The sequence below is a fragment of the Chionomys nivalis genome, chromosome 13, assembly GCF_950005125.1.
Source record: "Chionomys nivalis chromosome 13, mChiNiv1.1, whole genome shotgun sequence".
In the NCBI taxonomy this organism is placed as follows: domain Eukaryota; kingdom Metazoa; phylum Chordata; class Mammalia; order Rodentia; family Cricetidae; genus Chionomys; species Chionomys nivalis.
Window position 1 is genome coordinate 71,906,535 of NC_080098.1, and position 124,480 is coordinate 72,031,014.

At 42.2% G+C, this 124,480-nt stretch overlaps 2 protein-coding genes across 3 annotated transcripts; both read right to left on the minus strand.

The window, feature by feature from the left end:
- Positions 1–5,040: 5,040 nt before the first annotated feature.
- Positions 5,041–45,886, minus strand: Ubqln1 (ubiquilin 1). 2 transcript variants are annotated; one of them, XM_057787352.1, is made up of 11 exons: positions 45,517–45,886; positions 26,638–26,789; positions 24,051–24,166; positions 21,046–21,308; positions 18,978–19,136; positions 18,605–18,839; positions 12,116–12,258; positions 9,807–9,890; positions 8,568–8,683; positions 8,187–8,355; positions 5,041–6,896 (listed from the first exon to the last, which is right to left on the minus strand). In XM_057787352.1, the coding sequence occupies exons 1-11, from the start codon at positions 45,667–45,669 to the stop codon at positions 6,744–6,746; spliced, it is 1,743 nt and encodes a 580-aa protein (XP_057643335.1). In that variant the 5' UTR covers positions 45,670–45,886; the 3' UTR covers positions 5,041–6,743. The 2 variants fall into 2 exon arrangements, with proteins under 2 accessions (XP_057643335.1, XP_057643336.1); XM_057787353.1 differs by lacking the exon at positions 9,807–9,890.
- Positions 45,887–63,852: 17,966 nt separating this feature from the next.
- Gkap1 (G kinase anchoring protein 1) lies at positions 63,853–117,224 on the minus strand. Its single transcript, XM_057787579.1, has 13 exons — positions 117,096–117,224; positions 116,699–116,891; positions 109,029–109,265; positions 108,466–108,609; positions 103,958–104,035; positions 98,234–98,357; positions 92,476–92,498; positions 84,433–84,585; positions 81,534–81,635; positions 77,402–77,465; positions 75,918–75,988; positions 75,401–75,478; positions 63,853–64,107 (listed from the first exon to the last, which is right to left on the minus strand). Exons 3-13 carry the CDS (start codon positions 109,242–109,244, stop codon positions 64,060–64,062), a joined length of 1,101 nt encoding a protein of 366 aa, XP_057643562.1. The 5' UTR covers positions 109,245–109,265; positions 116,699–116,891; positions 117,096–117,224; the 3' UTR covers positions 63,853–64,059.
- Positions 117,225–124,480: the final 7,256 nt, after the last annotated feature.

The window sequence follows — 124,480 nt, forward strand, 5'->3', positions numbered from 1 at the left end:
AATCGCAGGTATCTCTGGCACTCAGCTGTGTTGTATGTTACATACAGCAGCTTGCTTCTGAGCACATGCATGCGGATTGCACTACAGTACCCACACACCAGCAAACACTGCTGTGGCAGCCTACAGGACACAGTCCCTATAGCCAGCGAGATTTCTGAGCGCTTGTGAAAAAACTCCAAGTATCCAAGATAGGAGGTTTGAGCCTCTTTTCTTCTGGAACATGGGTTGTTCCTGGAATGTGCTTTTGAGCCACTCCCAGGTGTAGGAAGTAAGACTGGGTTTGCTGCAGACTATACACGTGGCTTCAGAGAATGGGGTGTCCTTCTGACTGTATACAACATGACTTCATCTAGCCCTCAGAAGATAAAGATGACATGAATACAGTTGGTTACTGTCTGACTTTAGTCTGTGGGGCACGATGGGATTACAGGTGTTTGCAAACTGCCCCTGAAACACCTCAGACAGACCTGAGGCCGTTATGTTCCAGACTGCAGAAGAAAAGGGAAATAGTGAGGAGGAGTTTCTAAACCTCACATGCTCCTTCAAGCTCTGGTGTCGTTTCAAGTGTGCTCCCCAGGCCTTGCCCAGATGGTGGCCCCCGCGGCAATGCCTTCCTTACGCAGGTGGGCCAGCAGCGTCTCCCCAGGGTTTCTGCCGCACGTCCTTGCTGTGTGGAGCAGCTGGAAGGCCTTCCTCCAGACTCCCGCCTGGACTTCCCTCACTGATGGGTCAGGACCTTTTCTTCCCCTAAATTGTTCTTTTTTTTTTTTTAAATTTATTTATCATTTATTTATTATTATACAGTGTTCTGTCTGTATATTTGCACGCCACAAGAGGGTATTGGATCTCTTTGTAGACGGTTGTAAACCACCATGTGGTTGCTGTGAATTGGACTCATAACCTCTCCAGCCACCGCCCCCCCCCAGTTGTCCTTGATCAGTCTCAGGAATGAACCTAGAACTAGCCAGTCCCAGGGCCCGTGGCCTCTCAACCTGAGTGCCACTTGCTAACACTCCCCTACTTCCACCCTGTTTTCTCTGGACCCTTGGTTTGCTGTCATGATTGGCAGATACAGGCTGAGGAGATGGCTTGGTTGCTCAGGTGGCTGCCGCACAAGCATGAGGACCTGAGTTCAGGTCTGTGATTCCAGGCCTGGGAGTGTGGAGACTGTCAGACTAGCCTTTAGCCTTATCAGTGAATTCCAGGTTCAGAACAGTCTCAACAAGCAAGTAAAGGAAGCTGTGACCAGGGAAAGAAATATGGCATGTCTTCGGTCTCTTCACACAAGCTTACAGATACACATTCCCACGCTGACAAGCATGTTCACTACACATAAACACACGGGGGGGGGGGTCCGACCCTCTAACTCATTAATATGCACTCTTGGCGGGACACAAGAACAACACCACTCCCAAGATAGTTAAGTGTCTGCTCAGATGTTACCTAACACCTTGCACGAGAATGCCACTCCCACCCAGCCGGGCTAGACTATCACGAGGCTGTGCTCCTCGTGCTGGCAGGCAGGATGTTTTGTGCACTGTCCTCCTACACAGCCTGGCTCCACTTCTGTCAGCAGAAGACAGACTTGCATTTCACTGCTATAGTTGAGGGGCAGAGATCAAAGAACATCTGACCAGTAATTATTCGGTGAGTCCAGGCTCCTCCAGGACACCGGTACTCAGCCTGTGGGGCGAGACCTTTGGGAGTCAACCACTTTCACAGGTGGTTAGGGTTACTGCATATCAGATATTTACATTCAAATTCTTTTTTTTTATATTTATTTATTTATTATGCATACAATATTTTGTCTGTGTGTATGCCTACAGGCCAGAAGAGGGCACCAGACCCCATTACAGATGGTTGTGAGTCACCACGTGGTTGCTGGGAATTGAACTCAGGACCTTTGGAAGAACAGGCAATGCTCTTAACCTCTGAGCCATCTCTCCAGCCCTACATTCAAATTCTTAACAGCAGCAAAATTACAGTTATGAAGTAGCACTGAAAATAATTGTATGACTGGGGTCACCACAGCACGAGGAACTGTGACAAAGGTCGCAGTATTAGGAAGGTTGAGAACCACTGCTCGAGGAAGACAATAAAGAACAGCATATGACATCACTTCCATACCTACCCAGATAATGTCAGAGAAGGAAGAAGAAGAAATGTAAAACAAAGCAAAATGCTGTAACCCAGAGGAAATGAATGCAGTGGTTGATGGGAAAGTATATTGGATTATAAAAAGGTCAAGTAACCACTGAGGTAGCACAAACCGAGCCCAGGCAGGACAGGAGCGGGAGAGCATGCAGAAAACCCAGGACGAGCGAGCTGCTAGAACAGCTTCCCACAGCATGTTCACCGGACAAAGCATTAAAAATGGCCAAGCAAAGGGGTGCCTAACAACAGTAAAGGGGAGGTCTAACTAACAAGATTAGAAAAGGCTGTTAAGCAACAGTCTTGGTACTGGGCTTACCAAATTTCCTATCACTCTATGAAAGAATATACAATAAGCAGCTATTTCCATGTCTTATAACCACTTTTTGGCCATGAAATTTTTTTAAAAAAATATTTATTTATTTATTATGTATACAATATTCTGTCTTTATGTATGCCTGCAGGCCAGAAGAGGGCACCAGACCTCATTACAGATGGTTGTGAGCCACCATGTGGTTGCTGGGAATTGAACTCAGGACCTCTGGAAGAGCAGGCAATGCTCTTAACCTCTGAGCCATCTCTCCAGCCCCCGCCATGAAATTTTTGTAACACATTTTTAGTCACCTGTGTTATACTTTGCTAATTGTTTTGTCTATTACAGTCTCGCGCTACTCACTGGTCATTTCTGTCTTTTGTTTCTGCTCTGTGGTATAATGCTTTTGTTTAAAATGCCAAAAGACCAGAGGATAGGATAAGAAAAAGAGGGAATATTTATGTCCCTCTATCGCAGAGGGTCAGCCTGCTGGACAGACTGGACAGGAGGGTCAGTGTAAACCCTTTCTTAGGGAGCATGGCGCTAGACTGACTACCAGATATGACCTGAAGAATCAGAAACTGTTTAAGGTCTCTGCTGAAAATGAGCTAAAAGTCACAAAGAAAAACAAGGCGTAAGGCTAAAAGTGAAGCATCCTGATGAAGTCCTGAGAGGGTGGACCCATCAGTGTTCGTGAACACAGGCTGCTGGGCAGTATGCTGCTTGTGAAACAGCCAATGACTGATCACAACTCCAAACTGAAAGGAACTCTGAATACTCAAAGGCCAACTGTAGACACTTTAAAATAGAAATGGCATTAATGTTTTAAAGATGTGTGGCAAAACATCTACGGTGGATTCACGGAAAATGTGAATACTGAAGATGTTTTAAACAAGAGCAACAAGTGAGACTCCAGGTGTTCATTCTTCTCATTCATGTAGGCTGCGGTAAAAGATGGCTCTTACTGTGATGAAGACAATGTGTACAACACCGCAAAACTGCCTCTAGACAGCACCCGCAACCGCACGATGGGCTGACTGAAGGGCTAGGCTGTGTGCATTCATACCAGAAGTCAAGTCAGTTATCAAACAGAGACTTCTGGGGACCCCCCCCCCCCCCACACACACAAAAAAAAAAAAAAAAAAAGGAAAAAAAGTTGTTAATGAGGCAGAGGACTCTGGAGTCAGTCACATATTCCCACACATCTCCAGAAGACCCACTTCCCAGTTCCTGGGCTGCCTTTGAGGTTTCTCACCTGAATAACAATACAAGGAACTTTAAGAGTTTAATCAGAAGCAGTACTGCAGCTGAAAGCGGAAAGTTTGCTGTTGATCTGGGGATTCTGGCCTGGGGGTGTGGTTTTCTCCCACTGTATTGCTGTGTCTGTCCTATTTCCACCAATTATGTGTGACGGTGTAAGGAAATGGCTGTTCACTGGTGGCATATATATTCAGCCAGTTATGGTGATGTCAAACAGCCAGATTGTCCACATAGGGAGGAGAGATAGTGCTTTCTGGTGAGCCAGTGGATACAAACTTTGTTCCACCCACAAAGTGATTTAAAATACCATGTATAAGGTGTGCATAAAACAACGGACTTTATATCTAGTCTTGGGGCATACTCCTTAGATATCTCATTAGCACATCTACTCTAAAATCCAAAACAACTGAAACTTTTGGCTCAGAGCATTTCAGACAGAAATGATTTCAACATAACATGACGTCGGCTGGCTGTAGTGAATACTCCCCCCCCACACACATTACCTGTGGACTTCAGGAGCAGGGTCAGTTCTTGGCACTCTTATAACACAAAACGCAGACAGATGAACTGTGTTCTGGGATGTTTCTGCTATCTTGTCCCATCACCCTGTAACGACGTCAATCTATCCCCACAGGCTGGTGATCACTGTGAGTTTAGGATAGCCAGAGGTACACGGTAAGGCCCTAGATAATAATAATCCCTTTCATTACTATGGTTAAACCAAACTTGAAATCCAGGAGTATTTTTTTCCTCTTTAGTCTTTTCATACACAGGATCTCACTGTATATCCAGACTGGCCTCAAACTTTGGATCTCCCCCATTACAGACATGCACAACCCCACCTGGCTTGAGATTAGAAATCCTGAACACAGACAGACCAGCCATCATCTGTCTGACTATTTGCTATCAATTCCCCCTCTACTCTTTACTCAAATTGTTCTACAGAACTTGGTGTAAGAACAACCTCTGCCTGCACTCACTTCTACTCTGCTCTTCTCACAGGGGTCAAAACTGCTCAAGTTGAAAGCATCTAACCTGCTGGTTGGCTCACTGTCCAACATTGTACTTGCAGGACAGGGTGGCCCATGCTATTATAGTACTCGGGAGCCTTATTCAGGAGGAGGACCAGGTTCACTCAGTCTGGGGACACATACATACTGAATTTCCGAACAGTCGGTCTACAGAGTAAGACCCTCCTAAGAAATACCCAACTTTTCATAAAATTCAGGATAAATCACGCCAAATAGGCTTTTTATTAAGATGTGTTGAGAAAAAACAAAGACATCTTTCTACAAAAGAGGCAAGACAAACCAGTGTAAAAGCTGGAAATTTATTGTTATTTTGTGATTAATAAATCAAGCTGGTATGACACTGCCCCTTGTGTGGTGCCATTCACCAGTACAGAAGTCTTTAAAACAGACAGACGGAGGCATAAGGCAGAGAGCAGAGACACGAACACTATCCTTGCCAGCCTCCTCCAGTCCCGCCTCCACCCTGCCCTCTGCACATGCTTTCTGCTTGGGGAAAGTGTCACAACAGTGCGCAGTCTGGGGCAACCTGGTCTCCCAACCTTTTAATAGCAAGCAACTTATACAAGTTATGAAATTCATCTTCTCTTTCCCTTGATTTTATTCATCTGAACTCATCTGAGATTATTTGAACATTATAATTTTGGATAACAAGAGAATACAATGACCTAAGAGAATACTGAACCAGAGCCAGCCACATATATCACTGACCTAAAGCTGTATTTTAATTGGTCCCGAAGGAATGTATCACCTCAACAGTGTGAGAGTTAGGCAAACAGAATTTCTTTGGGGAGGAAGAAAGAGGCTACAGGATAGCCAAACTTACTCAAAATTGTTAAAACGGCTCTTTGTTTTCCACCAGACTGACACTACTATATGCATAGAATCTTCACAGAATCTTGGTTGCCAGTATTACTTAGTTCAGACTGGCCCAATCCAGAATAGATTCTGTCTCACCCCTCCCCCACCCCCTTCTCTGAGGCCCTGAACAGCACGACATTCAACTATTTCATAATAGAACTAGGCAAACACTTCAGAAACAAGTGGCTCACTAATCATTTTAAATCCAGGTACTGCCTATGAATGAGAAAGCTGATAAACCCAAAAGATAGCTCTACTTCTATATGGCAACTAAAACGGAAACACCAGCACTTTCAGTGAAAGCAGCATTTCAATCAAACACAATGCTGCTTAGACACGCACGGGGAGCAGAAGCCCCGGCAAATGCACTGGAGTATGTTACAGTGCTCCTTCAGTCTGCACAAAATAAAGGTAATTTACAGCCATTATGTAAATGTTGAAATATTGTTACATTATATTGTCTGTACAATTAAATGTCCCTATAGTGATAACCAGAATCAGTTTTCTTTATTGTCCACACAGCTGACTAAATGGCACTTCTGCTGAGAGATGTTTATCAAAGATGCTGTAAGAGTCTACACAATTGAGAACCCTTATTTTACGTTTCTGGTTACAGGGATTTTGCTTAGACGACCTAAAAATGTGCACTAGTTTGTACTGCACACACATAAGCAGACTGTCAGTAGTAGAAACCTTACAGCGTTGTTAGCAAAAGTACATGCCAAAGTCACAATTAGCAATACTGTACCACAAACCATGGAGCGCAATGATCTGCTTTGTAATGCCTTTATTCTACATAAATTACTACCATGGGGTTATGTTTAAAAAGCAAGTTAGTTGGACAGATGCAGGACAAAAATTTGTTCACCCAATTAGAAAAGGTGATATTTTAAAAAATTACAATGAATGCCAAGTGTTTGATGCATGCAGCAGCCTTAACTGAAAACATTGATTCCCACTGTTCCAAAGAAACAGACGCCCGCACACCCTACCGCACTCCACCTCAGATGTGTCCTATTGGTTTCCTTTACAACAGCACAGAATTCCAATGAAATAAAGCAGGTTATTTTAAAGATTTAAGAGCCGTTATCAAAAATAAATTACATTTTTTTCAGGATACAGAAATGCTGCTATGATGGCTGGGAGCCCAGTAACCTTTCAATGGCTGCATTGATATCGCCCCCTGTTGCTATCAGTGCTTGCAAGTTTGCTTCACGGTTCAAAAATCCCATGGCACTGAGCTGCTCCAGTTGCTGCTGGAATCTGACTTCTGGACTCTGCAGCTGTTGAAGAGAGCAGAGAAGCACATTCTAAGGAGAGGCAGTCTATGCTAACCTGAGCCACTGCTCAAACACATCAACTGCTTTTTAAACAACGAATGCTGGTCTGTCGAGCTCTCTTTAAATTGTTACCTGTGCCCTGAGATACATACACTATATCTGGTTATTAAAGAGAATGAACTTACTTAACTAAAATATACAAGACCTCCTACAATTATTTTATGAAGAAAGTGGACATTTTTAAGTGTTAGTCTATAATTTATCCTTACATATATATGTGCATATTTACTTCAAATGAGCAAAATATGATTTAAATAATTTAGCTATAATTTTAAATATCCATCATATTTAAAAGTTGTTTAGAGTTTTATCATGACAAATAGACTATATAATTCTGCCTTTAAAAAAAAAACTTAGAGACTGGAGATGAGTGCTTGGGGCCTTGGATTTGATTCCCTAGGTTCTCTTTCTCCCTGTCTCCCACAAAGAGTACAACTGGCTTAATAAATCCCCTGGCTTAATAAATCCCACCACTGTAGAGGCTTGTGAACAAGCAGGAACTCGTCTTAAAGCCCATGCCCAGACAGCTGATGCTTTCTCTGTATTGACACTGAATGTGCTTCAATTGTGATACACCACTAACCAGCCTGGTTGTAATCATGTGTTATATGTGCACCATGTGCATGCCTGATGCTCACAGATGTTAGAAGAGCCCTGAGACTAAAGTTACAGATGCTGTGACCCACCATGTAGGTGCTGGGGATTGGATGTGGGTCCTCTGGAAGAACAGCCAGTGCTCTTAACCACTGAGCAAATCATTTCTCCAGGCCCCCTTACTGGTAAATTCTTAGTAAAGACAATACATGTTCATAGATGCAAGACTAAGGAGTCCACACACATTAAGTCACTACAGGAAGTGCTGGGGGAGGGGACAGGCTAGAATAGGAAGCCTAGATACAGTTGTTCTGAAATACTGACAATATTTTTACGTTTTCTCTGATAAATCTTTATAAAACCTATTTCAAATGACTTTGAAGAAAGTACTTCAAAACTCCCATTTTATAAGGCTATTTCTAAATACTATGACATTAGATTGAAGCATTCTTTTCTTTGGTGTCTGATATAGCAGCAAAAGTAACAATTTCTGTAATGCATGTCTTTGGATATTGTAATATCCTTGAATAGTACTTTTCATTATCTGAACACTAAATGGCTGCTGCTTTCTTTTTGCCTTTTTGGAAAATTCTATACTTAGGCTAGGAATGCAGAATCTGTAAAGAAAAGCATTGTCACCTGAGGATTCACCCCAGCAAGAGCTTGCAGCATTTGCTGGATAAATTGCTGGTGGCCTGGCTCGGTGGTGCCCCCTGTGGGGCTCGTGTTTTCATTAGGTGCAGAGCTAGGTGCGTTGTTTCCTGACGAGCCTCCAGAATTGCCTGCTGCCCCCAAGCTAGGAGCAAACCTAGGGAGAGCACACACAAAGGGGGTGGAGTCAGTTACATCTGAACATGATACTGGCTAAGTTATTTTCTTAAAAGTAAGCAGATATATAACTTTGAAAACTGACTAAGAAATAACTCAACAGCCAAAATAAAATGCCAAATGATATTAATTCTATAATTCTCACAGAAATGAACCATCATGTGCTTTCAAATCTCTCCCAAATAAGCCTACCCTGGGATGAGGCCGGGGGCTTCTGTTGCCAATGTCTGCAAGCCCTGCTGGATCTGCAACAATGCCTGCATGGCTCTAGGGTTTGACATCGCTGACAGTGTGTCAGGGTTCTGCATCTAAGGAAGAAGGAAAAGCAGTGGTTACCAAAGCATTAAAAGCAAGGTAGGTACATTTTTCCAACTTGGCTATATTTTTGAAGAAAACCTAAAACCTTACTCCCAGATAGCAGTATATTTCTTCCCAAAATACACACAAACTCCTCTTTTGACAGCAAATTCCACACATAGGTCATTACTTGACTCAGTTGCAAGCCTACCATAAAGGACGTTTTCAGAATGAAGACAATTAAGAGCAATCCCAGAAGTCACATTTCCCCCTTCTCCATCAGAAAAAAAAAAAAAGAAAAAAAAGAAAAAATAACTATTTCTTAGCAGCTCCAAATGTACAACGTATTGGATGGCGGCAATATGGTGGAAGCTGTGTGCATCTTCTGACCACATGCTGTCTGCTGCTAATCTAGCAATGCTGCCAGTCTGCCACCTCAGACAATCGCTCCAAAGCTGAACCAACAGTGTCCTGAGTGTAGCTTCCTCACTTTCAAATACCCACGCCTGACTGACGAGAGGGCAATGAGCTCACTGCAGCAGACCGAGGACAACGCTGACCGTGGACAACGACTGGCTGGACTAACCACCATTTCAGCCAGAGAGCAACCCTGAGAACTACCAGCTTCAAAAGCACCAACACCACTTTTATGTCTTGAAATAATACTGTGACAATCTTGGGCACTACCTTTTTTAAAACCTCCTTGCTGTGACAACAGATATTTTAACCTTCCTAATTCTGGCTCTGAGGACATGAGGTCTACTCCTTGGAGAACAAGCACTCTACTAATTCGGAAGAGACTGAGACACTACAACAAAACCCAACCTGTGACGTCAGAGAGGGCAGCTCACTCAGAACTAGTCCAAACTCTAGTGGATGTACCACACGAAAGCACTTCAAGGGCAGGAAAGGGGAAGAAATGGCCCATGATATTAAGGAAGCACTCTGCATCCTAAAACCTCATGGTCTAAGCACAGTCGGGAGTGACATGGGCTGGGAAGACAAGGCTCAGTGTCTGCATGTGTGCAGCACCACAGGCCTCTACTCTGCGCCACCAACAGGAAGGAGGACACGTTCATCATCAAACCTCTCAAGCAGATCATTACAAAGACAGCAGCGTCTTTTCTTACTCACTTGTTGGAGGAAAGTTGGGAGCTGTTGTCTCATTTGTTCTTGAAGCTGAGGATTTCCAGCAAATAGGGGATTATTCAGCATCATCTATGGGGCAAGTGTTCAAACAATTTTAACTGGAAATATCTGAAACAAGTAATGTAGCTGGTTTAATATTCTACCTTCCTCCAAATGCCTAAATTGGCACTGAAAAGGGAGGAAGGGAGAACATAAATAAAAAAGGAGCAGGAAGTTCTATCCATAAGGAGCTGGGGGAGGGGGGAGAGAAAGGAGGAAAGGAGGAAGGAAGGGAGGAAGGGAGGAAGGAAGGGAGGAAGGAAGGGAGGAAGGGAGGAAGGAAGGGAGGAAGGAAGGGAGGAAGGAAGGAAAGCAGGCAGCTTCTCTTTCACCAACAATGGTGGATGATGGATGTCATGTTGGGCCCTAAAAAATAAAAGCAATTGTTTTGTAGCCTTTTCCTTGAACAAAGGTAAACTTCTGCCTTTGGGGGGAAATCTGGGAGTGCTAGATTCTCAGGAAGACAATGCTTTGGCTACACTACAGAATAAAAGAACATTAATATGTAAAAACTTAGATATGGCTTGCTCAGAAACCTCAACACACAGACAGCAAGCACAGAGAAATCAGATCTGGAGCCACTACTATGTGCCTGCTCGTCACTGCTAACAGTTGATATTAGGTCCAGAATAACCACGAGACAGCAACCAACTGCCAGAGAAATGGAGCTGCTAGATGAAAACCAGCCCAAACTAGCACCATCAGTCCTCTGGGAAAGTGTTAAAACACCTAAGACCCAAAGATGTAAATGAGAACACCAAGATTAACATCTGAATTCCACCTCACTAGCAGCACAGGTAGAAAAGTGGGATTCCTCCAAACCTTCAAAGATCATCATACAGTCAGCAAACCAGAGACTGCTAAGTTCAAAGGAGACAGATTGTGTGTCACTTTCCAATGATTGACTGATGAACTGTTTACCTGTCCAAAGTCTAGGGAGGAAATGAACTTTGCCCTCAATTAGGTAACCATACTGAAGAACAACTGTATGAAAATCCTATTTTTTAAAAAAGTGTTCTCCCTCCTTCAAAGTGGGTTATTTAATTTCAACATCATTGAAGTAGAAAAGTTACTGTTTAATGGACAGAGTTTCAGAGTGAGCAGCACATGAAGCGGGAGCTGCTCCCAGCCAGAAATTCCCCTTTATTCTTCCACACAAACACTGCTTTACTGTGGGCTATTATCCTGTTATCATATTCCCCTTTCATTTAGATTATTCAACTAGTCTAGAAAAACCCTGTGACAGAAAAATCATCTTTTTATTTATTATTTCAACTAACTTACCTGAACCTTCATAATACAACAATTAAGGTTTTACATTTAAAATATTTTAAATATTTAGGTTTCAAAAGACCAACTATAAACTTTAACCATCTGATGCCGAGCACACTGTCAAGGTTTTAGAGTAGTCACTGATGAAAGAAACCACCTAGCACTGCCAGGGGTTTGCTTTAAAGATAGAAAACAAGTGTGTAAGGCAGCCGAGTTCTTTATAAACAAACTTACATGGAATATGCTTACTTAAGATGAATTTTAAGGATAAGATACACACTATGTTATAACTGAACACATACTTGAAAACACAGGAAAGGGTCACTTCACACATTTCCACATGTTAGCTACCTAAGTGACGAAAGTGGCTGAGGATACATTAGCATCAAACATTTAATTAAATAAATTCACAAGACCAGCTTTCATAAAAATAAACCCATGTTTTAAGATAAAAGTTCTTAGGTTATTTGTTGTTATGTAAGTCATCCTTAAGGATCCACCTCAAGGACACCTGCTATACACCCTTGTGCCAATGTGGTTTCAGAATTTTGAAAATAAAAACCATTCATCTAGCATAAAGACGTTAACGAGAGGACTATAAAGGAAAGCACCCTAAATTCCTAACACAGCAGTAACCTCTGTGGACGACCAGACTACTTCCCGCCCTCCACAGTTGCTGAGGTCCAGAGGTCGGTGCTGCTCTAGGTGGCATAGGACAACACCAGAGAGCTGACACGCAAACAGCAGATAGGAGGAGGGGTGTCAGGAGAGCAAAGTCTCTAAAAGCTTCAGTGCTTTTTTTTTTTTAAGCACATCTCATCAACAAATAGCAGAAATAAATGTTCCAAGTATATATGAAACAAAAGTCCCCAAAAGCAGGCGATGCGGGTCTCCATCTCTAATGTGCTGGGAGAGCACAAAACAAATGTGCCCAGAGCAGACTACTCAGCTCCCAGGACTCTGAAACACAATCACACGCTCACCTGTGCAGCAAGGTCAGGGTTCTGGCTTAGTGACTGCATCATGCTTCTCATGTATGGGGCAGACAGCATGTTCTGCATAAGCTGTGGGTTTTCAGTTATTTGCTGCAACAAGCTTTGCATTCCTGGTGTGTTGAACATACTAGCTAAAAGTTTATTTAAAAACAAACAAAAACCGGATTAAGACATATTAATATTTTAAAACAGTGTATACTGTACTTAAATTTTAGCTACTTAAAGAGGCATATGGCCATTTCCTTAGCAACAGGTTCACTTTATGCAATTTGGTTGCCCATGGTCAACCACAGCCCCAAAACATGAAATGATAACATTTACAAGTAACAGTTAAGTTTTCAGAAGCATGAGAAAATGCAGTCCCCCTACTTCATCCCGTCCTCCAGTAGACCCATGCCTAGCAAGGGCTGTAAGCTGGTAAGATCACGTTGTCTTTCAGATCTACCCTTATTTTACTTGACGACTCCTGGCAGGGGCACTTTGGAGGCACCAGAATGCAGATAATACTGAAGGAAAGAAAATGCCGGCACAATGCTAACTGAACTATTTATTTAGTTCTTCACTTCCACTCTCGTTTTTGAACTACTGTCCCCTTTACCTGGCTTAAAACATTTTACTATTTCCACTTGTCTTTCTAATTTGCTCTAAGTCTTGTGTTTGTGATGTACCTATATTATCAAGTTTCAAGTTAGCTTTTCCACATACCAAAGTTCAAAAATATCTTAAGAGAGTTTGGCAAACTAAAGCCGACAGGACCAATCTGGCTTTTACAACCTATTTTTTAGATAGCCCACAAAGTGAACATTATTTTTACATTTTTAAATGATTAAGAGGAAAACTTCTAGTGAAGATAAATATTTGCAGACTGTGGAAGCCATTGAAATCCGTGCTCAGTGACTGTCAACTGTCATTCTGCAGCAACACTAGCTACGCTGACTCTACTGCTGGGTGCTCTGACACTAGAAAGGCAGAGGACACCTAACGGACTGTGTCACAGCTGCTTCTGACGGCTTTGCAATGTGCCACAAGAAACCTCTCTAGCACCCCACTTTTCTTTTTTTTTTTTTTTTTTTTTTTTTTGGTTTTTTCGAGACAGGGTTTCTCTGTGGTTTTGGAGCCTGTCCTGGAACTAGCTCTGTAGACCAGGCTGGTCTCGAACTCACAGAGATCCGCCTGCCTCTGCCTCCCAAGTGCTGGGATTAAAGGCTTGCGCCACCACCGCCCGGCCACCCCACTTTTCTTAATTACAAATGAGAATTAATCATACCAGAAGTAAAATAAGCTGCTAATATCATGGGTTTAAGGCACAGTAGAGTATGGATTACTTTACCAAATGAAATAGCTGTTCCATATCAAAAATACAACACACATAGACATTATCAGACAAACACATCACAACATTCCAGTCAAGCATGAGAACACCCAGAGGCCGAGGAAGACTGGAAAGTTCTAAGCTGGTCTGTGATACATGATGAGACCCAGTCTCACAAAAATCAAACAGCAGGACTGTGAAGATGGTTCAGCAGTTAGAAGTTGGACCACATTTCAGAGGACCCAGGCTCAAGTCCCAGGACCCATATGACAGCTCAGAACCATCCACAATTTTAGTGCTAGATGCAAAGCCCTCTCTGGCCCTCAGACATTGCATGCATATGGTACAGACATATGCAGGCAAAACACCCATACACATAACAACTCAACCTCAAACCAACATCCTGTATTATTCACAGGAGAACAGAGACCAGAAAAATACAAAATGAACATGAAGTATCTCAGCAGAACTACAGTTCTTCAAATATGCTGTAACCAGTTACATTTTCAGGGGCACGTCAGGAAAGGACAGTCATATACTAGCAGTAACTACAGTAACTAATTCACAGTTAATTATACCTAAATTGTACAGGCACATATGTTTGGAGAAAGTAAACACAACCTTTTGGGGAGAACAGATGTTTTCCCCAGAATTAAGAACAGTAGACCCAACACCAATATTAAGTTAACATACAGTGGTAATGATTCTGAGTAATATTTTCTTGGCTCTTAAAGGTCAAGACATTACTTGTAGTACCCTGTCTTAGGTTATTTAGGGAATCACGAAGTTTGAATTAAGGAAGAAATTTAACTCCTGGGCTAAAGATGGCTCACTGGTTAAGAGCATTTGTGGCTCTTGGCAGATGTCTCAGGTTCAATCCCTAGCACCCACATGGAGACTCACAACCATCTGTATGTAACCTTAGGTCCCAGGGACCCAATGGTCATGGACACAGTGCACAACTTCCATATATATAAAGTAAAATCTTAAAAACAAAAACTTCTTGGTCTTTTATGAACTGCTCAGGGAAGACTTTTTTTTTTTTTTTTTTTGGTTTTTTCGAGACAGGGTTTCTCTGTGGTTTTGGAGCCTGTCCTGGAACTAGCTCTTGTAGACCAGGCTGGTCTCGAACTCACAGAGATCCACCTGCCTCTGCCTCCCAAGTGCTGGGATTAAAGGCGTGCGCCACCATCGCCCGGCTGGAAGACTATTTTTTAAAGACACCAAGGATCTAGTGTTTGAGGCCAGCCTGAGCTGCACTTAGTACTTCTTAAAGATAAAACAGCAAAGTGAGAAAACACTACCTCAATGAGACCTAAAACAGAATCTGCTCAAGTAAGCTATATCTGATATTGCTAAAAGGGTTTGCTCAGGCCAATTTAGAGGTCTTATAAAAGTGTATTTAAGGCCTGGCTTATTCACTATAGGCAAGTCCTGAGAAACTTTGATTCCTGCTGCTGAACAGCAGACATCAATGATGACCACCACTCACTCCTACAAACCTCGTCAGCTCAGGTCTACCTTGTCAGTATCCTGATGTGCCAAAGCATGGTATCTTGGCAGAAGTACAGCAATATTTTATTAGCTCATGGATGAGATTCATCTTTTTCTAAATGAGAAAGTCAATGTCATGAAACCCTCAATAATTTTAGAAATCAGCTTTTCCCAGAAACTGCAGTGGGAACTCCATGGACTCAGCGTGCTAACTCACTCTCACTGTAATGAACTAATTTGTTGTTGTTTTGAGACAGGGTTTCTCTGTGTATCCCTGACTGCCCTAAACTAGCTCTGGAGGACAGGCTGGCCTTGAACAAAAAAAAAAAAACCTCAAATCATTTGGTAGGTCCACCCAAAAATAAGCCAAGTAGACAGTTGAAAAAGTTCATCATCCTCTGGCATCAGGGAAACGCAAATGGAAACTGCTTTGGGATTCCATCCCACTCCAGCTAGAATGCTTAAAAAACACTGGCGAGGAAGGATAGGGAGGGGAAGAGGAGACCTCAGTCACTGCACATGGGATAAACTTGTGCAGCCACTGTGGAAATCAGAGTGGAGGATCCTAAAAAACTGAAAACAGAACCAGCACATGACCTAGCTACACATTTTTTGGTATAGATCTGAGGGACTCTTAAGAAACATATTGTGTTACAACAGCCAGGCTAAAGAGCCAGCCTAAATGTCTACCAACAGACAAACAGACATAGAATATGTAAAATATATATGCAATGCAAGTTTATGCAACTGTAAAGAAAACTACAACCTTCAGGAATATGTATGGGAGCTACTAGAAACCCTTATGCTAAGTGAAATGAGGCAGACATAGATATGTTTTCTCTCACATAGAGAATTAGATATATGGCTGTTTAAACCATGGGACTAGAAAGGAGATCATAACAGAGGTGAGAAATAGCTGAATACATGCAATAAAAAGGCAGAAGTTGGGATTAACTGGGAAGATGGACATGGGGAGGACAGAAGGGAAGAGAACAAGTAATAACTCGTATAATACTCACAGGCACAAAGCTGTCACTGTGGGACCCAATGCTTTTTATTTACTTTTATTTGTATTTTGCCTGCAATTATGTTTGTGTGAGAAAGTCAGATCTTGGAGTTAGAGACAATTATTAGCTGCCATGTGGGTGCTAGGAATGTGAGCCCAGGTCCTCTGGAAGATCAGTCAGTGTTCTTAATCACTGAGCCATTTCTCCACTACTTTTTTTGCTTTTTCAAGACAGGGTTTCTCTATGTAGCCTTGGCTGTTCTGGAACTCACTGTGTAGACTGGGCTGGCCTGGAACTAATAGAGATCCACCTGCCTCTGCCTCCCACGTGCTGGGATTAAAGGTGTGTACCACCATTCCTGGCAACCCAGTGTCTTCTATGTTAATCTAAAAATAATAAATAAACCTCCTCCCCCCAACAGAGCTCATACCTCACCATGAAAGATTCTGGTTCACGAGGTCTGACAGTAAGATCCAGAAACGTGGCTTTGGGGGGGGGGCCTGTTACCTAGCCTGATCTTGTGCTTCCACATTCAAGTAGTCTCCCCGCCTTAGTCTCCCCAATATCGCCCTGAACCTGGCTGCAGAGCCCTGCTGGTTAACCCCTCTGGCAGTTGCTCTACTTCAGCACAGTTGAACCTGGCCTTTGGACAGATATTTGAGAATCCATAGGTATAGATCACAAAACCAACTAAAAAAATTTCTCTTGACACTATCTCATTAGGATGTGTGATACCAAACTGCTTTAGAAATCTTCAGCAACACTCCTACTGACAATGCACAATTAATCATCATGTATGTAAAGTTTCCTTAAGAAAAAAACCCCAAATCTTTGATGTAACAATGGGAATGAACCCAGGAAGGAAGCATCTACTTAAAAGATTCACAAATGTTGGGCGGTGGGTGGCACACACACCCAGCACTCAGGAGGCAAAGACAGGCAGATCTCTATGAGATTGAAGACAGCCAGGACTGTTACATAGTGAAACTCTGTCTTGAAACAAACAACAACAAAAAAGACTCACAAACAAAACCAGAGACCTGAACATCTCGATCCCCAGATTCCAGCCTTCACAAAACATGACTGGCCTGAAAACCAGATACACACACCAACTGTACTGAAAATTTGGTTCAAAAAGCACAGAGCAAAAGGATCCCACCAAGAGCAATTACCTAAGGGTATAAAAGACCAATCTTTTCAGAGTAATATGGACATAATCTTATCTCCAACTATGTCAACATTGGAGCCTTGGTTCACACACATCATCCACACATTCATTTCAACTCAGCAGACATCACAGTGTTCAAAAGTCCATTCCAGTTTCTGCTAAGAACCTACACACAGTGCTTTCACATTATCTGGGAATCTCAACTTTGTTTTCCAAGTTCCATGCCTAATTCTTATAGCTCTTCATCTCTACAAGAATAGAAAAACTAGGTTTAAAAAAAAAAAAAAAGGACCACATGGTAATGAAGTCATAGACCTCTAGAAGAAAATACTTTCCAGCAAAACAAATCAGAGACACACACAGTACAAATGGATTTCAAACTGAGTGCAAACTGACACAAAAGATCCATAGACCGCATGGCGGTCTATTTCTATGAACTCCTAGAGCTGAAGACTGCCTGCTGACAGCCTCAGAGGAAGGATGGATGAAGCAAGAGATGGAAATGTTTGAGTCAGTGTGGCAACAACTGAGGGGTTAGAGATCTACATCTGCATTTCTTGTGCTATATCTTGTGTCTAACAATAACAGTATGATCACGGTAATAATGAGGGCAATTTGTTTAACTTCTTCATCAGTGAGTGGATATGTGGCTTATTTTCCTATTTTGTTAGTCACACAGCCATTACTTCATGTCCTGGGTTACTCAAATGACTTCAGAATCAAGTTCTTTTCATTGACCCCCCCTACAATAGTACTTTCACCTAACTGACACAAGACAATTCAAAAGAGGAATTAAGTATGGCTCATGGTTTTGAAGACACCAGTCCACAACAGTGTGGAAATTGTGGCATCCAAGAAGCAGGGAAGGGGCATCCTAGGACCCACTTCTAGTAACCTACCCATCTCCTAAAGTCTCTAATACCTTCCCAAATAGTGTCAGCAGTTGAGGCTTTAACACATGGATCTGTGAGGGGCATTTCACTCCAAACCATAGTACCCAATATATGTTCTTTGAATAGTAGCCAGGGTAATTTCATTATCAACCTAAAATCTTAGTCCTCTGTTTAAAATTGTCCCAGGAACAAGATCTGGAGATCTCCTGGGTGACCACACACATTAATCATTTCACAATAAACACACAGGTCAGAACATTTTGTAGGGGCTAGGGACAGAGAAGCGATTAAGAGAGAGAGCTCACTGCTCCTGTAGAGAACCTAGGTTTAAGTTCCAGCACCCACACAATGGCTTGCAACCATCTGTAACTCCAGCTCTAGAGGACCCAACACCCTTTTCTGATTTCCATGGGCTCCTATATGAAGACACTCTACATAGATAATTATTTAAGACAAATGTTATATCCCACAGATATCTACAATGTAAAAATTCTATCCCTCAAACAATCCCAAAGCTTGCAACTCAGAGTCCCCACAAAGGGATACACATGCAGGTAGCCAGTACCACCAACAAGTTACATTATCAATGTAAGGCATACATACCTCCTGCTCCAGGCACCAAGCCTGGCCCTGTGGTGCTCTGCCCAGTAGGAGTACTGGTGGCACCCCCACCAGAGCTGCTCACAGCACTAGTGGTGCTACCAGAGGCTGGTGAACTCTGGGAAGTCTGTGGAGCCCATGGATTGGGTAGAGGATCCCTATTTTCGGTTCGAGAAGGCTGACTCCCTTCACCTGAGGAATTACTGCTCACTAAGGAAGCAAATGGATTACCACCAAACTGAAAGAAAAGAAAGAACAGTTACAGCCATGGAGCTATTTTCCAACAGAGCATTCTCTATAAAGTGGCGCCTCAATCAGACTATTTGTGCCAGACAGGAACAACTCTTAGGCCTGAGCCTTACAAGAAATGGATTACCTGCTCTTGCGCGGCATTAAGCATAGGCTCCTGAATATCTGTATACATGCGTCGTAAAGCATTGTAGCCCCCAGGAATACTTTCTAGGTTGCTCAAGGCTCGGTCCTGGTTTCTCATCATTTCCTGCATCATTGCTGGATTTCTGGCAAGTTCCAACGTCTAAGAAAGAAATCTCTATTTTAAAAAAGGCACTGAAATAGCAAGGAATTCCTTCAGTATTTAAAACTAGCTAAAGTTTATAAGAAGCCACTGACTTGGATTAGCTCAAGCCCCAGTAGTCAGCATCATAGTGCTGTTAGGAAAGCGACTGCCAAAAGCGACTGCCGCACCCAGGTGCCCTTGCTTCCCTCATCTCTTTTCTGCCTGCTAGAAAGCGAATCATTTGCTCAGTTCATGGAAACCTAATTCTTCTGTTTTACAGGATGAGATGCCATTCAATTCTAGAATCATAAAAGTCAATTAAGAGTTTTAACCCAAATTTGTTATAATATTTAAATTAGGAAAGTACTTCTTGAACTTCCTGCTGGATTTCATCTCTAAAAACAATATACATGCTGGGCGGTGGTGGCGCACGCCTTTAATCCCAGCACTCGGGAGATAGAGGCAGGCGGATCTCTGTGAATTTGAGGTCAGCCTGGTCTATGAAGGGAGTTCCAGAACAGCCAAGGCTATTACACAGAGAAACCCTGTCTCAAAAAACAACAAAACCAATATACATTCATGGGACATTACAAAGCAGTTTGAGTGAACGGTGCATTTACAAAAACAAACACCCCCCCCCCACACACACACACAGATTTTCTCTGTGTTGCTTTGGAGACTGTCCTGGAACTAGCTCTTATAGACCACAGGAAACTCTCAACACCCTCTCCCCCATTTTTTGAGACAGGGTTTCTCTGTATAGTCCATGCTGGCCTCAAACTCACAAGAGATCCTCCTGTCTCTGCCTCCAAAGAGCTGGGATTAAAGCTGTGTACCACCAAAAAAAAAAAAAAAAAAAAAAAAGCTGTGTGTACCACCATGCCCAATCTGAAGATTTTCTTTCATATAATACACTTTGACAGTGTTTCCCCTCTCCCCCAAAACTGTCTTCTTTTTGTGTTTGTTTTGTTTTTAATGTGTGAGGGAAGAGTAGGACATTGACATCATTTTTCCATCCTGTAATCTAAGACACTTCTCTTAGACCCCCAGCACCCCCAGAGGAGAAACAGGCATTTTGGAAGGTTTGTCCTCTAATGAGTGGTTTTTAAAAGAATTTTCAAGCATGGCAGAAAATTCAGATTTCAAACAGGCTAAATTAATATTAATATCCTTCTGGGGTCTTTGATGGAGTTGTTTAGACTAGACAGTCATAATTATAGTTTTCCTTAGTTATGAGAAAAGATAAATTAGATATAAAACTTTAGAGTCACAAAGATAGGATAGATAATATTTTCTTTAATTTTGCAAAATACAAATAGACTTAGTATTATAAGTATAATTCTTGCTTGATACCTGTTGTTATATGTAATGTTACTGTATTAGAGTTAAAACTTTCCTTTCTTATTAGACAGAAAAGGGGAGATGATGTGGGATGCCCCTCTATATGCTGTGAATATGTTTTATTACTACTGGTTAATAAAGAGGCTGATTTAGCCAATGGCCAGGCAGAATAGCAGGATGGGAAATCCAAGCAAAAATCAGAGAAAAAGAAGGCGGAGTCAAGGAGATCCCACCAGGCGCCAGGGAAGAAAGATGTGAGGTATCAAGCCACAAGCCTATGAACTTTGTGATAAAATATAAGCTAATAGAAATGCGTTAATTTAAGATGTAAGAGTTAGCTAGGAATACGCCTGAGCCATTGGCCAAACAGTGTTGTAATTAATATAAGTTTCTGTGGGATTACTTGGGACTGGACAGCCGGGAAATGAAAGCACGATCTCCAGTTATAAAGTTTTGCTGACTTTCCTTAAACAATGGTTGGAATTCTCTTTAACTTTGCAGTATATATATAAGGCAATCTCTAGAACCACAGAGAGTAACATATAAATACACACACAGATATTTTTTTAATTAAGGGAGAACATACTTGTCTCATTATATCCGGATTATTAAGCATATGACTAATCTCTGGATTTCTCTGTATCAACTGCTGCATCTGTGGATTGGCCATAATCAACTGCCTCATCAGGTCAGGGTTTGAGAGCATGCTCTGGACGAAGGGATTTTCCATGATCTGGACCATCATTTCAGGGTTGGACAAAAGCTGGCGTTGCATTTGGCTCTGTAGTTCAGAGAAGTTGGTGGTATTTAAACCCAAGCTACTCAGACCTGCAAGTCCTCCAAGTCCACCTTAGAGGAAAAGAGGGGAAAACAAAAAATGAAAATCAGAAGCTTGTCCTAAAACATGAAGAATTATTAACTCATTAATGTATAAGAAACCTTTTAAAATAACTTCTCTCACTCATTTTTATGATATTAGGTTATACTTACTATTATACTATTCAGCTTTAGTTCCTATGCTATGGCTTAGATATGAAGTGTTGCCCCAAAGCCTTGGTCCTCAGCTGGTGACATTGATGAAGGTGACTGTGGTGCTAATAGACTGTGCGGTGCAGTACATTTGAAGGGACTTCCTGCTGCTATGGAGAGAGGACTTCTATATCTGTGTTATAAAAACATACTTGTACTCCACATTGGAGAGAGCAATCTGCAGAGCACTCGGTAACAACACACGCACACACTGCTAACCTCACCCACCGCAGACCAGACACCCTAGTTAATACAGCACCGACACCAAGCAGACACTAATTATTCTCAGAATCTCAGGAACTGTCTGAACCCAGGACACAGACACTCCAAGCCTCACAGCTGAGCTCTGAAATGATCGACCATCTCGTTTCTCTCCTACCCCATATCATCTGCTGGTGAAGATAGACTGTGGCCTCCTCAGATTACCAGCCCTGAAATAAAGCACAGCTTACAGACTCAGACTCAATCTGCCTCTTTTCATTCGCCTTTGTGGTGACAGGCAGCAGCTTGGGGCTGTGGCTACACCTGCGAGGGAAGCAGTGTTCTGCAGCACCCCCTGCCACACCACAGGCCTTAATGCAGCAGTCCATCAGCTGAAACTTTGTGCAAAAATTTTCCCTCAGCTAAACTGCTTCTTTCCATTTGCTTATCACAGTGGGATCCTACTCCCCCACCCCAAATACAACCAAAATTAGCCAGATTTTCAACTTTGATATTTAACAGAACTAAGTAGGCATATTTTTAACCTATTTGCCCCTTCTTGATACCTCACAGGGTTCCTAAAAGCCTAGGCATTCTGAGTGCCTTTTGTTATTATATCAGCCCCTGTAATTGCACCACTGATGGGGGGTAATGCTGAAGAGACCTCTGGATAGCCCCAGGATGATGGAGCGGTCATCAGAAAGTCTAATGGATTAAGGTGGAACTTTCAGCCCTACCAACCAGACACAGAAGGAGAAGAAAAGCAGCTGGAGACTCCTCTCTGTGTAAACCTTAACAAGTTTCTATTTATTGGTTATTAGTATTGTGCCTTTGTTGTACAGTAATATATGCCTCGTTCTAAAACTTGTGTATCATATACTGGCACACTATAATTGAGTTACCCAAAAATTCTCAAGAAAATGGCAAAAGGTGTATGATCTCTAATATCCTAATATATGAAAATGGTACCCAAGGAAAACTTCAAAGCACTATACTAGCTATAGCCTTTGGAGCTGATACTGACATTTAAGCAATTCTTCTATTTAGCTCAAATTTTATTACTTTCAGAACATTTTTCCTCAACAAAATCTCAACATGTGCAACTGAATAAAGAATAGCAGTGTGGGGCTGGAGAGGTGGCTCAGAGGTTAAGAGCATCATTGCAAGCCGGGCGGTGGTGGCGCACGCCTTTAATCCCAGCACTTGGGAGGCAGAGGCAGGCGGATCTCTGTGAGTTCGAGACCAGCCTGGTCTACAAGAGCTAGTTCCAGGACAGGCTCCAAAACCACAGAGAAACCCTGTCTCGAAAAAACAAAAACAAACAAACAAACCAACAAACAAAAAAAAAAAAGAGCATCATCGCCTGTTCATCCAAAGGTCCTGAGTTCAATTCCCCGCAACCACATGGTGGCTCACAGCCATCTGTAATGGGGTCTGGTGCCCTCTTCTGGCCTGCAGCATACACACAGACAGAATATTGTATACATTATATATAAAAGAATAGCAGTGTGGAGCTGGAGAAGCTCAGTGTGAAGTGCTTGCATAGCAGGCAGGGACAAAGGCAGGGAGGAAGACAAACGGGGGAGGAGACAGGGAAGGGGGGCACAAGGAAAGGAATATGGTTTGGGCTAAAGTATTAGATTATTAATTATTTTTTTTTATTTTATGTGTGAGTGTTTTGCCTGCATGTATGCATGTGCGCCACATGCATGCCTAGTGTCCACAGGGGTCAAGAGAGGGTATGAGATCCTTTAGAACTGGAGTTAAGGCTAGGTATGAGCCACGGTGTGGGCTCTAAGAACTGAACCAGGGTCCCCTGCCAAGAGCAAACAGTGAGCTCTCTCTTAAACTACTGAGCTATCTCTCCAGCCCCAGGACAGTTTCAAAGTAACTAATGCAGCTACAGAGTGATTTTGTATGCCTATAATCTCCAACCCAGGAAAGCCCATAGAGAAAGACCAGAGTTCAATAACATATAACTAGTGTTATCCACCTTTCCTGTGCAAATGAAAACATTATTATTCACTTGATCATAGTTTATCATCCTTAACTATATCCTCACATGCAATTGTGTGGTAGTCAATTACTAGGTATGCCTAGGCTACATCACTTTCATTATAAAACAGGTGTGTCATTTACTAAATGTAAATGTAAGCTAATCAAACATATTTGTATCCCAAGCTACTTTCTTAACACAATTACAGAACTTACTATGAAAATTTTTAAAAATTGTTTTTTAAGTGACTTATGTTTTATCCTGTCATTTTATCTAAAGCTACCCTTGGAAGAGAACTTTTTACCTCCCACCCCTACTTAAAAAACAAAAAACGAACAAAAAACCACCACCAAAACAATACTTACCTAAGCCAAAAGGGTTGTTAGCAGCAGGACCAGATGTGGGGTTATTGTTAGGAGATGATGAGTTGGTAGCATTGCTTCCAGTGGTGTTTGTTTGCTGAGCTGAAGGATCTTGTGGCCTAGTGAAAATAATTAAATCAAAATGTAGAATGCAGAACTCACTATTTTTAAAAGAAATTCTAAAATTCCAATAGCCAGAAACAAATGGCAAGTTCTCATAAACAGAACTGTCATCAACGCCCTGCCTGAAATAATACTGAGCATTAGGAACAAATATACGAAACAGTAAACTTTATAAAATTACTATTGTCTCTCCTCTTTCAATCGCAGTGACTATATGAGAAAGAGTCAACAAGTCACCTCATAGAAGACAATCACAATCACAAGCTCATTTTCTAGTGCACAGGGCTAGGGGCACTTTAACTTCAGCCCACGACACTGTTAAAAGTAAAAAAAAAAAAATTTAAGCCACTTTAAGGGGCTGGAGCATTTGCTGCTCTTCCAGAGGACACAGTTCAGTTCCCAGCACTGATGTCAGGTGGCTCCAGAGGGTCTGATGAGTCCAAAGGCAGGCACTCAATGTGCATGCACAGACAAGCACACAATTGTAAAAATTGTAAAATCTCAAGAAGATGGTGCTTAAGATGGCCAAGTGACAAGGGCAAGAGTCTGTGAAGGGCTAGTTCCGACATCAATCAGGCAAGAGTTGAGATCCTGTCCATGTCTCCCTTTGGCCTTCAGGCTATTGACACAATGGTCCAAGGAGCTGAAGTTTTCCCAGGAACCACACGCCGGGAGAAGGAAAGGCTGGAGACCTGGTATCAACTACAGGGAGAACCTGGCTCCTGGAATGTAATTTTATCAGAGTTTGATAACTGGATAGAATATCTTGTAGGAGAAACCGAGGCCAAGTCAAGGGGACCTCACTTTTACCCGGACTGTTTAGGTATGTCTACCTCTTATCCTCTGTTTAATCCTAACCTTTCTTCAGGACTTTGAGAAGTGGGTGGGGAGGCCGTCAGTGGATTTCCCTCTCTCATTGTCAGCACTACTTGTCTGTATAACTGGACTACTAAGGATGAGAGATGGAGTCAGCTTGTTGAAAGGCCAGGCTCAGTGTCTGACATCATTGCTTAGCACTTCCAAGAAGAGCAGGACTACTAGAGAAGCCTCCCATCTAATGCCAGGTAAGACTGGGTCTTACCACTTCATTTGTTGATTCAAAGGTCTATTTCCACTTCAGCATCTCAGAAATCATAATCTGCCTTACACTTGCTTGGCAACCCGGCATCCATCACCATGTATGCCTTTGTGTGCTCTGTGTACCACAATTATCTGCATGTGTCCTCAATAAAGCTGCATCATGGTCATGTGAGAAGTAATCAAGGACACAAAAAGCACAGGAAGAACTATTTCCTTATCAGTTCTCTGGGGAACAGCAGCACAAAAGCCTGCCTAACGAGTTCCTAGAGCAAATGTAAGCTCTTGAAAGACATGCTTCACTCTAGTGCTTTAAACTGCAGTCTATACCAGTGGGAGAGTCAGAAGACAGTGAGGCACACCTACAGTCCCAGCATCCAGGAGTGAGCTCATGGTCAGCCTGGGCTGACTGATGATGCTTCAGGAGGAAAGCTAGTGTGTGCGCTTTCCAAGGCCACAAGACAACAGACTCAAGCTACCTGAGCTATGCAGCACAGCAAGTCATGGCTAGCCTCAAAGTTAATAAATGTGAAAAATGTCTTAGGAGGCTTTATACATTTACTCAACAACATTATCTTGGGTATTTGTATAGCAAAATACAAATTTTTATATAATAAAACTCCATATTCAAGTAAGTCTGATGAAGCAAATGATGAAACAAAAATTTACAAGATATTCAGAGTGACAATATAAAAATAATAATTTCTCTCAAAAATTGATCACACAATAAATAAATTACAAGTGTTCTATAGTCTGCTGTCACAAAAGTCATGTCTAAAACTTTCCTTAAAGCAAAGAGAACAGCTAAAAAACAAGTTGTTACCTAACTCAAAAAATTTCCACATAATGCCAGCTTAATTTTCTAAAGTAATAAATGAGGGGCTGCCCTGAATTTGTACCCCAACCCTCTCCATAAAAACGTTTACCAAAGCCGGGCGGTGGTGGCGCACGCCTTTAATCCCAGCACTTGGGAGGCAGAGGCAGGCGGATCTCTGTGAGTTCGAGACCAGCCTGGTCTACAAGAGCTAGTTCCAGGACAGGCTCCAAAACCACAGAGAAACCCTGTCTCGAAAAAACGTTTACCAGCCAGGTGGTGGTGGAACACGCCTTTAACCCCAGCACTCTGGAGGCAGAGGCAGGCTGAGTTCAAGGCCAGCCTGGTCTACACAGCTAGTTCCAGGATAGGCTCCAAAGCTACAGAGAAACCCTGTCTCGAAAAACAAAAGTTTCCCTAATGAACATGCCAGAAGTAGTACGGCATGGAGTCACACTGCTGTTTTCACCTAAACATTCTATTATCAACAGAAACAAAGAAAAATACTTTAGCCATTTAAATACTATGATAAGGAAAACTCCTTAAAGCCGACACTGGCTATTTAAGAAGACATACCTGTTCTGTGTTTTGATGACAAGGTGAACAGTAAGTCCATCGTGAATTCCATGCTGGCTCAAAGTATCTTGATCTTTTAAAATTTTTCCAGCAAATATCAACACAAGTTGGTCAGTGTGAGATTTGAAACGTTTAGAGATTTCTTCTTTGAACTGAGTGAGATAAAATAACATATACATTTTTAATACCAGGTGTTTGCACAGCATTGTCCGGACTGGAGAGGCCCCAGCACTCTGACATCACAAGCACCCCATCATCTCTATCTTAGTATCCAACTCCTGTCTCTAACACAAAGGACTTACTCCAAGTGTGTTAGAGACATGGTCACTGCACCCTAAGATGGAGGCATGGTGTTTGTTTTCTTCATAGGTTAACAGGACCAAATTTAGCTAGGGATCACAAATTAGTTCTTGCTAAACTTATCCTGTTTCCTGGACCTCCATCCTTTAGTTCCAATACACATAGCGCCCAGCTCATACGCTCAGCCACTTTTACTGACCATCCTAACCATATCTTCCATGCACACTTATTATTAACAAGCTGTTCCACAGAAAGGCAAAGACTAAATAATAAAATCTTTTTGGGAGAGAATCAAACTATAAACAGGGAAAGCACAAAGAACAGTTGACAAATGCTTTCCAGAACCGAAAAGCAAAAAAAAGGATTAGAAAGAAATGAGAAGAGCAGAGAACTGCTTGCTAGAGAACAGAAGAGTCTGCAGACGCAGGTAAAGAAGGCACTACTGAGAAAAGCTTACGCACACTGAAGTCTCTAGTAAGATAACCAGAGTACACAAGCTTTCTTCAAACCAGAAAGCCACACAGAGGCTGGGAATCCACTAACAGACTACCTAGAGCAGCACAGTTCAAGTCTACAGAAGAAACACTGCTCCAAACTCCCACTACACGGTGCTAGGTTTCAATCCAGCGCTACTACAGAGAGGATGATTTGCCACAAGTCCACGAATCCACTGAGAAGGGCTGAGTGTCCCATATCTGAAAAGCTTCTGGAAGCAGCTAGGTCATCTCTAATGGAATCAGTAAGGACCTACTCCAAAATATTCCAAATCTTTAAAACTGTTCCAAAAATAACCCGAGATTCTGAGTGCCCCATTGTCACTAAAAGGTCTCTAATTTCAGACCACTTCAGACAGGAAAGCTCAACCACCTGTGACCTGAGGCTTAGAAGAAGCTCCAGGATCAGGGAATGTAAGTGGGGGCTACAGACAAATCACACAGCCACATGCTATCAACCAGAAAAGCATGAAAATTCACAGTACTCTACACCTTCCTGTAGAGATGACACTCCCCAACCCACGGCCTAATACTGTGTGTGTCTGTAGTGTTCTGTTTGGTTGGTTTGGTTCTGAGATAGGACATGTCACTCTGGAGTACAAGGTGACCTCAAACTACCAGCCACCCTCCCAGCCTAGCCTCCCAAGTCCTGGCATCAAGGCTTCAGGACTTCACCCAACAACCTGGATTTTACAACCTACCTTCTCAACTCATGCACACAATCAAACTTCCGAAAAAGGCCAAGAAATCATAAAGATACACAAATTGCAGTACAGTAAATACTGTGTAACTCCCTCATCTGAGCCCCCCCATTTGAAACTAAATGATATATAATCTTTTTTGTCATTGTTGGTTTTTTTAAGACAAGGTCTCTCTACATAGTCCAAGCTGCTCTGGAACTCATTATGTAGGTAGACCAGGCTAGCCTTGATCTCACATTAATCTGACAGCCTCTGCAGGCAATTAAAGGTGTGCGCAACCACACCTGGCTACGTGATATATAATCTTTTCAACTAAGCAATTTCCAACTAACTTAAAAAAACAAAACAAAGAAACAAAAACGACAACAGCAACAAAAAAGCCGGGCGGTGGTGGCACACGCCTTTAGTTCCAGCACTTGGAAGGCAGAGGCAGGGGGATCTCTGTGAGTTTGAGGCCAGCCTGGTCTACAGAGAGTTCCAGGACAACCAGGGCTACAAAGAGGGGGGGGAATGAATTTTATGCCCTGGCAATATTGAAGCAGGCATGGGCAGCCTGTATATGGTGGTTCTGTTGAACTTGTCCATATAGCGTTTCATGGTCTAAGCTGATGAGGACAACTGACCAGGTCTCTTCCTCAAGAGTACACCAGATCTCATTACAGATGGTTGTGAGCCACCATGTGTTTGCTGGAAACTGAACTCAGGACCTTTGGAAGAACAGGTAGTGCCATTAACCGCTGAGCCATCTCTCCAGCCCCTACACAGAGAAAGCCTGTCTCAAAAACCCAAACAACAACAAAAACCGCACAAACTAAACACCATTCTATATTCTGCACCACTCTATACGGAAAGAGCACAATTTAATCACCCATTAGGCACTTCCTCCCTTTGATAGTTATCAGAAATAATATAATAAAGAAAATATTTTTATAAGGCTCAATGCATAAAATACAAGCATCAAACAAAAAGTGGTGGCTACTCTTCTGCTAGCTCTCTTAACCCACAAGAATTCTGTGAAGAGTGTGTATCTGTTTTTAACCACAGAGAAAAGGGGTTAAAGACATGTCCCTCAATGGTGTCAATGATAATAAATTACTGCACTGGTTTCCAACACAGATCCAATTTCAAGGACAAACCTATACAGACCACACACAAAATTAAATTTATAACTTTTATGATGGAGGAAGGTCATTGGTTAAATAATAAAGAAACTGCTTGGCCCTCATAGGTTAGAACATAGGTGGGTGGAGTAAACAGAACAGAATGCGGGGAGGAAGAGGAAGTGAGCTCAGACGCCATTTCCTCTCCTCTCTGGGGCAGACGCGATGAAGCAAGCCGCCAGGTCAGACATGCTGAATCTTTCCTAGTAAGACTGATCCTACACAGATTATTAGAGATGAGTTGATTGGGATATGAGAATTAGCCAGTAAGGGCTAGAGCTAATGGGCCAAGCAGTGTTTAAAAGAATACAGTTTGTGTGTTGTTATTTCTGGTGTAAAGCTAGCCGTGCAGGAGCCAGGCAGGACGAAAAGCAGGCCCGCAGCTCCTACTACACTTTTATTATAGATTTATTATAATAGATAAAATGCATTTCATACATAAAATGAGAAAGTTCATCTAAATAAACTGTTTTAATCTTTTTTAGAAAATATTTATTTATTTATTTATTTTGTATGCAACATTCTGCCTGCATGTATGCCTGCAGGCCAGAAGAGGGTGACAGATCTCATTACAGATGGTTGTGAGATGTGGATGCTGGGAATTGAACTCAGGACCTCTGGAAGAGCAGCCAGTTCTCTTAACTACTGAGCCATCTCTCCAGCCCCCGATTGTTTTAACCTTAAACTCAGAAAGTTTTTTTAGTTTGATTTCTCTCACATTCTGAAGTAAATAATCTAAATAAATAAAATAAAATCACTGTGCTGGCAAGATGGCCTAACAGCCTGGAATCTACCACTGATGGAAGGAGAAAACTGGCCTTTGACTTTCACATGTGTAACTGTGGCATCCACGTGCACATGCGCGCACAAATACACACACAATTAATACATACAATTATGTAGCATTTTACAGTGTTTGAAAATTTGAAGGTAAGATGCTAGATCTAAAGCATGCTAGTACTTTTCTTCCAAATTCCCACTACCATTGTGTAAGTGGGATGTTTTAAGCTTTACTGAGTTATAACTCACCAGGCATCAGGTGGCGCATGCCTTTAATCCCAGCACTTGGAAAGCAGGGGCAGGCAGATCTCTATGAGTTTTAAGACAGCCTGGTCTACAAAGGGAATTCCAGGACAATTAATGCTACATAGTTAGACTCTGTCTCCGAGCATATATATCTCACATACCAAGTAATCTGATTCAGAAAACAAGAGTCAATTTCAGAACACCCTCATTAAGTCCCAAAGAAATCTGGACCCTTCAAGCTATCACTTTCCCATAAACTCAGCAGTTCCAAGGCCATTTCCCAAAAATCCCTAATTTACTTTCTATACATTTTACTCTTTATAGGCTTGTCTATTTGCGATCATTCAATCCCATACATAACCTACTCAACCATACAGTAGGTGGTCCTTGGTACTGACATCTTACACTTGATACTGTATTTTAAAGGTATTGCACACTGAGGTTCCCAGAAAGAAAAGCACAACTACACTTACTAACTATAGACATTGAGACTATTGCAGATAATAATTATTTTGAGGTTTTAGACTCTTTGAAAGCTACTCACTGCCCACTTTTGTTTCTGACCTAATACCATCGAATCAAAAATCTTTAAAATGTATCAATAAGCCACTAGTTCATCCAATCCAAAAACTAAGAAACCATTATACAACATCTGAAACCTATAGCAATTTCCTCTTTGCTGTATCCACCTACCTGTGATCTCCACCAATGCATCTGACAGAAATACTGTCATCAGAGATGAAACCTCTTGTAACCACCTTCAAAGTAGAACACACCTTTCAAGCTACCCTGACGTCCCTGGGTCATTGTCAACTTACATTTGGTTCAAGAATAAACTCACTCCCTTTGAAGTGACATGTGTGCTTTGCACCAACAATTTATTCATGGAGCATATATGTTTGTACTTTATTCATCTCTATAGTCAATGCTGGAAAGGCATTTTAATAGCATTACTTCATAGCAAAACTCAGCAAACTAAGAATTAAAAAAAAAAAAAATCTTAGACCAGACAGGAGACCTACAAAATAATGCCAAGTACATACTGAACTACGAACCAATGGACGGTTCCCTCTAAAGTCAGCAATAAAGTGGAGTGTGTCAACTGGGGGCACCTGGTCTTCAGAGTCCCTGCTGGAGCAAGAGGTGGAAAGAGGGAAAGAAGGAAAAGAGCAGGGAGCTCTTATCAGTCCCCGGCCATTTAAAAGCACAACTGGATGCAATTTAAACACATCTTTCAAGAAATCAGAAGATGAGCCAGGCAGTGGTGGCACAAGCCGTTAGTCCTAGCACTCAGGAGGCAGTGGCACGTGGATATCTTGAGTTGTGAATTTGAGGCCAGCCTGCTTTATAGAGCAAGTTCCAGGACAGACAGAGTCTGTTGGTGGGGGGTGAAGAAAGAAAAGAAAATAGAAGATGAACAACAGACAAGGTAAAAATATTTGCAAAAGGCATATTTTGATAAAGTTATTTATTGCCTAAATACACAAAGAGCTCATAAAACTTGGCAATAACAATCTACTTTTAAAATGGTTTGTCAAAGCAGGAACTTCAGAGATCTACAGATGACAAGTCAGCATGAAAGATGCTCCCCACCACACCTGGATGATCTAAATCTAAAGAGATAAGCAACAGATATGCACTAAAACAGTCAAAATTCAGAATACCAACACTACCAAGTGCTGGCAAGGATAGGGAGCAGCAAAAAGGCCTTGCCAAGGTGGGAGTGAAGAGAGAAGAGCCACTGCAGAATACAGCCTAGTTCTTTCTCAGGAAACCAAACACACAGTATGAAAGTCAGCAACCAGTCCTTTCTATCTACCGCAAAGAACCAAAAGCTATTTACATTAAAATCTTCATGCAGATCTAGAAAGGCTTCACTCATAATTGCCAAAATTTGGAACCAAGATGGCTCTTCAGTAGATAAACTGTGGTGCACTCAGATGATGAGAAAACAGCACTAAAAGAAGTGAGTTCTTGGGTCATGAAAGCATACAGAGAATCTTTAAATGTTACAAAGCAAAAGCCAGCAAAGGCGCCTATTATCTGACTCTGGCTCCCTGACCAAGCCCAGAACCCATCCATCACCTAGTCTCCACCTACTTGAACTGAATTATAAACTGTTTTTTCAAAGAACAGAGAACTAGTAGCCTAGAGTTTTATATTCACTAAAAATTCCTCAAAATTACACTGAAATGTAAAAGAAAACAGAACAGCCCACAGGATCTTTGTTGCACTCCCAGAAACAAAGAATGTGACACCTAGCAGGAAATGTAACTGGCTCCTTCAGACACAAGAAAAGGACCCTGGGTGAAGGAATAAAAATGAAAATCTGTACAGTCAACTCTTAAAGTCAAATTTACAAAGCCCTTATAAACCTTGGGTCATTTATCAGGGACCAAGAGAAGGAACAGGAAATCCAGCGTACATAGAATTCAAGAGTTCTAGGATCTATGCATTATTCTAGAAGTAGCAAGTACTTCCTGATGAACAATTTATAAAATTCATGGAGAAATCTCCAAAGAACATAAAAACAGTGTACATTTATCAACCTAATGGAGGAGGCAAATGGAATACTTCAAAATACTTGATCCGAAAAACCAAAAAGAAAAAAAAAAAAAAAAAGAACAGGCAGGATAAATGAAAACCAAAACCAAAACCAAATGTGCCTGGGACCACACAGTGGACTGTGTATGAAGACTGACCACCAGACTGCATTTTAAAATTCAGCTTCTTCATACTGCCAAAAAGACTTTTAGGGCTGAGGATTGGCAGAGCACTTGCTTAGCACACAGGTGGTCCTGGATGGATCCTCAGCATCACCCAGTGGGGTTTGGAAGGAAGGGGATGATAACAGAGACATGCTCAGTAGATGTGGGACACACCCTTTATGCTCAGCACCTGAGAGGTAGAGGTGGAGAGATCTCTCTAAGATGGTGGCTAGCCTGGTCTACACAGGAAGACGCTGTCTCAAAAACAAATCAAGTGCCCTACCCACTTCCACAATAAGCATCCTTTGAAGAAGCACATTTAACAAAATAGGCTGACACCAGGTCACATCTTATTGACACATTTCAAGAATTGAAATCTTAAGACAAATGTACTTCAATGACATTCAATTAAACACTACAAGGAAGATAATGCCTCCTGAATGGAACAAAAAGATTTAACCAGTTAACACACACACATACACGAGATAAACTAGACTATCATAAAGAGTGGGAAAAAAAAGTCATAGATAAAACAGTCTCCACACCGATAACCAGCAGAGGGGGCTGGAGAGACAGCTTGGCTATGAGGATCACCCAACTCTCTGGTAGAGGACCTGAATTTGGTTCCTCATGACCAACAGGACCATTCACAACCATCTGTAACTCTAGTTCCAGAGGATATCACACTCTGTCCTGGCTTCCATCATCATCAGCACGTACATGGTGTACAAGCACATGTGCAGGCAAAACACTCATACACATAAAATAATAACAATAAATCTTTAGCACAAACTCAGATTCCATAAAAGTGTCCTACAAATTAACAAGAAACACAATCCAAATGAAGAATGATGAAAGGGACCCCTTGTCCACAACCAGGCACTATAAACTGCAACCAGAGACTACCACTAAACGACACAGGGCTCGCAGAGTACGTGCTGTAACTGGACACCACATAAACTTCAGGCCGAAGTATAAAGTATAGTGAGTCGGTTTCATAACCACATTTCATTGTAGATACTGGATTTGATTACCAAGACCTTACAGTTCCACTATTCATGCTTTTAACATTCAAGGAAGTTCCAAACACTATTGAAGCATGAATTCTAATTGGTCTTAATAATAAAAAGTTGGAGTCAGCTGTCAGGGTGAAAACTGAAGATCAGAGAAGCAGAGCAGTCACTGGAGTTCTTACTTCTAGCATTGCTCAGACCCAAGAGGTGATCCTGATCCTGTCCTCAGACTTAATCTTCAGACTGCCCTGAGCTCCTGTCTCCTCCTGCCTTGTACTGAGTGCTCTCTTGGCCCAGCCCACATATCCCTCCTGTCTCTCCCCACCTAGTGCTGGGATTAAAGGCACGGATCCTAAGTGCTCGGATCACTTTTGTGTGAGCCCTATTTCTCTTCTAGATTGATTCAATCTCTTGTAGTTCAGGGTGGCCTTGAACTCAGAGAGCCATCTGCCTCTGTTGCCTGAGTCCTGGGATTAAAGGTGTGTGCCACCACTGCTTGGCCTCTATGGCTAACTAGTGGCTTAGCTCCATACTCTAGATCACAAAAAAATATTCCCACACTATTACATGCATTAACCAAACAGTGAAAACAACTAAAATATGCCTCAACTGCACATTTATTCAGCAGAATATGGTATTCAAGAACAAACGAACAGCCTTGCGTTATCATGGCTATCTCAATAGAAATCAATTACAAATGAAGATAAACTCTGGTAATCAAAAAAGTCACAAGGTTGGCCAGGCAGTGGTGGCACAAACCTTTAATCCCAGCACTTAGGTGGCAGAGGTAGGTGAATCTCTGTGAGTTCAAGGCCAGCCTGGTCTACAAGAGGGAGTTCCAGGACAGGCTCCAAAGCTATAGAGAAACCCTGTCTCGAACAAAACAAAAACAAAACAAAAAAGGTAACAAGGCAGTTAATAGCATCAACGCAATGCTGGAAAGTCTTGAGAAGAATGCATTATGTTTGGACTGCCTGCAACAATAAGGAGGGCCTGTTACTAGCAACATTTGTAAAAAGCTGGTGTTGGGGAGGAGAGAGCTAGTGAAAGGTGGCTGCCAACTGTTGTGCCCAATGGCTACAAGCTTCAAAAGAGAATGGGTCCTGAAAAAGGACAGTGCTGATGGCTGCACAACAGCTGAATTTACTGTCACTCAATTATTCACTTGACAGACAGGAAAGATAGTAAAAATGGGCTCAGAGATGCTAAGTGGCTGAGAGTGTAGTGCTATGGTAAAGAACCCCTATTAGGTGCTCACAACCACCTGTAACTCCAACTCTAGGGATTCCAACACCTCTGGCCCCCTCACTCATGTGCACACGCTACATACCTACCCACATGCATGCATGTGCACAAACATATCTGCACAATTTAAAATTTTTAAAAATCTAAAATCTTTTTAACTTTAATAAATTAAAAAAGGTCCGCTTTATTATTTGCTAACAAAATTACATTTGTTCCTTACACTGTTCTTTTAAAGAACTATTTATTTCTATCTTATGTGTTTGGTGTTTCACCTACATGTTTGTGTATCACATGTGCACCCGGTGCTTGTAGAGGCCAGAAGAGGGTGGATCCTTTGAGACTAGACACCATGTGGTTGCTAAGGATCTAATCCCGGTCCTCTGCAAGAGCAGCAGATGAGAGTTCTTCACGGGTAAAGCCCCTTCAGATCCCTTCAGCCATTTCTACTAGGTAAGATTTCCAGGGTACACTCTAACAAGCTGCAGAAGCTTGCAGTTTCTGTAAAGAACTACTGAACACAATCAAAATATCACAACAGGCCACAAAAAGTCTATTTTGTTTCTAGAGACCAGACCTGTCCACCGTGAAAGCAGCCAGCCACACAGTACAAAAGCAGACAGGAACTGTCCTGCCATAGTTGCAGATCTCTGTCTAAGGAACATTTAAGTAATAGCTTCTTAATTTTTAGGAGTTTCTGAAGCAATTTAATACTGATGGCTTTAAATCTACCATTATGAGAATATTTTCCACATACAAACAAGTATAAACACTCCAAATCTATGCTGTTTTCCCTAGAGAACTGATTGACAATCATTTACCAACTTAACATGGACTCTGAGAAAAAGTAATTTCTCAACGCATCTGAGAAAATATCAGTGGTCAGTGAGATGACTCAGCAAGTGCTTGCAGTCAGGGAGGATGGCCTGAGTCCCATCAACAGGTCTGACACGGCGGATAAAGGACAGAAGCCGTTCCCAAGGGTTGTCCTCTGACTTCCATATTACATGCCCTGTCCTGGTGCACATGCCCAAACATACAAAAGACAAATGTAATAAAACAGCTATTACCAGTTACAACCCATCTTTGATCAAAACCAGTGAATACTAAAATCATTTCTATGAGCCTGAGGATCTCTCCCACTGAGAACTGAAGAGCCAGGGAGACAGCTTAGAGGTGGCAAACATCGCTATCTATACTAGGAACGATTCCACAGCCAAAGACCCAACTCCTGAGTTGTCCTGATTAGCACATGCTAAGACACGCATACATACATGCAAAATAAGATTTTTGTTTTTGTTTTTTATTTTGTTATTGTTTTGTTTTTTTTAAAAAAATATTTATTTATTTATTTATTTATTTATTATGTGTACAGCATTCCTTCCATGTGTGCCCGCAAGCCAGAAGGGGGCGCCAGGTCTCATTATAGATGGCTGTGAGCCACCATGTGGTTGCTGGGAATTGAACTCAGGACTTCTGGAAGAGCAGTCAGTGCTCTTAACCACTGAGCCATCTCTCCAGCCCCTTGTTTTGGTTTTTCAAGACAGGGTTTCTCTGTGTAATAGCCCTAGCTATCCTGGAACTCGCTTTGTAGACCCATGCTGGCTCCCAATTCACAGAGATCTGCTTGCCTCTGCCTGGGATTAAAGGCACCACCATTTCTAGCTCACAAATAAAATAAGTTAAAAAAAAAAAAAACTTTTAAAAGAGTTGAGCTGGGCCGGGTATTCACGCTTTAAAATCCCAGAACTTGAGCCGGGCGGTGGTGGCGCATGCCTTTAATCCCAGCACTCGGGAGGCAGAGACAGGCAGATCTCTGTGAGTTCGAGGCCAGCCTGGTCTACAAGAGCTAGTTCCAGGACAGGCACCAAAGCTACAGAGAAACCCTGTCTCGAAAAACCAAAACCAAAAAAAAAAAAAAAAAAAAAAAAATCCCAGAACTTGAGAGGCGGTGGCAGAAGAATCTTTTTTGAGTTCAAGGTCAGCTGGTCTAACCTTGAGAGAATTAAAGGACATCAGGGGTACGTAGAGAGACCCCATTTCAAAGAAAAAAGAGTTCTGAGCTAGAAGAATTGGTTCATTAAGGGAGAGAAGGTTAAGTTGAGATTTCCAGGAGATGGCTGCCATTTGTATATGCTTCACTCAGTAAATGCTCCACAGTGAGTATTTATTATTAGATACATATCACTGTGCAAAACTCTCCAGATCCAGCCACAAACACAATGTTTATGGAGTCTATACTATGCATCAGGTTCTAGGAACAAAACAGTAACAATTACCTTTCTTAGCAGAGAAGCACTAAATAACCATAACTATATAATTTTGAACTGTAACAAATTATGATACACACATACATGTGCTAATGGCATTGTGAGAAAATGCAACAGGTGACCCCAATCTCGCCTGGGCAATCAGAGAAATTGACCTCTGTTCTGCAATTCAAAGGACTGATGGCAGCTGAAGAGCAGGAAGCAGGCAAGAGCAAGCTGTACAAAAGTACTAAGGCAGGGATTAAGGAGTCCTGCCATTAACTCAGATTTTAGGGTAAATGAACCTTTATTTCTATGCAGAAGGATACCAACTGATGAACAATTTTCAGATTTTACTCTGGAAGTAAGTGGGAGGGCAGAAATAAAGAGAAGTCAGAAACTACCAGTAAACTACAATGTAATTTCCAGACAAGAAGGGCAACTTAGGGGACCAGTCCTCAAATGTTTCCAGATATTACCTGTCATTCACTCGTACCAATCAATACAGCAATGTGTTACCAAGACACCATTTCACCCAAGAGCTGCTTATGCAAATCTCAATTATTGGCACTATACTGGAAATTAAAACTTAAAAATCTAAAATGTTAAAATTCAAAACCTCTTTCTACTGGGCAGTGGTGGTCCACGCTTTTAATGGCAGCACTCAGGAGGCAGAGGCAGGTGAATCTCTGTGAGTTCAAGGCCGCCTGGTCTACAGAGCTAGTTTTAGGACAGCTAGGACTGTTACACAGAGAAAACCTTTCTCGAAATACCAAAACTCAAAACCAAACCAAACCAAACCTTCTTTCCATATTACAACAGTCTTCAGAAACACAGCTGTAATTTCCTAGTAGAGAAAGTTGCACTAGGGGGTGAGAGATGGCTCGGTGTCGAGAACAAGGATTGTTTTACAGGGGACCTGGGTTCTTAGCACCCACAAAGTGGTTCACAACCATCTGTAACTCCAGTTTCAGAGGATCTAACACCCTTTTATGGCCTCCACAGGCCATCAACATACATGCAGGCAAAACACCCATCCATCCATTTTTTTTAAAGCTTTTTTTTTTTGCACTGTTTTAAATTGTTTTTATATTCACACTGTTGTGGGGAGGAGGACACACAGAACAAGACGCACAAGTGGAGGTCAGAGGACAACTTCCGAGAGTTGTTCTCTCCATCCACCATGAGAAGCTCGGAATCACCTGACAACTTGCCCCTCGACACACCGAGCCACCTAGCTAGTCAATTTGCAAAATCATTTTAACAGATGACAGCTGGGTTTTTCTGTGTGTTGCAAATATCCCATAATCTCAAAATTTGCCAAAAATAATTTGTGATACTTAAAAAAAACACACACACACCTTTAATCCCAGCACTTGGGGGCAAAGGCAGGAGGATCTCTGAGAGTTCCAGGACAGCCAGGGCTACACAGAGAGACCCTGTCTCAAAAAGCAAAAAACAAAACAAAAAACACGAAACCAAACAAAAACAAAAATCCACAACATCTCAAAATGGCTACGACACAGCCATCCTAAAAAGGTATTAGTAATAATAACAGTATCTTAGTGACACTCAACAACCACTAGATCAGTTATTATCAAAGACAGACAAGGGGCTGGAGAGATGGCTCAGTGGTTAAGAGCATTGCCTGCTCTTCCAAAGGTCCTGAGTTCAATTCCCGGCAACCACATGGTGGCTCACAACCATCTATAATGAGGTCCAGTGCCCTCTTCTGGCCTGCAGACATACACACAGACAGAATATTGTATGCATAATAAATAAATAAATAAATATTAAAAAAAAAGACAGACAATAGCAAGTGTCATTGAAAAACTAGTAATTGAAACAGCCAGTTTAGAAAATACTTTGGCAATTAACCAATGAGTTAAACAGTTACCATGTGATCCAGCAATTCTACTTCTAGGTCTACACCCAATAAAAATGAAACCATATGTATACAAAAAAGCACAGGAATCATAAGTGTTCACAGAGACATTACCCATAACAAAAACCAGAAACTTACATGTCCAATAGGTGATAAAGAAATAAAATGTGGTACACATCCATATGAACCACACACAGGAAATACCTGGGGCAGTTCTGAGATAGTTCAGAAGGTAAAGGTATTTGCCAGGACATCTGGCACTGGCACCATGACTTCAGTCCTTATGAGCCACAAATTACTTTCTGATCACCCCACAAATACACACATGAATAATAAAAATGCTTTTTTAAAAAGCACTGCTAGACTACAATTTGGATGATCTATGAAAACATTCTAAGGTAGACACAGCACAAAACCATAATCCCAGTACTAGGAAGGCTGAGGCAGAAGACAGCAAATTGAAGGCCAACCTGTGCTCTACAGGGAGAACTTGCTTTAAAAACTAAAACAATGAAGAGTATAGGGTTTGTCTGAGGTGTGGGGCGTGGGTGACATAAGCCCATGGCTGTTCTTTAAAAAACAAAACAAGTCAATTAGCCAGGTGGTGGTGGCGCATGCCTTTATCCCAGCACTTGGGTGGCAGAGAGACAAGTGGATCTTAGTGAGTTCGAGCTGGCCTGGTCTAAAAAGCAAGTTCCAGGACAGCCAGGATGGTTACACAGAGAAACCCTGTCTTAAAAACAAAACAGAGCAAAACAAAAGGACGTCAATTACAGCTTAAAGACTCAACTGAACCGGTCTCTGAAATCTTAAGCTATGCTGTTAAAGTTAAGCCATCTTTGCTAAATAGAATCATTACATCAGTTCTTCACAATTCATTAGGGATCACAAAACACTAATCTCAGGGACATATATATCTTGTGATACTGGTTCAGCCTAGCCTTCTGGATAAGATGCTATCCAGAAAAATACAACAGAAGCCACAGAAATGATCTCAAACATTCAAGCAGACACAGTGGGAAGCAGAGACCGAGACTAGCACAGCAGCAGTGCACACAGCACAAGGGGCTCTGGGCTCAATCCCCAGCACCAAAAAGAAGTCAGATCCACACTGACATATTATTTAGTGTAGTACGTGCAAAATATTTTTTTTTTATTTTTTTGGTTTTTCGAGACAGGGTTTCTCTGTAGTTTTGGAGCCTGTCCTGGACCTAGCTCTTGTAGACCAGGCTGGTCTCGAACTCACAGAGATCCACCTGCCTCTGCCTCCCGAGTGCTGGGATTAAAGGCGTGCGCCACCACCGCCCGACTCGGTGCAAAATATTATTTTAACCCATACCACCTCTAAGATCTACTAAGGTTTTTGAAAAACACTACATTCCCCAAACCTGGGTGATGTCTTCTAGCTACAGTACACCTTAACTCAGAGCAGCTTCTCCTCTACAAGCTCAACACCCACATGTGGCTCTCAGCATCAAGATGAGCATGGAGTTCTACAGGCCTGGCTGGCTTAATGTCAGTGTTACCTGTGAGGACTGAGAAGTATTGTCATCTCCCTCATCAAAGAAGGGCCCACATTCAAAAGTTATGCTCCATTCTCTACACCCCCACCCCCTTCACTATCTTGCCTTTCGACAAAGAATCTCAAAGCTGCCTGTAAGAGCTCATAAGTAGCAGAAAAAGCCTCATTCATAAAAGTCAGGACACATTTGCCTTTTTCAAAACTATATGTGATAAAGACCCCTTATTAATGAAACCACTGTGGAACAGAAATTGTTCCAGTTACTTGTAAATAGCAAATTATATATTACACAATTCATTCTAGCTACTCCCTGAAAAAAAAGTTTTGCACTAATTTGGGTTAATTTCAGGCCTTATTAATATATATAAAACAAATAATATTCATTAAATGCCAACTGTACATAACACTGAATAACAATCTTTTTTTTTAAAGATTTATTTATTATGTATACAACTTTCTGCCTCCATTTATACCCACACGCCAGAGGAGGGCGCCAGATCTCTTTACAGATGGTTTGGAGCCACCATGTGGTTGCTGGGAATTGAACTCAGGACCTCTGGAAGAGCAGACAGTGCTCTTAACCACTGAGCCATCTCTCCAGCCCCTGCATAAAAATCTTGTCTCTACTTGTCAGTTACACACAAAAAGAAATCAAGAGTTAAACTGGGCCTGGTGGCGCATGCCTTTAATCCCCGCACTCGGGAGGCAGAGGCAGGTAAAACTATGTAAGTTTAGGCCAGCTTGGTCTACAAAGAGAGTTCTAGGATAGCGGGACAGTTACACAGAGAAACCCAATGTGTGTGTGTGTGGGGGGGGTGTTAAATTACCAACTTAATTCACAAACTACCAAGGAGGTTTATGATAACTCATCTAATTATTCATAACATATTTATATAAATACTATTTTGGTATAATGTGTGTTACACAGATACACTGAAATTTTAATTAGAAAATGGGGGATAGAAACCGGGAGATGGCCGGGCGGTGGTGGCGCACGCCTTTAATCCCAGCACTCGGGAGGCAGAGCGGGCGGATCTCTGTGAGTTCAAGGCCAGCCTGGTTTACAAGAGCTAGTTCCAGGACAGGCTCCAAAGCTACAAAGCTACAGAGAAACCCTGTCTCGAAAAACTAAAAAAAAAACAAAAAACAAAAAAAACCGGGAGATGGCTCAGTGGGTTAAGCACTTCACACAAACCCTGAGAACCAAGTAATCCCAGACCCGTATCAAAGCGCTCATACAGTGAGCTACCACAGACAAGAAATCCCCAGGAGAGGGCTCACAGCTATCCTTGATTATGAAACAACAACCCTATCACAAAGCAAGGGGGAAGGCAAGGATGGATACCTGTGTTGTCCTCTATCCTCCACACTCATGGGGCTCTGGATAGTCCTTCCCTCTCTTTCACACACACAGCACACAGATTTTTAGGAGAGACTCCTTTGCATAATGAAACCAATTACTCTGTATGCTAACACATTTTTTAAAAAATATGATTTGCCAGGAGGCAGTGGTGGCGCACACCTTTAATCCCAGCACTCCAGAGCAGAGGCAGGCGGATCTCTATGAGTTTGAGGCCAGTCTGGTCTACAGAGTGAGTTCCAGGACGGCCAGGGCTATAAAGAGAAACCTGTCCTGAAACAAAAACAAGCAAGCGAGCAAGCAAACAAACCCAAACAAAAAATGTGATTTGCCTGACAGCAAAAGCTTTTAATATTATCTTTTCCTTCTTCCCCCTCACAGGTTAAGAAATTTCAGAATCAAGTATTTCCCAGCATCAGCCTGCCATTTGAGAGGATGTGGGGGTGCACTGGGGATTCAGCCAGGGCCTCCTATATCTGAACCACATGCTACAACACTGAACTATAACTCCAGCCCCATTCACAATTACTACTAAGCATTTTTAAAGGAAACCCTACTGCCACCAAATATCACTCATTGACAAGCTTTAGTCTATAGCAAGCATCAAACCTAGTTCCAAAGGTAGATCTTTTCTTGGGCTGCAAACAGAATTGTACAAATAGTCTCTGAAATCTGCTTTATCTTTTCCTTGTATATGTTTCTAAGTGTACTCCTCACTCAGCAGTTCAATGTGTTTCAGTCTGCGGTGCAAGGGGCAAGCAAGCTTTCAACTTTTATCATATTTTCTGTTTCTACAGAAAACAGACAAGACTTTAAACATTAAGCAATATCAGAATACTTTACTTTAGGAAAGTTTTACTTTTACTCATTAAAGTCATTTTTAGTTACAGCATAGTAAAATATAAACTTCTACGGAATTTAAAATTGTAGTGTCACATTACAAAAAAATTCTTAGATGTTTACATAAATATTTTTTTTATTTATAAAATACTATTTCTTATGTCCTGAAATAAAAAGTGGAAGCTGTCAGGATGATGGAAATCTAAACTGGGAGTCTCAGAAAGACTCGAAAGCTTCATAATTTAATATTGCTACAGTCATTAAAAAAACAAAAAACTGCTTATAGTAATTATTAGCAAGGATACAGGGAAACAGAAACACACACCCATATGCTGTTGACTGTTTACAAAACTAAATAGAACTGGCCAGGTGTGGTGGTGCAGGCCTTTTTAACCCCAGCACTTGGGAGGCAGAGGAAGGGGCAGATGAATCTGTGAGTACAAAGCCAGCCTGGTCTACAAAGTGGAGTGGAGTTCCAAATTGAGTTCCATGACATCTAGGGCTACATGATGAAACCCTGACTTTAAAAACAAAACAGAACAACCACAAGCAGGGCACCTTAACCCCAGCACTAGTGAGGAAGAGGCAGGCAGAGCTCTGTGAGCTCAAGGCCAGCCTCGTCTACAGAGATGCAGGGCAGCCAGGGCTGTTACACAGAGAAACTGTCTCGAAAAACCAACCAACCAAACAAACAAACAAATAAAACCTACAACAAAACAAAAGCCAAAAACTAAACAGAACTATCCCAATGCAGATAAAAGCATAGTCTCAAAATGACTTGTAAGAAACTGTTCACAGCACAGCAGCCAGCTGCAGACAGACCCTGGGGAGCAGACTATGGCATATTCATGGTGTGGACAACCACTGAGCAGATAAGAACTGAGCTGGGGACATGGTTCAGGGCAGACTGGAGCCTGTGCCTAGATGTAAATCTCAGGGGTGGGAGAACTGCACACATTCACAAGGATGAATCTCAAAAATATGCTGAGGGAAAGAGAAGAAAAAAGCCTTACCCAAAAGACTGCATTATATACAGCTCTGCTTATGTGAACTTCTGGACAGGAAACTCAGTCTCTGGGGGAAAGGAATTCCCACAGGCGTGACAAAAAGTGACTTGAAAGTAAAAGGTGAGGCAACAGCTTGTCGTCAGCTGTAACAGGCTACACCTAGCTGTGCGTTTGGCCGACACAGGTGTAGATAGATGGGCAGTGCAAACTGGCAAAGGCAACTGTGTGCATCTCACTGAACCCCCAAGTGGAGTAAGGTTTTCAACACAGCTGTTCTCGAGTCACTAACACATACATACTGCTTATGAGCCTCCTAAGGTAACAGCGATCTTTACAACTTTAAAGTGTATTTTAGAACTAAGAGATGCACAGCACAGCGAATGCGGGAAAACGTCAACCGTGGGTGAGGCACACACATGCTGGGAAACACAAAGATGGCCAACTTTTAGCTCCGTTGACAAACAAACAAGGAACGATGATTCAGTCAACAAGAGTTTCTCTCAGCTGATGCCACACGTCCTCCCGCTTCACAAAACACGACTTCACCTTTGGAACTAGATAACCGTTCCGAGAACTTAAAGGTACATGCCCGTGGTTGTAAATTGCGTCTTCGCACAAAACTGCTCACAGTGTTGGAGACTGTCAACCAATTCAAGGGCTCTAGAAGATGTTGAAAAGATAAATTTGATGAATTCTACCAAGGCTCTTAATTAGTTACAAATTTTGTTTTCCTGAACAGTTTAAAGCAATTATCTGTTTTGTAAGCTTTCCCATCAACACCAATTTTGTTTCCTTGCGTTCGGTTGCAACTACTGATACCCAGCCAGGTAATGCTCCCGTCCCCTAAAATCAAACAAAAACCTATCCAATGGCTGGCAGCTAAGTGATGACGAACGGATTGAAACAGAAATAGTAAGTCGCCTATGAATCAAAGTCATTTACTTTCTCCTTCAGGCGTGAGCTATTACAATGTGATTGAAAACAATTCCCACGTCACAATTTTTATATAAAAGGCTGAAAGGTTGGAAAAGACCTCAGCACTCAAAACCCAGAACTAAACCTACACGTGCTTCTCACCCCCAAATCTCTCCGATTGGCAAGCAGGTAAAACAATGACCCCCGCCCCCTACCCAGCCTGGCCAAAGGCCGAGCGCCGCCCGCGCCCTGCCTCCCCGCAGGGCCCTGCTCCTTTGTGAGAAGTGGGGTCCCGAGGCCCGGGGCTCGGCGGTCGCGGCGCAGCCCTGCCCAGGCCGCGCGGCCCCCCCCCCCCTCAAGCCCCGCAGAGCTCACGCAGCCGAAGCCGGCGGGGCCGCCGCCCGACCTTCCCACCCGGCCGGCGAAACGGCGGCCGCCGGGCCCGGGGCCTCCTAACCTGCTGGACCGAGCTGTTCTCGGGCACAGCGAACTCCTCCTTCTCTTTCGGCGTCTTCACCGTGACCTTCATGATCTTGGGCTCTGCGGGGCCGCCGTCGGCCGCGCTGTCCTGCGCGCCCGGGGGGCCGCCGCTCTCCGCGCTCTCGGCCATGGCGGTGACTCAGGCGACCGGGACACTGAGGGGTTGCGGCCGCGTCGGCGGGGCGCGACAGGTTGCGGGAGTCGCCGAGGGCGTGGAGACGCGCGCTGCGAGTGCAGGCCCCGAGTCGGGCGATCGGCTGCCGTGTGGACGCGGACACTCTCCGCGTCGCCGCCGCCGCCACCGCCGCTTCCTCCTCCCGCACCTCCCCCACGCCCGTCGCCGGCGCCGCGCGGGGCACGCTGGGTAACGCGCTGGCCACCGCGCCGACTCCTGGCGGCCGGGGCGCGAGGCACGCCGGGAAGCGCCTTGGCGAAGGAGCCGAGTCATCGTCGCCGGGCTCGGCGTGGCTTTCTCGGCTAGTGGGCGAAACGCGGCCTCCTCCGGTGCGGAAGGAGCGCTGGGGCGCGGCGGGAGAGCGCACCTCAGCTCGCTTCTCCGGCTTTTCGTTAGAAGAGATTAACCCGGGTTTCTGGAAGGGACCGTGAAGATGCACGGAGATGACGTCACCGCAAGCGAACTTGCTAGAAACGGCCTGGCCCTGGCGCTCACTGTCCCGGGATCCTCCAAACCGGGGCCCCAGGGACAAAGGCCTGCAAAGACCTGCAAAGCAGCGTGGCGTTTGCCCGGGTGGGAGGGGCTGGGCTTGTCCTAAGTCCCTGCAGGGGAAGGGGCTTCAGGGTAACTGGGGACCTCCGGCGCCATCGCCGGCACTCATTGTTTCAGTGGGGCCAGGGCTTCCCGTCCTGCAGTCAAACCGGTTTGGTCGGAAAATAGAGCCGCCCTTGTCTGTCTTCCAAGCTGAGTGGGGCAGAAACAGGATGCCCAGGACTGTCCACCCTGTGGGCAGGATTTAGCCTAGCTGATACGTGCCTTTAGTAGTCCGTCCAATTACGTTACAGTACCTCTCAGGCATGAGGTGCCTTCAGGTTGAAAAAGTATTTCCAGTGTAGTGTAGGTACAAATAAGTGTGAGTCCCACGGCATTTCTATGAATCAACATTGCACAAAGGGGAACTCTTGACAGCATACTGTGACCCAAATATGCAAAGACATTCCATAGTTTTGCTCTTGGGCCATCGAACCCTGTTCTATGATTAACTACTGTTGCATAAACACTTCTTAGCAGAGCCCTTTGAAATCTGGGTCAGAGTTTTGAAGGTATAAATGGCAATACAGGTATCACTTGATATCACTTAAACGTCCGCCAGCATTGTTCGGTAATGAAGAAGTTACAAGCCTTATGTCTAGGTGTGAGAAGATATTACTTCTCGGGGTAGAAAGTTTCCCCGCTGGGCAAGCAAGCATTTTGGAATTTTCCCCTGTATATTTAAGCCAGATCTCTTCCCAACCTCACTAGTTTCCTGTTCCCGTCTGGTTTTCCTTCATGCTGTATTCTCCCTAGGTTGCCTCTCATGCCTACAATGTCCTCACTTCCCCTTTCTTTATTCTCGTATCCCCTGGAAGTCTTCATTCACTCCCTTGCCCATTAGGAACTTGAATTCTTGTGCTCTAACAAATCCACTGTAGATAACCTCTAACGGTGTACATATGGAATAGCCCTGTACTTGTGTGTGTTTCGAGGCGGTTTCTCTGTGTTGCCCTGACTATCCTTGAACTCTGTAGACCAGACTGGCCTCGAACTCACAGAAATCCACCTGCCTCTGCCTCCTGAGTGCTGGGATCAAAGGCGAGTGTCACCACCACCCACCCGATATTGATTCCTAAAAATTTCTAATATAGCATGTTGTGAATGACTGTCCTCCCAGCCAAGCAAGCAACTGCCACCTTGGGGAGTTCAGCTGCATTCTTTTGGAAAAGGTTGATCCTATCTGGCCTTGATTCTCACACCCCATCACGGAGTGGTATCTAGCCTTTCCCAACCACCAACTTTTTTGCAATGCTGCCCTAATTGCACACGGCCCCAAGGAAGATAAATAGGCCCTGAAGAAACTTAGAGGAGGGGACTCCATCTCTGTGACTAAGTGAAGGAGCTCATCACTGCTGCATAAAGGCTTTCCAGGAACACCTGTGTCCACATAAGGAGCCCCTCACCTCTGTTCTGTTAGGAAGTTCAGTGAATTTTGGTGGAATCAATTCATTGTTGTTGAGACCTTGGAAGGGGTAGCCATTGCTTATGTTGTCCCCTGGGAAGGAATTTTAGCAATATGGCATAATTTATGAAGTATTTAGTGTATTCTTCATTGCTTTAATCAAAAGATAAGTACAGCCAAATATGAGCCTCACTGATGGCTTTGGCATATATAATCAGGTCGGCAATCAAAATGACCACCACAGTCAAGATAGGGTGTCATTAATTGCCCATCACCATGATGTTAAAGTGACAGAGTCATAAGTTACGAAGGACTGCTGTCAATATGGACAGGGATCTATAAACTTCCTCCAAGGATAGGGGTCCAATGGGCCATACAGCCTCTGTCTAAAATGTTCAGCGGGAGAAACATTGCTGATCTAGATGTCTATTTGACTCTTTTGGGGGGCAGCTTTTATTAAGTGGTTGATCTGGAGGTAATTATAAGAATATATTCCAGGGTTGGCGAGTTGGCCCAGTGGCTAAGTGCTCTGACTGCTCTTCTAGAGGACCCGGGTTCAATTTCCAGCACCCACATGGCAGCTCACAACTGTCTGTAACTCCAGGTCCAGGGGATCTGATGTCAATGCATATAAAATAAAGTTAAATAAAAAATTAAGAAAAAAATTTTTAGCCGGGCGGTGGTGGCGCATGCCTTTAATCCCAGCACTCGGGAGGCAGAGGCAGGCAGATCTTTCTGAGTTCGAGGCCAGCCTGGTCTACAAGAGCTAGTTCCAGGACAGCCTCTAAAGCTACATAGAAACCCTGTCTCAAAAAAACAAAAAGAAAGCAGGCTGAGCAAGCCATGAGGAACAAACCAGTAAGCTGCACCCCTTCATGGCCTCTGCATTAGCTTCTGCCTCTTTGAGTTCCTGTCCTGACATCCTTTGATGATGAACAGTGATGTGTAAGCCAGATAAACCCTTTCTGCCCCAACCTTTTTTTGGTCATACTGTTTCATCACAGCAATAGAAACACTAACTAGGACATTTCCTTATAGTGCAATCTGCATGAAATAAATCCCAAGAACTTTAATAGAGGATCTAAAGTTCCAGGTCATCTTCAGCTGCAGTTTGAGGCCTACCTAAGGGGGGGAGGGGAAGAAATGCCACTTTATGAAAGTCTGTTTGGTTCCACATCTGTGTGATACTCAGAATGAATCTTGCTGTGGTCTCCCCAGTCTGTAGTGTTGCCAAGATCCTTACAAACTTACGTTTAATTTCAGTTGTATTTCGTGGTCCTTTTTTTTTTTTTTTTTTTATCTAGCTGGGATTTATTTGGGATCAGGCCTAAGGCTATCCCAGTGCGCCTTCCTGTGGCATCGTCTATTAAGCACAGTGCTACTGATTATGGGAACACACCTCCCAGTGCTGCCCATCTCACAGAAGTGGCCGGACTGGTTCTCCTGGGAAATAGAACACAGTGTAACTGCTCTGGCAGGTAGGCTCTGGCTACAGTCTTATTGGTTTTCAAAATTGCAAGCCTAATAATTTCTTTGCAGATGACAGATTTAGCCCACACGGTTGGATTTAAATGTGTTTCCTGAGCTCTAATGTAAAGATTTTGCTGCTATGGATTATGGGTACCACAGCAAATAAGCTGTATGGAAATGGTAGATGTTCTGCAGTGACGAACTTTCATGAAGTACATCTAGGATAATAGGTATCCTAGGAAAAACAGGTCTTCAGGACTGAAATCAGGTCTGTAGAGAAAGGCTTTTAGCTCTGCAGCTGTCGAAAGAATCCATCCCTTCCTTGCTTTTCCAGTTTCTAGAGGATACCCATGTCCTGTGACTTGCTGCTACATCATTTAATCTCTGCTTCAGTGGTCACTTTCTGCTCTGTTTGCCTTTTCTCTTCATGAGGGCATCTGGCCCACCCAGATAAGCAGGCCCCCTTTGTGTGCAACAATGTAGCCAAGAATTTTGTCTTCTAGACTGACAGGTGTTGAGGAACAGTTTCCTCTGAGACTGAAACATTCTATCCTGCAGGGAAACATAATTAGGAAGATAAACAACTCAAAATAGCTTCAGACCAGATTCTCTTAGTCCCCTCCCTGCCAGAGTAAACAATAGGAAAAAAGTTGGAATGAAGACTCTAGGACAAGCCAAGCTGCCTGGAAGACGGTTACAACTGAGGCACCAAGAAAGAACACTCCAACCTGATGACTTGCCTGTATTCTGTGCAGTGAGCTTCACCCACGCTGGAGTGGTTTTTGCTGATGCTGCTTTGAGTCATTGCTGCTGCTATAAGTAACCCCTCACACACACTCCTGAAAGTAATCCCAATAAAACTCATTAACTTACCAAACTGGGCTTTGGTGGTATCCCTACTTTGGTCTGTCCTGGGATCCCATTGGGTTGAGTAGAGGTATGTGTTGTGTCACACAACAACATGCAGCAGAAGGATCCCTTAGAGAATTGGATTTCAAATGTCTGCAGTCTTGACTGCTGCAGTCTTGATTGCTAGTAAACTTTCCTATGAGTGTGACAGTCCTCTGGTCACTGATCAATCTGAACTCCACATTCTAGGCCAAACCACCTCTGCATCAATAAGACTGCTGTTCACAAGACTGTTAGCAAGACAAGAGCAGCCTGCAGAATTAACCACCATTTTCTCTAGCGCTCCAGTCCCAGGCTATCTGAACAGATACCATCAGGCTCTACTTTGGTACTTCTTAATTACTGTATCTGTGTTAATTTTTCCAATTGACTTTTCCAGTCCAGGTACTGGATGTATCAGAACTTTCACATCCTTTGTTGTGGCCTTCAAGGAGGAAATCCTATTGGTCACAACAACAATGTGTTCCAGTCAACTTGAATTCTCTCCCAGGCTAATGTGACATCATTGGTCATTCTTGCTAAAATAAGGCCAAATTTTGTTCCATTTTTTTCCAATTGGATGCTCCTAGTGTAGGAATAGCACATACAACAGTCACATGAACAGTCATCCCTCTGAGAACTCCCGGAAGTGGCCCAACCAGTCTCAGCTTTAGGTGGTTTTCTCGGTTATCAGAGATCTGTTGAACTCTGAGACTCTTATGACGAGCCCTAAGTCACCGTGTTTTCCAGAGTGGGATGTTACTGCTGATTTTTGTATAATGCAGTACTGGTGATGTATGTGGTACCTCTGGAAAGAAAATGTTAGTAATTACTAGAGGCCAAAATTGTGACCTGCATCAGTTGGGAAGTACAGGTAGGCAGGACCTCAAGATGGTTGATAGCTACACCTTAGTTGAATATTAAGTCTAACTCTTGTTTATGGAGAAACTGTCTAAGGGCAATCAATTCAAAATATGATATCTGTGCCCCGCAGAAAGTAGCATTCATCTATCCTACAGAATGACTGGCAAAGGATAAACAGGGGTGCAGTAGCAAAGAGACTCCAGAGTGTGGACAGGTGTTTTGATAGAGTCCCTGCTGTCTTACTCTATAATTAATTATACTTAGTGGGCAGGACGCAAGGCCTAGCCCTCATTCTCTGAGTGACAGTCATCCTCACGAAACTTGCTGTAGTTTGTTCTCACAGGTGGAGAAGACTGATTACTGTTGATTGTAGCTAGAACTGTCTGATGGCAGACAGCAGACCCAGCCAGTTCAGGAGAACCTCCTCAGAAAGCTTCCCTGTCTTAGTTAGGGTTTGTATTGCTGTGAAGAGACAGCATGATCACAGAAACTCAGCGGCTTTCCTTTAGTCTAGAGGTGAATCCCATAGACCCTTTCTTCTAGCCTTAATCCCAGAACCACATAGCCAAAGCTGTCAAGTTCTGCTGCTTACTAGGGCTAGAACATGACCCCCTTGTTCAACTGCATCTTCAACATCTGTTTTCCATGATTTCCTTCACTGCCTAAACTTGGCCATTCTGGAACTTGTTCTGTAGACCACGCTGGTCTCCAACTCAGAGATATGTCTGCCTCTGCCTCTGGAGTAGAATTAAAAGTGTGCATCATCACACCCAGCTCTCAGCTTTTCTTTTTCCTCCTCCTCCTACTCTTCCTTCTTCTTTTTCCTTCTCCTTCTCCTCCTCCTCTTCCTCCTCCTCCTCCTTCTTTTTGTTGGTTTTTCAAGACAAGGTTTCTCTGTGTAACAGCCCTGACTGTCCCAGAACTAGCTCTTGTAGACTAGGCTGGCCTTGAACTTACAGAAATCTGCCCGCCTCTGCCTCCCCAGTGCTGGGATTAAAAGCGTGTGCCACCACCTCTGGCCCAGATTTTCTTTAGTTCCTTTTTACAAGTTGGAAATTTAGCTGGGTAAGATCTTGCCCTGAGATCACCACTCCCTTTATTCCATTTCTTTTTTTTTTTTTTTTTTTTTTTTTTTGGTTTTTCGAGACAGGGTTTCTCTGTAGCTACGGAGCCTGTCCTGGAACTAGCTCTTGTAGACCAGGCTGGCCTCGAACTCACAAAGATCCGCCTGTCTCTGCCTCCCGAGTGCTGGGATTAAAGGCGTGCGCCACCACCGCCCGGCCCTTTATTCTATTTCTTAATCTGTTTATCTCCTTGAACACAGGATTTAACTCTATTCCACTTCCTGGTGCCCCTTTCCCCAGTCTGTACATTTTGCATTTTTATTAGCTCAACTTGCTCCTTTTCATTATCAATCTTCATGAGAGTTAACACTAATAACCACTAGACTGTTTTGAGAGTTCCTCTGCCAACAGAATTAAACAGACTTTTCAGAGAAGGAAAAACAGCTACTTTCTTCCCCCAAATATCACAAGGCCAGTCTCTAGACCACATATTAACATTCTTCTCTGAAACCTCTTGATCCCCATAGTTCAAATAACTATCAGCACCACTGTCTTCCATGCTCCTACTGGTATGGCCCATTAATTACTGCTTTCATAACCAAAGCACCAAAGTCCAAATTCCTTCAAACAAAACCATGGCCAGGTGTATCACACTGATATCCCAGTCCTGGCACCAACTTTTGTCTTAGGGTTTCTATTGCTGTGAAAAGACATTATCACCATGGCAACTCTTATAAAGCAAAATGTTTAATTGGGGTGGCTTACATTTTCAGAGATTCTTTCCATTATCATCATGGTGGGGAACATGGCAGTATGCAGGCAGACCTGATTCTGGTTACATCTTGATCAGAAGGCAACAGGAAGCAGACTAAGTGACACCATGACTGCGGTAACTCTTATAGAGGAAAACATTTTTTTTAATTAATTAATTAATTAATTAATTTTGTATACAATGTATGCCTGCAGGCCAGAAGAGGACACCAGACTTCATTACAGGTGGTTGTGAGCCACCATGTGGTTGCTGGGAATTGAACTCAGGACCTCTGGAAGAGCAGGCAACGCTCTTAACCTCTGAGCCATCTCTCCAGCCCCGAGGAAAACATTTTTAATTGGGGTGACTCACTGACATTTCCAGAAGTTCAATCCATTATCATCAAGCAGGGAGTAGGGCAGGATGTGAGCAGACATGGTGCTGGAGAAGGAGCTGCTTCATGTTGATTTGCAGGCAACAGGAAGTAGACTGAGGCACAGGGCATGGCTTGGCACATATGAGAACTCAAAGCCCACCCCCCACAGTGACATCCTCCAACAAGGTCATACCTACCCCAACAAAGTCACACCTCCTAATAGTGCTACTCTCTGTGAGCTTCTGGGGACCAATTACATTCAATCTACCACATATAACATGATTGATTTTCAAAGTAAATCTCCAGTTTCCTATGCCACCTCTTTTGTCCTTATTATTACTAACCTCTAAGAAATGGCCAAGAGGAGGCTGTTCTTTTCTGGGGACAGCCGTATTTAGTGACAAGAATATCTAGTAAAGCCAGGCGGTGGTGGCGCATGCCTTTAATCCCAGCACTCGGGAGGCAGAGGCAGGCGGATCTCTGTGAGTTCGAGACCAGCCTGGTCTACAAGAGCTAGTTCCAGGACAGGCTCCAAAACCACAGAGAAACCCTGTCTCGAAAAACCAAAAAAAAAAAAAAAAAAAAAAAAAAAAGAATATCTAGTAAAGTGTGTGGACTAAAAATGATGACGATAGAATGTGAAATGATTTTGATCTGAGATGATTTTGATATATATTCCAATACTCAACATGCCAATGATTGGTGGAGAGTACAGAGGATCACTCAGCACCTTGGCCATTGGCACACTGGGGAGTGAGTGACCTTTGCAATGAAAGAGTCTCCAACTGTCAAATCTCACCAAGTTAGAAAAAGACACATTAGCATTAAGAGCCACAACCATGTAACCATGTGATTAAAATCAACTGATTGGAATGGACTAGAAATACCATAGACTGAACGAATATCAACCACAGAAGAAACCATCTGTATCCCTAAGGGACTTCCAGAGACCTCTGGCAACCAATAGACTAAGGGCATGATCTCATTCACTGAGATAATCAATCAATAGACTAAGGGCATGATCTCATTCACTGAGATAATCAATAGACTAAGGGCATGATCTCACTGAGACAGATGTGCGCTTTCATTAGGAGCCACAGTCGCTGCAGCAGATACACGATGGCTCTGTGACCAGTCTGTATGTGGATGCATGCAGGCAGCAATTGTGACTGTTGGCAGTACATCAGCAGCTTGATATACCACTCAAATGCTTCAGAAAATGTAGCTAGTCTTCCTCTGTTCTGCCCACCAGCTCCCAAATAACCACACAGAGACTTATTCATTCTGAAAGCTCAGCTGTTAGCTTAGTAATAATTACATTTACAATGTCCAGTCAATTTGCATTTGGCAAATTTAAAAAAACACCTCATAATGTATTCTGTCTTAGTCCAAAGTTTTATATTGAAACCATTTTGTCATAATTTGTGTGAGCATCCTAAAAATGTCATTTTAGACCTTAAAGTATCTTTCTAAATGAGCAAGCTTTCATGTTTTTCAACCTTATAAATGTTACATCTCTTACGTAAGTTTCTTTTCTGAATTTGGATACAAGGAAGACTGTAAAACTATAACTATCTAGTCCTCAATCTCCATCAGAGACCCAAGAAGGATGAAATATTAGTTGAGTGAACATGAAGTGCAGAGACACCAACTTCTGAAACTATAGAAGTAACAGAGACATCTGGATGCCTGGACAGCCAGGCAAGGTTCCTCTGTAATGTGGGGCATCCATCTAGCCTACAAGCCTAGAATATCTGACACACTTTTCTGTGAAGCAGGAATTTTTGAAGGACTGTCCTTCCTTGTCTTGACAAAGTCCAGCAGTCACTTTCTTTTGTGTCCTGCGTATCCAGTTAGGACAGCATACTGTCAGCAGTGAAGGTGAGGGCAGTTTCTTGCCCAAATGGCTAGCTTTTGCCAAAACAAAACAAAACAAAACAACTTCACACGGACTTTCTTCAGTGTCCATCTTTTTTAAAAGTAGATTGGTGCTGTCAGTAGATGTGTCTCATTGTCATAAATAGCCTTATGTTATTTAAACATCTTAAATGCCATATTCTGCAGCTCTCTGAAGCATTTGAAGACTATCTAAAATATAACTGTTTGACCTTGAAAACGTACTTAACAGCCTAGAAATTTGCATTACATTATTAAATGAGCTGCATTGGTACAATACCTTAAATATGAGTAGAAATGTATGTACAGTATGTTCCAAAAATAACCTTTGCATTAATATATAAAAATCCATAGCAATGTAAATTTTTTTTTTTTTTTTTTTGGTTTTTCGAGACAGGGTTTCTCTGTGGTTTTGGAGCCTGTCCTGGAACTAGCTCTTGTAGACCAGGCTGGTCTCAAACTCACAGAGATCCGCCTGCCTCTGCCTCCCAAGTGCTGGGATTAAAGGCATGCACCACTCCCGCCCGGCTAGCAATGTAAAAATTTGATACTAGTGGTTGTTCAAAAGTATACTCAACAATCCACCCTTTTTATCTCATCATTTTTATACTATATCCTCATTTCTTTTCTTCATAAAGAGATCCCTGAATTTAATCTCCTTTGCTCAGTTTTTTTTCTAACCAGGACCAAAAATAATTTGTAACCAAGCCCCCTAAACAATAATGAACATCCATAAATCACCGAATGACCAAAATCTACTTATCCCATCTATTGGAAATGTAGGCTTGTGTTCTTTTTTTTTTTAGATTTATTTATTTATTTATTTTGTTTACAGTGTTCTGTCTGCATGTGTGCCTGTAGGCCAGAAGAGGGCACCAGATTTCATTACAGATGGTTGTGAGCCACCATGTGGTTGCTGGGAATGGAACTCAGGACCTCTGGAAGAACAATCAGTGCTCTTAACCTCTGAGCCATCTCTCCAGCCCTAGGCTTGTGTTCTTTAGACTTCTTCCTGTTGTCTGAGGGTACTGGAATCTTTGGGAGACCCTGAGAAAATTAGGATAATGGTCAAATACTAGTTAGAATAGTCTATAAAGTTGGGCCATCTTAGCATCTCATTTGAAGTTCTGGATTTAGAACTCTGAGCAAACTGCAACAGAGGCACTCTGAGATGCTGGATCACCTGAACTACCTGTTTTCATTGGTATCTGTTCCTATTGCTCTGAAACACACAAACTTTCAAAGATAACATACATCTCTGCATTACCACAAGAATGGATTGTGCATTGTACATAAGCCAGTCACAGATGGGTTTTGGTTTTATGTTTGAGTGGGTAAAATATATATCACCTGTCATGTAGGTTTTCTAGGTTTATTTTTTGTGTCTATAACCATGATTTTCAGGAGGCCTTCCCAATCAAATCTGATCTCTATTAACCTTGAATGAATCCATAGCCTTTTGTTTTATGTGGAAACAAAAGCATAACCTCTTCCCAATGTAACTTTTTTTTTTACTTCCATTTGAAGTTAGGACATTTAAAAAATATACAGAGGTTGGTTTAATTGGGCAGTCCCTTTAATAATTCTATATCTCTCAGCAGCTGTTGTCTGTTCATTAGCATTCAAAAAATTCAAAATTAAAGCACCATATAAGGTCCAAACTTTCTGTGTTATATTTCCCATTCATACATGGATTTTTCTCATTTTTATTACTTTACTTCTCTCTTTAAAGAGTATATTATTTTTAAGCTATTTTTATGACTGTTTATATCCTTTTTTTAAAAAACCTACATACATTGTTAAACATACTGTAACCTATTTAGAGTTTTATTTATTTTTTAGTCTGGACCTGCTTTACTGTGTGGCTGTTACCTTTTTTGTATACATGAGCAAAACCCTAAACTGTCATGTAGCTTAGCTCATGGTGAACTGGTGATTTAAGCCTGCAGGCCATGGTTGGGAGGCACATCTATGTACATGAGAGACTGCGGGACTAAGAAGCTGCATTTGGCTCTGGTTTTGTGTGTTTGGAACCCTTTTGAGCTTTCTCTCATCTTATGTGGAAATATGTGTCCATCTGCTGCCCTTCCCATGCCATTTGTAATGAGTCTTTCTATGTCCCAACTGCCAGCTCCCAAATAACCACACAGAGCTTTATTATTCATTTTGAAAGCCCAGCCTTAGCTTAGGCTTGTTTCTAACTAGTTCTTATAACTTTAATTAACCCATTTCTCTTAATTTACTTTCTGCCTTGTGGCTTTATTACCTCATCTCTGTAGTGGCCATCCTGCTCACTTTCCATCTGGCTGGCAACTCTGCCTTCTTCTTCCCAGCATTCTCTCCACCCTGAAAAATCCTGTGTAGCTATTGGCCATTTAGTTTTTTATTAAACCAATCACAGTGACATCTTCACACAGTATAAAAGAACAGAAGAATTGACCCTTATGAACATGTATTGAAATGTGGTTGGGTCAGCAGCTATGATTCAGTTTCGTAATTTATGGCCACAAAATTATTTTAAATCTACTAGTCTTCAGTATGGCAAGTCCAGTTAGGCCCCTAGTAATAACTCAAGAGTGAGAACAAATACAGGTTTAGTAAAGATGGCAATTGGTGTCTTAGTTAGGGTTTCCATTGCTGTAACAGAGCACTGTGACCAAAGGCAACTTGTCGAGGGTTTATTTCATCTTCCAGCTCCACATTATAATCTATCCCTGAAGGAAATTGGGGCACAAAGTCAAGCAGAAAAGAAACTTGGAGGCAGGAACTGAAGCAGAGACCATGGAGAAACACTGCTTACTGGCTTGTTCATCATGACTTAATCAACCTGATTTCTTAGAACACTCAGAACCACTAGCACAGGGTTGGCACCACCCACAGTGAGCTGGGTTCTCCCACATCAATCATCAATCAAGAAAATATATCAAGGCCAACCTAGAGGGGGCATTTTCCTAATTGAAGTCCCGTCTTCCAAAATGACTCTAGCTGGGTCAAACTGACATAAAACTAACCATCAACTTGGTTAGAGATAATAGGTATACCTTAAATCCTGCTCGTAAGTATACTGGTAGATAATTTTAAATTCTGTGTGTCAGCACTGAGACTGAACTACCTACCTCAGCAGCTCAGAATTTCCGTAAGACTTCAGCTAAGATGAACCCTCAGAGTGAAGCACAGGGACATGGGGAAACTGTCAAGAGAGGGTCCTACTGAACAAACAGCTTTGCTTCAGGGAGAAAAGCCAAAAGGACAGGGAGGAAAAAGATAAATTTAATTAATGACAAATGTCACTTATAAATCTTGTCTGTGATATCTTTGTACATGAATATACTACAATCCAACCACACTCCTTTCTCCTCTCTGCTATCCTACTTTTGGCTGCATTTCCTGTTTCAAGCCCCCGTTCCACTCTCTTAGCTTTTGCTTTGTGACCCATAGATCTAACCAGTGTCATTTGAATAGGCATGGGTGTGAGGACATGGCTAACTCACCAATGACTACATCACTGAAGACAAGGAATTCCTCTCCCCTGACAATCTGTGATTACCATTATATCCCCTGGTTGGGACTCCATGAGCCTCTATCTTTCTAGGACTGAATGTTTAGGTCCTATTGTGCAGGCCCTATGCAGACAACTTTTTAGGGTTCTTGCATGCCACAGACATGTCATATCACTAAGACATCTTTTCGTAGCACTGATCTCCATCATTCTGGCTCTTACAGTCCTGATTTGTTTTCTTCCCCCCGGAGTGGGGAAGTGTGATATGGGTACCTCACTCAAGGTTGAACATGCAGCAGTCACTTGGTCTCAGTATTTTGACCAGCCATGAGTCTGCATTAGCTGCTACTTGCTGCAAAAAGCGTCTTTGATCAAAACCAAGGTCTGTACCAGTCAAAAGGGTCTGACAACATATTTATTTAGTAAAATGAAAGTGCTTACGAGCTCCCCAGCAATGGATGCTCGACAAGATCCACAGTAGCAGGCATGCATTCCCTCCTCTGCAATGGGCTCAGAGCCAATCAGAAACCAAATGGTTACCCTGTAACAGTTGTTCCACTATTATTTCAGTAAGCGTCCCTTGCCTGGCAACTTGATATTGTAGTTTGCAAAGTCCAAAGAGGGTAAATACTATTTCTGATTTCCTCTACTCCCCAAACTGCTGACATAGCAATTACTGGCACCATAATGGCCTCCCAGCAATGAGGAAGCTTCTTGTTTCTAGCATAGCTTCTCTGTATTCTACAATGAAGGTGTGTGGTTGTCATCAACAAAAGGGGTCTCTCACACCCACTTCTGGTGGGCTAGTAGGTGCAGTGGCCATAACTTGCATAATTTAGGAGGTCTTTGCGACCTTCCTGGTCAATAATTCCTGGAGCGGTATCTCATACCCAGGACTGTGGATGTTTTGTTTAGTAACCCAGGGCTTCTGGAACGGGAAATGCAACTTTTTAGAAATTATTATTTGCCAATTTCATGTGTGTGTAATATGTTGACTCTTTCTGCATGTTGTAATCAGAAAGAGTGTGGTCATCTTCCAGCTGCTTGCCTGCAAAAATGAGTCACTGCTGCTTTGTGTGGGGGGCATATGCCCTCTTTATCCTGGATCTTATCTTTCATGTGATGGTGTCACTGGGTTCTGCCTCTAGGGTGATGGTCTTGCCAGTCAAGGTCTTCACAAAGATTTGCCTTTTGACCTGTTATTGAATGTGATGAAACTGCCAAGAGCTGCCAAGAGCACAGAGATGCCTAGAAACAAGGACCACCGAATTGGACAAAGCCTTTTGTCATTCTGTTTTTGTTTTCTTAATGAATGCCATAATGGCTAGGGTGAAGTGAAAATTCAATGGAGCTTAATTTACTTTAAAGTATTTTTTAACTTTCTTATTTTTAATTATGTGTATTTGTGTGTCTGTATCTGGCCATTTGAATTTCTTTGAAGAACTGTTCACTAGTCCATTTCTTTTTTTTTCTTTTTTTTTTTTTTTTTTGGTTTTTCGAGACAGGGTTTCTCTGTGGCTTTGGAGCCTGTCCTGGAACTAGCTCTGTAGACCAGGCTGGTCTTGAACTCACAGAGATCCGCCTGCCTCTGCCTCCCAAGTGCTGGGATTAAAGGCGTGCGCCACCACCACCCGGCTAGCCCATTTCTTTTGAGTGGCTATATTTCTTTAGATTTTTGATTTCCGTGAATGTCTAGATAGCAATCCTGTCAGACAAGCAAATATATTCTCATTCAGGACTAGGACTGTCTCTTCACATAATGGTCTCCTTTTCTGTGCAGGTTTTAATGCTTGAGGTCCTATTTGCTAGGAGTTGGTCTGATTTCCTGAACAATTGAAATATTGTTCAGAAAGTCCTTGCCTAAGATTCTGGAAGCTTTTTTTTTTCCTGTAACAATTTTAGCTTAAAGACTTGCATTAAGGTTTCTGAAGCATTTGGAGTTGATTTTTTAGACAGAGTAAGAGGTAGGGTTCTAGTTTTGTTCCCTTTGTGAGTATCCAGTTTTCTGAGCAATGTTTGTTGAAATGACTGTCTTTTTTCTAATGTATATTTTAGCATCTTTCTTAAAATGAGGTGGCTGTGGCTGTGTGGGTTGATGTCTGGATGCCCTGTTTTACTCCACAAGTCTGTTTTGCTAGTATCATGCTCTTTCACTACTGTAGCTACACAGTACAAGGAAAGAAGTAAGTTAATACCTGCAGAACCCGGCCTGCCTTGGCTGTCAGAGTCTTTTGTGCATCCACGTGAATTTGAAGATAGTTCCTTTGCTTTGTGAGGATGATATTGCAATTTCCATGGGATTCCACTGGATCTGCAGTGCCTTTGGCAAGTTAGTCTTTCCTCAGTGTTCGTATTCAAATTCCTGAACATGGGAGCTCCTTCAAGTCTGTCATATTCATGGTTAGGTTTATTTCTAGGTGTTTGTTGTTTGTTTCAGTTGTGAAGTGATCCCTTCCTTCATTTTCTCAGTATGGTTGTTACTGGTGTATAGGAAGGCTACTGGTTTTAAATTATTTTTTTTAATATTTATTATGTATACAATATTCTGTCTGTGTGTATGACTGCAGGCCAGAAGAGGGCACCAGACCTCATTACAGATGGTTGTGAGTCACCATGTGGTTGCTGGGAATTGAACTCAGGACCTTTGGAAGAGCAGGCAATGCTCTTAACCTCTGAGTCATCTCTCCAGCCCAAGGCTACTGATTTTTATATGTTCGTTTTGTTGTCCTCTTTCTTCTATGTGCATTCTGGGGATCGAATTCAGACCAGCAGGCTTGAAAGCAAGTACCTCTGCCTGCTGCCACTTCACTGCCCACACCTGTTACCTCCCACCCTGCTATCCAGTATTTAATAAAGGGTCAGCTCATTCTCACTCAAACTTGAGACCTTGTTTTTGTCTCTGAAACATTGTTCTTTCTTTCTCATTATTCATCCCTCCTCCCCTTGAGACAGGACTCCTCTATCACGTACCCTTGGCTGTCCAAGAACTCACTATGTAGACCAGGCTGGCCTTGAACTCACAGAGATCCACCTGACTCTGCCCTCCAACTTTTGGGATTAAAGGTGGGAACCACCACACCTGGCCTAAACTCAATTTCCTTAAAGGATACCTATTACAGGACACCCATGTAAATTTATGTTTTCCCTTCACTTATCAAATATGTGGATTTAATTTGAAGCTCAATATGGATTGCCAGTGATGGAGGATTTCCCTCTGTATGCTGTGATTACCATTAATGAATAAAGAAACTGCTTTGGACCTATAACAGGGCAGAACTTAAGTAGGCAGGGAAAAACTAAACTGAATGCTGGGAGAAAGGAGGCAGAGTCAGGGATAAGCCATGGAGCCACTGGCATAGGCAGATGTGCTGAAACTTTGCTGGGAGGCCACGACCACATGATGATGTACAGATGAATGGAGATGGGTTAAATTAAAATGTAAGAGTTAGCCAATAAGAAGCTAGAGTTAATGGGCCCAGCAGTGATTTAAATAATAGTTTCTGTGTGATTATTTCGGGGCTAAACTGATGAGCAGCTGGGAAGCAACAAGTGTCCTCCCTCCAACATGCCAGCTATCCACACCTTCCTTTCTGTCTTTCTAATTATGTCTCCTGTGTAAACGTTCATGTTTTAGTCAAAATAAAGGCCATCTGGGCAGCAAGAGTAACTCAGTAGTATTTCCTGCTCATTTAGACCTGGGCTAGACCTCCAGCATAAAATAACTTTTAAGAAAAAAAAAATAACTTTTAAGGCTTCTACTCTTTCACCATGCCTGGCTTATAATTTTTTCTTTTATCCTTATTTTTATTTTCCTTTTCCCTTGAATATCCTCTTTATCAACTAAACCTTGCTTTAGCATCTGCTCTCTGCCTCATGACAGACCAGCACTGGGAATACAGGGAGTGATAGATCCCAGCTCTTTGCAAGGCTCATGTGACCTAATGGAAAAGTCAGAGATAAGCAATACTGACAACTCATCACATTTCTGTTAAAGTTGGTGGTTGTTGTTTGTTTCTCAAAAAATGTCACAAACAGAGCTATTGAGATGGTTGAGTGCGCAGGGCACTTTCCTGCAAGCTTGGCACCCTGAGTCTGAGAGCCAGGGCCCAAATGGAAGGAGAGAAGAGTCCCTCCAGGTTCTCTGGCTTCAGTGTGCGAGATCATGCACCACATCAGTAAATTAAAGAAATAAAAGACTGTCAAGAAAGGGAGTCTTTGGGACTAGGGAGATGGCTCAGTGGTTAACAGCACTTGTGGCTCTTGCAGAAGGCGGATTCTGTTCCCAGAACTCACATGGTGGGCCGGGCGATGGTGGCGCACGCCTTTAATCCCAGCACTTGGGAGGCAGAGGCAGGTGGATCTCTGTGAGTTCGAGACCAGCCTGGTCTACAGAGCAAGTTCCAGGACAGGCTCCAAAGCCATAGAGAAACCCTGTCTCGAAAAACCAAAAAAAAAAAAAAAAAAAAAAACCAGAACTCACATGGTGGCTTACAGCCATCCCTAACTCCAGTTTCAGGGCATCTGATGCCCTCTTCTGATCTTTGTGGGTGCCAGGAACACACATAGCAAACACACATATATTCAGGCAAAAAGGTTATACATACAAAACAAACATACACACACATACACACAAACAGGCCCGTACACACACATGCACATATGGAATATATATTTCAGTAATATTGGCTCAAGAGGCCAAGATTAGTGTTTATGTATTCTCTTCTAATACTAAACACTGTTTCTGCCACTCAGCCATCTATTTCAAAGGCAAATACAATCTTTTAATGAATCATAATTGTGTACTACTGAATATACTAAAGAAAACAAAGTCCCCATTTGCTGCTAATTGTTCTAGCAATTTCACAGCAATGAAGTCATTTGTTGGTCTCTCCTCACCAAGACTCCTCAGTGCTGCTGTGTCTAATTCTCACTCTGCTGGGCCAGGCTGCTATTTCAGCAAATCTTTCTAGTCCAGATTTTATTCCTTCGGTCATGCTTCTCAACAAACACAGGAAAAGTTCTCTCTATACATCATCTCTTGTAAGCTTCCTTACAAGAAATTTTTCAATTTTTATCAATTTTCAATGAGGAAAATGTAATACATTTGTGATTATTCTTGGGAATATGTGATCACTATTTTTGCTGACCACCACCTGAGGACATCAGCCGCATCCTTTCTACTCACATTGCTGTCCTGTGAGGTTTAGCACACGATGGTGTTGGAACTGAGCAATAACAATCCACGCTGCTCAGGAGACTTTAAAGGTCAGGCGGATTAGTGGAAGAGTAAATTAATTTTATTGACTGATGAAAAACTAAAGTCATAGGTTTGGACAGACAACATAAATCAAGTTCTGCTGGTATTCTATATTTTCTTTTAAGTTTAAGCCAAAAGAACATCGAATTGTAGACTATGAGTGAGCTAGTTGCTTTTATTTCCTTCAACAGAAACTGCACAGGTGGGCAGTTGCACAGCATTAAATACACACATTTCTGCAAAACTCTGACAGTGCTGTGTGATGACCGCAAAGGCTGCCGTAATCACCTACACTGGTCGGACTCAGGGTTCCTTCTCCCTTTTCTGCCACCCTGGAAGGAAAAACAGCACATTATTTAGACACACCAGCTCCGGCCTTCTGTAGTGCATGAGCACACAAAATCAAAAGCAAAGGCTAGGTATTCTATCCGGCTGCTTTCACAGTCACTTTTACAAATGCTGCATAAAGTAATAGTATTTCTATGCAGACCTATTTAGGTTCATTAAGTAATATCACAAATATATCATTTTTCAGAGTTCACTTTATCCTAAATACTGTAAAAAGTACAAAGTTTATTCATTTAATATAATCAGAACATTTGGTAATTCAGTTAATTACATTTTGGTAATTTAATTTATAATTTATGTATAGTTATATTCTTACTAAATAGTATTAGAATTTAACAATTTTTAAATTATTTTCTTCATATGCGTGTTTTGCCTGCATATATGTCACTGTACTACTTTAATGCCTGGTGCCCAGGGAGGGCAGAGGAGAGCATCAAATCTCCTGGAGCTAAAGTTACAGAGGGTTGTGAGCTGCCATGTGGGTGCTGGGAACTGAACCCAGATCTTCTGGAAGAACAGTCAGTGCTCTTAACTGCTTAGCCAACTCTTCAGCCCCAGCATTAGAAGTTTGATTTTCGGGGGCTGGAGAGATGGCTCAGTGGTTAAGAGCATTGCCTGCTCTTCCAAAGGTCCTGAGTTCAATTCCCGGCAACCACATGGTGGCTCACAACCATCTATCTGTAATGAGGTCTGGTCCCCTCTTCTGGCCTGCAGACACAGACAGAATATTGTGTACATAATAAATAAATAAATATTTAAAAAAAAAAAAGAAGTTTGATTTTCAGGCTGGGACTAAGGGCAAAATACCCATACACATAAAATAAAAATAAATACTTAAAAGTTTAAGAATATACTAAAAGTATATTTTGCAGCCGTATTAGGGGTACGTCAGGCCAGGCTCATCTGGAAGGGCAGCAGCTTTTCTTCATTTCTTTCACCCTCTGGGCCCTCAGCTTCCCTTTGGAGTCAAATACATCAATCTTCTAAATTAAAAACCAAAAACTCTTTTAAATACATGAATGTTGCTCTTCATTCCTGATCACATACAAGGGCCAAAAAGGTTTACTCATTTAGGGAAAAATATGTACTGATTTTGTGGGAAAAGAAATGTGTTATAACACATTTAAAAATATTTAGCTGGACAATGGTGGCTCACACCCAGCATTTAGGAGGCAGAGGCAGGTGGATCTATGTGAGTTTGAAGCCACCCTGGTCTACAAAATGAGTTCCAGGACAGGCTCCAAAGCAACACATAGAAATCCTGTCTCAAAAAAAAAAAAAAACAAAAAAAAAAAAAAAAAAACAAAATCAAAAATAAAAATTAAAAAAATATTTATTTCCTGTTAGTTGGAAAATAAAAATAAATTTAGGAAACATTCCTTTAAGGTAAATAGCCCTACGATTGTGTATTAAATTAAAATTCTTATCATTGTAGTGATAGTTTGTGTTTTAACAAATACAGCTTGCCTGAAGATCAGAGTGCAGAGCTAAGCCACTATGGGCCAGGCAGTGGTGGCTCACACCTTTAATCCCAGTACTTGGGAGTCCCATGTCTTTAATTCCAGCACTAGGGAGGTGGAGATAGGAGTGATAGGGCTGGGCTGAGAGAGGAATATAAGGTGGGAGGAGACAGGAGCTCACTGCAGTCTGAGGTTTGGTGGAGACAGATGCAGTCTGGAGATGCAGTCTGAGGACAGGATCAGTCCTTTGGTCTGAGCATTGGTAGAGGTAAAAGAAATCTTTGGTGGCTGGCTCTCTGCTTCTCTGATCTTCAGCATTAACTCTATATCTGACTCTGAGTTTTTATTAATGCCAATTAGAGTTTGTGCTACATCTGGTGCCCAACATTTGGGGCACAAATTCACAAAAAAGCTGTTTGCCTGTGGCTTTGCAGCCACTGGTGCAGCTGGAGCTACATGAGACCAGAGTCACCATCGTTCCTACTAGGTTTTCCTTTTTTCTCTCCTGGTGGCCTTTCCCTGGACCCCCTTTTTCAGGTTGCTTCCAAGCTAGGTAGCTGCCTCGACACCTGCTCAGGCTTCTACTGATGTATGCAGCAGCAGTCAGCCTCACTCTTCATCACTATTGTTGGCAGACTTGGTGAGACAGTTGGGAATTCTTAGGGGGGATTAGTTAAAAGTTTTTCCCCATGTTAGAAAATGGAACACACAATTATGACAGAAAAAGTTAGGTCTCTGTATGATAATGTAATGCATTATTTAAAAGTAGAACAATTAAATAAAGGGATAATCAACTTAACTGGGACTAACACACTGTTAATTATCATTTTTGATAATCCTTGTGGTTTTGATAATTTTTTTGGCTTATCTCTTAAAAAGCTGTTTGGTGTGAATGCCAAGATATAAGCCATAGAAAAACCCAAGATAGATCCTAGAGATATTCAGATTCAGACAGAGGAATTTAAAGGAGAACCAATCTCAGCATTGCATTATAAGGTTAGAGAGGAACAGCCTAAGGTTTTCAAACAACCAACCTTAATATATCCAGTAACCTTACAGGAGTTGCCAAATGATAGAGGCTCTGTTAGAGCTGAATGCACTTTTATGCCAACCAATGTTAGATTTAAGGAGATTCAAGGAAGTGAGAGTCTCATATGGTATGCATTCACGTTTTGTGAAGCAAATGTTAAACTTGTGGTCAGTTTCTAATAGAATTATCCCTCAAGACTGGAGAGACTTGGTTACAGAAGTCTTGGAGCCTGTCCACTGAACAATGGAGTAGAGCTGGAGGAACGGAAATCTCCCAAGATCAACTTCTTGGAGAAGGAGATTATGCTAATATGTAAAGGCAATCTCTATATGATGGCCACACTCTGGTTTTATGTCATGCAGCAGCTTTGAATGCTTGGGACAGAATTGAAAAAGTAGGAAAAAAAATTGAGTCATTTACTAAAGTCATACAGGGCCCCCCCAAAAAAACTTTCACTGATTTCTTACAAAGGCTGACATCAGTAGTAAATAGAATGATATCAGATTCAGAAGCTAGACAAATAATAGTTGAATCTATGGCTTTTGAAAATGGTACTGCACAATACTAAAAGGTAGTAAGGCTATTAAAGGCGAGGTCAGCACCTTCGGAGGATGGATCTGAGATACAATTAATATTAAAACTTATGACCGAGATGATGCTCAGATGGGAGAGGTGATTTCTAGAGGTTTGAAGAAAAATCAAAATGTTAAGTGTTTCAATTGTGGCAAATAAGGTCACCTGAAAGGGGATTGTAAACAGAGTGTTCCTAGAAACAATGTTTTTTCTAAGCATAATTCAAACACAAAACCCCTCTGTTCTGGATTATGCAGAAGGTGTGGCAAAGGCAGGCATTGGACTAATGGATGTAGATCAAAGAGGGACATTCAAGGTGACCCTATGTTGTGGGGAGAACTCCTTGAGGGGCCTCTCACAGGACCCTATGCCAAATTCAGTTCAGTTGTTTCCTCCCACCATAGAGGAAACTCCTTCCCAGAGCAATTAAAGAACCTAATGCCTATAGTAAGAAACCATACTAATCTAGAAAATAGAATAGCTATAGAAGAGAGTACAAAACCTTCAGGAAGAACCATAAAGTGAGTATTTTAGCAAACTTCTGTAAATGAACCAAGACCAAAATTAAAAATATGAAAAATGACATCATTGACGGTATGGTAGACACAGATACAGTTGTAACAATAATTGCACCAGAATATTGGCATCCAAATTGGCCTCTTCAGGAGGTAAATTTTCAGCTTCTAGGGATTAGATATCTTAGGTAAAATAGAATGTGAGATGGGTTGAATGTATAAGGCCAGAAGGACATAGAGGAATATTAAAGCCATAAGAAGATGTGATTTGTTACAGCAATGGAATACTCAAATTAACATTCCTCCAATCTTAGAAACAAACCATAAATTAATGTATGTTTCTGGGAGAAATATTACAAGGTATTATTAAGAACAGTCACTAACCATTCAGGTTGTACAAGAAGAGGGAACAACAACTTCTGATCTTTCAAAGGCATCAACAGCCCTACCTATAAAACGGTTGACAGACAAACCTGTATGGGTTGTACAATAGCCTTTAACAATAGAGAAACCACATGTCTTAAAACAGCTGGTAGATGAGCAGTTAAATGCTCAGCATACTGAAGAATTAACCAACTCTTAAAATTCTCCTGTGTTTGCTATTAAAAAAAAATCCAGAAGATGGAGAATAGTGACAGATCTAAGAGCTGTTAATAAGGCGATTCAACCAGTGGGCCCTCTACAGTCTGCCATTCCTTTGCCTAAAGGATGGCCTCTTACAGCTATTGATTTAAAAGATTGTTTCTTCACGATACCTTTACAAGAAAAAGAGAAAAATTTGCCTTCACAGTGCCTACTTATAATTCTCAGCCTGCTGAGAGATATCAATGGAAGATTCTCCAACAGGGAATGTTAAAAAGCCCCACCCCGTGTCAATATTTTATGTCAGTCAGTCATTGGAAATGAAACACAAACAATTTCCTCAATCTATAGTTTACCATTACATGGATGGCATTTTACCATCTGATTCAAATGTAGATACTTTAGAAAGAATGTTCGAAGAAATAAAGAAAAGTTTGCCTTGTTGGGGATTAAATATTGCTCTTGAAAAAAAAGGAGAGTCTATTAATTATTTAGGTTAAATAAGTTTACAAAAAAAATTAAGACCCCAAAAGGTGCAAATTAGGGGAGATCAATGGCAGACTCTTAATGACTTTCAAATATTGCTAGGAGACATTTCATATCTACGGCCCACTACTGGGATAGGTCCTGATGAACTGAGTAATTTGGTCAAAACCTTAGAGGGTGACATGGACTTAAATAGTCCCTGGGAATTATCAGCTAAGTTGAGAGAGAAATGGCTTTGATGGAAGAGAAACTACAGAAGGCACATGGGAATCATATGAATCCAAAGCTTAACTGCATTCTGGTCATAGGACCCTCCAAGCATCCCCCTACAGGAATTTTAATGCAGAGGGAAGATATCATCTTCGAGTGAATCTTTTTACCACATAAACCAAGTAAAAAATTAAAAACTTATGTGGAAAAGTTCTCTGAGTTAATTATAAAAGGAAAATTGAGACTTCATCAACTAGCAGAAATTATAGTACATTTTAATGAAGATGAAATTGATAAATTATGGGCAGAAAGTGAACCTTGGCAAAAGAGCTTGCAGTAATTTTTTTGGAGAGATTAACAACTATCTCAAAGCAGGAGAATTTGACTTATAAAGTGAACTAGATGGATCCTTCTTTGCATTGTATGGGACACACCAATAACTGGAGCCCTTATTTTCTATACTGATGCGAATAAATCATGAAAAGCAGGTTAAAAAATTAGAAAATTCAAGTAAAGTGGAACAAAACCTTTATGATTCTATATAAAAGTAAGAATTATATGCTATTCTCACGGTATTAATGGATTTTAAGGAACCTCTCAAGTTACTGATTTGCAATATGCAGAAAGAGTTGTTTTGCATATTGAAACTGCTGAATTTATACCAGAGGATACAGAATTGACTTCATTATTTATTCAGTTACAAGAAATAATTAGGAATAGGAATCATTCCATATACACATCCAATCCCACGCAGGTCTACGAGGTCTTCTAGCACAAGGTAATGCAGAAATAGATCAATTACTGACTGAAAATGTGGTAGAGGCCTCAGAATTTCATAAAAACATAATGTCAATAGCAAAGGTTTAAAAAAAATGACTTTGGCCGGGCGGTGGTGGTGCACGCCTTTAATCCCAGCACTTGGGAGGCAGAGGCAGGTGAATCTCTGTGAGTTTGAGACCAGCCTGGTCTACAAGAGCTAGTTCCAGGACAGGCTCCAAAGCCACAGAGAAATCCCGTCTCAAAAAAAACCAAAAAAAAAAAAAAAATGACTTTGATATCATGTGGCAACAAGCCAAAGAGACTATAAGGAAATGTCCTACTTGTTCTTTAAACAACCAAATACCACTACTTGCAGAAGTAACCCAAATGGCATTCAAAGGAATGAAATCTGGCAGATGAATGTGTTCCATTTTATAGAATCTGAAAAATTAAAATATGTACACCACACGATTGGTACTTATTCAGTGGGCAATTGCTTTGAGTTTGGAAAAGTCTGATTCAGTAATTACACATTTGCTAGAAGTTATGGCCATCATGGGTATACAAATAAAGATAGACAATGTTCCCGCATATGTCTCTAAGAAAATGAAACAGTTTTTTTGTTTATTATAATATAAAGCATATTATAAGTATACCACACAATCCTACAGGTCAGGCAGTTGTAGAATGATCAAATTCAACTCTAAAGGATATGTTAAATAAACAGAAAGTGATAATAAAGACTCCCAGAAATAGACTGCATAATGCTTTACTAACTTGTAATTTTCTAAATGCTAATGAGAAAGGAATGACAGTTGCCAAGAGACACTGGATAATAGGAAAAAGACCCTACAGAATTAAATCAGACAGTACGCTTTAAATATGTGTTGACCTCAGAATGGAAACCGGGACGTGTTAGTGGGGAAGCGGTTTGCTTTTGTTTCCACAGGAGAAGAAAAGCTATGGATATGTCAAATGATAAAGATTCAATTTCAGCAAGAGATACTTCTTAATGAGAAGAGATGATAGTTCATCAAGCAACATGGTCATTTAATCTAAATTGACATATACAATTAAATGCTTTTTATTTGATCAGATATAACTTGCCAAAAGAGAACCTCCTAAAATTAGGGTTGGGGAAGGGTTTTGTTTCTTCTTTTCAGGAGAATATAGGTATCCAGCTAAGGAATCCAAAGACCACTGGACAAATGAGACATCCAAAGAAAAAGGACAAAACATCCAGAAAAAAATAATGTCCCAAGAAAAAGAGTAAATTGGCTTACTGATACATCACATTTCCAACAGGATAAAATTTCATAAATCTTCCCAAATGTTTGTTTCTGCTGGTCTCTACAGACATGTAATGCAAATGGTCTTTTGTAGTACCAGTCCAGTTAAAGATTAAAGCTGACTTTAGAGTTGGAGGGTGGCTCTCTCCTTCTATAAACTAAGCAAGCTTATTAAAGTAAAACCCCAAATCTCTGTCTCATGTCAGAAGAGCCACCTGATATAGGACAGAAGAAAAAACAAAATTTAGGGACTATTATATTGCCACTAATCTCACAATCTTTTGGTTTTATTTTGACTCTTTAACAGCTTTTCTTAAGGTATAAATATTATCTAAAATTTCGTAAGATTAATATATATATATTTTAAAGTTTTTGTAAACTAATAATGGTCATATGGAGTACTGACTAATTCTAGAAAAAGCATTCATCTACTTTTTGTACATTATTTTGAGTATGAGTCTCTATCAGTTTTCTGCAGTGAAACATGAGCACACCTAACAGAGGCTTTTGAAGTCTCAAAAAGAGAAGGGGCCCCACAATGATGATTCACCTGGACTACGGTAACACCCACTAAGCTGAAAAATACTACCTAAATATCGGCTTTGGACTACAAACTGCTCAGAACAATTTCAAGGTGGCTAGCTGAGATGAGGACTGGAAACAAGCCCTGCACTTCCCCTGACAGAGCCTGGACGACAAACGACAGCTCTAGGTCTTCTAGGACCTGACAATTTAACCCAAAGTTTTCTTTTCAGGATACCATCGACCCAGACAGCAGGAAGTAAATTTAAGAACATGATGCCCACATTCCCAAGAGGAAGGCGTGGGTGGTTTTTGGTCTTACATTGGCTTATAGGTATCTGTTATTGTTCAGGGGGATTGGTTACAAGCTGTTATTGGTAATGGTCAGGAAAAAAGCTAAACAAAGGAGATTCAGGGTTCTTGTTTTGAAAAGAAAAACAGGGATAAAGAGATGATAGGATAAAAGGGGAGATTATTGAATCTATTCTAAAAATAAAAAAGGGAGGATATACATAAAAAAGGTAGATTATTGAATTTACTTCTAAAAAAGCAACTACTAGCTTTAAATATTTTACATTTATTGGATTTTTGTATATTATATAAAAATTGTATATTGATACAAATTTTAGATTTTGTTAGAACACTATTTTAATTTCTACTCTTGTTCAAAGCATTGTACCTCTACAGTTCATTTAACAATGTAATGAAATTTAGCATAATAAGGAAATACAGGTTAGTAATTAGTCATCTATTACAATCAAACTTGTGGTCATATTAGGTCAAACAGAGATATATTTTATATAAGTCATCTTCAAACACTTCAGAGATCTACAGAATATGGCATTTAAGATGTTTTAAGAACATGGGTTCTTTTTTTATGACAATGAGGCATGTCTGCTCCTGGCAGCAACAATCTACTTCAGGGAAGGTGATGGGCACTGAAGAAACTCCTCATGGAGTTCACTTTCTTTGTGGCAATAGCAGGCCCCTGGGGAAGAAAGTGCTCTTCCGTCCACTGCTGACGGCATGCTGTGCTGAGGACACGCAGGACACAGAAGAGAGAGAGTGACTGTCAAACCTTGTCAAGACAAGGCAGGACGGTCCTTCAAAAACTGTGCGTCATAAAAAAGTCCATCAGATATGCTAGGCCTGTAAGCGGAATATGTGTGCCCCAACCTGGTGTGACTGTCAAGGCAGCCAGCTCTTTTTGTCATTGCTCACATTTTTTGGAAGTCACTTGTTTGCACTTCCTGCTTACTCAGTTAATATTATTTCCTTTTTCGGTCTCTGAGGGAGTTGAAGACTAGACAGCTAAAGTTTTCCTTGTTTACTAGATGCAGAAAAGAAACTCACTAAAGAGGTGTAAAGCGTAAGACTGAGAGATATCAAGACAGTTTTGAATGGTAATGCAAGTTAGGATAGAAAGCTAATTAGGTACAAGACTTTGGATTCACCAAGTTAGGACAGAAAATGGACTACTTTCCCTGAATTTGTCATTTGCAAGTGGACTAGACATTGTTGATGTATTCATAGACTATATATTGTATATAGTTATTATACTTATTGTATATAGTTTTTCTTCTCTTATAGCCTTCTTTTATTTTTGACAAAAAAAGGAGAAATGTAGTGATATTTTGTGTTTTAACAAATAAAGCTTGCCTGAAGATCAGAGTGCAGAGCTGAGCCACTAGAGGCCAGGAGGTGGTGGTGTGTACACCTGTGATCCAGGACTCAGAGGGCAGAGACAGATGGATCTCTGTGAGTGCACGAGATTGAATCTGTTTAAAAGAGAAACAGAGCTCACACAAAGGTGATCCCAGCACTTGCAATTCCACATCTTTAATCCCAACACTAGGGATGTGGAGACAGGAATGATATGGTTGGGTGGAAAGAGGAATATAAGGTGGGAGGAGACAAAGACTGCAATCTCAGATTTGATGGAGACAGATGGAATCTGAGGACAGGATCAGCCCTTTAATCTGAGCATTGGTAGAGGTGAAAGAACTCTCTAGTGGCTGGCTGCTCTGCTTCTCTGATTTTCAGCATATCTGACTCTGGGTTTTTATTTTAACACCAATTAGAATTTATGATACATATCATGTCTCTCAATAACACAGCTGGGACAAGCACCATTGGGTATGTGATACTGCCAGTGTGAAAAATTCAATGATATCAAACAATAAATAAATAAATAAATAAATAAATAAATAAGCCAGCCAGGCAGGCGGTGGTGGTGCACACCTTTAGTTTTAGCACTCAGAGGGCAGACACAAGTGGATCTCTGTGAGCTCAAGGCCAGCCTGGTCTACAGAGTGAGTTCCAGGACAGCCAAGGCTACACAGAAAAACCCTGTCTCAAAAACCCAAAACCCAAAATAATAGACATGCAAGGACTGCTTTCAACATCTCATTATGATCAGGCTGTCTTTGAAGTCATAGAGAAACACCTCCCTCTGCCTCCCAAGTGCTGGGATTAAAGGTGTGTGTCACCATACCATGCCAGGCTAGATTAGGTAATTTTTATATTCTCTATGCCACCAGTGACTTTCAAACCTTTTTTATTTTTTACCATGTTTTCACATTGATGATTTACATGTATATGTGTAAGTACATTGTAGTTGTTCATGTTTTACTCTTTTCTGTTTTGGGGGCCCACCACCCAGCTCCCAAATAAATCACACACAAAAGTTTATTCTCACTTATGAATGCCTGGCCTTATCTTGGCTTGTTTCTTGCCAGCTTTTCTTAAATTATCCCATCTATCTTTTGCCTAAGGGTTCTTATCTTTCCTTATTTCTGGATACCTTTCCTTTCCTTCTTACTCTGTGTCTGGCAGTGTGGCTGTGTAGCTGTGTAACTATGTGGCTGAGCCCTGAAATCCTCCTCCTTCCTCTCATTCGCAGATCCTCATATCTCTTTCTCCCAGATTTCTCCTCATATCTATCCTCTCTGCCTGCAGGCCTCGCCTGTTTCTCTCTCTTGCCTCACTATTGGCTGCTCAGCTCTTTATTTACATGTGTTTTAGAAAGGCACAGTAACACAGCTTCACAGAGTTAAACAAACGCAGCATAAACAAAAGACAGCTTAAACTGATATTCCCCAACAGTGTATAAGAACACACCTGACACAGTATTAAAGGAAAGTACTGGTGATTACTCTCTACTGTTTCACACAGGAAAAAAAGAGCTGAATTATCTTCTTAAGCTGAGAATCTAAAATGCCATCAAAATAATAATGAATGCATATAACATCAATGGATATAAAATCCCTGGGTGAAAGGTCACACAATGTCAAAGAATCCATCTGTACACTTTTCAGTTAAAAGAGCAGAATCTACATCCAAGTCATCAAATGTATGATGTGGTGATGTCTGCACAGCTCTAATGTGCCTTCCTGTCACCTAGGTAACAGTGCAGATTGTCTGCGCAGCTCTAATGCATCTACTGAATCACTTGAGTTATTGTCATACACACAATACCTAGAATTACTTTTATATTATTGAAAATGTTTATTATCTGGCCATAATGGAAGCATTAACACAGGGCTGGAGAGATGGCTCAGTGGCCAAGAGTGCTTGCTGCTCTTCTGAGGACTGGGTTCAGTTCCACCCCAGGTCAGGAGGCTCACAGTGTTTCTAACTCTAGCTTCAGAGAATCCAGCATACTCCCTGGCCTCCACAGCCCCCACCCACCGCAAACTCATACATATAAACACAGATAAATATTTTTTATACAAAATCATTAATATATGTGGTGAATAAATTTTTGCTTAAGAATAATATAGCACTTTTATTCTTACACTGTATCTACTCCAAATGTAACTATGAAGAAAGCTGCAGACTATAAAACATACCTGGTATTTGGCTAATTCTGCCTGTAATACTTTCACTTTAGATCTTTCTTGTTCCAATGCGGCGTGAAGTGAGGTCACCTACAACCAAATAATGAGTAAGAAAACTCTTTTTGCCTTTTTTGGAAAGTGCATTAATTCTGAACATATTCAGTGTGATAAAACCTGACAGCTGTCAGTATCAGAGATGCCCTCCCTTCCCATGGTTCCCAGAGACACTGCAGTGAGCACAGACAGGAGGGCCTGCTGCCGTGAAGAGAAACCCACTCCACGAACAGGGTAAGCTCTGCCTGCTGCTGGTGTTCTGTCCACTAACTCACAACCTTCACCTTCCAAACTCTCCAGGAGACGCCTACCATCTTTAATCAATAAGCAGGAACTTCCTTTGCTAGTACACAATAATAACAAATACTTTCCATTGCTTTCTCACCTGCTTAACAGGCAGTATTTCTATTTTGTGGGGCCTAACAAGACCTCAGAATAGCATAAAACGCATTCAACATCTCCCAAAGCTGCTCACCTGGACCGTCAGCTCATTCTTGATACTTTGGGATTCATCGACTTGCAGGAGTATTTCTGCCTTATCTTTCACTGGGGGAAAGGAAAACAGCATCGTCACCATCCCAGCCACTCAGTGCGGAGAGACGAACTTCAGGACAGAGCAGTCACAACACCAGTTTCTCCTCTTTGCTCCATGGATGTTCTTCTAGAGCCTGATTGATCTTATTTCTCACTAGTAATTCTGGTCATTATTACAGCAACAGTGTTTTCTTTTTAAGTAATTTATATTTTTCTGAAATATCATCTGCATAGACATGATGATTAATTTTTCAATTTATAATAACTAGGACAGCTATATAAGAAAACTGAAAAATTATAAGGAAAAGTGAAATATCTTGAGCATTTATCTATTATTAGGTCATGTTCTTGTTTGTGTGTGTGTGTATGTGTGTGCACTTGCCACGTCCACGTGTCAGGATAACTTGTCATAGTCCTTTCATCACAGCATACAAGTTTCAGGGATCCAACTCAGGTTTATGATGTTTGGCAGCTCAGCTTTACCTGTTCAGCCATCTTTCTATTTTGTAGCCCAGGCTGGCCCTTGGGCTTCAGCTGCTCTTGCCCCAGTCTCCAAGGTGCTGAGCTTACAGACACAAACCATTATACTAGGCTTCTTGGCTAATCTTAAAACAGGATTTTATTTTATTTCTTTTTTTGGGGGGAGGGGTCTCATCACTGTGCAGCCTTGGCTGGCCTACAAGTCAGAGATCCGCCCACCCCTGCCTCCAGAGTGCTGGATTAAAGGTGTGCTCCACCATGCCCGGCTCGGTGCAACAATGTGTAAGAACTAGAAACTCAGCACTCTTACCTGAATAGTGGCCAGGTGCTTTAAGAGGCCTTACAGTGGAAACAATAAACTATCCAATTTGTATCCCTCTGGGGAATTGTGTGTGTGTGTGTGCTGATAAAACATGGAACTTGGTGATTTGTTTTCAGATATTAAGATTACCTTTAAATCTAAACACTGCACAAAGGCTGAGTGCAGTGCACACACCTCTAACCCAGGCTGAGTGCAGTGTGCGCGCCTCTAACCCAGGCTGAGTGCAGTGCACGCGCCTCTAACCCAGGCTGAGTGCAGTGCACGCGCCTCTAACCCAGGCTGAGTGCAGTGCACCTGAGAGGCAGAGGACTATGCAGTCTGGTCTACATAGCTTCAGATCAGCCAGAGCTGCACAGAAAGACCCCATCTCAAAGAAGCAAACAAAACAAGGGAGCACCAGCTGCTCTTATGGAGAACCCCAGTTCAACTTCCAGCACCCACATGGAGGTTCACAACTGTTGTGACTGCAATTCTAGGGAAACCATCCTCCACTTTTTGTGTCTTTGGGCACCAGACATGTTTACAATGCATACAATACATATATACATACATGTAGGCAAAACACTAATACACATAAAACAACTAAACAAAAAAAAACCCCTAAAAACATGTGACTCACTTACTTTCTCCTTCCTGAAGCATTTTTAATAATTGTCCATTTCTTGCTTTTACTTCTTTATACTTTGCCTAATAATCAAAGAAAAGAGATTTTAACTTTTTAAAAGTAAATGGTAGATTATGGTCTACTTTTAATTTATGGGCTGTATATTTAAAAACATAAATCATTTAGGAAATAAACTGAATGGAGGAAGATGTAATCAGAACTACTTAATTAAACCTCAGAAAACTTAAAATGGCCAATTCGATGGTTTAGAGGGTAAAGCGTGATGATGTGAGTCTGATCCCTGAAACCTACAGAAGGGTAGACAGACACAAGTGACTCCAGAAAGCTGAGATCTTCATGTGTTGTGGCATTTGTGCACATGCAAACACACACACACACACACACACACACGTGCACACACAGACACAAATAATAAAATTAAACTTAAAATAATTTCAAAGTAGTGGGGGGGGGGAAGTGAAGTCAGGAAAATATTAAAATTTTTGAAGGTTTTTGTTCTTTCTTCCTGATGGAGGAAGGTCATTGATTAAAAAATAAAGAAACTGCTTGGCCCTCCTAGGTTAGAACATAGGTGGGTGGAGTAAACAGAACAGAATGCTGGGAGGAAGAGGAAGTGAGCTCAGACTCGATAGCTCTCCTCTCTGGGGCAGATGTGATGAAACTCCGACCCAGGATGGATGTAGACTAGAATCTTCCCAGTAAGCGCACCTTAGGGTGCTACACACATTATTAGAAATGGGCTAGTCCAGGTGCGAGAGTTAGCAGAGAAGAGGCTAGATATAATGGGCCAAGCAATGTTTAAAAGAATACAGTTTGTGTGTTGTTATTTCGGGGCATAAGCTAGCCAGGCGACCAGGAGTTGGGGCAGCAGGAACACAGCCCACAGCTCCCCACAACATCTTCCCAAATAAAAACTTTGAATAAATCCAACTAATACCAATAAAAATCAAAAGAAAATAGCTCTATCTTTTTTACTAGACTGCCCTGCAGTTCTACACCGCCACTGTCAGGCATAGAGCTAGTGGCACTACTTGACTTTTTAGCTCCTTTTCCAATGGCTGACTCTTCTCCTCCTAATGAACAATACACCATAATTCATGAATAAGAGGAGCTGGGTTCCCACATGGACCACTTGAATTTTTGATAATTATCTCCCAAACAGTCTTCATTGGCTCCTCCCTCCCTCCCTCCCTCCCTCCCTCCCTCCCTCCCTCCCTCCCTCCCTCCCTCCCTCCCTCCCTCCCTCCCTCCCTCCCTTCTTTCTGCTAGGTGATGTAGGTGGGTCTTCTTTCTATGTGTTGCTTTCATTGGTTAATTAATAAAGAAACTGCTTGGCCTGATAGGTCAGAACATAGGTGGGTGGAGTAGACAGAACAGAATGCTGGGAAGAAGGCAGTGAGACAGACACTATAGCTCTCCTCTCTGAGATGGACGCAGGTTAGAATCTTCCTGGTACACAGATTACTAAATATGGGTTAAAGCAAGATATGAGAATTAGCCAATAAGAGGATAAAACTAAGGGGCCAGGCAGTGTTTAAAAGAATACAGTTTCCGTGTAATTATTTTGGGTATAAGCTAGCCAGGCGGCCGGGAGCTGGGCAGCAGGAACGCAGCCCGCTGCTTCTTCTACAGCCAGGCTGGCCTCAAGGTCACAAAGATCCACCTGCCTCTGCCTCCCAAGTGCTGGGATTAAAGGCATGCACCACCACAGCCTGGCTGGAACATTTCTTTTAGTATTTTGAAATACTTTCAAACACTATTAACCAATTATTGAAAACAATATAAAATGTTATAAAAAATAAATGCCTAAAAATATCAGTGTAAAAAAACCTCTCTCTCTCTCTCTCTCTTTTTTTTTTCGAGACAGGGTTTCTCTGTAGCTTTGGTGCCCGTCCCGGAACTAGCTCTTGTAGACCAGGCTGGCCTCGAACTCCCAGAGATCCGCCTGCCTCTGCCTCCCGAGTGCTGGGATTAAAGGCGTGCGCCACTACCACCCGGCTCTCTCTCTTTTTTTGTTCTCTCAGCACCGAACAAGTATGTGGAAGATTTGCCAGTTTTATTTTTTATTTCTATAGTGCTGGGGTCCAACCTAGGGCCTCACCAAATACACAAAGCAAGGAGCTACCACTGAATGATGCCAGAACCCAGTGGATTTAAATATATTTTATTTTTATTTATTATTTGAGGGGAGGTTTAGACAAGGTTTCTCTGTGCAACAGCCCTGGCTGTCCTGTATACTGGGTTGGCTTCAAAGTCACAGAGATTCACTTGCCTCTGCCTCCCTAGTGTTGGGATTTAAAGCATGGGCCACTACCGCCTGGCTTTAAATATGTTTTAAATTCTATAAAAAGTGATTTTTTACTAAATAGTACTCTATCCAATTAAATTGCTGATAATAATTATTTACTGAGTAATACTGTAGTCCACAAAGGGAACTGAAGCATCTGCTATAGTAAATACAAAAAGAGTAAAAACGCTTAAGAAATTGAGATGAATCGGGCAGTGGTGGCACATGCCTTTAATCCCAGCACTTGGGAGGCAGATCTCTGTGAGTTTGAGGTCAGCCTATTCTATGGAACTAGCTCTAGGACAGCTGTTTCAGAGAAACCTTTTCTCGAAAAAATAAACAAAAAAACAAAAAAGTAAGAATTTGAGATGAATGGGAGATGCTGCACACACCAGTGCCAGAACCCTGGCTGCCCACAGGCTCTCTCTCGGTAAGTAAACCCTGGACTAACATTGATCAGAAGAGAAATGATGCTTGAGGGACTGGAGCATCTATGTTGAAGTCTAAAGGGCAGTAGCAAGAGAGTGCTTCATAAGTTTGTGATTAAAAACAATTGTAAGGGCTGGAGAGCTAGTTCAGAGGCAGGAGTCCTTGCTGGTTTTGCAGAGGACCCAGGTTTGGTTCCCAGCACATCAGGTGGCTCACAACCTCTAACTCCAGCTCCAGGGCATCTGAAATCTTCTGCATTCCACTGGTACTTGAACACATATGTGCATGTATACAAGCATACACATACAAATGAAAATCTAAAATTAATCTTTAAGAGAAAACAATTGCATATAATTGCATTAGCAAGGGTGTGGAGAAGTTGGAATCCCTGTGCATTTCTGGTCAAAAGGACAACAAACAGTTGCTCTGAGAACGCTTGGAAGTCACATAAAAGCTAAGACAGAATTATCCTATAACCAGCAATTCTACTTTTAGATTTTCAAAATACTCGAAGAACTCAAAGCAGGATCCTGGACACTTACTTGTGCACCACACACAAAACGTAGCACGTACACTTCAGAGGATATAATAAGGCAGGACAAGGAATGGAGTTCTGATAAATGCTACAACATAGAGGAAGCTCAGAAAATTTCTTTGTTAAAAGAAATAAGCCAGACAGAAATGGACAAAAACTGTATGATCCTACCAGAATGAGGGATCAGAAACAGGTAATTCCTAGAGATAAATTGTTTGTGGGTGAAGGGTGGGAATAGTGAGCGATTTAATGGAGAGTTTCTGGAAGGGAACAACAGGAATGGTCACCCAACAGTGAAAAGGTTCTTAGTGCTACTGAGCCTTTAATTCTAGCACTTAGGAGGCAGAGGCAGGCTGACCTCTGAGTTTGAGGCCAGCCCGGTCTACAAAGTGAGGACAGTCAGGGTTACACAGAGAAACCCTGTCTCAAAAAACCCTGTCTTGCCGGGCGGTGGTGGCGCACGCCTTTAATCCCAGCACTCGGGAGGCAGAGGCAGGCGGATCTCTGGGAGTTCGAGACCAGCCTGGTCTACAAGAGCTAGTTCCAGGACAGGTTCCAAAACCACAGAGAAACCCTGTCTCGAAAAACCAAAAAAAAAAAAAAAAAAAAAAAAAAAACCCTGTCTCAAAAAACAAAGAACAAGTAGCTAAATAAACTTAATGCTACTGAACCTCGTGCTTAAAATAGTTATGTATATATATGCATATAACATACAACATATTTTACAATATATATTTTATAACAAAATTTATACCATTATTCAGAATTTAAGTGGATAGTCACTTTAAAAGACTGAATAGCAGAGTAACTGAATAATAAATACATACAGAACCCACAGAATGCAAATACATTATTCTTCCCAGAAGTGAGTGGACACACCTCCCACTGGGTGATCACAGATTTGAGTTTCTGAATTTCAGCGTCTTTCCTCTCGAGTTCTAATTTCAGTCTCTCAATTCTTCCATCTTTTAGACCCACTTCCTGAAAAAAAGAAAAATACTGCTTTTGACCAATATTGTCCAACCTATCATTGTTTACAACAGTCCTTTGTGAAAAGATTAGGAGGAAAAATAGACTTTATTTCTTAGGCAATTTTGAATTACTACATTTTTACCTTTGCTCAGGTAAATGATCCTAGTTTCCTACAGCAATAGCAGCTGAGATGTCCATGGCGAGCTGTAAGTATACGCTAGAACAATGTCCAGTCCTAGAATCGACAATTCCATCCTAGAATAAACACATGCAGAGGCACCCTGACAGGTTTACACAGCCCTGGCTGTCTTGGAACTGTGCAGATCAAGCTGGCATTGAGCTTCAGAGACTCGCCTGCCTCTGCCTCCTGAGCACTGGTGTGTGCCATCAGGCCTGGTTCTGCTCTGAGGAATTTAACTGGTTGTATTTTCCTAAAGAGTGATGTACACAGGTGCTCATGAGTAGTTTCTAGGTGCCAGGAAAAAAGACTGAACCCCTTTTTGTTTCTATGAAACATGTCTAGCATAGCATGGGAACTTCACATGAAGTGCACATGATACACGGAAGCCAAGGCGGAAGCTGTTGTGCAGTGTCGTGTGGGAGAGGGCACAGATGACTTGGTGTTGGGTGTGACACGCTGAGGCTAATACCAGAGGACTACTTGAGCTCACGAGTTAAACCCAAGCAAGACAAAGGTCACTCTTCGTTTTTCTGAAAACATTTGAGATAGTTGTTTGGCTTTGTACCCATCTCACTGAAGGGTCTTGAGTTTCTGTGATTTCCCACCTGTTAGTGTGGCTATCTTCCTATCTGGGGGGGGGGGGCGGATTTTTTTTCCTCAGCCTTCTCTCCTCCCTGATAGGCTAAGTGGGAGGCTGGTCCCGGCTCTCTGTGCTGCCTGTGTCTAGTGTTTTCCAGGCTCCTTTGATTTCTTTTGTGGGTTTCCAAAGCTGTTTCTCTCTCTCTCTTTGGAACAGAATCTATTCTTTCCTTATTCTGCTTTTCTTATAAGCTTCAGTGGCTTGCACGGAGGTATTCTCAATCTGGTATCATGTGTGTAAATCTGGTATTATTTATTATGTGTGTGTGCGTTTATACATGCCTATGCATACAGGCACACATGGAAGGAGGTCAGAAGACATCTCTTGATCTCCTAAGCATTGAGGTTACACACCTGAGACACCACATCTGGCTTATTTTTAATATATATACTAATCTCACTGAACTATTATCTAGTGACTTTTCTCATTATACAGTGTATTTTAAAAAGTCGCTGTGTGGGTTGTTATCTATAGGTACAGTCCATTCAGCCTGACTGACTTTGCTTTTATAAACAACTGACTTGCCAGGCGATGGTGGCACACGCCTTTAATTCCAGCACTCGGGAGACAGAGGCAGGCGGATCTCTGTGAGTTCGAGACCAGCCTGGTCTACAGAGCTAGTTCCAGGACAGGCTCCAAAGCCACAGAGAAACCCTGTCTCGAAAAACCAAAAAAAAAAAAACAACAAAAAAAAACCTGACTTTTATATAAAATCATATATAAAATTACTACAGCACATGGTGGCACATGCCTTTAATCCCAGCCTTTAATCCCAGAGGCAGGTGGATCTCTGTGAGTTCAAGGCCAGCCTGGTCTAAAGCGCTAGTTCCAGGACAGCAGGGCTGTTACACAGAGAAACCCTGTCTTGGAAAAAAAAAATGGAAAGAATGACCACACCATAAATCATGTCCATCAGCTAGCCTCGGATTAAAAAGATACTGCCACACTGTTTTCCAAATGGTGGCTACACCAATCTTCACTCCGCCCAGGGTGCCTGCTAGCCCGTCTCCTCGAGATGTCATCTAGCCCCACGTACACTCTTCATATTCCTTCAGTTGTTCTTAGGCTCTGCAATAAAATAACTAGTACTATATAACAGTTTATTCTGCTCAAATATTTCCTAAATTCTTTCCTGTCTACAAACTAAATTACAAACTTGGCTTTGAGTATTCCACAGTGCTTTCCAATCTATCAAACTTACTCAATATTCTCTTTTAATTGAGCTGGTTTCTATTTCACTGTGTCTGTATTTTTGCTGAAGACATTTTAGCTTCTTTATCCTCATCTTTGCACGCTCAGATCCGTCTGGCCTGTTATCTTCCAACTCAAATGTTAACTTCTCTCCAGAAACCCATTCCTATTGCACTAATGCACCTACTATTTTTGTACTCATGACTCTTCTATCTATACAAAACAATTATCTATTAAATATATATTATGTACACATACTCTTATATTATTTAAAATTGTAATTTCTAATTCCTAATAAGAAAAAACAATTGTTTCAGTAAAGTATAGCAGATGAGTTGCAACACTAATATATATATATTTGACTTCAACACCTGTTCTCTTTCAGTCACATCCCACTGTCATTCAGGCTTTCTATGGCACAATGCCGTCAGGTCATCTAATCATATTTACATACTCAGCGCAGTTCTACTGCCAGAGAGAAAGGGGCTGCCCTCTCCAGCACCAGCTCCTAACTACACAGTGCAGCACCTGCTCCATAGTCATTAGTGACGTAACTGCACATACACATTATTCTTTGCAGAACGATGACTAATACCCTAAAACTGTTACTTTGTACAATTAGAGTTGAAATCTTCCACTTTCTTTCTTTCTTTCTTTCTTTCTTTCTTTCTTTCTTTCTTTCTTTCTTTAAAAGATAACTTCTCTGTGACTTTAAGAGAATTTTTAAGAAGCTAGAGCTAATGGGCCTTGCAGTGATTTAATTAGAGAGAGAGAGAGAGAGAAATTTTACATGCCTGGTTGTGCTCAGGAGCTGGACAATTCTCTGTTCCATTATGTTCTGTAAGCTGTTCTCTTCTCTTTTCTCTAATAAGAATCTTATGAACATCATCTTCCAGTCTATTGAAGAATCCCCCATCATGTGACAAAGTCTGAGAAGAATTCGATTCCTGTCGAAATAAATCATGAATCACTACCATTCCACACCAATGCACATACTCAACCCTGAGTCTCTTGGAGGACAGTGAAAGGGACTGACCGGCAGGAGTCAGGTACCGCCCTACCCAGCTCTGGAAGGGAAGTAGCAGACGGACACTTGCACCTGTCTTTTTCTTAGTCCTTTGTATTTTGGAGTGTCATGATTGACAGGTTTTAGAGGCAGGGTCTTACTACAGAGCACAGACTAGTCTGGAACTTGTGATCCTCCTGCCTCAACTTCTCGCATGCTGAAACCATGGCTCTGTAACATCATGTCCAGGCTACTTGGCCTTTAAAGATTTTATTACACATACCACACAATTTCAGCCTGCTAATGTGTAAAAGACCCAGGTTTAATGTCCTCTCGAGAGCTGTACACCTGTCACCACAGACCCCTGACACTCTTCTCCACCCTAGGCAACACTCACTCTGTCTCTATAAACCTATCTATTTTGGACATTTCATATAAACAGAGTAATTGTGCTATCTGTCTCAAACTTCTTTGACCTACCAATATGTTTACAAGATTCTTCCACGTGATGACATGGATTAGTAGTTCATTTTTATTACCAAGTAATATTCCATTTTACATTTTTTTCTTGTCACTGGTGGATAGATATCTCTTTGTTTTTTTTTAAATATTTATTTATTTATTATGTATACAATATTCTGTCTGTGTGTGTTTGCAGACCAGAAGAGAGCAGCAGACCTCGTTACAGATGGTTGTGAGCCACCATGTGGTTGCCGGGAATTGAACTCATGACCTTTGGAAGAGCAGGCAATGCTCTTAACCACTGAGCCATCTCTCCAGCCCCTAGATATCTCTTTGGTCTTATGAATAATGCTGCTATGAATATTTATCCACAAGATGTTTATGGACCTGTTTCCAACTCTGTTTGGCACACACCTAGGAGTAAGTTTATTGGGCGGTGTGCAGAGCGTATGTTTAACCATCTGAGATTTTAAAAGCTAGTGCTCCAAGCAGTTTACTATTTTACAGTCCTATCAACAACATGAGGCAGCTCTGATTTCTGTATTCTCACCTACGTTATTGTATTTTTAATGCAGACACCCTCCTGGAAGTGAACTATTTTTCCAGGGTTTTGAGCTGTGTTTTCACTATGGCTATTGGAGCAGGCTGCTTTCAAGTGTTACTAGACACTGTCTGTGTGAGAAATGTTTACTTTGAACCTTTGCTCATTTTTTTTTAAATTTATTTATTATGTATTTAGTGTTCTGGGCACCAGATCCCATTATAGATGGGTGTGAGCCATCATGTGGTTGCTGGGAATTGAACTCAGGACCTCCGGAACAGCAATCAGTTCTCCTAACCTCTGAGCCATCTCTCCAGCCCCCTTTGCTCATTTTTTTTTTTGGTTTTTTTCGAGACAGGGTTTCTCTGTGGTTTTGGAGCCTGTCCTGAAACTAGCTCTCGTAGACCACGCTGGTCTCAAACTCACAGAGATCCACCTGCCTCTGCCTCCCAAGTGCTGGGATTAAAGGCGTGCGCCACCACCGCCCGGCCCCCTTTGCTCATTTTTAACTGAGTTATTTGCCTACTCACTTTCGTGTTATAACAATGTCTGTCTTCTGGTGAGAGAGAGAGAGTTCCATGGTTGAGAGTGTGTTCAAGAGGGCTTTAGCTCAGTTCCCAGCACCCACTCTGGGTGACTCACACAGCCTCTAACTCCCGCTCCAGGGGATCTGACACCATCTTCTGGTCTCTGTATTTATGTGCACTATCTATCCCTCAGACACGTCCCCAGACATATATGCATATTTATATAAATAAAGATCTAAAAGAAATCATTTAAGTAGTCTAAGAAGCTGATCATGGTGATAAGTGCATACAATCCCGGTTAGTGACAGAGGGCCAAAGACCTGTCTTCCGAAGGACATCTGATTTTGTGAACCTCTTTGTCCCCTCCCATTCTCAAGTCTGTGAATAAAAGGGTTTGATACTCCCTCAATACAGTAATAAAAGGGTTTGATACCCCCTCAATACAGTAATAAATGGGGTTGATACCCCCTCAATACAGTAATGGGTTTGACACCCTGTCAATACAGTAATAAAAGGGTTTGACACTCCCTCAATACAGTAATAAAAGGTTTTGATACCCCCTCAATACAATAATAAAAGGGTTTGATACCCCCTCAATACAGTAATAAAAGGGTTTGATACCCCCTCAATACAGTAATAAAAGGGTTTGATACCCCCTCAATACAATAATAAAAGGGTTTGATACCCTGTCAATACAATAATAAAAGGGTTTGACACCCTCGTCAATACACTAATAAGATAAAGAGCAACTGAGGAAGACACTGGACATTGACTTTTGGTCCCCAGAAACACACACATGCACACATACACACATACATGAACATATACGCATACAAAAACTTGTGTATTTTAAATAAACATCTCATCAAATATTATTTCTAAATATTTTCCCTCATTAAGGGTTGCCTTACCAAGTTTTTTATGTCCTCTATATAATACAAAAGTTTTAGTTGCTTTTTATTTCTTAGTTTTTTGAGACAGGGTTTCTCTGTAGCTTTTGGAGCCTGTCCTGGAACTACCTCTTGTAGCCCAGACTGGCCTCAAACTCACAGAGATCCGCCTGCCTCTGCCTCCCGAGTGCTGGGATTAAAGGTGTGCGCCACAACCACCTGGCGGTTTTAGGTTTTACATACATACTTCTGTGATTCGCTTTGAGTTAGTTTCTGTGTATGATGTGCAGAAGACACCCAAATTTTTCCATACTGAATTGTCTTGGCACTCATACTCAAAAAGAAAAAAAAAAAATCAAGAAAACACAAATATCAAGGCTTATTTCTGGATTCTTAATTCCACCAGCCTCTACGTCCATTCTCAAGACTCAATTCTCAGTGTCAAACTGACTTGATTACTACAGCGATGTGTTTGCGTTGTTTGTGCTACATTTAAGTCATTTTTATATTTATTTATTTTATTTATTAATTATGTATATAATATTCTGTCTGTGTGTATGTCTGCAGGCCAGAAGAGGGCACTGGACCTCATTACAAATAGATGGCTGTGAGCCACCATGTGGTTGCCAGGAATTGAACTCAGGACCTTTGGAAGAACAGGCAATGCTCTTAACCACTGAGCCATCTCTCCAGCCCTTAAAAGTCATTTTGACACTAGGTGGTGGTGGTGCACACTTTAACTGCAGCATTAGGAGGGAGAGGCAGGCAGATCTCTTTGAGTTTGAGGCCAGCCTGGTCTACAAAGCAAGTTCTTGGACAGCTAGGGCTACACAGGGAAACTTTGTCTTGAAAAACCAAAACCAAACCAAACAAAAAAAGTCATTTTGATATAAACTGTGCATATAAATAAATATATTAAAGAGATGTGATTTTAACACCAACTATCAAATTACTTAGACTTGGAGAGTTTACACATTCTCTAATAGAAATAGGATTTTCCCTCTTGCTATCAAGCAGAGACTAAAGGAAATTCTCCTGTCCCCACAGGTCTCCCTCAATCCCACACTCTTAGGCTACAATACTGCGTTTTACCAGGTTAGACTGGATTTATAAACAGTGACACACAGTTAAATGGCTGCTCACTGTTTTACCTCCATAACACCTAAGGAAGTGAAATGTTGAAATGAAAATTTACTTGTACATCAGTACAAATGAGATAGCTTCTAGCTACCTGAAGAGAACTTCATGTTCTACAGAGCACTAAGACACTGCTTTACCTGAGTTTCATAAACACCAGGAGAGGCTGGCAGAGCTATCAAGGCCTGGAATGCCCTGGAGCCATCACCAAGTGGCACAGACATAATTCCAAGTTTGCTTCATAAAGCACTTCCACTATGTTCTGGTAAGATCTCATTTACAGCATAAAACAGCGCTGAGTTTCCATGGAAGGATCAGCAGGCTGATGACAACAGGCCCAGCTCTGGATTTACACTAGTGATCAGTGCCCTGTGTGAGAAGATCTCACTACCCACCCTGCAGCTGTGCAGGCCTTGGATGCAGACCCGCCCCCTGTGCTGGGATCAAGGGCATGCTCACCATGCCTACCATCTTCTGATTGCAGTTCCTCTTGCCAGTGTTCCTATCCCCCAAAACAATTTAGCCCCTTAGTATTTCTGAATGACACACACATAAAACACACTTAAAACTAGCAATACGAGTTAAGAAGACTGTTGAAAGATGATATTCTGACGAGCACATGAAAACATACCCATTAGGCATCATGAAGATCCAACTGAAATTCAGTGGACACATTACCTTCCCACTAGTGACTATTAGTGAAATTCAGTGGACACGTTACCTTCCCACTAGAGACAGTATTAGTGAAATTCAGTGGACACGTTACCTTCCCACTAGAGACAGTACTAGTGAAATTCAGTGGACACGTTACCTTCCCACTAGAGACACTATTAGTGAAATTCAGTGGACACGTTACCTTCCCACTAGAGACACTATTAGTGAAATTCAGTGGACACGTTACCTTCCCACTTAGAGACAGTATTAGTGAAATTCAGTGGACACGTTACCTTCCCACTAGTGACTATTAGTGAAATTCAGTGGACACGTTACCTTCCCACTAGAGACAGTATTAGTGAAATTCAGTGGACACGTTACCTTCCCACTAGTGACTATTAGTGAAATTCAGTGGACACGTTACCTTCCCACTAGAGACAGTACTAGGTGTTGGCAAGGATGTATAGAAACCAGAACTTCTCACACACCTTTCTTTAAAACAATCTAACAGGCTCTGAACTGTTTCAACCAGGACTCCTTGATGCAGGCCTACTATCCCAGATAGTGCAAGGCTAAAGCACGATACCAGGTCAAGACTTGCCTGAGATACAGAGAGTTCAAAGTCAGCCTAGGTATCTTAGTAAGATCATGCTTGAAAAGCTAAGAAGTCTCCGAATGTAACTGAGTAGTGCATGCTTGCCTAGCTACTCAAGGCTCTGGGCTCGAGACCCAGGACATTACAAAGAGGCAAATATTTTAAATGCCTTTCTCTGCAAAAAAGAAAAAATAAATTACACAACCTAGCAATTTCATCCCTAGAGAGAAATAAAAACACGGAACCACATAAATATTATCGCTAGTCTATAACTGAACACAAAATATTTCCACAATGTTCAGAAATAAAACTAAATCAACTGTTATTTGCTTGTTTGAGACCGGGTCTCACTCTGTAGTGCAGGCTGGCGTGGAATTATGTAGACCAGGATGGCTTTGTCTCCTCAGTGTTGGGATACAGTGTGCAACTATGTCTAGCTGAATGAACTACTGATAACAACAACACCAATCAACCTAAAAACACTATGCCAAGTGAAAAAGCCAATCATAAAAAAACCACACAGAGAAAATGCAAATCTGCAGAAATAAAAAAACAGAATATTGCCAGGGACTTAAGAGGAGAGTATAAGGAACCTCTGGGGGATTATAAAAAAATTTTAAATCTATACTGTAAGTATGGCCATATAACTCCTTAAATACACTATAAATGGGGCTGGGAGTTTAGCTCAATGGTAAAGCAACTGCTTAATATATCTGAGATCCCGGCTGACTCTCGTCTATCTGTCTTTGTTCGTGACTTATACATGCAATGGTAAATTTGATACAAATTCTATAATTCAATAAAGCTGTCATTTTAAATTATATTTTGTTTACTGATGGGAGTAGAAGCCAGAAGCCAGAGAACTTGTTTTCTTCAAGAGTTAGTACTCTTGTTATGTGGGCCCAGGGAATGAACTGAAATCTTCAGGCTTGGCAGCAATTGCTTTCCTATGAGCTACACTACCAGTCAGTAAAACTGTTTGCAAAAATGCCACCCACGACCCTGTTCTCTTGAAAACTGGAGCATGACATACCTGTGCCTGTGCCCTTTGCAGTCTCCCACACTCATCTTCTTGCCTCCCACAAAGTAACCATGACCCTGAATTGAGTGTTTATCAACCTCTATCTTTGTTATTAGGCAACAGCACTACACAATGTAACTTCCTCCTGTGTGTTTTATCTCACCTGTACATTTCTTGGCTTAGGTATTCTGCATTAGGGACACCATGGCATATCTGAATACGGCCTGCACATCACAGCTGGTGACCTCTCAAGTTTCCTCTAATCTAGAACACTAGAACACAACCCACTTTTTCTTCACATGGTCTTGTTGGAGAGCCCAGGTGAGTTGTTGGACAAAAAGCCCATTCCCCAGATTTGCTGTGAATCAACACAGGGCCTTATTCACAGCAGGCAAATGCTCTGTCACCAGCAACATCTCCAGCTGCTCAAGTGCTTCTTTTAGGCATCATTTCACTTATATATCTGAGTCCTGAACCTCATGTAGCATAGATAGCCCTCTTAAGGCTTGACTTATATTTAGGTTAAACACTATTTTGAGCACACTTAGTTTGGTTTATCCTTAAATTGTATCATTATTTCACAAACCTCTGTGTAATTATCCTAAAATAAGTATTCTACTAAAGATAAACCTCTGGATTTATTCTAGCCTTTTCTTGGGCAAGATAAAGGGTAGGCCTGGTATCACACATAAATACCAACACTTATGTACATGATTCCCAGGTGTTAACACATGTAAGATTCTCATCTACAATGTATCTCTGTATGTTTGAGTGGTCTGCACAACTAGACATCAGGCATCCTTCTCTGTAATTTCCTGCGTCCTGGAGCTTGTTCCCTGTCAGTCAAGCTGAACTCAGGCCTTCGGGGCTGCACTGTGACACTCCATCGGGCATCTCTTCAGCCTAACATTTTCTGATTTCTAAGGGTTCCATGTAACCCCTTAACATTCAGCTCTATAACTTAAACATTTCTTAATGCACTACAATAAACAATCTTCACAATGGTCCATTTAGACACGCTACTCCCCCACTAGTCAAGCATTTGTAACGTGTTCCTCACATGAGCGACACAGATGGCACTAGTCATTTCCTTCCTCCCACCACCCGGTCTCGAGGATCAGATTCAGTTGTCAGGCTTGGCAGCAGGCACCTTCATGTGTTGAGACCCCTTGCCAACATTTTTTGGATTTTTCTGTTGTTTGGGTTTTGAGTCACAGGGTCTTGCTATACAGCTCAGGCTTGCCTTAAACTGAACTCCCCTGCCTTTGCCTCCCAGTGTGGGATCTATAAATTTGTGTCACCACACTTAGAAGGATAAGCCTTTCTCTGAGTGCCACATGTAGGGTGGCATGTGTACCATGATACATGCAGAGGTCAGGTGACAAGCTGTAAGGGTCAGTTCTCCTCACCATGTGGGTCCACAGAGGTGGACAGCAACTAAGGAACAACATCTGCACTTGTTTCCTGACCTCCACACACAATCATGCACACACATTCATGAGCACACACACATGAACACCTATGCACACACACTTGTAAACACACATGCCTTCCCCAAAACAAAAGAATGAACACAATACAAACACAAAAATTAGCACCAGGTAGTGGCACACTTTTAATCCCAGCACTTGGGGGGCAGAAGCAGGTGGATCTCTGCATTTGAGGCCAGTCTGGTCTACAGAGTGAGTTCCAGAACAGCCAAGAGCTACACAGAAAAGCCATGTCTCAAAAACTAATAACACTAATACAAAAAATAAAATATAGATTTGGAGACTAAATCACTTCTTTGAATTTTAAATTTATATATTAGACACAGATTAGGACAGTAATGCCAAATGAAACTAGTTTATGCAAATAATCATTTTATTCTCTTGTATTTATATCCTTATAAAACCAGAAACATAATGAGACAAACCTTTGTCTCCAGAACAGATTTACTGCTAATCACTACAGTACTACTCTTCAGTGTGTTCTAGACTGCAGGACAATCACAAGGAAACTTACCTCTGTCTTTTTACTATTATGATCTGCAAACGAAAAAAGAAAAGTTTTACTGGGAAGAATTAACAAATATTTCAGCATGTAAAAAACCCAAAGTATCCAAAAGAATGTTAAAACTGTGAAGAATTATAAACAGAGTTTTCTAAGATTCACATCTGATTTACTTTCAGAATGTTAAAATCCAGCACAGACCAGCTGGTTTGTTCAGCTCCGGGACTACATCTTATATCCTAGGAGACGCTACCACATGGAGGGTGTTACCAGATTTTAAGCATGTGAGTTTTATACATATCTCAGTTCTATGTTATACAGATATATCTATGTCAAAAATCAAATCAGAGAACTATTAACTGAAAATGTTCAGATGACTGTCTTTGTTAAATAAAATAAAAAACATTTGATGTCCTTAAAATCTATTGGCTATATTATTTTAAAGATACAGATGGTTATTTGCTTGCACTGTAGTGAAATCCTTAGCAAATTTATAATACATATATACAGATGTGCATTTATATAATTTATAATACATGTATATAGACGTGTATTTATAGGATTTATAGTACATGTGCATTTATAGAATTTATAGTACATATGTACAGATGTGCATTTATAGGATTTATAGTACACATGTACAGATGTGCATTTATAGAATTTATAGTACACATATACAGATGTGCATTTATAGGATTTACAGTACACATGTACAGATGTGCATTTATAGGATTTATAGTACATATGTACAGATGTGTATTCATAGGACTTATAGTATCTATGTACAGATGTGCATTTATAGGACTTATAGTACATATGCACAGATGTACATTTATAGGATTTAACAATGGAACAGTAACAAATTACACATGAAACAAACCATGGACAACAAACCCCCAGACAGCTCTTCTAGGTAGGAGTGACCGAGAACAGGGTGAGGGAGGAACAGCTTAATCTGAAGCACAAGCAGGACCAAATACTGGGATGTAAGGGTGACCGGAACAGTAAGTACTTGCATGAGTCAGGGTAATGAGGTTAACATTGTATATAATGTTCTTGTAACAAACATTTATCCCCTCTCAAAGAACAACCTGACAGAATTCTTTTGTTTTTGTTTTTCGAGACAGTTTCTCTGTGTGACCCTGGCTGTTCTGGAACTCACTTTGCAGACCAGGCTGGCCCTGAACTCAAAGATCTGCCTACCTCTGTCTCCTGAGGGCTGGGATTAAAGGTGTGCGCCACCACAGCTCCAGACTAGCTTTTTTTTATGACCAACAATTTGAAAGTTGGTCTCATTTTCTACATCATTTGTTTGTCAGAACAGTATAAAACATGTTCAATATGAAAGTCACTGATTTACATCAAAACTACCAAATGATCTTTCTTCTGGTATGCTCTGCTCAGTAGTATGATGCCATCACCCAGGGGAAAGCACAACGGTGGCCATCACACCTTGAAAACGTATGTACCTTACTTTTCTATACTCTCAGTGAGCTAATAAGTTTGCCTACAACGTGAGAAACCAAACACACAGAAAACAGGAGTTTCAGAAAAGTATTTTGAACATGTATTTTGTCTTATGTATTCCTGGCTGACTTCCAATGCATTATGCAGTTGAGGATGAAACTGAACTTACCTTCCTGCCTCCACCTCTCCAACGCTAGTATCACAGGAGCATCCTGTGGAACTCACTGTACGTGGTGCTAGGAATCAAATTCAGAGTTTCCTGTATGGCAGACAAGCCCACTACCAAGTGAGAAGCATCCCCAACCCCTAGTAAGTACACTTCTGCCTAAATTTTAATAAAATTTCTTTTTCAAAAAGTTTGGGCTGGAGATATGGCACAGAGATTATGAATACTGGTTGTTCTTGCAGAGGACCTGGGTTGGATTCCTAGCATCTACAGTCACCTGTAACTCCTGTGTCTGGGGATTGATGCCTATTTCTGACCTCCACAGGGACCAGGCAGATATGTGGTGAACAGATACACATATAGACAAAATATTCTTACAATAAAAATAAGGATAAAAAATGTATTATCTTACTCTATGTACATGGGTGTTTTGCCCGCATGTATGTCTGTGTACCGTGTCTGAGTGGTGCTCAAGGAGGACAGAAGAGGGCATTGGTTTCCCTGGAACTATAGTGACTGTAGACAGTTACTGCCTTAACTAATGAGCTATCTCCATAAACCCAAAATTTATTATATATAAGATTCTTCTGGGTAAATTTGGACATTTTACTTTAACATGCATGGTTCATCCCTAAACCAAGCAACTTACTTATACTACTGTTGTAGAATATTATTTTAAGGTATGTTTTTTTGTTTTGTTTTGTTTATGCTCTGGAACGTTTAATGATGCAAAGATGTGTTTGATTAAATAAAATTCACCTGTAGTCAGGAGGCTGCATTAGCAACTGGATGATAGAAGTTGTAGGGAGAAGCCAGGTGGAGAAGGATTTATAAGGAGGGACAAGGCAGTAAACTAGGTGAGATTCAGCCTGTCTGAGGAGCAGAACTCTATCTTTGAATCTTGAGTTCTTTAGAGGAACAGAGATAAAGGTAAGTTCCCTTAGAAGCTTTAAAAGAGTGGGTGCCTGAGAGAACAGAATTTCCTCAGGCTGTTGGTAGCAGTGGAGTTGCAGTTGCTGACTAGGGTAGTCATGGCTTAAAAGGAAGCAACAATTAAAGAGGACCACGGACTATAGAAAACTTCCTTCTTTTCAGAATTTCCGTGTGCATGTGTGCGTTGTGTCCACATGTGTTCAATGCCAACAGAGACCAGAAGAGGGAGTCAGATCTCCTGGTACTAAGTTACTGGTAGTTGTGAGCTACCTGACATGGGTGCTGGGACTGGAACTCAGCTCCTCTGTAAGAGAAGCAAGAACTCAACTTCTAAGTTATCTCTCCAGCCTTAGAAGAACTTTCTTGATCCTCAAGCGAAAGCAAAACCTCTCTAAGTTTACTCTTAGTTTTACAGAAAAGCTGGTCTTTGAAGATGTATTTAGATTTTTCATAGTTATTATTACCATTTAGGATAATAAGGAAATGCAGGTTAGTAATTAGTCATCTATTACAATCAAACTTGTAGTCATATTAGGTCAAACAGAGATATATTTTATATAAGTCATCTTCAAACACTTCAGAGATCTACAGAATATGGCATTTAAGATGTTTTAAGAACATGGGTTCTTTTTTTATGACAATGAGGCATGTCTGCTCCTGGCAGCAACAATCTACTTCAGGGAAGGTGATGGGCACTGAAGAAACCCCTCATGGAGTTCACTTTCTTTGTGGCAATAGCAGGCCCCTGGGGAAGAAAGTGCTCTTCCGTCCACTGCTGATGGCAGTGCTCTTCCGTCCACTGCTGACGGCATGCTGGTGCTGAGGACACGCAGGGCACAGAAGGGAGTGAGTGACTGCCAAACCTTGTCAAGACAAGGCAGGACGGTCCTTCAAAAACTGTGCGTCATAAAAAAGTCCATCAGATATGCTAGGCCTGTAAGCGGAATATGTGTGCCCCAACCTGGTGTGACTGTCAAGGCAGCCAGCTCTTTTTGTCATTGCTCACATTTTTTGAAAGTCACTTGTTTGCACTTCCTGCTTACTCAGTTAATATTATTTCCTTTTTCGGTCTCTGAGGGAGTTGAAGACTAGACAGCTAAAGTTTTCCTTGTTTACTAGATGCAGAAAAGAAACTCACTAAAGAGGTGTAAAGCGTAAGACTGAGAGATATCAAGACAGTTTTGAATGGTAATGCAAGTTAGGATAGAAAGCTAATTAGGTACAAGACTTTGGATTCACCAAGTTAGGGCAAAATGGACTACTTTCCCTGAATTTGTCATTTTTTTTTTTTTTTCGAGACAGGGTTTCTCTGTGGTTTTGGAGCCTGTCCTGGAACTAGCTCTTGTAGACCAGGCTGGTCTCGAACTCACAGAGATCCGCCTGCCTCTGCCTCCCAAGTGCTGGGATTAAAGGCGTGCGCCACCACGCCCGGCTGAATTTGTCATTTGTAAGTGGACTAAACATTGTTGATATATTCATAGAATATATATATTGTATATAGTTATTGTACTTATTGTATAGCTTTTCTTATATTAGTTATAATCTTTTATTTTAGACAAAAAGGGGAAATGTGGTGGAAATGTGTTTATGCTCTAACAAATAAAGCTTGCCTGAAGACCAGAGTGCAGAGCTAAGTCACTGGAGGCCAGGCAATGAAGACACATTGTAGGGATCTCTGTGAGTTCAAGGCCACCCTGGGCTACAAGAGATTGAATCTATCTAAAAGAGAAAGAGAACTCACACAAAGGTGATCCCAGCACTTGGGATGCCCACACCTTTAATCCCAGCACCAGGAAGATGGAGACAGGAGCGATACGGCTGGGCAGAGAGAGGAATATAAAGTGGGAGGAGATAGGAACTCGGATTCATTTTGAGGTTTTGTAGAGATAGCATTCAGTTAGAGAATTTGTAGGGAGAGGATTGCCCCTTTTCGTCTGAGGTAGAGGTAAGGACTAGTGGCTGGCTGCTGTGCTTCTCTGATCTCTCAGGGTTAACCTCTGTATCTGACTCTGAATTTTTATTATTTAGACCAACTAGAATTCATAGTACAAAAGATAAGGACTTTAAGACCTAAACAAGAAAATTACTGAATAGATTCAATAGCTAGACAAGGAAGTTACAAAGTGGATGAAACAATCAGTATCTTAGAGGAAAAATTCCCTAGAGAAAAGGAGATTCCCATAGTTCTGGAAGCCTCACAAGGCCTGTCCCTGAGGCTATATAAGCAGCAGAGTTGCCTTAGATAGAGCTGCCTGTTGTTTAGACAGTGATATTCAGGGTGGTGCCTGTCGTTGGGACAGTGATATTCAGGGTGGTGCCTGTCGTTGGGACAGTGATGTTCAGGGTGGTGCCTGTCGTTGGGACAGTGATGTTCAGGGTGGTGCCTGTCGTTGGGACAGTGATGTTCAGGGTGGTGCCTGTCGTTGGGACAGTGATGTTCAGGGTGGTGCCTGTCGTTGGGACAGTGATGTTCAGGGTGCAGTGTTTATGAGCTGTCACCCAGGCTGAGGTGGCTTCTGGTGATGCAGCTGTCAAAAAGTCACCAGTGTTCCTGCAGGTGACCTCTCACCTGAGCTTCTGTAAGAAAACCCAATGATGTCATTTTGGTCTGCTATTGATGCCCTCTCCTGAGTGAACAAACGCTGTCCTCATCTCCTCAGGAAGTCACTCAGCACTTTCTCTCTGGCTCTTTTGCCTCCTACCATTTGAGCAGCAGGCACGACTCTGACAGACTCTGGCCCCTCGACACTGACCTGTGAGCCAGCGCATTTCTGTTTGCTGGAAATTACCTACCAAAGGAATACAAAATAAACTAACACAGACTTACTTTTTTTTTTTTTTTTTTTTTTTTTTTTGGTTTTTCGAGACAGGGTTTCTCTGTAGCTTTGGTGCCTTGTCCCGGTACTAGCTCTGTAGACTAGGCTGGCCTCGAACTCCCAGAGATCCGCCTGCCTCTGCCTCCCGAGTACTGGGATTAAAGGCGTGCCCCACCACCGCCCGGCCAGACTTACATTTTTATACTCTACATGGTAAACCTAACCTAACCAAAGTCGGAAAAACACTCCTGACTATAAAAAGGCTCAGTTGGTAGATCCTGTCCAGCATGAGCCAGCTTCTGGGCCTGACCCCCAGCACCACAACAACTAGACTGAGGCAGAGCAGGAGGTCAGCATGGCTCTGGGGAAGCAGGCAGGCACACCTTACCTTCACACTGGAAATCCTTCAGGGATACTGTGAGAGGTCTGTCCTTCCCCTGCTGGGTCTTCCTCTTATCTTTTTTATTTACACCTTTGGACTGAGTTGAAGCATTTTCAACATTTTCATAATCCTAAAAAGAATTACCAACAGTAATTAAGTTTGGTTTACAAAGAATAACATCAATTCCTCAGTATATTTCTTAATGTTTTACTTTTAAAGATTAAAGGCAAAAAAAAAAAACCCTGAAAATTTAGGCCAGCAAAATTGTATGAAAATTCCTAATTAGTTATTGTTCATCTTCTCAACTAAAAACGTTGAAGTAAAAATATCACAGATTGGTTTATAAACCCCCTACTGCCAACTATTTATTCTTTCCTTCAGGACTAAATTTAAGACAATGATCTACAATTTCCGACCTCATACCCTGAAATGGGGATTGTGCTATTCTCTGACACTAACACTGCCACCAGCTTTCTCTTAATTACCAAATCTAAACGACAATTTTTTTGAGATTTCAGTAAATTCTCCCCCTGCTCATTTTTAATTGATTTTATTGAGCTTTACATTTTTCTCTGCTCCTGTCCCTTCCCCTCCCCTCCCCTTCTACCCTCTCCATCCCCATGCTCCTAATTTACTCAGGAGATCTAAGACAACATTCTTGGGCACCAGTCATACATGTAGGCAAAACACCTATACATGAAAAATAAAAATATTTTTTAAAAAACATGAGTTGGTTAAATAAGAGGGCACTAGATCCCTTGGAACTGGAATTACAGGGGGTTGTGACTACCATGTGGGTGCTGGGAATGGAACACTGGTCCTCTGGAAGAGCAGCCAGTAATCTCAACTACCAAGCCAGCCCCTAGCTCCATACATCTTTCAAAAATGGTTTTCTCTATGTATTTGTAATGACTTGGGTCTCCACTGCTGCCTTCTTTTCCCAACCCTCCTCCTAAGAACATAGCTGTTATCCAGTATACTCACTTCACTTACACACGCTTCAACACCCAAGTTCCCACTTCTAAACCAATGATTTCTCTATGTACAGACATCGGCTGCAGTACTCAGCAGACTCTGCCGTACTGTGTTTCCACCAACAACCCTGACTTCCCACTTGATCCCCCACTGCAAGCTTGGTCAAGCCATCCCCTATAGTGCTATCAGTTATAAGCCACATCTTCTATGCAAATGAGTCCTTCAGGTAGTTACTAGGTCTTAGCAAGTTTATTTCCTAAGGATTTCTTTGTCCTTTGTATTTCCGCCATTTCCTTCCTCCTCTCTTACATGGACACTGATGGTCTCTAATTTCACCTTCTGTAATACTTATGAGTTTCTAAAATAAAAACCTGAAATCAATCTAGAAGATAAAAATAGCAGTATCTTAGGAGAAGGCAAGTCCACGTGTGTTCTGACGCGGTGCCTTCCTCTCCATAGCGAAGCTCTCCTAGGTCACCCACCCACAGTTCACATACAGCACATTCTCTCACACATTCCTATGTGTCTTTCTGTCTGTCTTCCCTGAGGGCCTACTTCTGTCTGGGCTGCTCTGCAGACAGTTTAATACATCTAGTAAGACTTCAAGAAATCTTTTTTAGGATCAGCGCTGACGATGCTTGAACCTTCACTGTGCTAAGACTAACATGTCTCCTGCACTGAGCTCAGGGTGAGGCTGTCTTCATCTTCCCATCCTAGGTCACCGTGCTCTGGTTATTTCATAAGCACCTGGTGAGCGAGTGGTGGAAGAGGACACAAACAGCATCCCTCATTTTCTTTCTTTTCTTCTCTTTTTGAGACATGAGTACATTCTGTTGCCCTTCTGGGTTAGGACACACTATGCAGCCCAAGCTTAGATAGCCCAAGCTGGCCTGATGCTATGGCAATCCTCCCATCTTTGCCTCATCAGTGCTGGGATTATAGATGTGAGCCAAAGGAAGGACAAACTTTCATTATTTGTTATACAAATTCACAGGAGGGACTAATCATGGGTGGGAAGTGGAGAAGGATCAGTGGCATTTGATGTGCAAGCGTGAGGATTGACGTTCAGTCCTCGGTCATGTCAAATAATCATAACTGCTAGACTCCTGTGACCCCAGAGCAGGGTTGGGGGAGGGCATAGAGGAGGATCCCTGGGGCTTGCTGGCCAGCTGATCTAGCTGAGTCTGTGAGATCTAGCTTTAGCAGAGACCCTGTCTCAAAAATAAGATGGAGAGACATAGAAGAAGATGCCCAATGCTGATTTCTGGCCTCCCCAAAAACTTGTATATGGGCATCAACATACACACTTGTTCCCACACGCATGCACGCATGCACAACACACACACTATTATGGTTATCTGACTGAAATACTGGCTGGTACACTATGAACACACTAGCCTTTACATACAAAGTAGCACTTCTGTTCTCTTAGTCATTGTTGTCTGACAAAAATCAATACTTTGGAGTGCTAGGCCTATTAATTTAGCAAGAAAACTGGATGGGATCACAACATTTTATCAACACCATCTGCTCTACTCCTGAATAGCTAACATACATCCAACAACAGCTGTATGGTAATTACTGTATGGTAATATTCTACACATTAAAATCTTATGCATTAATTTAGAAATGAAGGAGGACCTTGCCAAGCATAACCTTCAAGTCCATTTAAATGGCTAAACCACAGGAAAGTGTGTTGTATTTATTTTTATACTAGCTTGATTTTTATCTAAGTGGACATCTAGCTATTAAGGTTATAATCATTCTTTTTTTCTCTTAAACTATTTATTTTTATGTGTATGCAGTGCCTCTGGAGACCAGAAGAGGGTGTGAGATCCCCCGGGCCTGAAGCAGCAGGGAAGCAGCCATGCATGTACTAAGAATTGAAACCAGAGTCCTCTAAGGAGCAAGCAGTCAGTGCTCTTAAGCACTGGGCCGGCTCCCCAGCCCTGATTTTAGTTATAATGGGTTTCAATCATTTAGCATACAGGATATAAAGGCATGGAAGATAAAGCACACAGGATACACTGGCCACCTGGCTGGCAAGTTTTATTTTATTTTTTTATAGCAAAATCATCTACTGTGGGCTTTAATCCTTTCTTCCTTTCTCCTTGGACAGAGGCACCAGTGGACTCCAGCAAGACCAAAAACGTTTTAATCATGAGAAGGGCATTTCTTTTTTTCACGTATTTACATATTTTATTATTCACAAAGATTGTTAGTTATGAGACTATGGACTAACATCCTACTTTTTGCTAGCGTAGATAGCAGCCTTCCATCATCCATTAAATAAATTACAGCTAACCATGGAGAGTAGTAAGGTAGAGACAAACATGGATATCTTGAGTCAAACCAATCGTGACTGGTACCATTTTTAATATGTTTGATTTTTATTTAGGAAACTTTCTTGTGATTGTAGTGCAATGATGACCTCTTAATGTAGACAAGTATATACATTATCATATTTAATCTTGTATGATATTTACTTCTTAAATATATCTACATAATATTAATGAAAAATCAAGACCTGTGATAACAAAGCAATTTATTTATCCAGATTTTAAGCTGGGTGAAATGTGAAATTCCTTCTTGCATAACTTACTGATTGCACTGTGCTGTGATCAGTTGCTGGAAATACAGCCTTATGATTTATTTCATTTGTCAAATGAACTTTAGCAATACTTAAGTAATTTTTGATGCCATTAGGCTATGCTAGGTGTTTAAGAAAACCCTGAGCCTACTATCTTACCCACTTTCTCATCCCACTATGTACACGGGTGCCAGAAAATTTTTTTTTCCTTTTTTAAAATTGATTTTACTGAGCTCTACATTTTTCTCTGCTCCCCTTCTTCTTTCTCCTTCCCCCTCTCCCATGATCCCCATGCTCCCAGTTTACTCAGGAGATCTTGTCTTATTCTACTTCCCATGTAGATTAGACCCATGTATGTCTCTCTTAGGGTTCTCATTGTTGTCTAGGTTCTCTGGGATTGTGATTTGTAGGCTGGTTTTCTTCATGTTTAAAAACCACTTATGAGCCGGGCGATGGTGGCGCAAGCCTTTAATCCCAGCACTCGGGAGGCAGAGGCAGGCGGATCTCTGGAAGTTCAAGACCAGCCTAGTCTACAGAGTAGTTCCAGGACGGGCTCCAAAGCCACAGAGAAACTCTATCTCGAAAAACCAAAAAAAAAAAAAAAAAAAACCCACTTATGAGAGAGTTCATGAAATATGTGTCTTTCTGGGTCTGGGTTACCTCAACTCAAAATGATGTTTTCTAGCTCCATCCATTTGCCTGCAAATTTCAGGATGTCATTTTTTTCTGCTGTGTAGTACTCCACTGTGTAAATGTATCACATTTTCCTTATCCATTCTTTGGTCTAGGGGCATTTAGGTTGTTTCTAGGTTCTGGCTATGACAAACAAAGCTGCTATGAACATAGTTGAGCATATGTCCTTGTGGCATGATTGAGCATCCTTTGGATATATACCAAAAAGTGGTATTACTGGGTCTTGAGGAACGTTGTTTTCTAATTTTCTGATAAATTGTCACACTGATATTCAAAGATGTTGTACCAGCTTGCACTCCCACCAGCAATGCAGAAGTGTTCCCTTTTCCCCACAACCTCTTCAGCATAAGTTGTCATCTGTGTTTTTGATCTTGGCCATTCTTACAGGTGTTAAGATGGAATCTCAGAGTTGTTTTGATTTGTATTTCTCTGGTGACTAAGGATGTTGAGCATTTCCTTAAGTGTCTTTCAGCCATTTTAGATTCCTCTGTTGAGAATTCTCTGTTTAGGTTTGCACTCCATTTTTTAAATTGGATTATTTATTCTTTTGATTTGAGTTCTTTGTATATTTTGGAAATCAGCCCTCTGTCTGATGTGGGGTTGGTGAAAGTCTTTTCCCATTCTGTAGGTTGCCTTGTTGACCGTGTCCTTTGCTTTACAGAAGCTTTTCAGTTTCAAGAGGTCCCATTTATTAATTGTTTCTCTCAGTGTCTGTGCTGCTGGGGTTATATTTAGGAAGTGGTCTCCTGTGCCAATGCATTCAAGTATACTTCGGGAGGGGCATTTCTGATCAACCATCAAGTTACAGCGTGGGAGTCCAGTGAAGAACAGACCCTGGCACATGTTTGGAATCATGTCAGACAGATCAGATTTCACGCAGTTTACATGTGAGAACGGGAAGCCACTTTTCACTTAGTATCCTTCTCATGAGAGCTGCACAATGACCAGTGCTCGCGACACACGCTGAGCTCAGGAACACAGCCTGGGAGGTGAGCTCTGCGTGCTGAACTGCATGTCTCTCTGGCAGGGAGGCCTTGAGTAAGTTCCTGTGCACTGCAGCGCTCATGACTGAACAAGGGTCTCACATGTGCTAAGCACACATGACCACGAAGTATACTCAAAGGTTCCTAAATGTATTTATATTCTATGTTCACTTAAAATGAAAATAAATCATCTGGCATTAATTTTATTTCTTTTGTTCTTTTCATCTGACTGGAGAAACTTGACATTCTAAGCCATTAGACAAAGCACGGCTCATTTGTTTCTGTCCCTCAGGATCTGAGGTGCGGATCCTATCATGGGTTTTTAAGGCAAACTTTATTTTTTTTGTAGTTCTAAGGAATGAATCCAGGACCTAACACTAAGTTACATCCCAGCCCTAAAGAAGAAATTCTATATACGTCAGGAAGAACTGACCTGAGCTTTGACCACTAAAAATGTCTAGATGTTTACACTGGTAAACATCTCCATACCTGTTTGTGCTCTTCATATTCCAGTTTACTCAGCAACAAGGCCTTCTCCAGGTCAGCCGCAAACATTTCAGATGTCAGCTAGAAAGAAGGTTCAGAGTAAGCACAGCTTTATACCATACTCTCAGAACAACCATGACATATGATAATATATACAGGAACAGAAAAAGAGTGCACTTTAAATAAAAAGTTATCACTTCTCATGGGGTGGTGGCGGCGCATGCCTTTAATCCCAGCACTCGGGAGGCAGAGGCAGGCGGATCTCTGTGAGTTTGAGGTCAGCCTGGTCTACAGAGCTAGTTCCAGGACAGGCTCCAAAACCACAGAGAAACCCTGTCTTGAAAAATCAAACGGAAAAAGTTCTCAGTTCTCTGAAGTTACTCAGCCATGCTTCTGGGAGCCCTGTACTGTATGAAAGCATAACCCCTATTTCTAAAATCCCTATCACCTCTTTCATTGTTAATCCGAGAACATATCTGTGTCTACATGTGCTACTGACATCTCCTATTTCTTCTCTCCTACTCTTCCTTGATTCGACAGGACAGGTGAGCAACCCCACTGTTCTAACACCACACTGACACCCAAGTTGAATCACCAACAACACAGCCAGCTCTTTTCTGCTCTCCTAGGCATGGCCTTCAGATGGCTCAAGAAAGGTCTAACCGGGCTGGAGAGATGGCTCAGAGGTTAAGAGCATTGCCTGCTCTTCCAAAGGTCCTGAGTTCAATTCCCAGCAACCACATGGTGGCTCACAACCATCTGTAATGAGGTCTGGTGCCCTCTTCTGGCCAGCAGGCATACACACAGACAGAATATTGTATACATAATAAATAAATAAATATTTTTTTTTAAAAAAGAAAGGTCTAACCACCTGACGTCACCTGGGGTCTGCTGGCTCTAGCTTCTGGTGTCCCAGAACTTCTTAGTTCCCATCTTTCCTATGGCCTAAGTTTTCAGGTTTTAATCACTCCTCAATATGTTTTTGCCCAAGCTATTAAAAAATATTTTTGTTACTTAATGTTTAAAAATATATAGACTAAACTCTGTAGAAACTGCTGTCAACAGGGCCGGGCGGTGGTGGCGCACGCCTTTAATCCCAGAACTCGGGAGGCAGAGGCAGGCGGATCTCTGGGAGTTCGAGACCAGCCTGGTCTACAAGAGCTAGTTCCAGGACAGGCTCCAAAACCACAGAGGAACCCTGTCTCAAAAAAAAAAAAAAAAAAAAAAAGAAAAGAAAAGAAACTGCTGTCAAGAGGGTAAAAGGGTATCTTGAAAACTAGAAAACTGTTAATATTGAAATCTACAATTAAACCTTTCTTTCCAACTGGAATCACCCCTTTGAAAGTATCTCATCTCATCCTATGATGAAAACAAAAACAGCCAAACAAGTTAGCTTTACACAGAAAAGCACTTACCTAACAGAAAAACAGTAAGAATTAGAATGATAAACAAGAGTACATGAAAAATCCAAATAAGCCCACAGTAAACACACAACAATCTAACAGGGCTGAGATTAGCTCAATTCAGATTAACAGGGGTTCCAAGCACTGGCTGCTCCTGCAGAGAACCCATTCCCAGCTCCACAAGGCGGCTGGTGGCTCACAACCATCTGTAACTCCAGGTCCAGGGATCCAATGCCCTCTTCTGGCTTCTGTAAACACTAGATACAAATGCGGTGCACATATATACATGCAGGCAAGACTCCCATAAACATAAAAAACCTATATAGACAATGAAAAATAATAATAAAGTAAAAATAGAATTTATGTGTATTAGCCACATTTAAAAAGTATAAATCAACTTATACATCTAAGCTAAGTACAAAATGTTTGTTCATAAATTTAAAGTGATGATTTAACAAAAAGCAACAAAATTTTAGTTTATTCTGAACAAAGCTGATTAATTTGCCATTAAAATCCTATTTCTAACATTTAGTTATGGAAAAAAATTGTGGTTATTTCTATCGAATCATATATTTGCAATGATATCCCAGCATGCCAGACAGCAAAACAGGTTAGGAAGCTGGACGTCTTGCAAGATATTGTGATTTTTCCATATTAACTCACTGAATTTAAGTGTTAAGGTAGAACATTCTGATAATACAATAACAAAAAAATGAATGAAATCAAACTTTTTTTTCTTTTGAGATGGTTTCACTACATTGATGTGGAATATTCCTTTACACTATGTAAAGATGTGTCACTGTGACTGGTTTAATGAAAAGCTAAATGTCCAACAGCTAGGCAGGAAGTACAGCAGGTTCTGTACAGAGAGCTCTGGGAAGAAAAAAGGGGAGTTGTCAACCAGACAGAGAGGAAGCAGGATGGGCAAAACAGAGTAAAGGTAACCGAGCCACGTAGAACATAGATTTAAAAATAAGGGTTAATTTAAGTTACAAGAGCTAGTGGGACAATTTTTCCTAAGCCAAAGGCTGAGCTTTCATAATTAATATTAAGTCTCTGTGTTGTTTTTCTGTGAGTTGGCGGCCCAAAGAAAAGCTGGACTACACTATGTATCCTTAGCTGTTCCAGAACGCACTACATAGTCCAGGTTAGTCTTGGCATAGAAATAAACCTTAAAGTGGAACAAACAAAGAACACAAACCACACTCTCCCTGGACTCTGACTGTAACAGCCTGAGGTCTCCTGACTTCCCTGTGCTGCTGGCAATTGGCCTAGAGCATGATAAGAAGCAATGATAGAGTATAAGATAGCATCAAGCAAAACCCTGACCTATCCCTTAAATTTATTTTTTATTAACATAAACTAGTATACAAATAAACAAAAATGAAATTTAAAATTCTAAAAAATATACAAGAACCTTAACTGGGAATTTTCTGGAAATGAATTTTTTAAAAAAATATTTATTTGTTTATGTATTATTATGTATACAATATTCTGTCTGTGTGTATGCCTGCAGGCCAGAAGAGGGCACCAGACCCCATTACAGATGGCTGTGAGCCACCATGTGGTTGCTGGGAATTGAACTCAGGACCTTTGGAAGAGCAGGCTAACCTCTGAGCCATCTCTCCAGCCCTGGAAATGAATTTTATGTTGATACTTAAAGGACAGAAATAATTTTGATAGGTAGGAAAGGAACAGATTAATTGTGGAATAGCATGGCTTACATACACAGCTATCTTATGGAATCCCGAAGACCATCCTCACACAGGGAATGATCTTGACAATCTGCTTCTAAGCAGAAGTCCTAACAAAAATCTAGGTCCTTCTGTGTGAGCCAGCAACACACCCAATACAAATCCCTCACAAACCTGAGCCACATACGAAACACTTATATAGAACTATGAGATCTATGTTCTCTTCAGAACTCCCTGATCACTGTGGCAGCAGAAAGGGGAAAAACTAAGACAATGCTCATGTTAGCAGACTGCACTCATTTCGGTGTGACGGAGTTATTTCCTATATCAGCATCCAGTAACCTTTGGGCAATCAGGAGAAGCTCTCTCTGGTGAAAACCATGTAAACTCTACCAATGCCCAATAGCACCTCACTATCTGTAAATGTCAACGGCACCAATGCATGGCTCCAGAGCACCTCCAGGTGCTCTCAAGCTGAGTTGTGGACAACGCAAGATCCTAAAGGAAACACACTGAACTCAGTCTGTGAGAAGAGCACAGTGGAGCACTGCCTGTGCTAATTTGTCTGGCTTCTCAGACAGGATCTTGTCCAAACAGGCTGGGCTGGAATTCAAGAGCTCCCTGATTCAGTTTCCCAAGTGGATGGATGCTTGGATTACATATATGCACTATGGCACCCAATTTTGTCTACTTCCTTTAAAACTGGTAACACAAGAATGGTAGTAAAATCCACTAAACGTACCAGATATCTATTTGAAAATAAGGCCTACTTTCCTACAGACCAAACTATAGCTTAATGAATATGCAAGTAAACACTGTTCATTTCCTATGCATGTAGCAAGCATGCATGCACACACACACATACACACACACACACTCCCCTCACTCACGTGTGCCCTCAGAATAAGCACTTAGAGATACAGAATAAAATGCCATGTAAATAGATCACAGAACAAACATGCCCTCAACAGTTCTACACTGACGTTAAAAGGAACTCTCACCTCAGTCCTTATGTTTAATCAAAGCTGTCATTAGATATTTTTAATAGATCTGTGTCCCTACAAATATAGTTTTTAAAAAAATTTGAACAAGTGCCTTTTAACCACTGAGATATCTCTCCAGCCCTCCAAAATTAATTATATCTCTCTATGTTCCTAACACTCTTTTCATTTGTACACAGTAGATGAACTAAAAAACAAACCCCACAAAAACCAGAAAAAACACTCAACTGCTTTGCACAGACAAATCTAACCCACACAGTGTACACACTAGCCACAACCTCTCATCCAGGCTGCACACAGGAGTCCTCCAACACTAGCGGCTCTGTAGAACGGTGACACGGACTCAGGGGCCACCCCCTGAAAATCCCATCAGCTAGGGAAGCAAGCAGGCAGCTTCGTTTACTCGGCTTTACCTGCTCATCTCTCTGTCTCCACTCCTGCCAATTTTCTTCCCGAGACTCCTTCTGTGCTGGGTTTGGCAATGAAAGCTCATGTTGAACATTGCAAATGGCATGGGAGGATTTCTGGGGAATTTTCTTAAAAGCAAGATTCCTGAGCTATAAAATAAACACAAAATATATTAAATTCAGTTAATGATTTTAATTTTAAAATATTTCTAGTCGCAATACACATTATAAAACTTATAAAACTCAAAAGTCACGTGTGGATTTTATTTACCTTTACTTATGAACTTATTCATTGTTTACCACACAAAGTCTCACTATGCTGTCCAGGTCCAGGCTAGCTAAGTCTCCTGAGAGGCTGGGGCTCCAGGCACAGGCCGGCTCCTTTGAAGACATCTCTGTTTAACTTAAGAGCACGCACACCAGGGAAAGCTCCTCCTAAATGCTCACGACATTTGACTTCAGGTAGGTTTCTGTTCACCAAGCTGCGCTGCTCCAGGACAGGGCGCAATGGCCACGCCGGTGCAGCTTCCACTCACAGTCCCAGGGAAACAAGGAACTCTAATAGCTACCTCATTTGCTTCACTCTGCTGCTGTTCCTTCTTTTTTCTTCTTTTCTCTCTTTTTTTTTCATTTGTAGTTGGTTTGTTTCCCAAGGCTTGAGGCTTCCCATTATTCCGGCCTTTGCCTTTTCCAGGCTCAGAATCAGAACCACTGCCACTATCAACTTGTAACAGGGCAAACCGAGAGGCGGTAGTGAGAACAGAGCTGAGGACCGCTGAAGCCATGGCTCAAACTGTTCTGGAAAACTGGGCAGGGGAAAGAGGAGGCAGGTGAGAAACACAGTGAAGAAAAACTATTCTAGGTCTAGACCAGCCGGACATAAGAAAGACATTGCTCCTGACAATAGATTTGGTAGTATTTGGGTTTGCACCCACAATTTCATCAGCATTAGCATTTTTAACTTAATAACACAAAATTAAGAAAATGTGGGTTTTATTTATCTCACAGGCAACAATGCAAGACTAAAATCATACATGACGCTCACTCCCACATCTGATTTTAACATCCTTGACTTTTCCTTGAATGTTTCTGTAGTGTGTACACACTTATGGGGGAGACCCTGAATGACGAGGTCAGTCGCAGAAGAGGAAGAACACTTTTCTGTATGCACATGGACCCTTCCTGCAGCTACACTGATTCCAGACTGCCAAGGGAACAAAAGAACAGGAAAGAGCACTCTTACAATCAACATGCTGAAGTTTGATCATAAAGACTGAGGCCTTACAACTAGTTTAAAAAAATAAAGAACTTACATCTCCTCTATCATGGAATTCATGCCGAGTACTGCCAACTTTGGCCAAGGCCTATGGCTGATGAGGTCACAGACCTGGGGTGGTATTTTCTATTGCCGTCTTGCTGAAAAGGCATGCCAAACCACTTTGATCAGTGCTGCTCTTAGCTTGTTTAGAACGAGTGCAGTTAAAATAATGGCCAAAGTGCTGAGGATAAGTGACTTGTGCGCTCAAGACACTCAGGAGCCCACAGAGGCCAGAAAAGGGCACTGCATCCCCTGGAACTGCCATACGGATGGTTGTGACCCACTGTGTGTGTGGTGAAAACCAAACCTGGGTCCTCTGCAAGAGCAGTAAGTGCTCTTACCCACGGAATCACTTCTTTAGCCCGAAATACCAGCTTTAAATGACACCGTGTTCTCTTTCCCCTTCATCTAAATTCCTGGAAGCACATGCCACACAGGGATGGGGCTGGCTCTATTAGCCAGACTAAATAATTAAACCCTTAATAACCTGTGCCAGGCATGGGGCTTGGACCAAATGGTTGGCCACTTTAAGCTCCTGGGATTTTCAGACTGTTACTGTGGTATAGCCTGGCTTCAAATGACGTATTTTAAAGACATTTCCTTTCCATTCTAGAATAGATATCAAAATCACAAATTCTGTGCTTGAAAAAAAAAAAAAAATTCTGTGCTTGGATTGTTCTGTATTAGTGTTTATAAATATTTATTCTAAAACATTTCTCCAAAGTTCAGAGAATTTTCTTTCTGTGGCATAAAGCAGTTTCCAGTTTATCTACAGATAAAGTTTCTTTCAGATTTTTGAGTGACTAAGAAACCCCTGTGGAGTCACCACCTCCGGGACAGTCGACATCAGATGCAAGGAGCCTCACCTGGCATCTGCTGGTGGTTGCTCCTGTACATGCTGCCCTGTCACTATGACAGGACAGTATCCCGCCCTTGGGACTGCACCTGAGCCGACAGCTGCCATCACTGCTGGCCACCGTGGAGCCTGTAGCGCTGGGGAGAGTTGCTGCCACCATGCTACAGGTGCCCGAGGAGCAATGCACACAGCACAGGAAGAGCAGCTCAGGAGTGGAAGCCCCATCTTCTATGAGGAGATTTTTTTAAATTAATTTATTTATTATACATATTCTGCCTGCATGTATGCCTGCACACCAGAAAAGGGCACCAGATCTCATTATAGATGACTGTGAGCCACTGTGTGGTTGGTGGGAATTGAACTCAGGACCTCTGGAAGGTCAGTCAGTATTCTTAACTTCTAAGTCATCTCTCCAGCCCCTATGAGCAGATTCTAAGCAATGGCCTTAAACCTCTACACTGACATTTCCCCTCCTTTGCTAGCTCATAACATGCTCTTTTAACAACACACAAATCTATCTACAAGGTCATGCTTAGACAATGCAGACATATTCTGCCAGCCAGAGCTTTGCCATCAGTTTAAAATTTGAATTACTGAATTTATACAAATTCAGTATTTAGTGCCTGGCCTGATAACTTACTGTTTTATTTCTCCTGTAACATTATTTTTAAAATGTGGATATATTTCTCCCATTAGCTCTATATACTTACAGGTCTCCTTGTTTGAGACAGTAAGATACCCTTTTTCCTTTATGCTAGAAATGCCATGTCAAAGGACAGAGGATCCTAAGCCAAGAGCTCAGCAGGAGTCAGGGAGTCTGGCCAAGCCCAATCTGCTCCTTAGTGTGAACCCCTAACAACCTATGTCTTCCCTCCCTGTGACGTGAGGAGAGCAGCACTGATTCCCAGAGGGCTTCACATGCAGTCGGTCAGTGTGTGAACTGTGTGAAGATGTACCACAGCACTTAAATGTCAGCACTTAATGGTATTATTCGACTGTAATGTCTTGTATGAGTTAAATGTTCATAAATTATCTTCTCTTGCTGGGCGGTGGTGGCGCACGCCTTTAATCCCAGCATTTGGGAGGCAGAGGCAGGCGGATCTCTGGGAGTTCGAGGCCAGCCTGGTCTACAAGAGCTAGTTCCGGGACAGGCACCAAAGCTACAGAGAAACCCTGTCTCGAAAAACCAAAAAAAAACCTTAGTCTTCTAAAGCTAAAACTTCAGAGTTCATTTGCTCCCTGTTCTTGTCTACAACCAGAATTTTCAAGCTAACCACAGTGTTCAGAGGTTACTGTGAGGCCCAGACTGGCCTCCAGACCCTGGGATGATAGGTGTGCACCGTAACCCTTACCCTACATCCTCTCACCCCGGCAGCCATGTCAAAGGCAGAGTAACCAGTACTTCTGAAATGACAGATGTAAAGGTTAACCCCTGGCAGTTGCGGCCAGCCCTTCATCAGCAGGCATTCCACTTCTCTGAGCTCTACCTCCACACCTGTAGCGTGCTCTGTATCCATTTCCCATCTTTTCTTCAGACGCCGGCTAAATCCCTAGACAATCCTGTCCTAACACCGGGGTGCTCTCATTCCCACACTTCTCTCAAGATGCTCCAAGACACTCTCTCAGAATCCCACTCTGAGCCTGACTTCTTGGACCTGATCTCAGAAGACACGCTATCTCCTTCTTTCAAGCACCAATCAAAATGTGTAACTTTCCTGCCATTTTTAATCTTAAGGTCCAATAAAGAAAAAAAAAGAAAAATGCTTGAGATTACATTATGTTTTCTAATGACTCCTATGAAAAACAAAACACCATGAAAATTACTATCTACCCTCAACTGAAAAAGCAGAGTTGAACCAATACAGTATGTCTTTTCCTACCATGTATCAAAATGACGAATTAAGAAAGTTAGCATCAGCAGTCAGACTGCTGTCTTTCATGTCAGTGATGCCTAAGGATAGCAAAAGAAGGAAAGCATGCTCCTAAGAGCCCATTAGCTTCACCAATCAACTTGTAAGACTTCCATAAACAGTTATTTCATACAATCGCCATCTCCTTTGCAGCTTTAGAAAACAACAGCCCTACAGCCCACACAGACACCCCAGGTTCCTACAGCCCACACAGACACCTCAGGTTCCCTACAGCCCTCATAGACACCTCAGGTTCCCTACAGCCTACACAGACACCCCAGGTCCCTACAGCTCACACAGACACTCCAGGTCCCTACAGCCCACACAGACACCCCAGGTCCCTACAGCTCACACAGACACCCCAGGTCCCTACAGCTCACACAGACACCCCAGGTCCCTACAGCTCACACAGACACCCCAGGTCCCTACAGCTCACACAGACACCCCAGGTTTTCAAGTCCTTCCTGTAGGATGTGGCTGGGGTTAGTGCTCCTTTGTTCTTGAATCCTCAGCTTCAGCATCCTCACCTCCAGTCACATCTGAGAGTAATACAGTATCACTTCCTCTCCCATCCTCTTTAAATCCAGATACTTACAACTCATCTACACATACTTACATAATTAAGGCACACAATTTACAAAGAAGAATAATGGCCTTCTCTAAGGTAGTCTATAAAAGGTGTTTAATATATAGACATTTATCGTTTAATTAGGACAACTACTGTTCAGCACTACTGAAGACAAAGGTAAAGTCTCTGTGAGATAAAATTGTACAGCTAGTGTCAGGGGTTGAAGAAAGACAAGAGGAGTTCACGAGGTAACTTAAAAAACAAATGTTGCAGGAACATATACAATAAAAGCATGCAGGTAAGGGGGTGGGGTGGGATGGGGGGAAGGGAGAGGGGGAGAGAGAAGGAAGAAGGGGAGGGTTGGGGAGAGCTTAGGGGAGTGGGATGGTTGAGATGGAGGAAGGACAGACATGGGAGCAGGGAAGAAGATAACTTCATCAAGGGAGCCATTTTGGGGTTGGCAAGAGGCTTGGCTCTAGAGGGGTTCCCAGGTGTCCATGGGGATGTCCTCAGCTAGGAGCCTGGGCAGTGGAGGAGAGGGGGCCTGAATTGGCCTTGTACTGTAGTCAGACTGATGACTATCTTGAATATCACCATAAAACCCTCATCCAGCAGCAGATAGAGACAGAGATCCACATCGGAGTACTGGACTGAGTTCCCAAGGACCAGTTGAAGAGCAGAAGGAGGGAGAAGATGAGCAAGGAAGTCAGAACCGTGAGGGGTTAGTCCACCCACTGAGACAGTGTGCCTGATCTAATGGGAGCTCACCAAAGCCAGCTGGAATGGGACTAAACGAGCATGGGATTAAACTGGACCCTCTGAATGTGGCTGACAATTGGGGCAGACTGAGGGGCCAATGATAATGGCACTGGGATTTGTCTCTACTGCATGTACTGACTTTTGGGGATCCTAGTCTGTTTGGATGCTCACCTTCCTAAGCCTGGATGGAGGGGGGAGGGCCTTGGACTTCCCACAGGGCAGGGCACCCTACCCCTCTCTTAGGACTGGAGGGGAAAGGGGGAGGGTGAGTTGGGGGAGCAGGAGGGAAATGGGAGGAGGGGAGGAAGAGGAAATTGTGAATGGTATTATTTATAAAGCAATAAAAAAAGAAAAAAAAAAGAAAAAACAAAACAAACAAACAAAAAGCATGCAAGTAATTTATCATATGTAAACCCATCTCACTATTCTCCTCTGAGGCTACAGAATGACCAACTTTCCCTTCACCCTGTACCCTAAATCCGACTAGCTGCTGCTTACACATTATGACTTATGTCAGATTTCCATAGAGACTCCTCAGATGGTCCATGTTCTTGAAGAAAATGGACAAACGACTTGTTTACTTGTTCCTGTCTTCACCTCCACCGCCCCTGAGGTCTAGAATGTCTCCTCCATCCTCAGATTTAGCTGTTGCAGTCAACTCTGAACTGCCCTCAAGCTGTTCGCTCTCTTTGATATTCCCATACTTGTATTTACCCGTTAGCCAATGGATTCCTTAAAACAGCTGTCACTCTATCTAGCTCCCTGATGTCCCGATTTCAAAATGCTGAACATGGATCTCTTCCCTGTGTCCCCCAAAACATAAAGAACTTGGCGCGCACATTAACAGATAGATTTATCAGTCAATTGTAATATGCATATCTGCAGGGCTAAGGCAGGAAGGGCATACGTTCAAGGCTAGTCTGGGCTACACATTAGGAAACTGTCTCAGCAAAAATAAGAAGAAATAACATCAAATAAACTAATAACGGTATCAAGCTTACTGGCTGGGCCTGGTTACATTTTCCAGGTACAGAGTGCTACACCTAAGTGTGCACTGAAATGTGTGCTTCTGAACTAGGAAAATGAGGGTGCAAAGTGCGTGTAAATGCACAATCATCAGTTCAAAACTGTTTCATTAGAGGTACCATCACGCCAGGTGATGATGGCGCACGCCTTTAATCCCAGCACTCAGGAGGCAGAGGCAGGCAAATCTCTGAGTTCAAGGCCAGCCTGGTCTACAGAGTGAGTTCCAGGATAGCCAGGGCTACACAGGGAAACCCTGTCTTGAACCCCCCCATAAAAAAGTGCCATCACAGCCAACTATTCCTACAACTCATTTCTTCTAGGGCTCTTGTCACAGGAAGCTTTTGATTTTGTGTCAAGTGCTGGTTTTTAAAGGGTGAGGGAGTAAAGAGTGGGCTGAGCTGCAACCAAGGAGACGTATACAGGATCTACCTTCTTGGTCTCTATGAAGGGTTGCAGCCACCATGACCTCCTTCCTCTATGATCTCACTAGAGTCAGGAAAGAACAGGCAACTCGGTGACATAATTTTCACTCAAGAACAACAATTTTCGCCGGGCGGTGGTGGCGCACGCCTTTAATCCCAGCACTCGGGAGGCAGAGGCAGGCGGATCTCTGTGAGTTCGAGACCAGCCTGGTCTACAGAACTAGTTCCAGGACAAGCTCCAAAGCCACAGAGAAACCCTGTCTCGAAAAACCAAAAAAAGAAAAAAAAAAAAAAAAGAACAACAATTTTCTCCCTTTGAAAAACGAACAGCAGTTACCCTCTATCAATACTGTCATTCAATATTATCCAAAAAGAAAACCCACGCTGTAAATACCATCAGTGAACGTGGCCGCATGCTTTGCCACAGGATCAGTGTCGTCTAGACTCTCAACCTCCTGTCCCAGCCCCGAGTCCTGGGAATGCGGGTGTCCACCACCACCACATCCACGAGAGGCCTCGGTGACCTCTCATAGATTAGAGACACACGGATGAATTAGACTAGGCAGAGTCCTGATGCCAAGCACCGCCTCGCCCCACAATTAAAAATGAACATACACTGAAATGGCATTAAGCATCACTAATCCTTGGGCCTGTCATTTTGACTTCTTAAAACTTGGGGTTCACAGGCATCAACGGCCAAGTGCATTCTCAACCTTTGCTTCCAACATACTTATTGCAAATGACATCAACTTAAAGGTCTCCCCCAAATTCAACACTCCCCCCCCCAATGGTTAAGAACAGCCTTCCTTCTCTGACCTACACCTCTCAATTTCCGTGGGGTGAAAACTCTTTAAGAAAAAAAATTCAAACATTGTACTAAGGGATTCTGCCATGAAGGAAAGTAAGAATTTCCACAGCAGCCCTCCTAGGGACCCTTGGGTCAGTGCAAGTTAGTGTGTTTTGCCCTTTAATGATAACCTCATAAAATAGGCTTTCACGACTTACCAGTTTTAGTGGGATAAACTAGTGCAGAAAGACCCTAGCTTTCTAGAAAGATTTTCAATATAGCATTACGATTTTCCAAGAGCTTCTAGAATATTTTGGGAGCTACAGCTTAACTTCATCCTGGTTACAGGTGCCAGCACGTTCTTAGGAACGGACCAGGGTGCAGAAGACTGCGTTTTCGGCGTTAGGAGAGCCCGGCTCTCGCTAGAACTCTCCGCCGACGTCGATGGAGAAATATGGCAACGAGAGGGGGCGGGGCAGACAATGGAATAAACTTTTTGTCCCAACTGTTCGGTAGGTCCGAGCAGCCCGGAGCTGGCGACCCCAGCGCGGGGCGTTAGCGACCGAAAGCGTCGACGGGGAAGGCACGTCTACCTCTGGCCGCCGGGAGGAGGGCGGTGTGCCGTCCGTCCGCGTCCTCGCTCTCCCTCCTTCGGGCACCGACGCCCAATCTCACGCACGAGCGGGTTCCGGCTGCTCCAAAACTTCTCCGCCAAGTCCCCGGAGACCGAGCGAGCGCCGGGCTGGGCGAGCCGCAGTAGCTGCAGCCGAGACGCGGCGTCCGAGCCTGCAAAGCGACACCGAGTCAGGTGGGCGCCCGGCCGGCCGCACCTGTCACTCCCGCGGCCCCGCGGCGGACGAGGCCTGCGGCCCGCACTCTCCCGCAGCCTCCGCGGCCCGCTCGCCCCGCTCGCCCCGGTTCCCCGCCCCAGGCCGCACTCGGCCGCAACACCTCAGCCGCGAGCGGCGGGGGCTCCGCGGACGGACTCACCGGGCCTCGCCGCGGCTCGGCCGCTCTCCTCTCCCCGCCGCTCCCGCGCAGCCCCGGGCGTTGGGCGCGGGGCGTCCGCAGTAACGGGCCCGCGGCCGGCCGGGCGAGCGCGCGGTGGGCGGGCGGTCGGGCGGAGCCGAGCGGACCGACAGGCCTGGCGCCCTCAGCGGCGCGCGGGACTTCTTTCCTGAGGGTCGCGGTGCTGCGCGGCGGACGCGGAGGCCGGCGCCGAGGAGAGGTCCGCGGGTGACGGACCGCGGAGGACCAGAACCACCTGCTGGAGGAGCCGCGCTACGGGGGCCGCGCAGGGTCCAAACGGCTCGCGTCTGGCTGCGGCTCCGCAGTCGTCGGGGTCGCGGAGCGGCCGCCGAGGTGGGAGGCCTTCCGGGACCGAGGCTTAGGCCGCCGCCCACGCAGCGCGGCGGGATCCCTGGGCTCTCGGGGGCCCGGAGGCGGAGGAGGACCTCCAGGAGGTGGAGGAGGGCGGTGCCGGGATGCAAACAGCCGGGCGGCCTGGGATTCCCTGGGGCAAAGAGGAGCGCACAGTCTTGCCGCCCCAAGCACCTACCGGGTCTCGGTTTAGTTATGCAAGCAAAGTTAAGCGGCTCACCCAAAGCCCGCAGCTAAGGGCGGAGCTGCAGCGGTCCTGCCTGACGCTGTCCCGCACAAGTCGCTTCCATCTGGAGGATGCTGCAGGCAAAGACAGGAGTTGGAGTTATCCTCGCCCCCAGAGATAAAAACCAGAGAAAATGCCAAGCCACGTTGGAAAAACAGAACTACGCGGGATCCGAGGACTGCGTGCATCTGTGGGGCAGCATCAGTGACGCTGGGGGGGGGGGGGGGGTTGGGGGGTGGCAGTTTGTCTGGGAAGATGTGGAGTTTTGCAGGGAGACCTCGGAGCCTTAAGTGGAGGGCCTTTGGACACCGAAGATGCCAGAGGTTGGGGGCATGTTGACAAGGGAAAGAGTTGGTATTTAAGGCACAATTTTGTTTTTTAGGCTTAGAAGTTTGGAGGAAGGAAAGAAGGCTGTTGCTTTCTAAGTGAAGCAAATGTCAGAGGTGGAAAATGGACAGCCCTATGTAGACCAGGTAGAAGGTAGTACCGGGCTGTACAGCTGTCGAGGTGTGAGCCCCACTTGAGAAGCTGATCCCAAAAGTGAGTCTGAGCTCAGACTCACAGAGAGATTGATGTGGGGACCTGTTGCAGGGAGACTGCTTGTTGGTACCCGGCTGCTCAGCAGTAGACCTGAAAATCTTTAGGTTTTTATGTGGATGTAGTTGCCTCCTCATTGGACACCAATTTGTAGGAGGAGAGAGCTGCTTGTTGGTTCCCGCTGCCTAGAACCAAAATAATCACACAGAAACTGTATTAATTAAATCACCGTTTGGACCCTTAGCTCTAGCTTCTTATTGGATAACTTTTATATATTAATTGAACCCATTTCTATTAATCTGTGTATCACCTTGTGGCTGTGGCTTACTAGCTAAAGTTCCAGCATTCGCTTCTAGTGGGGCTCCATGGCTTCTCTCTGACTCCGCCTTCTCTCTCCCAGCATTCAGCTTAGTTTTCCCCACCTAGCTCTGTTCCCCTATGGCTCTGTTATAGGCCCAAAGCAGTTCCTTTATTTGTCAATGGTAATCACAACGTACAGAGGGAAATCCCACATCAGGAACCCAAAGAGGGGATGACAAGAAAGAACTTTAAATGATTGAGAAATGATGTGAAGGTTGCAGCTTGATTAGTTAGGGTTAGAGAGAGAGAGGAAAAATAGGGGCTTGAAAATAATACTTAGAAAGGAGATAGCTGCTATTTAAAAATATTTATTATTTATTTAACTTCCAGGCTGAAGTTTCCCCTCCCTCCCCTCCTCTCAGTCCCTCCCCCCACCTCCTCTGTTCCCATCCCTCAATGGACTCCTCTGTTTCTGTTCAAAAAGGGCATGATATCCCATGGATATCAACAAAACATTGCATCAAGTTGCCATAATACTATGCACCTCCCCGTGTATAGCACAAATAATAAAAACCCAGAGATAGATATTGGGGTTCAACCTGAAGCTCTTACCTCTATGAAATCTTCAGACTGAAAGAGGGCTAGTTTCTGTCTCTTCCCATCTTATATTCCTCTCTAGTTCTGGGATTAAAGGTGTGAGCCACCACTGCCTGGCCTGTATGGCTGACTAGTTGTGGCTGTTTTACATTCTGATCTTCAGGCAAGCTTTATTTATTAATATAAAAAATGATGAATACCCCATATATTAAGGCTGGGCAAGGTACCCACTATTCAAAGTAGGGCCCCAAAAGCCAGTAAAAGTCAGAGACAGCCCCTCCAGTCAGCTACTTGGTTTTGTTTTGGGTTTTTTGTTTGTTTGTTGTTTTCAGAGACAGGGTTTCTCTGTATAGCCCTGGCTGTCCTGGAACAGAGGAGGAAGAGCAGCAGCTGAGTAGGGCCGGAGTACCAAAGCTGGGAGACTTCAGTCTCAAAGCTGGGCACAGAGGAGTGGGGGTCAGTGTCATAAACTGTGCAAGTGAGGAGGATGAGGGACAACAGTGTTTATGGCTTGAGATCTAGGAACATCACAGTGGAAACTTAAGAGACTCCCACTTTCTGACTGGGGATTCTGAGAGACAGTCCTTGCCATATGCGCACACTTGGGACCGAGAGATGGAGAAGAGAATGTCTCTATGGTTGCTTCTTCTTTCTCTGCAGAATGAGGAGCAAGGTCATCTTTTGTCTGTCACAGTTCACGTCCCTGCCACAGGCCGCTTTTCTCAGCCTCTCTCGGTATGCCTAGAGCAGGACCGTGCCTGCCACAGTCAGGTCAGAGCCTTGAGTGCTGTACTTCCTCCAGGTGTTTCTTCCTCCTGCCAACTGGACCCTGCACACAGCAGCTCGGTTTCAGTTATCTAGATGTCTACAAGCACCTGGAATTCACAGAGCCACAAGAAAGTGCCTGGATGAAGAAGGGCTTCCACCTCTTGATCCAGAATACCCAAACGTGTGAATGATGTGTGGATTTGGGTTGAATTAGAACCTTAGGACTTTGGGGCCCATTTGCTGTACCCATTGAGCCTCCTCTACTTAACATGGTATTAACTAAGACTCATGAAGGCGAGAACTCGGCATGTCTGAGTGAAGACAAGGGTTCAGACTGAGCTTTCCAGACACCACTAAACCCTCCAGGGAAGGACCAAGAATCTATTGTGAGCCTAGCCGGCCAGTCATACATGCTTCTCCAGTCATGTGCAGCACTGAGCAGGACAGGAAGTGTACTAAAGAAGGACAAGGTACTTGAAGGTAGAAACAAAGGAAGCATTGTTATGTCAGGCGTGGTAGGAGGGAAGGTTAAGAGGGTAAGGAGTCACTAGAAATACAGTAAGGTTGGGGCTGGAGCAAATTCTAATTGGTTTAAAAATAAAAACTCAAAGTCAGCTATCGGGGTGAAAGCTGAAGGATCAGAGAAGCAGAGCAGTCACTAGAGTTCTTACCTCTACCAGTGCTCAGACTGAAGGGGCGATCCTGTCTCCACGAATCCTCAGACCGAACCATCAGACTACAATGATCTCCTGTCTCCTCCCACCTTATATTCCTCTCTCCTCCCAGCCATGTCCCTCCTGTCTCCACTTCCCTAGTGCTGGGATTAAAGGCATGTCATCCCAAGTGCTGGGATCACCTTTGTATGAGCTCTTTTCCTCTTTAAGACCGAAGCAATCTCAGTAGTCCAGGGTGGCCTTGAACTAACAGAGGTCTGTCTGCCTCTCTCTCCCAAATGCTGGAATTAAAAATGTGTGTCACCACTGTCTGGCTTCTGTGGCTAACTAGTGACTTAGCTCAGAATTCTGATCTTCAGGCAAGCTTTATTTGCTAGATTCAAACAAAACATCACTAGATTTGTTATTCTCTCAAAGAACCTAGGTGGGTCTGATTCCCAGAACCCACATGGTAGCTCACAAACATCTGTAACCCCAATCCCAGGAGATGATCTGGCCTGCCTCCACAGGTGCCAGACATGAATGTGGTGCACAGATATACGTGTAAGCAAACATCTGAAAACATTTTAAAAAATAAAATATGGGGGCTGGAGAGATGGCTCAGAGGTTAAGAGCACTGACTGCTCTTCCAGAGGTCCTGAGTTCAATTCCTAGCAACCACATGATGGCTCACAGCCATCTGTAATGATATCTGGTTCCCTCTTCTGGCCAGCAAGCATACAGACAGAACACTGTATACATAATAAATAAATCTTAAAAAAAAAATAAAATATAGTAAGGTTTCTAAATTGGTACATTTGACCAGGTTAAATATTTTTTAGGATTCAGGTGCTATGGAACAATCTTTGTACACTGTAAATATTTCTTTCTCTGTTACTAAAAAGTTGATTGGTCAATGCTAGGTAGGATTTTTGGGGCAGAGAGAATGCTGGGAAGGAGGGCAGAGTGGAAGGAGTCTCCAGACAGACAGAAAGGAAGCAGGACATGCAGGAGAGGTAAAAGCCATGAGCCTCATAGCAGCCCATAGATAGAAATAGGTTAATTTAGGTTGTAAGAGCTAATTAGTAATAAGCCTGAGCTATTGGCTGAGCATTTATAATAAGTCTCTGAATGGTTATTTGGGAAGTGGCTGGTAGAACAGAGCTGATTTTGGTCCTGACAAAAAACTCATCCTACAAATGGCACTCAAATGTCCAACACCTACATCCACATAAGACCTGAAAAAGTTTTAAAAAGGTCCTAAACACACAAAAACCATGCCAAGGGGCTGGAGAGATGGCTCAGTGGTTAAGAGCATTGCCTGCTCTTCCAAAGGTCCTGAGTTCAATTCCCAGCAACCACATGGTGGCTCACAACCATCTGGCCTTCGGGCATACACACAGACAGAATATTGTATTCATAATAAAAAAAAAAACCATGCCAAACATGGTCTAGTCTCATGTCTCTGATGCCAGCCACTGTACAGAGGCACATCTCTCAGCTGCCAGCATGCCATTAGGTAAGCCCACATGGTGGGTTCCTACAGTCTCACATGGGCTATGGTACAGAGAGGTGTCTCCTGTCTGCTGCCTATGGGTTGAGGTGCCAGCTTGAGCTCTGCCAGTGTATTGCATGGTGAGTTAGAGGTTTTGCTTATTCAGACTGAAAAGGTTACAGCTGCTCAGTAAAGATGGATCTAGACAGAAAAAAACCTAAACAGGTTACAGTGTGTTAAAAAATGCACAAAGGCTTGGGAGAGAGAAGAAAACAAATATAGACAGTCATAGAAAATAATATATACTATATATACATATATATGTATATATATAGTTTTGAAATAATAAAATAAAGCCCTTAAAATGGAGTAAAGTAATATAAAAGAAGTAAAGCCAGATAAAGTTGGGAAGTACACAAAGGGTCTGGATCCTGAATGTTATTGTATTGTCTTTCAATTTTTTGACTGCTAATGAATGAGTGATAACCACTAAGAAACATTGGATTATGGAAACTGCTAGATTAGACCAACCTATATATTTTTAAAATATCTTGATTTCAAAATGGAAGTCAAAAAGTGTGTTGCATTGGGAGAAAGGTTGTGCTTTTATTTCCATAGGAAATTAGAGGCTGTAGATTCATTCCAGGTTAAAGATGATCAGGTTTGATTAAGGAAGACCCCCTGAAAAAGTATAAAGAAATAAACCTAAAAAACAACAAAACACATAGCATATATTTAACCTGCTAAAACAGAAAACAAGTCATCTTTGGCTAACTTGTGTACAACACAGTCTATACTTGTACTAATACAGAAATGTATGTTTTCTTTAAAAGTTTATGGGACTGGAGAGATGGCTTAGCAGTTAAGAGCACCGACTTCTCTTCCAGAGGTCCTAAGTTCAATTCCCAGCAACCACATGATAGCTCACAACCATTAGTAATGAGATTTGGTGCCCTCTTCTGGCCTGCAGGCATATATGCAGGCAGAACGTAATATACATAATAATTAAATCTTTTTTAAAAAGTTTATGTATTTTCAGAACAAAGGGACCAGACACCAATGAAAATGAATGACCCAGGTGATCCAGCATTTCAGAGTGCCTCTATTGCAGTTTCTCAGAGTTCTGCATCCAGAACAGCTTCAAGGATGCTGACTGAGATGGTTCAGCCTAACAAACGACTCCAGTCAAAACTTAACAATTATTCTGATTTCTCGGGGTTCCCAAGATGCCAGTGCCCACAAACAACAGGAAGAAGTCTGGAGAATGACACCCACATTCCCAAAAGATGGATTATTGATGTTTGCTGTCATTTAAGGGGGATTGGTTACAAATTGTTATCAGTCTTAGTAAAAAGGAAAAAAAAAGACTAAACAGAAGAGTTAAATTCAAAGATCACTTTCTAAAGGAAAAAAGGGGATGTGATATAGGAATGATGGAAAAAGCATAGATTACTGAACCTTCTTTAATCCAAAAAACCTCTTAATCTCAAAAATATTTTACATTGGTATGGATTTTTTATTGATATAAATTTAAAGTTATTTTTTATACTTATGTATTTTCTACTCTTGTTTGGGGTATTGTGCTCATAAAGCTCATTTAAAAATATAATGTATAATTAAGAAATACAGGTTAGTAGTCATCTATAATAATCAAACTTGTAGTCATATTAGGAAAGTTTTCAAGGCTAAACAGATATATTTAGATAGATAGATAGATAGATAGATAGATAGATAGATAGTCTTCATACACTTCAAAGACCTAAGAATATGGCATTTAAAATGTTTTAATGACCAAGGCTAGTCTGGTCTACAAGAAGTAGTTTCAAGACAAAATTGTTATATAAAGAAACCCTGTCTCAAAAACAAAAACAAAAAAAAGTTTTAATGATATAAGACTTTTCTTGACAGAAAAGTTTGTTTCAGTGAAGATGATGGGCATTGAAGAACCTTTGTATAGAGTTTGTTTCTTTTCTTTTCTTTCTCCCCCCCCCCGCCCCAGACAGGGTTTCTCTGTGGTTTTGGAGCCTGTCCTGGAACTAGCTCTTGCAGACCAGGCTGGTCTCGAACTCACAGAGATCCGCCTGCCTCTGCCTCCCGAGTGCTGGGATTAAAGGCGTGCGCCACCACCGCCTGGCTGAGTTTGCTTTCTTTATGGCAAAAGCTAGCCATTTGGGGAAAGAATTGCCCTTGCCCCAATTGCTAAAAGTGTGCCATTCAAACTGGACCAGCAAGATGGGGAAAAAAGTGACTGTCTCCATTCTTAAGGAGTCCAGGTTTGCTATAACTTGACCAATTAAAATCAATCAAATCTTTAATATCTAGCCTCCTTGCTCATGGCAGACACTAAATTTTCTACTTTTAGATGCTTGGAGTTTAACTTAGAGACTTACACATGCTAGGCGAGTCCTGTGGCACTGAG

Bases quoted from the DNA above. Each gene is read 5' to 3' on its own strand.
- Gkap1 (XM_057787579.1), bottom strand. From the start codon at position 109,244: ATGGCTTCAGCGGTCCTCAGCTCTGTTCTCACTACCGCCTCTCGGTTT. The intron at 84,586-92,475 runs GTAAGTTTCCTT...TTATTTCGACAG, and splicing joins ATAATAGTAAAAAGACAGAG to GAATCGAATTCTTCTCAGAC. The intron at 75,479-75,917 runs GTGAGCAGCTTT...ATTTGGTTGTAG, and splicing joins AGAATGAGCTGACGGTCCAG to GTGACCTCACTTCACGCCGC.
- Ubqln1 (XM_057787352.1), bottom strand. From the start codon at position 45,669: ATGGCCGAGAGCGCGGAGAGCGGCGGCCCCCCGGGCGCGCAGGACAGC. The intron at 18,840-18,977 runs GTAATCCATTTC...CTTTTCTTTCAG, and splicing joins TTAATGCCGCGCAAGAGCAG to TTTGGTGGTAATCCATTTGC. The intron at 9,891-12,115 runs GTGAGCGTGTGA...CTTGCCCCATAG, and splicing joins ACCCTGACCTTGCTGCACAG to ATGATGCTGAATAATCCCCT.